This window comes from Canis aureus, chromosome X, assembly GCF_053574225.1.
Source record: "Canis aureus isolate CA01 chromosome X, VMU_Caureus_v.1.0, whole genome shotgun sequence".
NCBI classification, from domain to species: Eukaryota; Metazoa; Chordata; class Mammalia; order Carnivora; family Canidae; genus Canis; species Canis aureus.
Genome location: NC_135649.1, coordinates 105,100,827 through 105,245,005, shown reverse-complemented (window position 1 = coordinate 105,245,005; position 144,179 = coordinate 105,100,827). Strand labels below are relative to the sequence as shown.

General features: G+C 39.4%; 1 protein-coding gene, 1 non-coding gene and 2 pseudogenes across 6 annotated transcripts; 2 read left to right on the top strand and 2 right to left on the bottom strand.

Moving 5' to 3' along the window:
- Window positions 1–30,009: 30,009 nt before the first annotated feature.
- Window positions 30,010–31,611, bottom strand: LOC144307821 (calmodulin-alpha pseudogene; annotated as a pseudogene).
- A 13,187-nt stretch (window positions 31,612–44,798) lies between these two features.
- On the bottom strand, window positions 44,799–99,524 carry LOC144308956 (centromere protein N-like; annotated as a pseudogene).
- Window positions 93,036–93,137, top strand: LOC144309242 (U6 spliceosomal RNA). Its single transcript, XR_013375303.1, has one exon. It is a non-coding gene; the product is annotated as a U6 spliceosomal RNA (small nuclear RNA).
- An 11,090-nt stretch (window positions 99,525–110,614) lies between the features above and the next one.
- Window positions 110,615–132,905, top strand: PRDX4 (peroxiredoxin 4). Of its 5 annotated transcripts, none has more exons than XM_077887913.1 (9): window positions 110,615–111,004; window positions 117,326–117,443; window positions 120,527–120,643; window positions 122,900–123,022; window positions 125,632–125,762; window positions 126,383–126,423; window positions 126,904–126,938; window positions 131,232–131,278; window positions 132,749–132,905. In XM_077887913.1, exons 1-8 carry the CDS (start codon window positions 110,806–110,808, stop codon window positions 131,251–131,253), a joined length of 786 nt encoding a protein of 261 aa, XP_077744039.1. In that variant the 5' UTR covers window positions 110,615–110,805; the 3' UTR covers window positions 131,254–131,278; window positions 132,749–132,905. The 5 variants fall into 5 exon arrangements, with proteins under 5 accessions (XP_077744039.1, XP_077744035.1, XP_077744037.1 ...); XM_077887909.1 differs by lacking the exon at window positions 110,615–111,004 and adding an exon at window positions 113,320–113,659; XM_077887911.1 differs by lacking the exons at window positions 110,615–111,004; window positions 126,383–126,423 and adding an exon at window positions 113,320–113,659.
- The last annotated feature ends 11,274 nt before the right edge of the window (window positions 132,906–144,179 follow it).

Genomic DNA, 144,179 nt, shown 5'->3' with positions numbered 1-144,179 from the left:
CCCGGAATCGAGTCCCACGTCAGGCTTCCTGCACGGAGCCTGCTTCTCCCTCTGCCTGTGTCTTTGCCTCTCTCTCTTTCTCTGTGTGTGTCTCTATAAATAAATAAATAAATCTTTAAAAAGAAATTCAATCTTCTTTAAAAAAATTAAAAAATAAAAAAAATAAAGTTCTTCTGATGCTTCTACATGCAATCAAGTTTGAAAGCCACTGTTAGTGATGGTAGGCGCAGAGCATATGTAAATACAAATTCTACTTGGAGGCAGGTACATCATTCCCAGGTTTCAATAGAAGCCCATAGCTTTTCCAAGAGCAATGACCCTAACACAGAGAAAAATAACAAAGTTCCATGAAATAAGATAACATAATTAAGAATAGGGGGCTACAGAAACAAACCTTCAAAGACTTCAAATATAGGAATGAATTAAAAGACACAGAACTAAAACAACTACCCTTACTATGCTGAAAGAAACAAAAGACAGGCTTGAAATTATCTTTACTGGAAATCATAAAAAGTGTCCAAGGAGATTTGATAATGTAGCCAAAGAACTTATAGCAATAACAATTACAATCCAAAATTTCCACTCAGAGTATAACTTTAATAGCAGATGACACATTACAAAAGGGAATTTTTAAACTGAAATATAGGTCAGAAGATATCCAGAATGCAGCACAGAAGTATAAAATATAAAAAAATTAATAAAAGCATTTAGGAAACTATACTGAATATAAAGTGAAATGGCTTAATGTATCTTTAAGTAGAGTTCCAGGGGAGAAGAGAAAGGAAAGAAGGAAAACGAAGAGATGAGAATGAATGAAAAACATAGATTCAAAAAAAAAAAGAAAAACATAGATTCAAAAATGCAAGAAATCCAGTGAGTCCCAAGCAGAGTTTATACATATAAGGACTTTTACCACAGACACATCATAGTAAAAGTGTAGAACACTTAGGGCAGAGAGAAGATCTCAAAGGCAGCCAGTGAGAAATAAGAACACATGGCACTTGGATGAGGGAGCCAGAATGGCACCTTCACTGTGGTGAAAGCGAATAACCACCAATTCTATTCTCATAATTCTCAAGAGGGACTATAAATTGAAAACCTTTCAAGAAAAACAAAAATTGACAGAATTTTCCTCCAAAAAAAAATCTCACTCAAGGAAATTCTAAAGGATGTTATTTCTGCAGAACAAATAAATACTCCAGAAGAAATAATTAAGAAGGAACAAAGAATACAGAGCCAAGAAAAAAGTGGGATGTGGGTAAATCTAAAAATAATAATAATAATGTTCTTTGAGATGAAAATAGAATTAAGATACAAAACAAGAACAGTTTATAACTGAGGGGGAAAATGAGATTAAAAGTGTTTTAAGGGATCCCTGGGTGGCGCAGCGGTTTAGCGCCTGCCTTTGGCCCAGGGCACGATCCTGGAGACCGGGGATTGAATCCCACGTCGGGCTCCCGGTGCATGGAGCCTGCTTCTCCCTCTGCCTGTGTCTCTGCCTCTCTCTCTCTCTCTCACTGTGTGCCTATCATAAATAAAATAAAATTAAAATTAAAAAAATTGTTTAAAAAAAGTATTTTAAGACCCTTAATGCTGTCCAGGAGAAAAAGAAAGGAACCAACTAATTTTAGACTTGATAAATTAAGAAGTATTAAAAGAAAAAAAATTGTATGACTTTCAAAACTAATAGAAAAGCATTAGCATGATTTAAAAAGCATTCAATATCAAATAAGGCAATAAAAGAGAAATATAAAGCACAAAATAGGATGAGTAATACCAAAACCCATTATTCTTTTTTAAAAAGATTTTATTTATTTATTTGAGAGAAAGCGAGAAAGCATGAGTTGAGGGGGGAGGGGCAGAGGGAGAAAGAGAAACAGACTTCCCACTGAGCAGGGAGCCTGATGCGAGACTTGATCCCAGGACCCTGGGATCATGACCTGAGCAGAAGGCAGATGTTTAACCAGCTAAGCCACCTAGGCGCCCCTATTATTATTTTTAATATAAATCAATCCAGTGTTCCAGTTAAAAGACAAAGATTTTCTTAGAAAAATCACATTTTAATCAAAGAATGAAATCTTATTTCATTTTGTAAAGATTTATTTATGTATTTGAGAGCAAGAGCAAGGGCAGGGAAGGGCAGAGGGAGGAGTAAGAATATCAGGCAGACTTCACACTGAGCACAGAACCTGACAGCCGGGTTCAATCCCAGGACCCCAAGACCATGACCTGAGCCAACCTGAGATCACAATCTGAGCTGAACCAAGAGTCGGATGCTTAACCAACTAGGCCATCCACATGCCCCAAAGAACAACATTTTAAAAAAAAAGATTTATTTATTGAAAGAGATAGACCGGGGGGGGGTGCAAGAAGAGGGGGCGAGTGTCTTAAGCAGACTCCACGCTGAGCACAGAACCTGAGGTGGGGCTCAATCTCTCAACCCTGAGATCACCACCTGAGCTAAAACCAAGAGTTGGCCCCTTAACCAACTGTGCCACATAGGTGCCCCAAGAACAACATTTTAATCAAAAGAGACAATATTGGGATCCTGGGTGGCTCAGTGGTTGAGCGTCTGCCTTTGGCTCAAGTTGTGATCCCAGGATCCTGGATCAAGTCCCACATCAGGCTATCTGCAGGGAAACTGCTTCTCTGTCTGCCTATGTCTCTGCCTCTCTGTATCTCTCATGAATAAATAAATAATGAAATCTTTTTTAAAAAAAGAGAGACAATATCTAAAAACTAAGGACAGAGAAATGTTAAAGGATAGGGGAAAATAAACCATGAAAATAATCAAAAGAAAGTTGGAGTAACTATAGTACTATCAGAAAATACGCAAGTTCAAAAGTATCACCAGAGATAAACTTAAGCACTTTATATAAATCAAAGGTAGTTTACCAGGTAGGTAAAGTCATCTTAAATCTGTACCTAATGATCAAAGCAAAAATTGACAGTACAAGACAAACTACACAAAACCATACATATAATGGGAGATTTAAACATAGGTCTCAGTAACAGAACAAGGAGATTTTTTTAAAGATTTATTTATTTATTTATTCATGATAGACACACAGAGAGAGACAGAGAGAGAGAGAGACAGAGAGAGAGGCAGAGGGAGACGCAGGCTCCATGCCGGGAGCCTGATGCGGGACTCGATCCCGGGACTCCAGGATCGCCCCTGGGCCAAAGGTAGGCGCCAAACCGCTGAGCCACCCAGGGATCTTCAGAACAAGGAGATTTTTAAAAATCAGAATGAATATGGAAGATTTGAACATGATTAACACAGAAGCTCTCTTATTTAACATTTTATGAGATTTCATCTTTCGTTTGTTTTTGCCAATCTCTGTAATCCAGTAGGGGTTTTCTTACACATATATCTTTTGACCTTGATTTTGTCAGCTGCTAATTTTAATGCCCATGTATCAGATGCCATGTGTAAGGCAGTGACAATCTTTAATTCTTTATTTCACAGCTGAGTGGACTCCATTCTTCCCTGACAAATACATAAAAATATTTTGAGTGTGTAAACTTTACAAGAGCATCTAAATTTTGTCAAGTTCCAAAAATTGGCAGTGTAACTGTAAGTATATTCTCTTTCAACTCTTTGTCATTTTATAGTGAAGGGTTTTCTCTAAATCAGTATTTTTTTGAGCTGCAGACTAAGACCCACTAGTGAACTCTAAAATTGATTTAGCAGGTTAAAAGCATCATTTTAAAGGAAATAAGCCAGAATAGAAAAATATTGGAGTGCACATAGGAGTAAGAATTGTTTCTTTTGAAACTTATTTCTGGGACACCTAGGTGGCTCAGCGGTTGAGTGTCTGCCTTTGGCTTAGGGCATGATCCCAGGGTCCCGGGATAGAGTTCCGTATCAGGCTTCCTGCTTGGAGCCTGCTTCTCCTTCTGCCTATGTCTCTGCCTCTCTCTCTCCCTCTCTCTCTCTCTTTCTCTCTCTCTCTCTATGTGTGTCTCATGAATAAATAGATAAAATCTTTTAAAAAAGAAACTTATTTCTATGTATGTAGCTATTTATGAATACATTACGTATATGTGTTTCCATATATGCTATGTCTATATATATACAGATGAACATATATATTTGAGTTTACTGGGTTATAATTAAAATTCATTTTTCGATGTAGGTTGTGGTCAAAAGTTGAAAGCCAACATTGTAAATAATCTCTCAGGTCCCTTGCAGTTTTGAAGACACAGAACAAAACATGCATGTAAGAGTTCTACTTCCTATCCTAGAATATCCCAATGTCTCTTCACACCTTGACAGAGCAAGTGAATGCTGTAGTGCTGTAAAATGAGTCATCTCAAAAATCTCAAGACTGCAACAACAAACACGTATTTCACCTACAGCAGTGGTATTGTAAACTCTACTTTCAAGGTGGCACAGCAACTCAAATGACAACAAGGACATAGAAACTTCTCATTTAAGGGAGCAAGTATTTGGGACAACAGTATAATCTATCAGAGCAATGCGCTTCTCTCCTTTTCCTTTCTAATCACTTTGTGTGACAACAGAAAAGAGACTATTTCTTGTCCCTAGGTAGGAAAGAGGCTAAGGTCACGGCTTCTATGAGTTGTGGCCTGGTTAGTTTCCTCTGGTGTGTGGTTAAATTCTTCCCACTTTATTTGGGCCATTATCCTACAAATGGATTAGCACTTTAAAGTATAACTATACAGGGAAAATCCATCCAGTTACTGAAAAAAACTATATAGAAAACAGATAAGGAAGACAACAATAATTATCTAGAGATCAAAAAAAGTTTGTAACATAAAAATAGTTTCCCAAACAGAGATTAACACAGGTCTTCTTCCTAAGGGCACGAATAAATTTTTATAAACCAAGTACAAACAGTGGTAATAAAACTTAATGAGAAACTGGATTTTTTACAGTATATATTAAAAATATTCATTTCCTGTTCTCCTGTGAAAGTCTGCATAAGTAAATATTGTTATCATTTTCTCAAGATCAAACTATTAGAGATTATACATTCCAGTGTTTCTTCCTTATTTCAAAAATAGTTCAGAATCCCAGTCATGAAGAGAAGAAACAGCTAATAATAAATCCCATGAATGCCTATGACTCTCTGAGAACCCTTAAAAAAGTGACAAATTAGGTATTCATAAGTGAACATTATTAAAATTTTTTCAACTAGTATGAATCATTCCAAACCAAATTATAGTAGAAATGCCATATCCATTTTAAATCCTAAACTATCCACTTAAATGGCCAATAATTTATTCTTTGAGAGAACACGAACAAGACTCCAATCAATTTACATGAGACAGTCCAAGCAAATAGGAAACTGCTGCCAAGTTCCAATTGTTCCATCCTAGTAATTTTATAAAAAAAAAAAAGATTGAGTAGAAAACAAGAGAGTTGTTTTTATAACTTAGCTATAAATAAAATGAAGTGTGGGTGTGGGTGGTTGTGTGCAAAAATCTCATCAAAGAATGTATGAATGTGCTTGGGAAACAGTTTTGACAAAGCAGAGTCACCTCTAGGCCACATGGTACCTCCTCTTTCTCTGAACACCTTTATGCAATATACAAACACACAATTCTAGGTAATAATAGCCCTGCACAAAAACTATTCTTACAGTCTTGGGTAACTTCTATCTCACTTATCAAAAGGAAACACAATCATTCAATACCTACTTTACCCCCAAGTGAACCCTCACCTCAGCAGACACAACCTAAGAGGAAAGCCTTAGAAGAAACAAAGGGCAATTCACCTTGCCATGGCCCAAGGAAGAATTTCATTAATTATATGACATGTTTCTCTCATTTCATTGAGATATAAAGGGAGATGCGGTGTGATGAAAGTCCCCCAAACACCTCCAAGGTGGCCATACCTTTAGTCACCTAAACTCTGGATGGAACAGAAAACATAAAGTTATAAACATAAGGTTACCATTTCCACATAAGGTCACTGAACGGACTCTTGATGGTGACCCCTGGAGCAAAGAACGTGCTTTAGGAAGATCCAACTACTATACAAAAAGAAAAGGGGCTTCCCAAAGGACAGTTGAGGATTGGGATTTTAAAATTGAAGGAACAGCAAGAGTTACTTAATTTGACCCTTTAACTTGACATATAATGAAGGAGATCCAAGGCATTTCAATGACTCTCCCAAGGTCATCTAATGTTTTATAATAATTGAACTTGAACCTATCTATATCTCACTACTCATCATTCATTGTTCTTTCCAGTACAACTCTGAAACCCCAGTTTCTGCAGTGAATTCTCAAAAAAAGGAGCACTGGGCAATTACAGACAAGATCTTAGTGAATAATATTTAATTATGGGGCAAAGGGCAGCGGTTTAGCGCTGCTTTTGGCTCAGGGTGTGATCCTGGAGTCCTGGGATTGAGTCCTATGTCAGGCTCCCTGCATGGAGCCTGTTTCTCCCTCTGCCTGTGTCTCTGCCTCTCTCTCTCTCTCTCTCTCTCTACTCTGTGTATTCTCATGAATAAATAAATAAAATCTTTTTTAATAAATAAAATCTTAAAAAAAATTATGGGGCAAAAAAAAACTTTCCTTAATGATAGATATATTCTGTATTTGACAGAGATGTTGGTCACATGTTTATATGTTTGACTGTACATTCATTATACTTAGGATCTGTACACTTCACCATAAGTCATAAATTATTTTATTATTAAAATAACAATAGTTAATAAAGATAATTTATGAAGTGCCAAAAACTATTCAATAACAAATTCTGCACCATATATCATTAAACTTATGCCACCTTATCCTGGGTCATATAGCCATCAGAACTCTGAGGCAAGGATTAAGATACTAAATTTTACTTTAGAATTTCAAACTTAGGGCAGTGAGGGTGAGCAAAAAAGGGGAAAGAAAGTAAAGAAAGATGTAGAGCACTCAATGTGATACATTACTTCATACGATTACTGCTTCACAAGGAACCGGGAAGAGACACAGCAGGCCACTCAGCAGATGTGTTCACTCAGTACATAGGACTTCTCTAGAAGCTTTGCTAAAAGGATTTGCATTTCAGAGTACTCCAGAGGAGAGAGAAAGGGGAAAAATCTGACTTGCTTCTTCCTATCTCCCATTTCCCTCTCCCCATTTCCCATATTCCCCAGCAATACTTGAAGCGCCCTTGGTCAGTTGCTCAAGAAGCCAGATCCCCATCCCACAGAGCAGTGTTTCTTCTCAGTTTGCATGCTGAAGGGTGACTCAGTGCAGATGGTACACTAACCAAATTGATAAGAAGAAGGAAAACAGTCAAAGAAACCTGAGATGGCACATAAGGTTTATAACCTAATACAGATTAACAAGTAGATGGTAGAATAAAAGGTACATTATTATCCTGTTTTTAGGATAAGACTAAGAGAATAAAGAATAAGACTAAGAGAATATACACCAAAATAGTAACAGTAATCATGCCTGGGCTGGTAAAGTTAGTGCTGATTTTTTAACTACTTTGTTCTTCTCTGTATCTGCTGGATTTCCTACCCCAAAAACCAAATACTCAAGTCTCCACGTTCTTTTCTCCTTCACCCTACTAGCTTCAACCCTTCATGCCATAATGATGTTTCTAGGCCTACAAAGGATGGTTACTTGGGATTTAGTTATTAAACTCAATACAGAAAGCACATATTGCATATAGCAAAAATCACTTTTGAAAATCCCTTCAGTTCTTCATAACAAGTAATTTATTTCCATAACAAATGGGACATTCTCTACTACCCATCTACCCATAAAGTAATACTTAGATCCCCTAAAATTTGAAAACTTCTAAGCTTCACTGAAGGAAGTAACAACATTAGAAATCTGTGTGCCATTGTATGGGCAGTCAAATCAAACTGGCATTGAGATAATGCTTGTACTCTAAGTGCCCTATGGTTCCCATCCTTCTCTTAATCAGGGTTCTACTCAAGTATAATTTCCTGATATACAGGATGGCTTGCAGGAGGAAGAGGAGAAACAGGGTATTCAGCAGTTCACTGGAAGATTCTAGAGAGATGATGAAAAGATCAAGGCACAGGTATGAAGAGGAAGGCATTTCCAAAATATTGGTATTACTGTGCAGTTCAAAAATCATAATTAAATCCATTGAAAATAATCATGATTTAATGTTTACAAATGCAGCTTAAAGTTTATATATGCATTAAAATGAAAACATATTTACTATGAAAAAATGGAACCTCCACAGATGCCTCTTTGCTAACAGCCACATCTGAAATAGCAACTCCTGTTGACTTCTACCCTTTTAAATTGACTTATTTTGCTTAGAGCACTTATAATACCCTGACACCATATTAAATACCTACTTGCTAATTTCTTGAATGTCTCCTTCACTAGAATGTAAGGTCTATAAGGGCAGAGACTTAGTGTGTTTTGTTCACTGCTGTGTCCTCAGTGAGCTTAGAAGGTGTGGCATGTAATAGATGTGCAATAAATATTCGTTAAAGTAACCATTAAATCCCTAACCTGTTTTAATATTAAACTTCTATAATCTTAATACATTTTCTCAACTGTGTTTGCTGTTTTGAGAAAGCCACTCCACTGTTTTCTTCTCTTTTTCTTCAGATATAGGTATTAGCAAAATTAGGGCATTAATTGCCCACTTTAGGGCCAAACAGGACTAAGGCCATACATTAACGACTGCATCCTACTTAACAAACCATTTCACAAATCTTGCATTTTTCATGCTTCCTTTCTGAATCATTGAGTTTTTGTAGAATTATTACTATTTTTTACACTATGCTTTCTTGTTCTGACAGTATAGGCTACTGAATTACAGTAGCTCTGTATAGCATACCTTCAATATTCAATTTGAAAACTGATTTATGCCAATACATCTCTGGGACTGGAAATTCAAGTTTACTTCTATATGACTGTAGAACACAACCTATCTAGCAAATTTACTAGTACCTTTCAAATATTATGCTGTGATTTTCTGTAGCCTGCTATCATCTGTCTTAAAAACACATTTTACAAATATATAAAGTCATTTAATGAGTTTGACCCAACCAGATTTATACTTTGCTTTCTAAGAAATTTTAATGTGTTCTTTGAAAACTATGAATAAAGGATGTTCCTGAGGTAAAAGAAGGCAAAATGAATGTTTTCATTTTCTATATTTATACCTTATCTCATTCTAAAATTGACTTCAGATAATTTATAGTAATAATTAAACTCTACAAGGTGAAAAATATATAAGAACTCAAGGACAAGGGAAAATAAAGGAATAATGATAAGATGTGGCCAGAGAAGCTTATTTTATAACTAGAAGGCAGGGAGGAAGAATAGACTATAAATAATTATACTTTGTTGTTTTTCCCTGGTCATTATGACCATCTAAAATTTCTATACCATGAGAAAAGAACAAAGTATTCAATTCTCCCTGGAAAAGATTTTAATTAAAGAAAAAAAGAAAATATTTGCTTCAATGTTTGAAATATAACATAAATTGTTCCTGGGTAAGCTTGGCCTCAGATTCCACTGATACAAGTAAAATTCAGTCTTCAAAGTAGGGTTTCTGTGCTCTACGGGGTGTGTATGCCAACCTATCAACCCATTTAGAGTGAATGGGAACTCTCAGGACTTTTTATATTTAATTTTATGTGATGTATTTAAATTTATATTTTAAGGTTCTGTAATGTTTATCTTGCATATTTCGAATACTTTTTTCCAGTCTAATTTCAAAGTACAAATATATTTTTTAACAAAATTGGGATCAGAATATACATACACACACATATATGTATACACATTCATACATATGTATGTGCACACATATATAACATGTGTGGTTTAGTATTATCTTCTTTTACTGAGCCTTCTATCAGAAATATTCTCTTATGCATTAAATACTACTTGAAAAAAACAAATACTAAAAAAAAGAAAAAAGAAAAAACAAATATATTAAATATATTATATGGATGAACTATAAATTCCATTTAGATGCAATCCCTAGTTGTTGGATTTGATTCCAAGATTAACTATTTTAAATAAAGTTGTAATGACATCTTTGCACACAGACTTTCTTTAGAAGTGGAATTACTGTTTTAACATTTATGATATGGATACTATGCTATTCTCACAAATGTAAACATTTTTAATGGAAAAAGTACTTAGCTGATCATTATTTTGCCCTCTTCCCATTATATTTTAACAGCTAGAGAAATCATTTTGAATGTACTATTGTTACTAAAAAAATCTATTTTTCTGACCCTATATTTATCTCTTCAAATTAACATCATGATAAAAGATGTCCTCTTAGATAAATAAACCTATTTATATTATGCCTTTGTTGTGTTGGGTAGAAGTAAAAAACAAGGAATGTATAAGCTTTCAATTATATAGACCTTTATTGCTGAGAGCTCCAACTAATCCCATCTGCCAAAACCCTGTTGACAGCAATTCCAGGACTAAAGTCCTAGGGAAATATCAAGATCCAATCACAATAATGTTACATGTAGCCATCATATTGCAGCTTTTATCCTTGAATAAGATTAACTGGAAATTGCACAAAACTTGAGAAATGTTACTATTCTTTAACTTCTCTTCCCAAATTATGCTTATGATTGTATGCCACATCATCATCCAGGCAAGAGATGCTATGGGCAGCAAATTAGACATCTGAGGGGGGCACTTGATGGGATGAGCACTGGGTGTTATGCTATATGTTGGCAAATCGAACTCCAATAAAAAATATACAAAAAAATAGAAATGCATGTAATAAAAGAAAAAATAAAGTAACAAGTTTTAATAACAATTATAAAAACAAGACATACTCTGAGGACTCAGGCTACTCTGAGAACAATTTAGTTTAAAAGAATCAAGTGTTGATTTGAAAGGTAGTCTGGTTTGTTTCTTTGCAGTATGTGAAAGAGAGTCTAATATTAATCTTCTATACAGAAACACACAGAAACTTAAAAAATTAAAGAGGATTGGTATAATTGTATCGATTTTTTAAGTTAAAAAATACAAACGAAATAAACCTATTCTTAAATGGTCGACTAATATATGACAGAGGAGATAAGAATATACAATGGGGAAAAGACAGTCTCGTCAATAAATCGTGCTGGTAAAACTGGAAAGCAACATGTAAGACAATGAATGGGACCACTTTTTAACACCACACATAAATATGAACTCAAAATGGATTACAGACCTAAATGTGAGACCTGAAACCATAAAAAACCAAGAAGAGAACACAGGTAGTGATTTCTCTGACACTGGCCATGACATTTTTCTAGATATGTCTCCTAAGGTAAGAGAAACAAAAGCAAAATTAAACTACTGGAACTACATTATAAAATGAAAATCTCTTACACAGCAAAGTGAGGGGATGGGTGAAACAGGTGATAAGGATTAAGGAGCGCACTTGTGATGAGCACTAGGTGATGTATGGAATGCTGAATCACTATATTGTACATCCGAAACCATAACACTGTGTATTAACCACACTGGAATAAAAATATACTGAAGAGATGTACTAATCAATTCCAATGTATAGATCTTATTTGGACCCTGATTCAAACAAACTGTAAAATATATATTGGTGTGTGTATAAATCAATCAATCAACCAATCAATCAGGAAAGTGTGATCTCTAAATATCCACTCATAATAAATTACTGTTAACTTTTTAGCTGTGATAAATGGTACTATGTTTTAAAAGGTAAGCACATTCATATTTAAAGTTACATTCTGAAATATCAGAAGATGAAATATGATGGCTGGAATTTACTTCATAATAATCTAGTGAGTGGATAGCAATATAGGTAGAACAAAATTGGACAAGAGCTGATCATTGTTGAAGCTGAGTGGTAGGTACATGGGAGCTCATCATACTATTCTTCTATGTTGGTATATGTTTGAAATTTTCCATTATAAAAGTAAGGAAAAATACAATGAAAGAATTATAAGGTATACCAATTCTTCTTGAATTTCACATTCAAGAAAATATATCCTATAGAAAAAAGATAGCAGCATTATCATTCATTCACCCATTCAACAAATATTTGAGAACCCAATGTACCAGAAGTGTGTGGGGGGATCAAATATATATCATAAGTTCCCTCTACACACAAAGAGTTTACACACCATTAATATTCACCACATAATGTATTTTTCTTTGAATGAAATAGACCAACTGTTTATAAAGAATAAAGAGTTCTCCTTTCCATAGTAATCATTAATAATACCATGGAATAAAAAAATAATAATACCATGGAATGCCTTCCCTCTTTACCTTTCCTCCTTGAGAGTTAGCATAGAGGATAGTAAAGGCATAAAAGATTTGCTTTAAATTTCAGCCTCAGGGATCACTGATCATTTGAAATAGCCAAAGCCATTGGTGTAGTTGATGATCTCAGCATCCCAGCTGTGGCCAGTAAAAAGCTTGAAATACAGGATTCACTTGGGGGTAGTAGTTGGCGAGGAGGAAGAGAGATCATCCAGTTAACATTACTGGGAAACTTATCCTTTCACTCCAAATAAATGGATTTCCTGAAAGAAAATTATTTTCCTGTCCTACTGAGAATAAAGGAAGAAATAAATACAAGAGCTACTGTACTGAATGCAGTGTTCACCCAAAAGCATGGATGTGAGAAAGACGAAAATTAGCAGCTCATGAGTAGAGAAAAAAGAGCAGAGGACAAAGAAAAGAAGGAGGCAAAACATAATGCTCTCAAACATCAGACCCATAAGAAAGCAAGCAAAGGGATCCCTGGGTGGCTCAGTGGTTTAGCGCCTGCCTTTGTCCCAGGGAGCAATCCTTGAGTTCCACAATCGAGTCCCACAGCAGGCTCCCTGCATGGAGCCTGCTTCTCCCTCTGCCTGTGTCTCTGCCCCTCTCCCTGTGTGTGTCTCTCATGAATACATAAATAAAATCTATTTTTTAAAAAAATAAATAAAAGCAAAATGCTTAGGGGGTACCTAAGTGGCTCAGTCAGTTAAGTGTCTGACTCTTGATTTCAGCTCAGATCATGATCTCAGGGTCATGAGATTGTGCCTGGCATGGGGCTCCATGCTGGGCATGGAGCCTGCTTAAAATTCTCTCTTTCTATACCTCTGCCCCTCCCTCACCATTCACACATGTGCACTCTCTCTCTCTCCCAAAAAATAATAATGATAATAATAATGTAATATCATTATATAGTGACAGATGGTGACTACACTTACTGTGGTAAACACTGAGTTATGGATAGAAATGTCAAATTATTATGTTGTACATCTGCAACTAATATATCATTGTATGTCAACCATACTTTTTTTAAAAGATTTTATTTATTTATTCATGAGAGACAGAGACACAGAGAGAGAGAAAGAGAGAGAGAGGCAGAGACACAGGCAGAGGGAGAAGCAGGCTCCATGCAGGGAGCCTGACATGGGACTCGATCCCAGGTCTCCAGGATCACGCCCTGGGCTGAAGGCAGCACTAAACCACTGAGCCACCTGGGCTGCCCTCAACCATACTTTTATAAAAATGAATAGAAAAATACTTCAGGGCATACAGTGTGATAGTAAATGTGTATTGTTTTGTAAACCTTCAATTCTAAAAACAATCAGTTGTCTTAATCAAGAGTCTATATTCCTAGAGTGGTCAGTTAGCATAATATCACAAAGACTATGCCGCAAAGGATGCTATTCTACTACAAGTTCTTTTGTTATCCTATCAAAACCAACATGCCATGCTTTGTTAATTAGCACATTGAAAGTCCAAAAGACGGATTCTGATGAAAGTGATCTGTTAATCAAGATGATGAATGTTTAAGATGAGCTTTCCATGATAAAGATAAAGCTACTCAATAAATATGGACTGAATAAAAATATTTTAGAGCCATTGCCCACATTTACATTAATAGGGATTAGAAATCAGCAAGGCCCATTGCCTATGCACTTAGGGATAGCAACCAGGGCTTGATCCCTAAATATTTCTGGGTCCAGCTATTTTTTCAGAGAATTTCTCATTGCCTGATACCACTGGAAATAATAAAGTCCTGCCTCTGGGATACTGTTATGTCTCTGCCCTAATGTAACCTTTCATACAAGGTGGACGACAAAACATCTGAAAAGACAAAGGCCTGAAACTCTAAAAAGCTTAAAGGCTTAAAGAACAGGTTGAATTAACTATTTTGTGCCTACTTGTGAATAAACACTTATTTAATTAAAATCTGTATATGTGGCAGGATTTGGTCTGAGACTTCCTTCCATTATGACATAGTAGTGAGGCTGTAGGTGAATAGAGAGCCATTGTCCACTAAAAACTTCAGCAGCTACTGTTACCCACCAAAGTGACCTTAAAATTGTATATGACCAAAGTGGTTTAGGCAAATTCATCTAAAGTGAGATAATCAATAAATACATATAATAAGTAAATAATATAGTTTCAGATAATAATAAGGACTATAAAAAACAAGAGGCAAGAATATAGAGATTGTGAGGCCAGAGAGAACCTGATAAGTTAATATTTAAGCATAAGCAACCAAAACCATAATTTGCTTTAATTTTTTAAGTTTTTATTTAAATTCCAGTTAACATACAGTGTAATATTAGTTTCAGTGATTTAGCACTGAATATTGTACAATATTGTGATTTAGCACTTCCATACAACAGCCAGTGCTCATCACAAGTGTACTCCTTAATCTCCATCACCTATTTCACTCAACTTCCCTAATAAACATCAGTTTGTTCTCTACAGTTAAGAGTCTGTCTCTCGGTTTGCCTCTCCCCTCTTTGTTTTCCTTTTACTTACTTGTTTCATTTCTGAAATTCAACATATGAGTGAAATCATATTGTATTAGTCTTTCTCTGACTATTTCGCTTAACATAATACTCTCTAGCTCCAACCATGTCATTGCAAATGGAAAGATTTCATTCCTTTTTTATGGCTGAGTAATATTCCGTTGTGTATATATACCACATCTTCTTTATCCATTCGTTAGTTCATGGACACTTGAACTGTTTCCATAATTTGGCTATCATATATGACAGTGGTATAAACATCAAAGTGCATACATCCCTTTGAATTAGTATTCTTATATTCTTTGGGTAAATACACAAAAATAAATTCACAATGGATGAAAGAACTAGATGTGGGATCTGAAGCCATAAAAATCCTAGAAAAGAACACAGGCAGGAACTTCTTTGACATCAGCAGTAGCAAATTCTTTCTAGATACATCTCCCAAGGCAAGGGGAAAAAAGCAAAAATACACTACTGGGACTACATCAAAATTTTAAAAATTTGAATAAATGGACAGGATAAAGAACAGTATATTAGATACAGGTAAAGAGAGAACTAGTAATGGTGAGCTAGGTAATTAAACCTAACTCTCTAGCCAAGAACAATTCAAAAAGCTGAGAAAATATATTTTTTTAAATTTTGATTTTGTAAAGGTAGTGAAGACATACTACTTATTGAAGGATTTGGAGAAAGGCAGAGTGGGGAGAGAAGAACCAAGAAAAGAAGGAAAGCAGGATAGTGAGCAAAAGAGATGAAAGAGAGAATTGGGGAGTAGCTCTATTTGAAGAGATGATAGCTGAGAATTTTCCAAACTAATAAAAGACATCAAGCCACAGATTCTAGAAGTACTATTAATCCTTAGACAAATACAAAGAAAATCACCTGTGATGGTTTATTTTATGTGTCAACTTAGCTTGGGCATGGTACATAGTTTTTGGTTAAACATCAATCTAGATGTTGCTGTCAAGGCATTTTAAATCAGTGGATTTTGAGTAAAGCAGATTACCGTCCATAATATTCAGTGGCCTAAATATATCATATGTACATCAAATGTAAATAGACAATTAAAAGATAAAAAATTAACTATATGCTGCTTATAAATGATATTCCTTAAATATGAGAATATAATATAAAAGGTTGAATAAGAGGTAAAAAGTTATATCATACACTAACCAAAAGAGGCTTCTATATCTATATTAAAATTAACCAAAATAGACTAATGCTAAAAGTATTAATAGAGTTAAAAAAAGATATTTTGTAACAATAAATGATTCCATTTACTATGAAGATAATGACAATTCTAAATTGTCATACATCTCATAACACACCTTCAAAAATACATAAAGCAAAACTTGATATAATTAAGGGATAAAAAGATAAATCCACAATCTTAGTAGGATAATTTAATTTATCTGTCTCACTAACTCATAAAAAAATCAGATTTAAGGTGTGGGGCGATGGCAGAAGAGTAGGGTCCCCAAGTCACCTGTCCCCACCAACTTACTAGATAACTTTCAAATCATCCTACGAATTCGGCCTGAGATTTAAAGAGAGAACAGCTGGAGCGTTACAGAGAGAAGAGTTTGCACTTCTAACAAGTACAACTCATTTTTAGCCACTCTGCACTGAGCAAAATGACTAGAAAGAAGAACTCACCACAAAAGAAGGAATCAGAAACAGTACTCTCTGCCACAGAGTTACAGAATTTGGATTACAATCCTATGTCAGAAAGCCAATTCAGAAGCACAATTATAAAGCTACTGGTGGCTCTAGAAAAAGCATAAAGGATTCAAGAGACTTCATAACTGCAGAACTTAGATATAATCAGGCTGAAATTAAAAGTCAATTAAATGAGATGCAATCCAAACTGGAGGTCCTAACGACGAGGGTTAATGAGGTAGAAGAAAGAGTGAGTGACATAGAAGACAAGTTGATGGCAAGGAAGGAAGCTGAGGAAAAAAGAAAAAAAAAACAATTAAAAGACCGTGAGGAAAGGTTAAGGGAAATAAATGACAGCCTCAGAAGGAAAATCTGTTTATTTGGGGTTCCAGAGGGAGCCAAAAGGGACAGAGGACCAGAAAACATATTTGAACAAATCATAGCTGAGAATTTCCCTAACTTGGGGAGGGAAACAGGCATTCAGATCCAGGAGATAGAGAGACACCCCCCCCCTAAAATCAATAAAAACCGGTCAACAACTCAACATTTAATAGTGAAACTTGCAAATTCCAAAGATAAAGAGAAAATCCTTAAAGCAACACGAGATAAGAGATCCCTAACTTATATGGGAAGCAATATTAGATTAACAGCAGACCTCTGCACAGAGACCTGGCAGGCCAGAAAGGGCTGACAGGATATATTCAGGGTCCTAAATGAGAAGAACATGCTGCCCAAGAATATTCTATCCAGCAAGGCTCTCATTCAGAATAGGAGGAGAGATAAAGAGCTTCCAAGATAGGCAGAAACTGAAAGAATATGTGACCACCAAACCAGCTGTGCAAGAAATATTAAGGGGGACTCTGTAAAAGAAAGAGGAAGCCCAAAGAAATAAGCCACAAAAACAGGGACTGAATAGGTATTATGATGACACTAAATTCATATCTTTCAATATGTGGAGAAAGGGGAACCCTCTTGCACTGTTGGTGGGAATGTGAACTGGTACAGCCACTCTGGAAAACTGTGTGGAGGTTCCTCAAAGAGTTAAAATAGAACTGCCCTACGACCCAGCAATTGCACTGCTGGGGATTTACCCCAAAGATACAGATGCAGTGAAATGGCAGGACACCTGCACCCCAATGTTTATAGCAGCAATGTCCATAATAGCCAAACTGTGGAAGGAGCCTCGGTGTCCATCGAAAGACGAGTGGATAAAGAAGATGTGTTCTATATATATAATGGAATATTACTCAGCCATTAAAAATGACAAATACCCCCCATTTGCTTCAATGTGGATGGAACTGGAGGGTATTATGCTGAGTGAAGTGAGTCAATCGGAGAAGGACAAACATTACATGGTCTCATTCATTTGGGGAATATAAAAATAGTGAAAGGGACTAAAGGGGAAAGGAGAGAAAATGAGTGGGAAATATCAGTGAGGGTGACAGAACATGAGAGACTCCTAACTCTGGGAAATGAACAAGGGGTGCTGGAAGGGGAGGTGGGCAGGGGGATGGGGTGACTTTGTGATGGGCACTGAGGGGGGCACTTGACGGGATGAGCACTGGGTGTTAATGCTATATGTTGGAAAACTGAACTCCAATAAAAAATATATACAAAAAAATCAGATTTAAAAAATCCTTATGGAGAAACTTGGAAAATCATGGCTAACAAACTTGACCTAATTTATATATGTAGAACATTGAATCCCAAAACTGCAGAATATACATTCTTTTCAAGTACACTTGGAACATTTAAAAAGCTGACCATATACGAATGTATGTTCTCTAATCACAGCAGAATTAAGCTAGAAATAAATAACAGATAGTAGAAAATCTTTCATATAGTTGGAAATTAAGCAGTACTTAAATGACCCATGCATGATTCAAAGAAGCAATCACGACAAAAATCAGAAAGTATTTCAAGTGACTGATAATTTCAAAAAAAACAATGTATCAAAACTTATGGATGCAGCTACAGCTATGTTTAAGGGGGAAATTCACAGAATTTATGCATCTATTAGAAAGAAAGACTGTAAACCAGTGATCTAATAAGCATGTTAAGAAGTTAGAAAAATGACAAATTAAAGCAAAAAGGTAGAATTAAGGGAAAAAATAAGAGCAGAAATCAGCAACAAAGAAATCAAACAATCAACACACTCTTGAAAAACAAGGTGAGAGATGTCATTCAATTGGACATCAACTTATTCCATAGCTACAGAAATTAAAGCATCATGGTATTGCCACAAAGACAAATAGAACAATGGAACAGAATTGAGAGTTCAGAAACAAACTCCTACACATATGCAGACACTTGATTTATGACAAAGGTGGTACTACAGAGCAGAGGAGAAAGGGTAGCATCTTTAATAAATGGTGCTGAGCTCAAGGTAGAGACTGATTTTAGTTTCTACTGCCCTCCAAGTTTGTGACCACTGAAAATTTATACTCTCTACATGTGTAATTAAATACATTTATACTAATATTTAATCAAAATGGAAACATTAGTGTATTGAACTGTAATATTCAAGTATATGCTTTGCTTTTTATAATTGAAGAGATTTTTTTAAAGATTTTATTTATTTATTTGAGAGAGAGACAGAGATAGCAAGAGAGCATGAGCAAGGAGGAGAGGGAGAAGTAGACTCCCCATTGAGCAGGGAGCCCGACATGGGGCTCGATCCTATAACCCTGGGATCATCACCTGAGCCAAAGGCAAACACTTCACTGACTGAGCCACCCAGGCATCGTGCCTTTTATAATCAAACTCCTTCAGGAATTACTTTAAAAATTAAAGCTTTTATAAATATGATAGGTATGATATAAGTAAATATATTTTTAATTGTCTTTAAGTTCTCAATTTATATCTAGACAGGAGCTTGTGCACCCCACAGGATCTACTTCATTCTTTGAAGTAATTTAAACTGTACGAAAGAAAGAAAGAAAGAAAAGAAAGAAAGAAAGAAAGAAAGAAAGAAAGAAAGAAAGAAAGAAAGAGAAAACGAAACATAACGTAGTATTAGCCTGTTTAGGACTGAGCATGAATGTGAAATGGAAGTATAAGAGAGCAAGTAAACATGCTATAGATTCAGAATGAAGGGACTCTTCCTTAAGTGAAAATGTAATCATCTCAAGTACTTATAAGCTCTTCACAGATGTTTATTTATATAAGAACATGTAAATACAAACAGCTGTTTAGTTAAAAGCAGATTATAAATCCAGTGCTTTAGAATTGAAATGTATTAAGTGCTACTTAGCTAAGAGTGTCTTAACCACACAAAATGTACATTATGACATGCAGGTTTTGGGAGTTTTTTGTTTTGTTCTACAGAAAGATTAAAGTGATTTGGAAACATCTTGGCATATGTGGAATCATACTACATTCTTCATAACATTAATCCAGAATATATGCCAAATGTAGTTTGATGTTACAGAGAAAAGTAAGGGCTTTGGATTCAAAAAGAACTAAATTCAAATCACAACTCTCTAACATAATAGTTGTGTGGCTTTGGACAAGCCACTTAACTCTATGAACCTTGGTTTTTTTCTTCTGTAAAACTGCAGAAGCCAACATCTAACATCACAGAATGCTGGGATGGAGCTTTTCTTGCCTGAAGTATCAAAATAATAGATGTCAGAACACAAATATAAAACCGCATTCCTTCACCCACCCACCACTCTTACAGAGTCACTAAGGAGACAGTCTATGACTCTTTTATCAGTTATATTTTGCTATATAGCAAACCACTCCACAACGTAGTGCTTAAAACTACAAACATACAGTATTTCTCACATTTCTGTGAATCGCCGTGGCAGTTATTCTGGTTTGGCCAGCTTGGCTGGGCTAGATGATCTAAAATGGCCTCTTTCCGATGTCTGGCTGTTGACCTGATGTCAAATAGGGTAATACAAAGGCCACATGACCCTCATCATCCAGCAGGCTTATTCACACAGTCATAATCAGAGAGCTCCCAAGAGCAGCAACAGAGTCCAAGCCCCCATTGGGCAAGTACTTCTTTAAGGTCTCTACTTGTAGCACATTTTCTATTGTCCCACTGGCCAAAGCAAGTTACATGGCCAACCTACCACAACTCTTGAATCCCTCAGAAAGATAAGAGATAAAAAAGAGGTTTGAGAACAGATCCTATTTGCTAGTAAGAGCTCAATAAATATATGTTGAATAGAATAATAAACAAATGAAAGAAAAAAGAAAAAAGGATGGTGGCACCATTAACCAAAATAGGAGGTTTAGGTAAAGAAACAGGCTCAGGATTAATGGGAAAGAGTGACTTCCATTCCAAATACATAAAACCCTGAGGTACTCATGAGACATTCAATAAAGACAGCCAATAGACAATTACATATACCCTTCTGGAATGTTGTGGAATGCTTTCCTGGAGCTATTTTACAAGTTAAAAATAATTTTTTTATTTGTGTCTGTCCTTTACTATTATCTTTTATTTACAATTATTTACATGGTAGTGGTCTTCAACTACTACATTTCCTCAAATCTAGATGTATTTTCCACATTTTAACAGTCCAACTAATGTCTGTTACATCCATATACACATTTAACATGATAGCATTGCCTTATGGAAAGCTGAGATAAATCAATACAGCATTTTAAAATTTATGACATATTAAAATTGAGGAACTATTATTAACTATAAACTCTTGACCTGCTGTATCTGGGAGTAGATTTTAACCTATTAGGTAAGGCTAATTTTACTTCAGACCCAATCAAGAAGTTTCTCTTGATCTTTCTTTAAAACTTGTACCACTTTCTCTTTTACCTACCTCAGAAAAAGCCACCACCATCCAGCCGACAGTTAAATCTATAAACCTGACAGATATTCTTTTTTTTAATATTTTATTTATTTATTCATGAGAGACACAGAGAGAAAGAGGCAGAGACACAGGCAGAGGGAGAAGCAGGCTCCATGTAGGGAGCCTGATGTGGGACTCAATCCTGAGACTCCAGGATCACGCCCTGGGCCAAAGGGAGGCGCTAAACCACGGAGCCACCCAGAGATCTCCCCTGACAGATATTCTTGATGATTTCTTCTTCCTCATATATAAAAATCAGTCCATTGCCATATCCCACTGAATCTACCTCTAAAATATGACCCAAACACATCTCCATTACTACTACCCTATATCAAGCACCATAAACATGCACCTAGACTATTTTGATATACTCTGAGCTGGTACCCTTGCTTCCACTCTGTCCTTCCTGCTATCCACTTTCCACTTAGCAGCCAAAGGACTTTTTGTTTAAATGTTAGCTCCATCATTTTACTCTCCTACTTAAAACTCTTCAAATTCCTACGGCTCTTAGAATAAAATCCACAATGACATCCACAACCCTCCACAAATTTCAAGCCTCTGACAACCTCTTTAACCTAATCTTGTACCTCTTTCCACTTTACTCCATTAACACTCATCTACTTTGAGTTTTCCTAATTTTTATTAAGCTCTTTTCCTCCTCATAACCCTAATCTATGCTGTTCTCTCTGCCAAGTCTATTCTTCTCTCTTCTTCCAGTTCATCCATACTGATCTTTTAAGTCTCAGCTTAACTTCCTTGACCTTCCCATCCATATATGTATATGTATGCACATATATATAGTTTATTTTTGTCTCTCCCATTGGACCATTAATTTCATGAGGCAAAAGCTTTGCTTGTCTTGTTTACTACCAATTGTTCACAGACTACCTAGTGCATAGTAGACACTTAATAATATTCCTGAGGAATAAACAAAGAAATAACCAAAACATCCTCATACAAAGGAGCAAAACTGCTGTCATTCACTCTCACATAACACAGTATCTTATGACCAGAGAAACTAGAGAATAGGAGGCTTAGGTGAATAATGGACAAAAGCTGCAGATCTTACAAACAGAATGAGAAACAATTTTCAGTCAAAAGTTATAGCAACAGGCACAATATATTGGCAAGAAGCAAAACTTTAAATTTCCTTAGCAATACAAATATTACACATTTAAAATATAAATTTAGGGCAAAGACTGAGCAGTTCCCACACAAATCCCAAGGGCCCTTATACTAGTAAATGATGTCCTAAGGCTGATGGTTAAGTGGCAACAATGGCAAAGGATCCAGAGGAAGATTACGGAAACCCAGGTTTGGAAGAGGCTGCTGGTTGTCTCCCAGCATCCACCTTCCCTTTATTCTATGTAATCCAATTTTTGGGCAGTGACCATGATTGATACAGGCAAAGCTCCAGAAGCACAGAAAAGAAAGCTGTATGTTGTGGCATAAAAACAGGTTTCAGAGAGGTGATAGGTATGTGGTGTAGCCACTGAATGTTCTAGAATCTTGTGCCTTGGGTGGCTACTCCACATTACACATTTAAGTGGAGGAGAAAGGCCTCTTTTTTTGGAAAGAGGGGCATGGGATACCATGAGGAGTGGAATCAAGAGACCCAGGATCTAGACTTTGACTAGCTTCTTACTAACTATGAAGCTTGAGCATGGCAGGAGACTCATTGGGCCTCATGTTCTCCATATGAAAATGTTGACTGTGAAGGACTCCATGTAAATACATAGAAACCTGCTCAGTACTCCCAGAGAAATAATGAGTTGTGTCAGGCCTAAAAGGCTAGGTATGATTTCGTCAGACAGAGATTCTACTAAATTGTGCAGTCACATTTTTCTTTCATGCCCCCAAAAGGATCCCTGAGTCAGAGTTAGAAGTATTTGGGCTCTGCTGTTAATTAATTGTATGACATTAGATAAGTCATTCACTCTCTCTAGGCCTCACTTTTTCCAAATGCAAAATAAAGGAATTGAATTAGATGACCTCTGAGGCCACCCTGCCTTTATTTATGGCCTTTTCTCACCCAGTTATCTTTTTTTTTAATAGACTTAATTTTTAAAAAAGATTTATTTATTTATTCATTTATTCATTCATTCATTCATGATAGACATAGAGGGAGAGAGAGAGAGAAGCAGAGACACAGGCAGAGGGAGAAGCAGGCTCCATGCCGGGAGCCCAATGCGGGACTCAATCCTGGGACCCCAGGATCGAACTCTGTGGCAAAGGCAGGCACTAAACCGCTGAGCCACCCAGGGATCCCCTTAAATAGACTTAATTTTTTTAAGTATTTATTTATTTATTTATTTATTTACTTACTTACTTACTTACTTATTTGGCACAGAGAGAGAGCACAAGTAGGCAGAGTGGCAGGCAGAGGTAGAGGGAAAAGCACGCTCTGAGCAGAGAGCCTGATGTGGGGCTCCATCCCAGAACCCTGGGATCATAACTTGAGCTGAAGACAGATACTCAACCGGCTGAGCCACCCAGGTGCCCCTAGACCATATTTTTTAAAGCAGTTTTAGGTTCACAACAAAATTGAGGAAAAGGTACAAAGATTTCTCATATACTCCCTGACCCCACACATGCATTATCCCCATTATTAATATCCCCTACTACAGAGGACATTTGTTACAACTGATGAACCTACACTGACATGTCGTTATAATCAAAAGTCCATAGTTTGCATTAGAGTTCAGTCTTGGTCTTGTACATTCTATGCGTTTGGACAAATATATATCTACCACAGTATCACAGTATCATATAGAGTATTTTCACTGCCCTAAAAATCCTGTGTGCCCTGCCTATTCAACCCTCTCTCCCTGCTAAGCCCTGTCAACCACTGTTCTTTTTACTGTCTCCATAGTTTTCTTTTTCTAGAAGGTCATATAGTTGGAATCATATAATACGTAGCCTTTTCAGATTGGCTTCTTTCACTTGGTAATATCTATTTAAGTTTCCCCCTAATATGTTTACATAGCTTGATAGCTCCTTTCAGTTTAGCACTGAATAATATTCTGTTGTCTAGGTGTGCCTGGGTGGCTCAATTGGTTAAGCAGCCTATTCTTGATTTCAGCTCAGATCATGATCTCGGGGCTCTGGGATAGAACCTCGCATCAGGCTCCACATTCAGTGGGGAGTCTACTTCAGGATTCTCTCTCTCCCTGTGCCCCTCCACCCACGCTTGAGCTCTCTCACTGTCTCAAATAAATAAATAAATCTTTAAAAATATTAATATTCTGTTGCCTAGATGTATCACAGTTTATTTACTTGTTCACATACTGAAGGACATCTTAATTGCTTCCCAGGTTTTGACAATTATGAAACATCTTTGTGCAGATTTTTGTGCAGGTATTTTCAATTCATTTGAATAAATACCAAGGAATGCAACTGCCGGGTTGCATGGTGTGTTTGGTTTTCTAAGAAACCACCAAACTGTTATCCAAAGTGGCTGTACCATTTAGTACTCCAATCAGCAAATAATGGAGAGTTCCAGTTGCTTCCCATTCTCACCAGTTTTTGATATTGTCAATGTTCTAATTTTTGGCCATTCTAATAAGTGCTCAGTGGCGTCTCATTGTTGCTTTTATTTGTATTTCCCTGATGACATATAATAAGGAGCATCTTTTCATATGTTTATTTGCCATTTGTATATCTTCCTTGGTATACAAGGTCTTTGGCCCATTTTTAAATTGGATTGTTTGTTTCTCTATTGTTGACTTTTAAGAGTTCTTTGTATATTTTGAATAATAGTCCATCACCATATTTGTCTTTTACAAATATTTTTCCCAGGAGCACCTGGGTGGTTCAGTCAGCTAAGTGTCTGCCTTCAGCTCAGGCCATGATCACAGGGTCCTGGTATCAAGCCCAGCATCGGGCTCCTTGTTCAGCAGGGAGCTTGGTTCTCCTTCTCCTTCTGCCTGCTGCTTCCCCTGCTTGTACTCTCTCTCTCTCTGTCAAATAAATAAATAAAATCTTTTTAAAAAAACAAATATTTCCCCCAGTCTGTGCCTTCTCTTTTTCTCTCTTGACAGTGTCCTCCAAAGAGCGGGAATTTTTAATTTTAATGAAGTCCAGCTTGCCAATTCCTTCTTTCATGGATTGTCTTTGATGTTACATCTAAAAAGTCATCACCAAACCCTAGGCTATCCAGATTTTCTCATATGTTCTCTTCTAGGGATTTTATAGCTTTGCATTTTACATTTAAGTCTGTGATCCATTTTGACATAATCAAATAGTATACTTACTAGGACTGCCCAACTAAAGGCTGAATTCCTGAGCCTCTTTGACTCCTATGCATGTTCATGTGATAAAGTTCTAGCCAACAGAATATGTAGAGAAATTATGTGTACAAACTTTAGTTCTCACCCTTAAAGGGAGAAGTGTATTTTCCTTCCCTCCCTCCTGTGATTTCTTCCATCCTGCTATCTGGTACACAAATGTTATGGCCATCTTGAACTGTATAGATAAGTACAGAGGAAGGACAGAAGAACAAAATAAACCATATAGAACACTGGTGCCATATCAGCAAGGGACTACTACCTAAAAGAAAGGTGAATTTCTATTTTCTTTAAGCCATTATTTTTTATTGTATATTTTTTATTGGAGTTCGATTTGCCAACATATAGCATAACACCCAGTGCTCATCCCATCAAGTGCCCCCCTCAGTGCCCATCACCCAGTCACCCCATCTCCCCGCCCACCTCCCCTTCCACTACCCCTTGTTTGTTTCCCAGAGTTAGGAGTCTCTCATGTTTTGTCTCCCTCTCTGATATTTACCACTCATTTTCTCTCCTTTCCCCTTCATTCTCTTTCACTATTTTTTATATTCCCCAAATGAATGAGACCATATAATGTTTGTCCTCTGATTGACTTACTTCACTCAGCATAATGCCCTCCAGTTCTATCCACGTCGAAGAAAATGGTGGGTATTCATCGTTTTTCATTAAGCCATTATTAATTTACGTTTCTATTAATTTGCATTTCTGTTTATATACAACAGAAATTACATTCTAACAGAGTAGACCATGCAAGAAGAGAAATCTAGACATTAGCAGACCAGAGACCATTCTTTTGGTTACTCCTAAGAAGGGGTTTTCATCTGTTCCTTGAGTTGTTAACTGTAAAGTAATATCAGAACCCACTTTATTTAATCTATAGTGATGGCATATAATTATGTAATATTCATTACATATTGAAATGTTTATGGGTTCCATTAAATCAAATGTATTCATCATTCTTTTGTATTCTTTACCTAAAGATCAAAGCTATAGAGACCCTCTAGATGTGTTAAAAATGAGTTTCCTGATTGGACCCTACACAGCAATAGCAGTAAATATTTTGGAGCTGAGACTGGCAAAACCAAGTAAAAAGCTTCCTCATACCTACCCTCACTCTGATTCATATACTCCTTACAAAATGTTGCTTTAACCAATTCATGGTATAGTATATACTATACCATGACAGTACTACATTTGAGGTATTTTAAATGGATATGCTGAAAATTCTCTCCCCTCCTCCTCATTTTATTCCTTCCTTCTCTATGCCTTGTACTAATCTCCATGGAATGTATCAACTGACTTCCTTATGCTCTGGCTTCTTCTTGAGTTAAGCCAATCAGAGGCACAGGCAGGGGATTGCAGGGTAGGACAAAAGAGAAGTTGGGATATTTATTCCTCCAATTTCTTCCCTGGCTGGCTACAGTGGACAGTATTTATTTTTCTCAACTGAAGGCCAAGAAGAAAGCACAGAATGTCCATGTTGTACATTTGTATAATTTTTCAGAGTGGAGGCTAAGTGTGGTTATGAACTGCTGATAAATTGGAAGCCACTACACACAGGCCATGACTACTAGGAATCTAGCCCAACATAAAATACTGTTGTACAGTGGCATGGTAGCCTCTCTTGTTTCACAGTATATAACCTATTTGCCATGATGTAACCAGTAAACCTTGGTCTAAACTGCAAATATAAACTCTCAAACCTTACATGTGAATCATCTACATACAGTACTTGTTAAAGATGTAGATTCTTGAGCTGCATTTTAGGAAATTCTGATTCAGCTTATCTGGAACTTGTCTTGGAATCTGTAGGAAGTTGCCTGGGTAGGTTAGGCCCAGGTGTCAAAGGGACACACTTTGAGAAACACTTAATTAGAATATTGTGGTTAAAAAAATTTAATATCCAAGTCTATCAATATTTAGTCTTCTTGGGCAGCAGAAAGTTAACCTCCAGCTAAACTCTATAATTCTTGCAGTCTGTCTTTTACAGCTACAGCAGAGTTTCCCAAATTGTCATATGCATACAAATAATCTGGAGGGGGGGCAGTCTTGTTAATCATAGCTTAATGTAATCATAAGATTCAAGAAGCATTTGCTAAAGACGAATGAAATCAAATTCTGCAACTCTTGAAAATTAAAATGATTACAAGAATATGTAACTGAAACTTGTGTTGATATAAATTGCTAACTATAACAACATAAGAGAAGCAATTTCTGAACTGCAAATATAGCTATATTGTTAATTGAAACATAGGTAAAATGAAATCTCTTAGCTAATGCTAAGTCATTAACTGACATAAAATATTTGTGTTTTGCTCTGTAATTTTCTATGTTAATTTTATATTCACCACTCAATTAAATTTACCTTACATTTAAGCAGAGACATTTAACTCAGCTTGATTATTATATTATGCTTATGAAGAAATGCAAGATTCAATAAAACATATAAATATTTTAGTGTGTTATAATTACTGGATAATTTTTCTTCCATGCATTAATAAATTTTTATAAACATTTGCTGTTTTATTCAGGTTCAAAGATTTCTCAACTTGAAACTGCATAAACTCTATCTTTTAAATGGCCTTGATATAACCACCAAACCGTAAAATTTTGTACTGGATAATAAAATTATGCTTTCTCTTGAATGTTTGGTTTAAGATAATCAGGACTTTTCATACAGTTCAGTTCACATCACATGGTATCTATTGATACACTCAAGCCTTTAAACTGGCCCTTATAATGCCTGCTTCAGGATTTACAGAGCTGAAATCCTGATAACTGCAATACTTACCATTTAATTCACAATCTACTAAGTGTCAAGCACCTTACTGGGTGCCTTACATATGTGATCTCTTTTGAACCCCATGACAAGCCCATTGGTTATTACCCAAAATGTTAGGTAAGGAAATTGAAGCTAAAGAAGTGAAATGACTCACCCAATTTTTCACTGTGGGCAAGGGGTAAAGCCAAAATTTTAACTCAATATCACAAACTCTACATCTTTACAGCCTGCCATGATGCATTGATGGAATATTAAAATACATTTGTTGAACACTGGTTCTGTATACTCAACTTCAAAGAGGATTCAGGGTGAATAAACATAATCTTATATCCTCAAAAATGTTTCAATCTAATTGAGGTAGAAAATAGGAATAAAGGATGTGCACAGGTAGTTTTATTACTCACAGGAATATAAATAAATTGTGCTTTTTATTCAAGTGTTTAGTCCAGGATGGGACATGGACATTATAAATTATAATATATTACAATGGATCTCTAATAATTGTCTTATTATGTGTTCCTTCACAAACCGAATATCAGATAAGAAATCTAGTAAAAGAGTTTATCTGGTAAAATGGGCCTCATCAAAATTTAAAACTTTTCCTCTGTAAAAATCCTGTTAAGAAGACCAAGCCACAGACTGAGACGAAATATTTCAAAGCCCCATGTTTGACAAAGGACCAGTATGTATAATACACAAAGAGCACTAAAAACTCAACAGTGAAAAAGAACAATTCAATTAGAAAACAGACAAAAAGTGTGAACAGATATTTCAATAAAGAGGATATAGAGATGATAAATAAGCACACGAAAATATGTTCAATATTATTATCCATTAGGGAAATGCAAATTAAACCTACAATAAAGTATCACTTCATACCTATGAGAATGGCTAAAATATAAAATAATGACAGCACCAAATGCTGACAAACATGATGAGAAACTCAATCACCCATATGTTGCTGGTGGAAATGTAGAACAGTACAGCCACTACAGAAAAATTAGATGGATTATTTTATTTTATTTATTTATTTTTAATTTATTTATTTATGATAGTCACAGAGAGAGAGAGAGAGGCAAAGACATAGGCAGAGGGAGAAGCAGGCTCCATGCACTGGGAGCCTGATGCGGGATTCGATCCTGGGTCTCCAGGATCGCGCCCTGGGCCAAAGGCAGGCACCAAACCGCTGCGCCACCCAGGGATCCCTAGATGGATTATTTTAAAACTAAACATTTAACTACCAAATGACTCAGTGATTGCAAACCTGTGTATTTATTTATCCCAGAGGAATGAAAATTATATTTGTGCAAAAGCATATATGTGAATTTTCTTAGCAGCTTTCTTTGTAAAAGCCAAAACCTGGAAACAGCCCAAATGCCTCTCTATGGGTGACTCATTAAACAAACTGTGGTACGTACATGAGTGATACCACTCATTTGTTTGCTTCAATCCTATCCCTCTTGTGAAATGTCTATTTTTAATTAGGTTATCCTTAGTCAAACCATGAACCACTAACAGACTACCTATATGAAATTCTATTTGGCAAAACTAATGAAAAGTGTATAGAAGATAGGTCAAAAGCAGATAAAATCTTATTTTAAAATGTTTATTTATACTATTGTTCCGCTATCAAATTTAACTCCTCCAACTGTTCTCTTAATTTCAAATTTTATTTCACCACAACCAACTTCATGACCCACCATGGGAATCTAGGGAAAAGTCATTTTATTTTTTAAGTTAATAGTCTTTTTATTGGAAAAAAAAAAAGACCAGAATTTACAACTTGGAATGGACATAAATTACAAGTTCTTCAACAGCAATGTTGATGGCTCTGCTGAAGTCCACAGTCACAGTGTACTCTACTGGCTCTAAGTCATGGTTCAAAAGGTTTTAAAACCAGAGAGTCCAAGATGCTCCCTTGTTAAAGGTTTCTTTTTAAAAATTTGTGTGAATGGTGACAGCCTGACACCCATTTCACTCTAGTAAAACACAGACAACACTAAACCAAAATATACAGGATGCCACCAGCATGTATGTCATTTTCACCAGGGGTCAGGACAAACAGAAGTATAAAAGGGCTGTCCTGCTAAGTGGGGCCACATCTAGACAGTTTATCCTTCACCCATCTTTCTGCACCGCATCCTGAGGTAAACTAATTTTAGATGTTTGTTTTCAGTAAACCAGCTATGACAATACATACTAACAAATTGAACTAGAACTCATTTGAATAGGTTTCAAGTTTGGTTTTTTTCATTTTTCATTTTTAATACAAATGCCTGAGTATGCTCAATTGTCAAGCTGCATGCATGAAAAGCTGGCAAGCCCAAATAGTGTATTAATCATTAGCAAATGGAACTGCAAGGAGTCCACTAACTGCTTCCTTATCATAAGGCAGTACAAGTGTTTATATAGTAAAACTGATATGTCGCTTATCTTTAGGATGCAGGACCACCAGCCAATATGTGCAGATTTTGAGTGTGTGGACAGAAGGTACTTCAACATTCAGTTTTGCTTTAGAGAAACAGAATGAGAAAATGAACTTTTTTTGCAAGAGGTCAGTAAAAGATTCAATATGGTTCTTCTAGAGGGTGGAAAAGGAGTTCAAATTAGGTCTTCATTTTGCAGTCATCAACTGTAGTTGATTTGTCCATCTCCATCAATATCTGCTTCTCTGATCATTTCATCTACTTCTTCATCTGTTAGTGTTTCTCCTAAGTTTGTCATGACATGACATAGTTCTGCTATGTTGATGTAACCATTCTCATCCTTGCCAAAGATGCAGAATGCTTCACAAATTTTCTTCACTGTCTGTATCTTTCATTTTTCTAGCCAGTGTAGTCAAAAATTCTGAGAAGTCAATGATGCCATTACCATCAGCCTCCACTTCATTGATCATATTCTGCAATTAGGCTGTTGTTGGGTTCTGACTCAGTGACCTCATGACAGCGCCAAGTTCCTTTGTTGTGATGGTACCATCACCATCTTTGGCAAATAGGGAGAAAGCTTCCTTGAATTCAGCCATCTGTTCTTCGGTCAGCTCATCAGCCATGGTGCTAGCAAAGAGAGGAAGAGCAGAGGGAACGAGGGTGGCTGCACCAGCACAGGAGCTGTGATGGCTCGGGTGCCTCCACTGCTGCTGCTGCTGCTGCTAAGGCACTGTATGCGTTCTGCACTTGTGCTGCTGTTGCTGCCCGACTGCAGAGAAAGGTCATTTTAAAGCATACACACTGCTTACCATTAGGAGAAATAGTCAACACAGGACCCACAACTTTCTGCAAAATTTTATCAAATACAAGTCAAAAGTCACCAGAAAGCAGGCCTAGAATTGGTGTTCTCTGGCCATTTGAAGGGGCTACTTCATTAGGAAAAGAAGTTTTATCTGCATTTTTTCTTTTATACATTTGAACTCAGTTGTGTTTTACCCTCTCCAAAGGAAGCAGTATTTCAGATATAATTTTCACTTTTCCAGAACTGTTTTTCTAATTTTAGAAAAGTGAGCATTTCGGGGTCCCTGGCTGGCTCAGTCAGTAGAGCATGCAACTCTTGATCTCAGGGTTGTGAGTTCTAGCCCCACACTGGATGTAGAGTTTATTTTAAAAAGTAAATGCATAAAATCTTTTTCTAAAAAAGAAAGAAAAGTGAGCATTTTATGAATAGTCACTGTAAAGGTATAAAATATAACCACTTGCTACCATCTAGTGGAACTACTCAGTTTTACACAGAAACATTTTTTGCTTTAACAGAATCATTCTACTTCATTACCTTGATCTGATTCTTCTTGGTTACATGTATTTGTGATTGTAAAATAAAGTTTCTTGATATTGATCCAAAATTCTTAAAATATAAGGATCAAGTATATAGGACAAGACAGAAAGAGAGGAAAAGTCTTCCGAAGACACATCATTGCATTTTTTTCATTTAAAAGAAAACAACAATTATTTTGAGAGTCATCCATAAACCAATCAGAGGAAAAAGTCATGAACCATACTCCATCTAAATTCACGCTGAGAAGACTTAGTTTTCATGCAAATCGGCACTATATCCTCATCCCCAGCTTGCTCTTATTCTACATATATCATTTCATGGCCAGACTTTTTCTCTTGTGTGCTTATGTCATGCAAAGCATGTCAAACATGTATGATCATATTAATTACATTCTTCTTTAACATGGCAGAGAAGGGGGGAATCCCTGGGTGGCTCAGTGGTTTTGCGCCTGCCTTTGGCCCAGAGCACAATCCTGGAGTCCCGGGATCGAGTCCCGCGCCAGGCTCCCAGCATGGAGCCTGCTTTTACCTCTGCCTGTGTCTCTGCCTCTCTCTCTCTCTCTCTGTCTATCATAAATAAATAAAAATAAATCTTAAAAAAAACATGGCAGAGAAGTCCTGGTGGAATATGAAATCTGAGAAATCAAATTACAAATGTGCCATATGGTCACTGATGGGAGGACAATGTACAGGAAACACTATGACCCACAGCACTGATTACATTGCTTTGGCTACAATACAGCTATTCCAGAGTATAGGAGGGCTTTATCAGTAACCCTTCCTATGCTCTCAGTGGTCACAATTATACAGATGAGCCTCCTACCTAAAGCATGTATGATTCTGCCTGAGATTCTTCTTAGCTAAGGTTTCCTTCAGCAAGTTTGCATTCCACAAGAACATTATATTAGAGAAGTGTATGTATTAAAAAATGAGCATGTAGTCATATTTCTGGTACCAGGATTTATATTTCCAGTCACCATGGTCCACTTGAGTCTGGCTACAGAATATCATGTGGCATCTATCACATCATAGAGTCAGGCAAAGTTTTATACTGACAAGACAGACTCCCAAAGACATTTTCACGACGATTATTTACATTCCAATAGTACAAAAATCATCTTGGGGGGTATTCCTCCATGTCAATCCTCCCATATCCAGGAAACACAGCAAAAATATTGCAAGAAAAAAAAATATTGCAAGAGATGTCCCTGGTGCCATCCTGACCAGAGCCCTACCCTCTTTGGTGTTCTGCAATGAACACTACCTTCAAATAGCTTTGAACTGAACTCACAATATCCAAGTAATATAAGCTTTAAAAATCCACTAAAATAACTGGGATATTTAAAGTTATTAGTCAAGGACAACAGAAATAATTTTAAAAAAGGAAGCCACTCCTGTAATAAGATTGATCCTTCAGACTAGTCTGTCCTTGAGGACAGGATTCCAGCTAATAGAGAGGGAGCGGCTCCAATAATTCTCTATTCTAATATACTCCAAATTTGGTTAGAATACTATTGGAGAAGTAACCTCTCCATGACCTATTGTCCCCCACCTCAGGATTATCCAGTAAGTGTCCTGGCCCCAGGACATTCTCCTAAATAGAGGCTAGATGCTGAGCTATCACTTGACCCCAGATTATTCCCACAAAGAAACCTTTCCCCTGGAGGATTCTCCCCTGCCCTGGGCAAACCATGAACTTCTCTGTATTGCTTAATTATGTGTGTTATATGGCATCTGGCTTGCCCTATCAGTATTATCTGTTCCCTCCAGTTCCACCAACAGGAAGGAAGTTTTTACCTGCAGCACAAGAGGGATGTGTTTGGTCCATCATTCTGCATCAGTTATCAGGAGGGACTCACTGGCCATGGTAGACTGGCACACATTAGAGATGCTGTTCATGTGTCTCTTCTTTCCATGAGTAAAGCACTGTTTTAACCATTGCCTTTGTGTTAAGTCCTCCATGGTAACTCAATCCATCGAAGATGCAGTGGGCCAAGGTCTGTGAGCTCATTCTTTTGGTGGTTGGCACTGCTATGATTGCTGCCATTCCCCACACAATGGCACTCCTCAATTGGGATCTTCCTATTCAACAAATACTAAGCCTCTATGAGGAATAATAAAGCTACCTGTACAAGAGAAGCCTAGTTACCTATCAATACTCATAACTTCCCTTCTTATAGAGAATTGGAAGCTTTACCTGAGCAAATAGCCAGGGTCCCTGCTACAGACCTCAGTCCCTTACCCTTACTACCCCTCTTCTTAGAGGCTAGACATGGTAGCAAGCAATCCTGAACATGTAAAGTAAGGGAACACTCAAAGATGGGAAACTAATGAGACAGCAGCCCAACAACCAGCCTAGAAACCAACCAAAATTCCCACTCTGAATTTTAGGTAAGACTGAAATCATTAAGAGATGTTAGAGGACAATAGCCAAATTATAGAAAGAGCCCAAATATCTACCAACTGATGAAAGGATAAATAAGACTATATATATACCATGTAATATTACTCAGTCATCATAAAAAAGTGAAATCTTGCCATTTGCAATGACATGGAGTTAGAGAGTATAATGCTAAATGAAATAAGTCAGAGAAAGACAAATACCATATGATTTCACTCATATGTGGAACTTAAGAAACCAAACAAATGAACCTGGAGAAGAGAAACAGAAAAACCAAGAAACAGACTCTTAACCATAGAGAACAAACTAAGGGTTACTGGAGAGGAGGTAGGTGGGGGAATAGGTGAAATACGTGATGGGAATTAAGGAGGGCACTTGTAATGAGCACTGGGTGTTGTAAGTGTTGAATCACTAAATTCTACACCTGAAACTAATATTACACTGTGCATTAACTAACTGTAATTTAAATAAAAACTTGGAAGGAAAAAAAAGAAATGTTAGAGCAGGGAGCCAGAAGCAAAGTTAAAGCTCAACAGAGAAAATATGAATGGAGACATCATCTTCACACTGGTAAGATTTGGCAAAGAAGGGACCAAAGACAAAAAGGAGTTTAAAGACAAGTCCTTGGAAAATACTAAAACTTAGAAGGTGGCAAGAGAAAGACAAGTCAAAAAAGGAAAAGTCAGAAAAAAGGAAGAAAAACTGAAACAAAAAATTATAGAGTAAACTCTATAAAAACAAAAATTAAAAATGGACAAAGGACTTGAACAGGCATTGTTCCTAAGAATATATGCAAATGACCAAAAACTAAGATGAAAGATACTCAACATCACTAGTCATTAGGGAGATGCAAATCAAAAATATAATAAAATACCATCTAACGCCCATTAATATGCCTTCTATTAAAAAAAAAAACAGAAAATAACAAGTGTTGGCTGGAATGTAGAGAAACTGGAACCCTTGTTGCGCTGTTGGTGGGAAAATAAAATGGTATAGTCCCTGTGAAAAACAGTATGGCTTTTCTTCAAAAAATTTAAAAAAAAAAAGAATTGCCACATAACCTAGCAATTCCACCTCTGAGTATATATGCCAAAAATAACTTAAAGCAGGGTCTCAAAGAGATATTTGTACACCCATGTTCATGGCAGCACTATTATAGTAGATAAAATGTAAAACAACCCAACTGTCCATGGACAGATGAATGGATAAGCAAAATGTGTTTTATACACACACACACACACACACACACACACACATACACACACACACTGGAATATTACTCAGCCTTTTTTTGTATACTTTTTATTGGAGTTCAATTTGCCAACATATAGCATAACACCCAGTGCTCATCCCGACAAGTGCCCCCCTCAGTGCCCGTCACCGACTCACCCCAACCTCCCGCCCACCTCCCCTTCCAGCACCCCTTGTTCATTTCCCAGAGTTAGGAGTCTCTCATGTTCTGTCACCCTCATTGATACTTCCCACTCATTTTTCTCTCCTTTCCCCTTTAGTCCCTTTCACTATTTTTATATTCCCCAAATGAATGAGACCATGTAATGTTTGTCCTTCTCCGATTGACTCACTTCACTCAGCATAATACCCTCCAGTTCCATCCACATTGAAGCAAATGGGGGGTATTTGTCATTTTTAATGGCTGAGTAATATTCCATTATATATATAGAACACATCTTCTTTATCCACTCGTCTTTCGATGGACACCGAGGCTCCTTCCACAGTTTGGCTATTATGGACATTGCTGCTATAAACATTGGGGTGCAGGTGTCCTGCCATTTCACTGCATCTGTATCTTTGGGGTAAATCCCCAGCAGTGCAATTGCTGGGTCGTAGGGCAGTTCTATTTTAACTCTTTGAGGAACCTCCACACAGTTTTCCAGAGTGGCTGTACCAGTTCACATTCCCACCAACAGTGCAAGAGGGTTCCCCTTTCTCCACATATTGAAAGATATGAATTTAGTGTCATCATAATACCTATTCAGTCCCTGTTTTTGTGGCTTATTTCTTTGGGCTTCCTCTTTCTTTTACAGAGTCCCCCTTAATATTTCTTGCACAGCTGGTTTGGTGGTCACATATTCTTTCAGTTTCTGCCTATCTTGGAAGCTCTTTATCTCTCCTCCTATTCTGAATGAGAGCCTTGCTGGATAGAATATTCTTGGGCAGCATGTTCTTCTCATTTAGGACCCTGAATATATCCTGTCAGCCCTTTCTGGCCTGCCAGGTCTCTGTGCAGAGGTCTGCTGTTAATCTAATATTGCTTCCCATATAAGTTAGGGATCTCTTATCTCGTGTTGCTTTAAGGATTTTCTCTTTATCTTTGGAATTTGCAAGTTTCACTATTAAATGTTGAGTTGTTGACCGGTTTTTATTGATTTTAGGGGGGGGTGTCTGTCTCTCTATCTCCTGGATCTGAATGCCTGTTTCCCTCCCCAAGTTAGGGAAATTCTCAGCTATGATTTGTTCAAATATGTTTTCTGGTCCTCTGTCCCTTTTGGCTCCCTCTGGAACCCCAAATAAACAGATTTTCCTTCTGAGGCTGTCATTTATTTCCCTTAACCTTTCCTCACGGTCTTTTAATTGTTTTTTTTCTTTTTTCCTCAGCTTCCTTCCTTGCCATCAACTTGTCTTCTATGTCACTCACTCTTTCTTCTACCTCATTAACCCTCGTCGTTAGGACCTCCAGTTTGGATTGCATCTCATTTAATTGACTTTTAATTTCAGCCTGATTATATCTAAGTTCTGCAGTTATGAAGTCTCTTGAATCCTTTATGCTTTTTCTAGAGCCACCAGTAGCTTTATAATTGTGCTTCTGAATTGGCTTTCTGACATAGGATTGTAATCCAAATTCTGTAACTCTGTGGCAGAGAGTACTGTTTCTGATTCCTTCTTTTGTGGTGGGTTCTTCTTTCTAGTCATTTTTCTCAGTGCAGAGTGGCTAAAAACGAGTTGTACTTGTTAGAAGTGCAAACTCTTCTCTCTGTAACGCTCCAGCTGTTCTCTCTTTAAATCTCAGGCCGAATTCGTAGGATGATTTGAAAGTTATCTAGTAAGTTGGTGGAGACAGGTGACTTGGGGACCCTACTCTTCTGCCATCTTGCCCCATTTACTCAGCCTTAACAAGGAAGGAAACTCTGACTTATGCTACAGTATGAAGTATTGAGCACATTATACTAAGTGTAATAAGCCAGTCACGAAAAGACAAATATTGTCTGATTCCATTTATATGAGTTACTTAGGCTAGTCAAAATCACAGAAACAAAAAAATAGAATGGTAGTTTCCAGGGGCTTGGGGGAAGGAGAAATAAGGAGTTCTTATTTAATGGGTTTCAGTGTTATAAGATTAAAGTGTCCTGGAGATGGATGGTGGCATTAGTACCATAATAATGTTAATGTACTGAATAGTACACTTAAAATGATTAAGATGGTAAATTTTATTTTGTGTATTTTACCACAATAAAAAAGGGAAAAAAACAGAGTGGAGGGCCCATCATTTATACTCTGGGCGGCATGAGAAAGGACTCACAGATTTGTCCAATTCTGAGGTGCCAGTATGACCACTTCCTGCAGCACTTTGCCTTTTTACAATGCTCCATTATCTTACACAGTTTGCCCAGATTGCCCTTAAGTGGTACATACATTCCAACTTTATACCTTGAAACACCCTAGAACATCTCCCCCCAGCCATGTTGGCCACACTAGGAACACATTAGAAGTTATCATCTCAAATTCATGATCATCATCTTCCTCCTCCTCCTCCCAGACATGAAAAGAATAGATACCCCAGCCAGTTTTCATACATAAAGAGAAAAAAATTCCTTTCTCCTTTCCTTTATGAAGACAAACTAAACAATAACACAATTGTGGACAGGTGAACAAATTACCATCTGAATATGCTCCAAAGGATTTGGACAGTCAGGCAGGCATAATGAAGATTGCAGGAGAACACTCCTCTCTGGACTACTTGATGGCTCACAGTGGAGATAATGACACATGCATATGTGCTCAGCATATGAATAGATTATGGCCTTGCAGTCCCTGAAAATCACATCCTATGGCCAGGCCACAGGCCAAATACCAGCCTGCATCATCTTGACTTTTTCAATATTATCAAAGAAAAAAACATGCACCTGGTTAGTGGGGACTACTAGAGAGGCTTCCCAGAAAGGACATTCTCTCTTGCTTTTCCAAAATGTAAATTAAAATGAAAATTCTATTTGAAATCTCTCCTTCCCCTACACAATGTTCACTACCTGTACAAGTCATCAACTACTAAATTTATTCGTATTTCCCTAGGGGCTATATTCGAAGTTCAAATGTCCAAATACCCAGGCTAGAACAAACCTTTGTGGCTTTCCACTTGATGAACCTGAGTTCATACTTCCTTCCATTGGACTCATATTTTTTATACTCAATCTGACATATGAATGATATAATGAATGAGAATTTTATAGTATTAAGTATCAGGAGCTGTACTATGGCTTTATTTATTATCTCACTGCAGCTTCAGCACACAGGGAGGGTCATAAAATATCTACAGTGTAAAAATGAAGAAATCCTGGATCAGAGAAATTAAATGCTTCTCCCAAGGCTACAGTTTCAAGAAGTGGCAGAGCTCAGACTAGGACCTGTGGTGTGTCACTCCAAAACTCACACTCTTATATAGGAAGAGGATGTTTCACACCATATTTAACTACCACCTCTGTATCCTTGTAGTTAGTAAATCTCTCTGAGGGTAACCCTGAGGCCACAGCAGTGACCACTACCACTTGGTAGGATTATAGAGCACTCCAAGAGGAGTGTTTGAAATATGTACAGTGGCTAAAGAAATACACTTGTAGTGCCCACAATTAAAGATTTGGTGCATGAGAGTGCTAGGGGCCAAACACATCCCTGAAAGGCTGCATTGAACAGCAACATGCCTTATCAGGCAAGAGATCCAGGAGACATTACATACAGCAAAACAATATGCTCGGTATAGCCACATTCTTCATAGGGATATAAAGTAAGTTAGTTGAATGGAGGACTAAATTTTTAGCAAGAGTTGTCAACATGCTAGCTATTTTCTCCCCCTTATGAGAGACTAGGCCTTTGTACTCAATCCAAAAAGACACAAATAAACATTCTACTTTAATGGGAGGTAACCTCCTGGGGAACTGCCACATTTAGAGCCCACACTGACTTTCTTAAACACGTGCTCCACTTGGAGCTAAGCAACAGTTGTCCAGTCTTCCTATTCAGTTTCTTTATGGATCAATGCCATCTTTTAATGGTGTCTGTAGCAAGGCAAAAATATGGGGCATGAATGGTCCACATAATATTCCAAATGTCTACCTACTGATGAGTGGTTTTGGCTACGACTATAGCACCATTATGTCACTGATGTGGTCAATGAATCCAAATAGAAGACATAGTCCAGACAAGAGTCCTTAACTGGGGATCTCAGGGTGGCTCAGCGGTTTAGCGCCTGCCTTCAGCCCAGGGTGTGATCCTGGGGTCCCGAGATCGAGTCCCACATTGGGCTCCCTGCATGGAGCCTGCTTCTCCCTCTGCCTGTGTCTCTGCCTCTCTCTCTCTCTCTCTCTCTTTCTCTGTGTGTGTGTGTGTGTGCCTCATGAATAAATAAATAAAATCTTTTAAAAAAAAAGAGTCCTTAACTATTGCTTCTATTTGCTATGGTGACAAGCTTGTCAAGGTCATACTCAGAAAAGGGATCCACTATAGTGCATGCCCAGTGGTAACCTTGAGGAAAGGGTAGACATCTGGTACTTTTGACTTTGGAAACCAGAGATCCCCTCTATATTCAACTGTGCAGTTGGCACTCTGCACACATTTCCTGGCTCCTTGGCCTGATATGCTGGAGTCAACAGGTCTTGTTTGGGGACCAGATTTCAAATTACAGATGAACAACCATGCCTTGATGCATAGTTTATCCAGGTAACCATGGTCCTAACCTGAACAGTGCAAGTATTGTTGGTTTCACTGATTTTCACCTACAAATGACCTTTATCCATGGGTATGCACAAGAGACACATAAAGAAGGTGTATGTCTTTTGCAATTTGCTGATAATGTTCGTCTCCACAGAGGCTGAGTTGGAATTACCCAGTCATTCACCTAATAGAAGGTGGTTCATACTATCAACCTGAGAGTTTCTGTGCAGGGGGTCAATCAAATGTAACAAGGTGCACTTGGGGTTTCTTCCAGGACAAGAAGTACAGTCCACTTCTCCACTCATTGAGCACAATGCTCTTTCTCATGCACAAATGCAGTTTTTATTGGGGTAGTATCCATAGCCTACCAGAAGACATGTGCCTTTAACTTAGCTGAACCAGACCCAGGCATCCTCATAAACCTGGGTGTAATAAAACTGCAAGAAATGCTGGCACATTCCATACATATCAGACAACCAAATCTGGAGGGTAACAGGACACAATTTCCTGTACCTCTGAGACACCATTAATGCCTTGTTTATTTCTTCCCTGAATATACCACTTCCACTTCAAAATGGATGTTTCTTGGTAAACACCCAATTTGTTCATGTTTTCATTTGGTACCCATCCCATAATAAACAAGTAAGTTAGTCACAATACTTGTTCCTGCTTTGTTATTCTCATGATGTCCACTAACACCACTAACAAGCCAGAAATGGGGTATATCAATTAGTGGTTTCAGGTAAGCATCAATACAAGGATCAAAGTGTGGCACTGGCTAGTGGATACATCGTTTTGACACTGGTTCCATCTTGCAAAAATGTCAGTTGATAACAATTTCACTCCAAATATGCTTCATGGATAATTTGCCCAAGTGGAAATCTGTGCACAGCTTGTTGAAAATGTTTTTAAGTAATGTTCTTGGTCAATGTAGATGTCTTCTGAATAATCTTATAAGATAGGATAAACAGGATCTACATGTTACATATAAGTGCATACAAACTAAATAAGCTTATCATGTGCTTTGTAACTACTGGGTATTTACTCCAAAGATACGGAGGTAGTGAAACAATAGGACACCGGCCCTCCAATATTCATAGCAGTAATGTCCACAACAGCCAAACTGTAGAATAAGCCATGATGTACTTCAACAGATGAATCGATACACACACACACACACACACACACACACACACACACAATGGAATATTATTCAGCCATCAGAAAGGATGAATACCTACCATTTACATCGACGTGGATGGAACTAGAGGCTATTATGCTGAGTGAAATAACTCAATAGGAGAAGGACAATTATCATGTGGTTTCATTCATATGTGGAATATAAGAAATAGTGACAGGGACCATAAGGGAAAGGAGGGAAACTGAGTGCAGGAAAATTAGAGAGGAAGGCAAACCATGAGAGACTCCTAACTCTGGGAAATAAACAAAGGGTTGCGGAAGGGGAGGTGGGTGGGGGGATGGGGTAACTGGCTGATGGGCATTAAGGAGGGCACATGAGATGAGCACTGAGTGTTATACTATATGTTAGCAAATTTAATTTAAATAAAATATTAAAGAATTTTAAAAAAGAATCCAAGCCATCCTCCAGTGGCTACTTGGCTATATACAAACAATAAATTATACACCAGCAAACATCTTAGGTAGCCACCCAAAGTGTATATACTTCATCCTATAAACCAAGCAACCATTGTTGCAGTACCTAAACATGAAACAAAGTCTTAGAGTCCTTGTATAGAATTCTGACCTGGGAGTGACCTACACTTCCACCACTTGCAGAAGAAAAGGCTATGACCAACAATTCCCACTTGTAGAAACTATGAGGATAAGTGGTCTGGGACTGTATCCAAATTTAATCACTCAAGAGGAGCCCTTAGAAAGAAAAGGGGATGCACAACAGTGTGATAGGTCACAAAATCCTAGGGGCCAGGGACTATCTACCAGTCAGTCACAGCAAATGCCTATTTCTAAAAGTATTCATATGAATGAATAAATAAATATAATATAATATAATATAATATAATATAATATAATATAATAAAAGTATGCATTGAACATAATATTGAAGACAAGCTCTTTCAGGTGAGAGACTTGGCAGAAGTTCTGTTATGGGTTAAATTGTTCCCTTCAAAATTGTTCCCTTCCAAAAACTCATATGTTGAAATCCTATCACCCAATTCCTTAAACGGGTTCTTATTTTGAAAAGGGTTTTACAGAGGTAATCAAGTTAAAATGATGACTTTAGAGTGGCCCTAAATTAATATGACCAGTATCCTTATAAGAAGAGGAAATGTGGAAACAGATACATATACATGGAAAATGCTATTTGAACATGTAGAAGGCAGTCTACAAGCCAAGGACAAAGGTCCAGACAGATCCTTTCTGCACAATCTTCCTTCACATCACATATAACCAACAATATCAACAATTCCATGTTTTACTTTGAGGCCCACATGTGTGACAGAATAAGTTTTTGTTGTTAAAGCCACCCAGTGTGGGTTCTTTCTTATGGCAGCCCTAGCAAATTAAAACACTCTCTAAAGGCAAGGACAATTTGTGTCAAATACACCCATATTCTAAAGTGAAGGGCTGATCACCTGGCAAATAAATGATACCAAACATGTCTGCCAGCATTACTCCATTTAACTACCAAAGAGATATAAAAAAATTAACATAGAAGAAAGAGAAAACAAATTTTTAGCGAATTTTGCCAGTGTGCTGAGTATTTTCTAAACACTCACAAGGACAGGACAAGTACTGTTTCTGTCTTGCTACAGATCACTGACCAAGAGCTTCAGAGAAAGTGACTGATGCCTGTGAAGGCTGAGGGACACAGGAACAAGTATGTGACTCATACAGGTATAATCAAGACATTAAGGCCCAAGGTGCCCCTGGAGAAAGGAAGTAAGTGTATGCCTTGTGAATGAATAGCAATTCCACAGAAAGATGTTGATTTCCTGTGTTGACAGGTTGTTGTGGGGAAAGAAGACTGAGTATTCTTTCATAGGGAGGCCACCCAACAGGACTGCTTAGTAAGGAAGAAAGACAACAGAAGTGATGCTAATAGCAGGCCTAGGGATTGAGGGGAGTGTCGAAGAGACAAGTCAGAGGAAAGTCACTGCATGTGACAGGGGCATGAAGTCTGAGGTCCCTGAAGAAAAATGAAAATGTTTCCCGGAAGCATCATATCATGTTATTGTCCACATCTCAGAGCCTATATCCACATTACAACTTAGCCAACCATGTCACTGTATGCTCTTCTCTCACTGAGGAGCACATCAGGGGGAAAAGTAGGAGAAACTGGTCACTGGAGAGTAGACTGAGAACAGAAAGACAAGAAGTGTTTGCCTGTTACTGCCCCCACACTCTTATATACACATCCCTTGCAGGATTCCAGTCTACAAACAGGACCCAGCTGGGAATGAAAGATATTCCCCAACATTCAAGAACTGAGGCAAACCTGGATTAATACACAGGAACAGATTTCTTACCACATGGACATGGCAATGGAACATTTGGCTATGTAAGAATAACCAAAAAAACTATTGGATATTCCTGGGCTTTCCTCCAAGCCATGGGCAGAAGTCCTCAAGTTGTTTTTTGGGGAAAAGAACACAAATACAGTTACTTCCGTTATGAACTCATTAACATTATTAGCTCAACAGGAACTCAAAGAAATAGTGATCAAATACAATTCTAATGAAATATGACAACAAAGAAGTCATAGTGAGAACTGCAGGGGAGCCACGCATGCCTGCATTATTGGATAACACAAGCCGGGAGATTCTCAGCTACCCCAAAACATATACTTTTATTATTTTTAAAGGAACATTCAAAATTACAAAAGACATTATCAGAAAATTCCCTACTTCAAAGACCCCTGCATGCCTGGTCAGCAGTGAGATAATCCAGTTTTGTTTATTTTTTTTACCAGTTTTTAAATATCTTTATTCACAATTCAGTATAATACTGGTATGTTTGAGTGCTATATGTATGATAAAACAGATTATGAAAAGCATATTTACAGTGAAACCACTATTTTATATAACAGAATCATCTGATATACTATCTCTTACAATAACAACTCAATAGAGTCAACTCTACCCTTTGAATGGACCAATTTTGTGATTCTCCTAGAAAGTTTTGAGTTGAACATAGTTTCTTGCTGCTTCTCTCTCTCTGATCCAAGGCTTAAGAAAATATTCCTAGAAATCAGCAATTAGAACCAGACCTCTCTAGGATTGAAGAGAGACAGGAGTGAGAAAAGGGACATCCTGTCACATTTTAGAGGCCCGCAACTGTTATGCTTTGCAGGATAGTGGGGAGAGGGAATATGCAATGGAGGAGGAAATATCAGTCCCAACTGAAATGCATATGCAATATGGTCAAGGAGATGCTATGCTTACAAAACCACATTCATCTTCTTTACCTCTAATTTTAAAATAATTCATTCCCTTGTTGGGTATGCAAGTGAGCAATAGGGGAAGCAGTGCATCTGCAGTACCAGCTGGTGCTAAGAATTTCAACACTTTGAGAAGATGCAGGCTAGAGAACTTTATTAGGCACCGGAGGGGTTCTTCTTTCTTGCCAAGATGCCCCCATTTAAGTCAGTTTTGAATTTCATTTTAAGTTTATATTGTACAAATTCTAGTCTTAGTTGAGAATAGTCTCCGAAAGTTTCTTGAGTCACTCCCTGGATTCTCTTACTATTCTGTATTCATGAACAATCCTTGAATCCATGTATATACCCAGCCCAAAGGTTTTGTTTGTTTGTTTTGTAGAGGTGTAATAGACTTGTGAGTTTCAGAGGTCTGATTATACTGTTTAAAAACAATAGCCTTAAGAGAGTCCAGATACCAGCTTCTGAGGTCCATTTTCACAATCTAATGGTGTTGGCTCGCAACTATCAGTGCTTGCCCCAGAAGGGGTAGATTGTTCTTCAGCTCGGAGGAAGAAGTCATATGAAGTTTGGGAATAATACACCACATAAGCAGGTTTATACTGGTGTGGCTTTCCATACTGCATTCCCCAAGCAATTCAAATCCATACTACACTTTCCTCAGCATCTCTGAAGCTGATCATCACATTTTTTAATGCTTCCTAAAGAATTTTTTAAATGATCTTTTGAATTGTTCCATATCAAATAGGTTAATATCTTCACCTGATCCTTCACTCACTTAAAAAATAATCCCAAGCTTGCTGGTGCTGATAAAACCAAGTATAGGGGGAGGAGCAAGATGGCGGAAGAGTAGGGTCTCCAAATCACCTGTCTCCACCAAATTACCTAGAAAACCTTCCAATCATCCTGAAAATCTATGAATTCGGCCTGAGAATTAAAGAGAGAACACCTGGAATGCAACAGTGAGAAGAGTTCGCGCTTCTATCAAGGTAGGAAGACGGGGAAAAAGAAGTAAAGAAACAAAGGCCTCCAAGAGGGAGGGGCCCGCGAGGAGCCGGGCTGAGGCCGGGGCGAGTGTCCCCAGGACAGGAGAGCCCCGTCCCGGAGACGCAGGAGCTGCACCGACCTTCCCGGGCGGAAAGGGGCTCGCGGGGAGGTGGAGCAGGACCCAGGAGGGCGGGGATGCCCTCGGGCTCCCCGGGACAGTAACAGACACCTGCGCCCCGGGAGAGTGCGCCGAGCTCCCTAAGGGCTGCAGCGCGCACGGCGGGACCCGGCGGGACCAGGAGCAGCTCGGAGGGGTTCGAGCGGCGGCTCCGCGAAGGGGGCTGCACGGCCCCGGGAGCAGCTCGGGGGGCTCGGGCAGAGGAAGAGGCTCCGTGCAGAGGGGGCTGCGCGGTTCCAGGAGCAGCTCGGAGGGGCTCGGGCGGCAGCTCCGCGGAGGGGGCTGCGCGGCAGCGGCCCGGGAGCGCGAATCCACCAGCGCAGGCTCCGGAGCACAGGGCGCCGGGACACAGCCCAGGATCCGGCCTCCCCCCGGGACGGGCAGAGGCCGGGAGGGCCCAGGACAGCAAGGAAGCTCCTGCCCCAGCTGAGCAGATCAGCGGCCCCGCCCCGGAGCCTCCAGGCCCTGCAGACGGAGTTCCTGCCGGAGCTGAATCCAGGTTTCCAGACCTGGCCCCGCCACTGGGGCTGTTCCTCCTGCGGCCTCAGGGGGTAAACAACCCCCACCGAGCCCTGCACCAGGCAGGGGCACAGCAGCTCCCCCAACTGCTAACACCTGAAAATCAGCACAACAGGCCCCTCCCCCAGAACACCAGCTAGACTGACAACTTCCAAGAGAAGCCAAGGGACTTAAAGTACACAGAATCAGAAGATACTCCCCGGTGGTTCTTTTTTTTTTTTTTTTTTTTTTGTTTTGTTTTGGTTTTTTTTGCTTTGTTTTGCTTTTTGATTTGTTTCCTTCCCCCACCCCCTTTTTTTCTCCTTTCTTTTTCTTTCTTTTTCTTCTCTTTTTTTTCGTTTTTTTTTCTTCCCTTTTTTTTTTCTCTTTCTCTTTTCTTTCCTTCTTTCTCTCCTCTCTTTTTCTCTTTTTCCCAATACAACTTGCTTTTGGCCACTCTGCACTGAGCAAAATGACTAGAAGGAAAACCTCACCTCAAAAGAAAGAATCAGAAACAGTCCTCTCGCCCACAGAGTTACAAAATCTGGATTACAATTCAATGTCAGAAAGCCAATTCAGAAGCACTATTATACAGCTACTGGTGGCTCTAGAAAAAAGTATAAAGGACTCAAGAGACTTCATGACTGCAGAATTTAGAGCTAATCAGGCAGAAATTAAAAATCAATTGAATGAGATGCAATCCAAACTAGAAGTCCTAACGACGAGGGTTAACGAGGTGGAAGAACGAGTGAGTGACATAGAAGACAAGTTGATAGCAAAGAGGGAAACTGAGGAAAAAAGAGACAAACACTTAAAAGACCATGAAGATAGATTAAGGGAAATAAACGACAGCCTGCGAAAGAAAAACCTACGTTTAATAGGGGTTCCCGAGGGCGCCGAAAAGGACAGAGGGCCAGAATATGTATTTGAACAAATTCTAGCTGAAAACTTTCCTAATCTGGGAAGGGAAACAGGCATTCAGATCCAGGAAATAGAGAGATCCCCCCTAAAATCAATAAAAACCGTTCAACACCTCGACATTTAATAGTGAAGCTTGCAAATTCCAAAGATAAGGAGAAGATCCTTAAAGCAGCAAGAGACAAGAAATCCCTGACTTTTATGGGGAGGAGTATTAGGGTAACAGCAGACCTCTCCACAGAGACCTGGCAGGCCAGAAAGGGCTGGCAGGATATATTCAGGGTCCTAAATGAGAAGAACATGCAACCAAGAATACTTTATCCAGCAAGGCTCTCATTCAAAATGGAAGGAGAGATAAAGAGCTTCCAAGACAGGCAGCAACAAAAAGAATATGTGACCTCCAAACCAGCTCTGCAAGAAATTTTAAGGGGGACTCTTAAAATTCCCCTTTAAGAAGAAGTTCAGTGGAACAGTCCACAAATACAAGGACTGAATAGATATCATGATGACACTAAACTCATATCTCTCAATAGTAACTCTGAATGTGAACGGGCTTAATGACCCCATCAAAAGGCGCAGGGTTTCAGACTGGATAAAAAAGCAGGACCCATCTATTTGCTGTCTACAAGAGACTCATTTTAGACAGAAGGACACCTACAGCCTGAAAATAAAAGGTTGGAGAACCATTTACCATTCGAATGGTCCTCAAAAGAAAGCAGGGGTAGCCATCCTTATATCAGATAAACTAAAATTTACCCCAAAGACTGTAGTGAGAGATGAAGAGGGACACTATATCATACTTAAAGGATCTATTCAACAAGAGGACTTAACAATCCTCAATATATATGCCCCGAATGTGGGAGCTGCCAAATATATCAATCAATTATTAACCAAAGTGAAGAAATACTTAGATAATAATACACTTATACTTGGTGACTTCAATCTAGCTCTTTCTATACTCGATAGGTCTTCTAAGCACAACATCTCCAAAGAAACGAGAGCTTTAAATGATACACTGGACCAGATGGATTTCACAGATATCTACAGAACTTTACATCCAAACTCAACTGAATACACATTCTTCTCAAGCGCACATGGAACTTTCTCCAGAATAGACCACATATTGGGTCACAAATCGGGTCTGAACCGATACCAAAAGATTGGGATCGTCCCCTGCATATTCTCAGACCATAATGCCTTGAAATTAGAACTAAATCACAACAAGAAGTTTGGAAGGACCTCAAACACGTGGAGGTTAAGGACCATCCTGCTAAAAGATAAAAGGGTCAACCAGGAAATTAAGGAAGAATTAAAAAGATTCATGGAAACTAATGAGAATGAAGATACAACCGTTCAAAATCTTTGGGATGCAGCAAAAGCAGTCCTAAGGGGGAAATACATCGCAATACAAGCATCCATTCAAAAACTGGAAAGAACTCAAATACAAAAGCTAACCTTACACATAAAGGAGCTAGAGAAAAAACAGCAAATAGATCCTACACCCAAGAGAAGAAGGGAGTTAATAAAGATTCGAGCAGAACTCAACGAAATCGAGACCAGAAGAACTGTGGAACAGATCAACAGAACCAGGAGTTGGTTCTTTGAAAGAATTAATAAGATAGATAAACCATTAGCCAGCCTTATTAAAAAGAAGAGAGAGAAGACTCAAATTAATAAAATCATGAATGAGAAAGGAGAGATCACTACCAACACCAAGGAAATACAAACGATTTTATTTTTTTTTCTTTTTTTTTTAATTTTTATTTATTTATGATAGTCACACACAGAGAGACAGAGAGGCAGAGACACAGGCAGAGGGAGAAGCAGGCTCCATGCACCGGGAGCCCGACGTGGGATTCGATCCCGGGTCTCCAGGATCGCGCCCTGGGCCAAAGGCAGGCGCCAAACCGCTGCGCCACCCAGGGATCCCTACAAATGATTTTAAAAACATATTATGAACAGCTATACGCCAATAAATTAGGCAATCTAGAAGAAATGGACGCATTCCTGGAAAGCCACAAACTACCAAAACTGGAACAGGAAGAAATAGAAAACCTGAACAGGCCAATAACCAGGGAGGAAATTGAAGCAGTCATCAAAAACCTCCCAAGACACAAGAGTCCAGGGCCAGATGGCTTCCCAGGGGAATTTTATCAAACGTTTAAAGAAGAAACCATACCTATTCTCCTAAAGCTGTTTGGAAAGATAGAAAGAGATGGAGTACTTCCAAATTCGTTCTATGAGGCCAGCATCACCTTAATTCCAAAACCAGACAAAGACCCCACCAAAAAGGAGAATTACAGACCAATATCCCTGATGAACATGGATGCAAAAATTCTCAACAAGATACTGGCCAATAGGATCCAACAGTACATTAAATAAATTATTCACCATGACCAAGTAGGATTTATCCCTGGGACACAAGGCTGGTTCAACACCCGTAAAACAATCAATGTGATTCATCATATCAGCAAGAGAAAAACCAAGAACCATATGATCCTCTCATTGGATGCAGAGAAAGCATTTGACAAAATACAGCATCCATTCCTGATCAAAACTCTTCAGAGTGTAGGGATAGAGGGAACATTCCTCGACATCTTAAAAGCCATCTATGAAAAGCCCACAGCAAATATCATTCTCAATGGGGAAGCACTGGGAGCCTTTCCCCTAAGATCAGGAACAAGACAGGGATGTCCACTCTCACCACTGCTGTTCAACATAGTACTGGAAGTCCTAGCCTCAGCAATCAGACAACAAAAAGACATTAAAGGCATTCAAATTGGCAAAGAAGAAGTCAAACTCTCCCTCTTCGCCGATGACATGATACTCTACATAGAAAACCCAAAAGTCTCCACCCCAAGATTGCTAGAACTCATACAGCAATTCGGTAGCGTGGCAGGATACAAAATCAATGCCCAGAAGTCAGTGGCATTTCTATACACTAACAATGAGACTGAAGAAAGAGAAATTAAGGAGTCAATCCCATTTACAATTGCACCCAAAAGCATAAGATACCTAGGAATAAACCTAACCAAAGAGGTAAAGGATCTATACCCTCAAAACTATAGAACACTTCTGAAAGAAATTGAGGAAGACACAAAGAGATGGAAAAATATTCCATGCTCATGGATTGGCAGAATTAATATAGTGAAAATGTCAATGTTACCCAGGGCAATATACACGTTTAATGCAATCCCTATCAAAATACCATGGACTTTCTTCAGAGAGTTAGAACAAATAATTTTAAGATTTGTGTGGAATCAGAAAAGACCCCGAATAGCCAGGGGAATTTTAAAAAAGAAAACCATATCTGGGGGCATCACAATGCCAGATTTCAGGTTGTACTACAAAGCTGTGGTCATCAAGACAGTGTGGTACTGGCACAAAAACAGACACATAGATCAGTGGAACAGAATAGAGAATCCAGAAGTGGACCCTGAACTTTATGGTCAACTAAGATTCGATAAAGGAGGAAAGACTATCCATTGGAAGAAAGACAGTCTCTTCAATAAATGGTGCTGGGAAAATTGGACATCCACATGCAGAAGAATGAAACTAGACCACTCTCTTTCACCATACACAAAGATAAACTCAAAATGGATGAAAGATCTAAATGTGAGACAAGATTCCATCAAAATCCTAGAGAAGAACACAGGCAACACCCTTTTTGAACTCGGCCATAGTAACTTCTTGCAAGATACATCCACGAAGGCAAAAGAAACAAAAGCAAAAATGAACTATTGGGACTTCATCAAGATAAGAAGCTTTTGCACAGCAAAGGATACAGTCAACAAAACTCAAAGACAACCTACAGAATGGGAGAAGATATTTGCAAATGACATATCAGATAAAGGGCTAGTTTCCAAGATCTATAAAGAACTTATTAAACTCAACACCAAAGAAACAAACAATCCAATCATGAAATGGGCAAAAGACATGAACAGAAATCTCACAGAGGAAGACCTAGACATGGCCAACATGCACATGAGAAAATGCTCTGCATCACTTGCCATCAGGGAAATACAAATCAAAACCACAATGAGATACCACCTCACACCAGTGAGAATGGGGAAAATTAACAAGGCAGGAAACAACCAATGTTGGAGAGGATGCGGAGAAAAGGGAACCCTCATACACTGTTGGTGGGAATGTGAACTGGTGCAGCCACTCTGGAAAACTGTGTGGAGGTTCCTCAAACAGTTAAAAATAAACCTGCCCTACGACCCAGCAATTGCACTGTTGGGGATTTACCCCAAAGATACAAATGCAATGAAACGCCGGGACACCTGCACCCCGATGTTTATAGCAGCAATGGCCACGATAGCCAAACTGTGGAAGGAGCCTCGGTGTCCAACGAAAGATGAATGGATAAAGAAGATGTGGTTTATGTATACAATGGAATATTACTCAGCTATTAGAAATGACAAATACCCACCATTTGCTTCAACGTGGATGGAACTGGAGGGTATTATGCTGAGTGAAGTAAGCCAGTCGGAGAAGGACAAACATTATATGGTCTCATTCATTTGGGGAATATAAATAATAGTGAAAGGGAATATAAGGGAAGGGGGAAGAAATGTGTGGGAAATATCAGAAAGGGAGACAGAACGTAAAGACTGCTAACTCTGGGAAACGAACTAGGGGTGGTGGAAGGGGAGGAGGGCGGGGGGTGGGAGTGAATGGGTGACGGGCACTGGGGGTTATTCTGTATGTTAGTAAATTGAACACCAATAAAAAATAAATTAAAAAAATAAAAATAAAAAATAAAAATAAAACCATGTATAAATGATATATAAAAGGGCTGCATCATAAAGACTTGCATTGCTTCTCCTCACAAAACAGAACCAAGTCCTGAACAAGAGATTCCTTTTTCTGCCAGAAGATTGTGGTCTGCAGGTGATTTTCAGACAAAAAAAAAATCCCAGGCTTGGAAGACTGTCATCATTTCAGTCATTGGGATTTTCAAAATGGTTCTCTTGATAAACTCAGCAACAATGTCATCAATCTCTTTGGCATAGCCAACATGGTCAGTCAGGTCTCTTACTCAGTAGCTGTCCCCTAGAGGTGATCCACTTCTTAAATTACACTCAAGAGCAGTCTTTCTCAGCTCATCTCCTGAAAGGGGATAAACTCACCCATAAACTCATATCAGTCCTCATCTCAGTGTGAGAGTTATTTCCACACGCAGTCCACAGGAAATATTAAACATGCAGATGAGACTTCTATGCAGCACAGGGGCTTGTGCTCCATTTTTCTATACAGCTGGAAGCTTTGGCAGTTGTGGGTGCCTTCAAGTCTTGATCAGTGCCTAAAGCCTCTGATTCCCATTAGAGGCAGGATATGGAGGTTAAGGCTCTACCTTAAACAATCCTGTTCTCAAAATCCAGCATAACTGGCAGGGCTCCCTCATGTGCCACATAAAACAAATGTCAAAACATTAACTGTATTATACTGAGAAATCAGTAATGTTCTTATATTAATTATTAATCACAAATTCAGCCTACATAATGGTACTAGGATATTGCAAAGAACAACATCATATTTGCTGTTAATGTTTTTGGAGCAATTTATATATTTAAAAAAATCTACACCGATTAAATAATTTTTTAAGCTGCATAATGTTTGGTATATAGTAAGGACATATTGAATTACTATAGCTGAGTTTAAAAATATGAAAAAAGTGGTCCCTTGAGAAATCCACTCAGTACAAAGTCCCTTGCTTACAGGAGGAGATGGATAGGAAATGATCCTTCCACAGAAACAAAGAGGCTTCTAACACAGAGACCTGAAGACAATCACATATGTGATGAGGTCTGTATATACTCTGAAAACTCAGAGAAGAATGAGACAAGGGGACACTGGGTTACACCCACACTGTACCCATCCTTATGTTTCTGGATTTCTCCCAGTTCTCTTCCCCTCTCCCCTTTTATCACTTGTTTCTCTTTTTTTTTCTCTACTTTTCCCCATGTCTCCTGCATTCTCATAAATTTTGCTGAGTGATATATATATCATATGTGCTCCCAAGAAAGACCAGGGGGCATATCCACCATCGCTTTCTTCCCTCTTACTAGTAACATCTCCTATTTCAGTCTTTAGGGTCTCACCTATCTTTTTCTAAAAGGGCAATGAAACCATATCAGTCTCCAGATAAAGGGGATTAAGAGTCGCATGGAGTAGATCTGTCAAAATAAACTGAGGAACTAACAGCCCACACCATGTGGGGAAAAGGGCTGGGTAAAATATGGAAACAAATGTCCCTGAGGTAAAACCATCAGCTCACACAAAAGTTGGGATCATACTTCCTATTTGAGAGTCTGGAGGCCAATACATCAGAACCCAAATGGCACAAGGAGTACAAAGGCAGAGAATTGAAAAGGTTGAAGGGTTACATACATTGGTCAGCAGAATTGAATTAATATCCAAAGCTGGAATAAATTCAATAGTCAACAAATAACCAAATATTTTCATGAGGCTTTGAAAATAAAAAAGAGGCTCCCAAAGAATACCAAAAGAATCTATACTCTCCTACACAACAGTTGAGGGGTAAGTTTGAACTGGAGATAATCCAATATGAAATTCTCTTAACCTCAGAACTGGGAGGGATAAGCAAGCCAGTGTCCCTTCTAGTGGCTTCTCTCACTAGATACAGGATGATTGTAGAATGGTCTAGACCCTTTAAACAATTTTGTCTCTAATAGTTCCTTTTTTTCTAATAGTTCCTTAATAAGTGTGGGGACCTCCTTTTACTGTTCCCAACACATCCCAGTATCCTAATTGCTTTACTTACACCCCATGGCTGGAATGGGAAATCTGATAGCTCCTGCTCTTCTACTTATCTTACAACCACTGTTCTAATTGTGGCATTTCCCCATTGGGAAAATTCTTCACAACTCAAAAGAAGAATTACACATACTTAACTCTTCCTAGAATACATTTAGCCATATCAGTTACATCTTGTGTATATAGGCCCAAAAGAGCCTACCCATTAACTCACATCAGTCCATATAGTACAATCTGAGACTGATTTCTACATCAAAAGTAAACTTTTGACTGAACCCATGGAAAATTCCAGGCACCACACTTTTCAGCCCCAGTGTCCCTAGGAGCTGAAAAGCATGACAATTTCAAGTGCCACCAAGCCCCCAGAACACTTTGACCAGTGTGTCAGATATTTAGAGAAGGAGAGGCCACAACTCTGCCTTTTACCTGTTTATTCTTGAAAACAATAAAGTCTGGGTGGAAAGGTGGTGCTGAGTATGTTATTTAAACATCAATCATAGGGATCCCTGGGTGGCTCAGCGGTTTAGCGTCTGCCTTTGGCCCAGGGTGCACTCCTGGAGTCCCAGGATCGAGTCCCACGTCAGGCTCCCGGCATGGGCTTGCTTCTCCCTCCTCCTGTGTCTCTGCCTCTCTCTCTCTCTATGTCTATCATAAATAAATAAATCTTTTTAAAAAAATAAATAAACATCAATCATAATAGTACAGATATTGGAATAGGGTCTAGGTCCTCCTGATCCTCCTCCTCATATGAGCAATGTGGTCATGGCCAAACTAGCTTGTAACACTGGATTTGTCATAGAGAATGGGGTGATTACTCCTCATCCTGTAACTGGCAGGGTCCCCTCACCTATTAGCCAAGGAGGAACTCTCTATAATATCACTGGATTTTCCCAAATCCATCCTTAGTAACAGTTCTTTGCAACTCAATTTAGGAGCAGATCTTAATACATTTTGACGTAACTGGCTATCCCTAGTCACCAAACACTTTTTCAATGAGGTTGGCTACTGTCCTGCAGGTCCCATTCCATGTGGGAAAATCAACCTGCTGAGTCTCACCTGTATTTTTGCAAAAGGGCTTTGTGACCTTATCAGCCTTCAGGAGAAGGGACTTTAAAATGCAAAAATAGGGGATCCCTGGGTGGCGCAGCGGTTTGGCGCCTGCCTTTGGCCCAGGGCGCGATCCTGGAGACCCGGGATCGAATCCCACGTCGGGCTCCCGGTGCATGGAGCCTGCTTCTCCCTCTGCCTGTGTCTCTGCCTCTCTCTCTCTCTCTCTCTCTCTCTCTCATAAATAAATAAAAAATTAAAAAAAAATAAAATGCAAAAATAAGCTCCATAAATGGAGAAAACAAACTGGTAGTTGTTAGAGGAGTAGGGAATAGGGAGATAGGTGAAATAGGTGAGGGGATTCAGAGGCACAAACTTCCAGTTATAAATAAGCAAGTCACAGGGATAAAAAGTACAGCATATGTAATATAATTAATAATACTATAATAATTTTGTATGGTGACAGATGACTATACTTATTGTGGTGACCATGTCATACTGTATATAACTGTCAAATCACTATGTTTTATACCTGATTGTCAACTATATTTCAGAAAGAAAGAAAGAAAGAAAGAAAGAAAGAAAGAAAGAAAGAAAGAAGAAAGGAAGGAAGGAAGGAAGGAAGGAAGGAAGGAAGGAAGAAAGAAAGAAAGAAAGAAAGAAAGAAAGAAAGAAAGAAAGAAAGAAAGAAAGAAAAAGAAAGAAAGAGAAAGAAAGGAGAAAGGAAAGATAAGGTAAGAAAAAGAAAAGAAAAGAAGAAAGGAGAGGAGAGAAGAGAATTGAATTGATTTCATGGAGTCAATCTGTCAAAATCAGGTTAGACAAATTCCCATCTAGTGTTGCCTCTTATTAAGAGACAACTTTTACAGCAGTTTTGTAGTAGATACAACTGTTCTCTCAGGAACACAAAACACTGGAGTACATAAAAGACAGAGGTTTTTCTTTGCCTGCCTGTGGGATTCTGTGTGTGAAATCACTGTGCCCTCAATTTAGTTGGAAATTTTAACTCTCCCTTCTGATGGGCATCCAAGGCTATACAGAATGGCACCTTCTACTTGTCAATCAGTAACCTATTATTAATAGTGAAAGCTTTGGACATTGGAAAACTTTTTGAGACAATATAAATATTCAAAATTTTAAAACAGCACATTTCAAAATCAGTTTAGAGAGCTATAATATATATATCTTATATATTATATAATATATAACTATAATAGTTATAGGTATCTTGATGACACAATAACTTTTCATTTTTTACTTTTTCACTACAACTTCTCCTAGCTGCATTCAGACACACTTTTCAGAAACAAAACCATAGCTATCTTTTCACAGACACTATAACACAAGCTTCCAACAGCATATTTAACTTTTCCCAACTGGAAGCCCAGGGAAAAGAGGAGAAAGAACACAGGGGTAGCAAATGACACCAGTAAGCACAGGTTGTTCATAATTTTGTCCATTCCATGGTATAAGGACCTTTTTATCAACAACTAGGCACCAAGTAGCTAATTGTAATCTTACCTCTTGCTACCTAACCTGCCAAGCTTTTTTCAACAAGTAACATACATTATTGAATGCAAAAAAATCTATCGTACTATCAACCCAGCCCCCAGCCCACACACCTTGGAAGAGGCTGACAGTAGAAGGTCCCTTATGTACTCCACTCACTCCCCTTGTAGATATGGCTGCCAGGAGATCTCTATATCTCATAACCTGGCCTGTACTGCTCTACTTATCTGGGGAAGTCTTTAGGCCTCCTAACCCACCCTTGCTGTAAGACCAGGTCAGGAAAGCTTCAGGTCATCCAGTGACTCAGCCAGGGTACTCCGAGCTACCATGCATCCCAGATGCTTTATCCATACTAAAATGGAATATATTATCCCTTAGTCCGGGGACTCTATTGTCCTTTTCATCCACCACTTACCATGAGCTAACATGCTAGGAAACCTAATTAGGCACTAGCCTAGCCTTTTATATCTAAAAGGTGTGGGCACTGTAACTTTACTAGCCATAAATTCAGTGCCAAATTTGTCACTGAAAGCACAGAGATATGCAGGGCCAAGGAAAAGGCTTAACTTATTTAACACTTAAAAAATACAAAAAGTTGAGGCACTTGGGTGGCTCAGTCAGTTAAACATCCAACTTCTGATTTTGGCTCAGGTCATGATTTCAGGGTCATGTGATTGAACCCCACATCACACTCCAGGCTGGGCGTGGAGCCTGCTTAGGATTCTCTCTTGCCCTCTCCCTCTACCCCTCCTACCAACCCCATTCACACTCTCGCTCTAAAAACAAAAAAGTAAAAAAAAAATACAAAAAGCCCTTTTATATTTTGACACTTTAATACTTAAAAGCATAGCAAAAATAAGAATGAGGCAAAAGGGTCAGCTCCCTGTGATTCTTGTCTCACCCATCAAAAGGACATCATAACAAAGAGCAGCAAAGGGTTTCACTTCAAGCTGTAGGAGACCCCACTATGGATTTCTAGACTGTAGCTACATGGTTTGCTATTCTGCAGCTCTATACTTAAGTGAGGGAAGGGCAGAAATCCCCATATCCTAACAAACCTTGCAAGGCATAAATACAGTACCTCATGAGGGGTGAGGCCTGGAATAGCTGGCCCATGGGCAGCATTTCAGAAGGATTCACTCATGTTGTCTGGACTTAGAGCAGCACAGGACCTAGTGCATGACTTAAGTGAAAGAAAAGCTAGGGTTGAAGCTGTCACATCCAGTGAGAACAAAATGAGGCTGTTGTGGAAGGAAACTACACTTCTACTAGCTACAGAAGAAACAGTGTCTTTCCTAAGATTGACATGGGCACTCTGAAAAAGACTAAATAGACATTTCCTTGACTTTCATGGAGGACAAAAATTACTTCACCCTGTGTTGTTGACTATAGCACTGACAGCTTCAGAAAACTTTTATATGCTAGAGTTAGTGGGACACCAGCACTGGTGTATGATACATGCAAATGAGTCAAGAATCTAGGGCTGTAAACACATGGGCAAAAGATACAATCAACAGACTTTTTTTAAAAAAAGATTTTACTTATTTATTTATTTGACAGAGAGAGAGAGAGAGAGGACAAGCAGGCAGAGTGACAGGCAGAGGGAGAGGGAGAAACAGGCTCCCCGCTGAGCAGGGAGCTCTACATGGGGCTCTATCCCAGGACCTTGGGTTCATGACCTGAGCCAAAGGCAGACACTTCACTGACTGAGCCACCCAAGCGCTCCTACAATGAACAGACTTGATTGTAAGTGAACTGCACTTTTATCACACAGAGAGAAAGTTCTGTGTTTTCCATGGTTGACATGAGAACCCAATACAATTAAGTATACTCAGGTTTTCTTCATAGGAAAGCATAGAGGAGCACTAGGGGAGTAGATGAGCACAACAGAAGTGTGAGACTAAAGAATTAAAGAGCTAGGAGGGACTCCAGCAGCGGTTGGGGAAAAAGGCACTGAATGGGGCAGCAGCCTGCAGCCTGAGGACCCTTTAGGAAGTTCAAATGGTGCCCCTGTGCACATGAGCTCAAGATCAGTATTGCTTACTTCACTGCAAACTGCACCCCACCACCTGCAGAAAAACAGGGTGTGTTCTCTACCGTCTGCATACGGATCCATAGAAAGGGAACGTGATGGGTATTTTCTACACTCTCACAACGGAGACATAAACAGTACTTGAGATTTGTTCCAAGCAAATGGAAAACAGCTTCAGGAAGCTTGTCCTTTTTTTTTTCCTTTAGAAAATCCTTAATTTATTTACATTTGTGTTAACCAATCACTTTGTAGGGTCATTTCACTTTGTAGGTCATTTACTTTTTATACAATGAAAGCCATCAGACCTACATATTTCATTCTCTGGTACTGTTTTGAAATAAGCATTCATTTGCTGACACACATTCCTGCCACATTCTTTCTTCCCCCAATAGGCAAGTTCAGACTTAGGAGGCCAAAGTCCAATGGAAAGTACCAGAACTGAGGGAAGAATATTTGCCTAATCACTCACGCCACAAAATGATTTCTTGGAATCTGCTGTGTGTATAAGATGGTATTCTACCCCTACACATGTAATAGTTATCTTTCTGAAAATCAAATCTGATGCTACAAAGAAATCACAAAAGCAAAAATACTGTTCTTTCAAGTTATACCAGATTTGTTTTCAAAAGGAAAAAATCAAGCTAGTTTTAAAAATTGTAAACTGTCCCACATCAAGCATCTAACCATTCATGGAACTTGGCTTTTCTATCTCATTTTTTAAGTAAAGGTAGTGGAGGCTTCATTTATAAGAAAAAATAATAATTTAAGTACAATTAAGAGATACAGAAACTAAACTAATGTTTTGTTTTAATGTGTATGGAGCTTTTTTTCGTTACAGTCCTCAGTAAAACTTCCTAACTATCCTGAACTGAAATTTTATTTGCTCCAGTTATCTTTGACCTCTGGTTTCCCCAACCATGGATTCTTTACAGCACATGTTAGTTGATTCATCTATGACATTTAACCCAATAAGCTATTATCTCCGTGGAAATTGCTGCCATTCGCTTCCATGACACTGTTCTTGGGTCCCTCCTCTGGTCTTTCTGGCTACTTTTTTTCCAGTCTCCTTTAATCCCTCTTTTTACTTTACTTATTTCTTCCATTCCTGACACTGTCGTTTCAACATACATTTCCTGGGCAACTTCACTAAGCCATGAATCAAAGTATCACATGGACACTGAGGAATCTAAAATTTCAAGCTCCAGCTCTGTCTACCTGCCCCGTCTAATGCTTTTCAGACATTTTCAACTTAATGTGTCCCAAGTACAACATATTTTTAACTTTCTTCCTGTATTGCCCTCAGACTTCCCTTCCTGTATTTTCTATCCTACAACATCACCATCTGTTGTAGAACCCACTAACATCTTTTTGAAGTAAGGCTATGCTAGAGTCCCTTCCCTCCAGGACTTGCCCATGTTCTTTCTCCAATCGGAACATTCTCAGATGCCCCTTCCCTTAGTTAACTCTTAAGGATCTGACATTTTCCACGCTAATTCCTCATAGATACTCTATTAGCTTTGTTTTTCACAAGGTGTTTCAAAACTGACTTTTCCTTCTTAGAACTTATTACAGCCTGAAGCAATACACACACTTGTGTGGTTATTAAATAAATGACTGTTTTTTACTTCCTCACCTTTTGCAAGAACACAGTAGCCATTATTTATTTTGGTCTAACAATTTACCAAGCACAGTCACTAGTACATGGAATGCTCTTACTTTAGTATGGATACTGAATGAGTGAGTGACTTCTAGGTACCTCTTAACATCCTTCAACATCAGTCGGTTACCATATCCTTTTGCTTCTATCAAATTACTTATCTTTCAAATCTGCTCTCATTATCATCCTCAGTCTAGTCCTTGGAGGAGGTCCTCAGCATCCCTTGCCCACCATCAGCCTCAACTCCATCTACCAAACTATTAGTATTGTTACTTTTTAAAAGATTTTTATTTATTTATTCATGAGAGACACAGAGAGAGAGAGGCAGAGACATAAGCAGAGAGAGAAGTAGGCTCATGCAGGGAGCCCGATGTGGGACTCGATCCCAGAACTCCAGGATAACACTCTGGGCTGAAGGCAGGCGGTCAACCGCTGAGCCACCCAGGCATTCCTAGTATTGTTACTTTTAAAACACAAATATGATTCTCCTGTTCTGAATCTTCAATGACTCACAAATTTCTTTAGAAACAAATTTAAACTCCTAAGCCAAGTCTACAAGATTCTTGACATGCTTACTTCAATCTTCAGAAGCTTGTCTTACCTCCCCTAGAGTTGGGAAACACATGAAGCAGTGTCTGACTCATGCAAGTGAATTCCACATCTGGGGCTGTAGCTGCCCTGAGAAAGGCACAATGAGGTGTGTGGCTACAAAGTGAACCATATGAGCACACAAGAGCCAGACTGGTCAGACATGGCCTTGTTAAAACACATGAACTTGGGCATCTGCCCATCCTGGGGCTGAGCCCAGAGCAGCTGAACCCCAACATGTCACATTAAAACAAGAAAACTCACGAAAACTTGGAAATTTTATTTGCCAAACGAAGGACTGCCCACACTGGCAAGCTGGTAGTGACTAGATGCACGAACTACTGTGTATTTGAAAGCCTACAAATGCCAAATCTTTTTAAGGGGCTTATAAATACATAAAACAGGTTCCCTGAGAAAACCCATAGATAGGCCTAAGTACCCAGGTGTGAATACTAAGGGAAAAATCCACACTGGAGATAATAATGCAACATAAAAATTCCTTCTGAGAGCGATCAGAAGACCTCGAGCCAGGAGACAGAAAGGAGGCAATATATGGCAGCATTTGCATGAACCCTGACAACTCATGGAATGATGGGATAAAGGGATACTGGCTTCCCTCCAATATGAAATATTTAAAGTGGATAAGGAAATGCACCCACAGTGCCCACAATTAAGGGTGCAATGAGAGAAGGCCCTATGGGCCAGACACATACCTGAACATCTGCCTTGAAAAGGACTTTGTAAACAAAATGGCCTTGCATATAAGTGTTTGCAGATGTTCCAAAGACCAAAATGATAAATTTTAGGACCTTGAATTTTAAGGCAAGTACTGTCCTGCATTGAGCATTAAGTACTGTCCTGCCAAAAAGATGAGCAACATTCAGCCAACAGTCATTAGCCTGTCTACTTCAGGATATGAAGTTGAAGTAGAGAAAGGAAGAAATATATTTAAACTGAGTTGAAAAAGGCATTCAGGGCAGCCCCAGTGGTGCAGCGGTTTAGCGCCGCCTGCAGCCCGGGGTGTGATCCTGGAGACCCGGGATCGGGTCCCATGTGGGGCTTCCTGCATGGAGCCTGCTTCTCCCTCTGCTTCTAAATAAATAAATAAATAAATAAATAAATAAATAAATAAATAAATAAATAAAAAATTTTTAAAAAGAAAAAGGCATTCATCCCCAAATCTGGGCTTCTCCTTTTAATCATACATTCTATTTAAATGAGAGGTACCTGCTGAGGAACTGCCACAGTTAAAGCCAAACCTGACTTTCTTAATATGTGCACCACTGGAGTATAAAAAATAGTGAAGGGGATTATAGGGGAAAGGAGAGAAAATGAGTGGGAAAAATCAGAGAGGGTGACAAAACATGAGAGACTCCTAACTCTGGGAAACAAACAAGGGGTAGTGGAAGGGGAGGTGAGCAGGGGAGTGGGGTGACTGGGCGATGGGCACTGAGGGGGGCACTTGACAGGATGAGCACTGGGTGTTATACTATATGTTGGAAAATCAAACTCCAATAAAAAAAAATATCCATAAAAAAATATGTGCTCCACTGGGAGCCATGCATGGCTTACTCACTTGTCTGCATGTTTTTTCTTTAAGAATCTAAACCATCCTAAAATGGTATGTGCTGCCTGGAAATGACATGGGATGCCATGGAATTCCTATTCCCACTTTGTGCCATAAAGGTGGCACCATTATTCAATTAGAGGTTCCTGGCAAATGCAAGTAAAAAGTACAGTCCAGTTAATAGTCCTTGTATCTGATGTTCACAGGACTGTCAGGTCAATGCTCAGAAAAAAGATCCACCAAACCCCATCCCCACTGGTAACCTCAAGAGGAGGGCAGAGTGCCTGGTCCAGCATATCTGTTATGAAAACTAGAAATGCCCTCCCTGTTCAGCTATGCAGCTGGCACTCTGGGCACATTTGCCAGGCTTCCTTGGCTTCATGTACTAGAATCACAAGGAACTGTTTTTGAGACGAGGCGCAAACTGTAGATGGATTATCATGTCTTATGTATAATTTATCCAAGTGGTCTTAACCTGGGCAACGCAAGTGTAAGTTTTTTTACTCTGCTGATTTTCACCCTCAAAAAGTCTATATCTATGTGCACCACATGAAGCAAGAAAAAGAGGCTTGCATCTTGTGCAACTGGCTAATGATCTTTGCCACCAGAGACTGACACTCGAACATCTGGGTGTCCCACTGCCAGACAACAGTCCACACTATCACAACATGGATATATATCAAGGAGTTTGTTAAACAAACAAACCAATGTACATTCAGGAAGGAGGGTGATTTTCACTACAAGTACAACAGCCCTGAATCTACACATTGAGCATAATTTCCATTGTTTTTTTTTTATTATTATTTTTCATGAGAGTCACAGAGAGAGAGAGAGGCAGAAACACAGGCAGAGGGAGAAGCAGGCTCCATGCAGGGAGCCTGATGCGAGACCCAATCCCAGGACCCCAGGATCATGCCCCGGGCCGAAGGCAAGCGCCAAACCACTGAGCCACCCAGGGATCCCCAATTCCCATTTTTCCATGCACAGAAGCAAGCAGTTTTGTCTGGAGTCACACAACTTCTATAGCCCACTGCACCACAACTGCCTTTAGTATAGAGGATATGACCATAAACTACATGCCTAAGAATATATGTCTGAGATCAGGAAATGGTCTTAACTATAATTAAAACTCACTCTTGGCAGGGACCCCTCTTCCTATATTGAAACTGAACTCCCTTTGCCTTTTTCAGATTTTTTTTTTTAAGTAATCTCTACATTCATCGTGGGGCTCAAACCCTGAGATCAAGAGTCACATACTCCACCAACTGAGCCAGCCAGTCCCTGACCTTTTTGGTAGACCTAATGAATCACTTTTTCCTGTAGCCAGTTCTTACTCTAGGACTCTTGGACTGGGGCTATTGGAGAGATCCTTCTCTTTCATGTGTCACACAGAGCAAGCACTGCTCTTACATATCTCTTCATGCACTTTAAAGTGAGCGTAATTTTACTCCTATTTATTTGCACACTACATGACAGAGAAAATGCAGTTACTGCTTTGATTAGAAATATGTGAATGTTAAACTTTTTAAAAGTAAAGATGGTAGGGCAGCCGGGTCGCTCAGCGGTTTAGCACCGCCTTCAGTGCAGGGCTTGATCCTGGAGACCCCGGATCGAGTCCCACATCAGGCTCCCTGCATGGAGCCTGCTTCTCCCTTTGCCTCTCTCTCTCTCTCTCTCTCTCTCTCTCTCTGTGTGTGTGTGTGTGTGTGTGTGTCTCATGAATAAATAAATAAAATCTTTTTTAAAAAAAAGTAAAGATGGTAACTACAGTTAGGGTGTTGTCTTAAGGTTCATGGGAAATGACTTGACCTATTTAGTTTTCCCTTTTCAGCCCAGAGACTTAAATTGTTTTTCAGGGGATGTATAAAGAAATTTAACATTTTTCTATATGAAAGTATTTTCTCTCAACAATGAGTCACATCCCTTTGTACAACATATAGCTTACTGAAGAAATAAGGAAACTACCTTATTATGTCTTCCTACTGTGTACATGTCTATTCATTGTATTGGACACCCTCTAAAATACCCACTGTTTTTTATTTTGGATAGTATTTTGTCAACATAAGGAGCTGATATTCTTTTCTTGTTGTTCATAACAGCTTTTTAAATTTAAATTTTAGTGAATATACATGCAAAACTGGTTTATGGAGTAGAATTTAGTGATTCATCACTTACATATAACACCCAGTGCTCATCACAAGGGCCCTCTTTACTACCCATCAACGATCTAGCTCACCCCCCACCCACCTCCCTCCATCAACCCTCAGTTTATTCTCTATTGTTAAGTCTCTTATGGTTTGTTTCCCTCTCTCCTTTTTTTCTTTTCTCCCTTTCCATATGTTCATCTGTTTTCTGTCTTAAATTCCATATATAAGTGAGATTATATGGTATTTGTCTTTCTCTAATTGGTTTATTTCACTTAGAATAATACACTCCAGCTCCATCCATGTTGTTGCAAATTACAAGATTTCCTTTTTACACACACACACACACACACACACCCACATCTTCTTTAGCACTCATCTTCTTTACACAATCATCAATTGATGAACATTTGGGCTCCATCTATAGTTTAGCTGTTGTTGATAATGCTGCTATAAACATTATATGATCCCTGAGTGACTCTACTATTACAAAGATCCACGCTTTAAGGGTGGGAAAGAAAGTGACATGGAGATAATCCTCCAAGGATAAGGAGACTTAGTAACCTAGAGAGAACTGAGACAGCCCCATATGTGGTGGGGTCTGCATGCCACAGACAACTCAGAGAAGAACAGGATGCTAGTTACACCCACAATATATCCTGCCTTAGCCTCTTGCATTTTTTCCAAGTTCACCCACCTCTGCTCACCTCTTTCCCCTTTTTCTTTATATTCCTCTGTCTCCTGTGTTCTCATGCATGATGCTGAGTGATATCTACAAAGAATGCAGTGATTCTCTGAAGAAGAAGATGACCCAAATCATCCAAGGAGACTTTTTGTGAGGTAGCTGGGCCAAAAGAATCCCATAGAATACATTTGTATATACTCATCTTCCACGTATTGGTTTCTGATATTACATCTCCTCCAAATGTCCATGAAGCAGGTCCAGATTCACCTCCCTTCCTGTTTAGATTAAATGTGTCCTATATTAGCTTGAAATGCTGCTTATATTTTTCCAAAAGAGCACTGTGACCTTACCAGCCTCAAAGATTAAAAGATTAAATATCCCAGTGAACAATTTTGACAAAATATCAGGGCTCCTGAATGCCTACTCCTTTTAAGTCTGAGCCAAGGAGTAACATGGTGGCAGACTGCCTCAAGTGCCACCACAAACTTATACATATTGGGGGATCCTACACTGTAGCCAGCCTCTTAGTCCTGAGCACATCATGATCTAAAAGGCAGAAACTGTAAATGCAGTGAATTGGTAATTGCCATTTAGATGGGCTACACAAATCTGTATGCTTGAATTGACAAGATATAAGAGGCTGCAGTCAAAAACAAAAACAAGTCTTTGAAAATAAAAATAGGCACCCAGCAAACACCCACTAGTCCAAATATCCTCATTTCAAAGTTGGAGGATAAATTCAGACTGGACATAATCCAATATAAAATTCCCCCTGAGACTAAACAGAAGGCTTCAATCTCAGAATAGAAGGAAGTCAATATGTGGCAAGTCCTGCATGCACTCTGATATCTCAAAGAATGCTGGGATGAAGGGATGCTGGCTGGCCTCAATTTTGAAACATATAGATATGCAAATTTATCAGCAGCACTTACAATTAACATAAAAACTTTTATATGTCACACTAGAGGCTACTTTCAAAATTCAAATGGCCTACACGCAAGTTTAAGACAACCATATGTGACTCTCACCTTCTGATCCATAGCTCAAAGTCCTTGATTTGAACTCCTATCTTTTTTTAAACCAAATCTACCATTTGGTTTCTAAGATTAATAAGGGGATCTACAATACTGAATATTATGGGTTATATTGTGATTATATATGTATCCCCTTAATGTAACTTCAGTATATATGGCAAGTATTGAAATATTCCCCACAGAGTTGAAGAAACTAAGGCTCAGAGAAATCAAATGCTAATCCCCAAACCACAAGGCCAATAAGCAGAGATGAAACTGTAACCTAAAACACCTGATGCCAAAACATGTGCTCATAAGCAAGAGAAAGAAGTTTACACCAGATAAAAGAGCAATCCCATGCCCTTCTGGACAAGGAAGCCTCCTATTTCATGGTTACTTGAGAAAAAAGTGGTACGCAAGCACTGCTACTTGATGGGACCAGCAGGCTGTGTCTTAGGACATAGGATTATTTGAAACATGTAAAGTCCATAAAGAAATAACCCTACAGTGTCTATAATAAGAGTATAACAAGTTTCAGTGAGCAGACATGTATGTAAAAGTCTGTATTAAACAGGATGTTGAAAGCAACATGTCCCTCTTATAAGAGATATAGCAGAGATTGCACAGGACCAACGCTGGCTCTGCTGGCATTAAAAAAAATCATAAGTTGAAAAAATATCATATGTTGAAGTCCAATATCCAGTACCTCAAAACATAAACTTACCTGAAAATGGGGAATTTACACAGGTAATCAAGTTAAAAAACAGTTCATTATTATGATGGCCCTATGACAATATGACATAGTGTCCACATAAGAAATTTGGAGGACATGTGGACCATTAGAAAGGTACTATGGTGGATTTTTTCTATATTACAAGAGGAAATTTGGACACAAACTCATATATGTGGAGAATGCCATATGAACATGTAGATAGCAATCTATAAGCCAAGAAGAGAAGCCTGGAACATATCCTACATCCTTCCCCAAATATCAAAAGGAAAAGACCTTGCCAACCTCCTTACTTCAGACATCTGGACACCAGAACTAGAAAAAAAGAAACTTTGGTTTCCAGATTGGACATATGGGCCCTGGGTAAGTAAGTAGCCTCAGAATTACCTAAAAGGAATGCCAACTACAGAATGGCATGGAGGTACAGAAGAACCCTAATAAATGGGGACACTGACAGCAGACAAATTAAAAGGGAGACTACATGGCTGGTTAAAGAAAAGACTGAGGTCCCTAAAGGAAAATGTCTCCATTGCAGTATCTGCCTAGGATTTCCTCCCTTTCAAAGTTCCAGATACACGCTATAGTTTAGTTAACGATGCAAGAATGCACTCTTCTCCCTGAGTCCTTTACTCTCTCTGGGAATAGCATTAGGGAATGAGAATGAACAACTGGTCAATTTGGAAACAGATGGAGAAAACAAAGCCAAAAACTGGTTGTCTATTTCAACTCCCAATCAATATACATACATCGTTTTCAGGATTTCAATATTCATGCAGGCCCCAGATGGAACTCAAAGCTATTTCCCAAGATTTAGAAACTGGGGTTTTAATTATTATACTAGAATAGGCTCCTTCTCAAACAAAACTCATCACAGACATTGGGCTATGTAAGAGTAATCAGAAAAGGTACAAGACTTTTCTGAGCCTTTCTCCAAGACATGGGAAGAACAGGTCCCCTATTCAGACTGTATTAAGCTAAGTGAAAAATGTCAGAGAAAGACAAATATTATATGATCTCACTTATATATGGAATTTAAGACACAAAACAGATGAACATAAGGGAAGGGGAAAAAGAAAAAAGGAGAGAGAGAAACAAGCCATAAGAGACTCTTAACAATAGAGAACAAATTGAGGGTTGATGGAAGGAGGCGGATGGGGGATGGGCTAGATGAGTGATGGGTATTAAAGAGCGCACCTGTTGTGATGAGCCCTGGGTGTTGTATGTAAATGATGAATCTCTGAATTCTACTCCAGAAACCAATATTGCATTGCATGTTAACTAAGTAAAATTTTAATTAAAAAAAAAAAAAGAATCCAAGCCATCTTCCAATGGCACCTGCTTCCTAGAAATTACACTGGATTTGAATGGTCCATCAAATGTCCCAAGGAGTTCCCCACTGCTGGGTATTTTCCCATTACCATTATTTGATGAGCGTCACTGGCAAATGCAAATTTTAAAATATAGTCAAATTAACATTCCTCTCATCTGATATTCACTGAGGTTGTCAGGGCAATATTCAGAAAAGGGATCTACTACTCTCCATGCCTAGTAGTAATCTTGAGAGGAGGATAGAGTGCCTAGTCTGGCACATCTGTTCTGGAAACTGGAGATCTCCTCTCCATTAGACTGGGCAGCTAACATTCTAGGCATGTTTGCCAGGCTTCCTTGGCCTGATGCTCTTGAATCACTAAGAAAAAAATGTTTTTGCAAATTCTATCCAAGTGAGCATGGTCTTAAGCTGGGCAGTGCAAGTATCATGAGCTTGTTGATTCCATTGATTTTTATCTTCAAAAAGTCTTTATCTATATGAACCACATGGAACAGGAAAAGGAGGTGTGCAATCAGTAGATCATGTTTGTCACTACAGATGCTGAGACTTGATAATCTGGGTAATCCCTGCACCAGGCACCAGTGATGAATACAAACCCAGGACTCAGTCAAAACCTAACAATGTAGAGGCGTGCCTGAATGGCTCAGTTGATTAGGCATCTGACTCGATTTCAGCTCAGGTCATGATCTCAGGGTTGTGAAATTGAGCCCCACATCAGGCTCCATGCTCAGTGGAGAGTCTGCTTGAGATTCTCTCCCTCCTCCCCCTTTGCCCCTCCCACCACCCTCCCCAAGCTCACTGACTCACTCACAGTCTCTCTTTCTAAAAAAAAAAAAAAAAAAAAAGTAAATAAATCTTAAAAAAAACTTTAAAAAGATTGGTGTAGGGATCTTCTTTCACACACCTCACATCCCAGTATCCTAACCTGCTTTAATGATACCTCTTGGCTGAGCTGAGGAAGCCTGGTGGGCTTCCAGTTGTCCACTTATCGCCCTACCACTGCTCTATCCATGGCATTTCCCCCACTGAAACATCCCTTATAATTCAGGAGAAGTTATACAAACTTTTTTTTAACTTTCTTTTTAAACATCTTATTTATCCATTCATGAGAGACACACAGAGAGAGGCAGAGACACAGGCAGAGGGAGAAGCAGGCCCCATGCAGAAAGCCCGATGTGGGACTTGATCCCAGGACCCTGGGACCCCAGGACCATGCCCTGAGCCAAAGGCAGACGCTCAACCACTGAGCCACCCAGGCATCCCGAAGTTACACAAACTTAACACAACTCTTATTACAATACATTCAGCAGTACCAGTTATAACATCTTGTGTAATTGGCCCAAAAGAGCCTACCCATAAACTCACATCAGTCCACAGTCCAATCTGAGATTTATTTCCACATCCAAAATAAATTTTGAACTATGCTCACTGGTGGATTCTAGGAACCACAGTGACTTGTGGCCTGGTGTCTACAAAGGCTGAATGGTCTGACAACTTTAAGTGCCATCATGTTTTCAATACACCGTGATCAGTATAAAACCTCCAGTTTCAATTAGAAAGGGAAGGTCTCAACCCCTGCCCTTATTCCTGTTTATTATTGAAGGAGAAAGATCTAGATAGAATGGTGGTACTGAGTCTCATGAACATCAGCCCAAATAGCACTGATGTCACCTAAAGGGTCTAGGTCCTCGTGGTCCTTCTACTGATGACCCCCTACAAGCAGTATGGTCACAGCCAGACTGACTTACAACATGGGGACAGTCACAGAAAACTGGGTGATCTTCACTCCTTGTTCTCCAGGAAAACTGGCAGAACTCTCATTTGCTAGTCAAAAAGAAAGTCTTTATAGTCTCATTGGGCTTTTACCCAAACCCATCCTTAACATCACTTCTTTCTCCCTAATTGTAGGAGTAGACCTTAGTACATTTTGACATAACTGACTGCCTGTAGTCATCAAACGCTTTATCAGTGAGATCTGCTACTGCTTCCCAGGTCCTATTCTATACTCGGGTATGCTGGGTCTCACCTATGCTTTTCCAAAAAAGCACTGTAACCTTATCATCCTCCAGAAGGAAGAAGTTTAAAATCTGCAGAATCAAAATAAATAAATAAATAAATAAATAAATAAATAAATAAATAAATAAAATCTGCGGAATCAATTTGACAAAAGAAGGTGATACAAACCCCCATGTAGTATTGCTTCTTTTAGTGAGAAACAAACAGGCAATTTTTGCAGCAGTTTAGAAGGAGCAACAACTATTTTGTCAGGAACACAGAATACCAGAGTGTGTGAAGGGCAGCAGTTTTTTTTTTCTTTTTGCTACACACATAATTCTGAGCGTAAACCCATTTAAATAATCTCAAGTATTGTATCTAGAAAGTATGCCCTCAAATTTGTTGAGAATTGTAATTCTCCCTTCTGGTAGGTATCCAAGACCATCAAGATTGACATCCATAACTTGCCAATCAACAAGATATCATTATACATTAAAAATGTTGCACATAGAAGGAAATGTCCTCTGATACTATAATAACATTCACAGTTCAGCATGTAACACATTCTGATTACACATTAGTACATGGTGCATACAATGAATTGACTTGCAGGCTTCTCAAGGACCAAATTGCTTTTAACTTTCCATCTCTTCACAAGTCCTTCTATAGCTGCATTCAGATACTTTTTACAAGAACATAGGCCACAGATATTTTATATATATCTAACATACAGCTTATAGGAGACCATTACTCTCCTTGGATGGAAGCCCAGAAAGTAAGGATAGGAGATTACAGGGTGCAATTGGCACTATGGGTTTACGTAGTTGTAAACATGGGTTTACACACACTTTCAGCCATTCTTTAGCCACAACAAATGTACTTTTAACAACTATGCACCAATTGAATGGTTGATTCCAACACTACACCTTGTTGCCTAACCCTCTAAAGCTTTTTCAACAGGTAGCATTTACTATATGATCCCAGAGAAATGTATCCTAACTCTATCCTAGCCCACATACTCTGCTATAGGTTGAACAGTGGGAGGACCCCTAAGATCACAACTCACCTCCCATGTAGACAGGGAGTATAATACCAAATCCTAGAAGCCACACCTCTCATAACTTGGCCTGCAATGCTCTACTGATCTGGGAGAGACTTGGTACCTCCTAACCAGCCCCTGCTGTGCTATTAGATCAGGAAGTCTCATCTTGTCCATGGGTTTAGCCAGGATCATCACAGGTACCATCAGCCTAGAGGCCTAATCTATTTTAATATGAAATAAATCATCTATTATTAGCTCAGGGACCCTACTGTGGCTCTCATCACCACTTAAGCGAGAAAATGTGATTCCAGATGCTGGGGAATCTATCTTAGCCATTAATCTGACCAGGATGGCCTCTTGTCTAATAAAGGAGCATCATAACTTCATCAGCCACACAATCAGTGCCAAATTTGGCATTTCACTCACAGAGACATACAAGGCCAAAGAGAAGGTAAATTTGTTATTACACTAAAATTATCTGTAAAGGCCTTCTTTACATTTTGACACTTTAATATTTACTAACACAGCAAAAAAGAATGAGGTAAATTCAACCTCCCAGTATTCTTTATGCTCTCTCCATAAGAAAATGGAGAGAAATACCTCAGTACAAGTTATAGGAGACCTGCTCGTAGAGCAGCCACGTCTAGGTTGCAGTTAAGTGCTTGTCTATCCTGCAGCTCTTTGCTCAGATAAGGGAAGGGCAGAAATCCCCATATCTCAACAAACCCTGAGGGATGAGAAAACTGCCTCATGAATGACTGACCCAAGTGCAAGAGCTTCAGAAAGCTTCACTCGTGTTCTTTGCATTTCCAGTGACACCGGTATGGTGTTTGATTAATGTAGAAAGAAAAACTAGGGCTGGAGTTGCCCCTGCTAGAGGGGACAAAAGGGAGCTGGCATGGGAATGAACTGGATATGATAATGTCCCACTTCACAACTATGAAGTTCAATTGACAGCATTTCATCTAGGCCTACAGATACTTACCAGTATTTTCAGTAGAGTGCGGTGGACTTAATAGCCTCCAGGAGGAAAAGATCAAACATCTCATGGAGTCCATCTGGGCCCCACATATGACAGGCCACTCGAGGGGCAGCCACTCCAAACCACGCCAGCGCGGCCTCAGGTGTCCCAGCTTAGCAGTGCTCGGGGGCACTGACAAGTCACTATACAAAAGGCAGCAGGAGCATAAATGTGAGGATCTGGTATCACCAAAGTGAAGTGCTACCCCACACTGGTTTGGCAATATGAGTTCTATCAAGCCCTTTAATACTTCAATCAATGTATGAACTCTTCAGTTCTTTTCAGTGACAGAGGGACGTCAGCTTCTACCACGGGCTTCTTTATTCCTGAATGAAGTAAGATCTGGCTACATAGGCTGTTTTGAAATCTTTAGATCTACAAAAGTCCAAATAGCCAGGATCTCAGGAGATTTTAATCAGCCTCTTGCTACCTAAAGCCACAAGCATTTTTCAAAGGCTTCATATACTGTCAGATCTGGAAAATCTATCTTCAGGGAATCATAAGATGAAGACATACTGGATTACACCCCCATTGTATGTGCCTTGTCTTCCTGGACATATTCCAATTCAGCCCCTTTTCTCCCTTCTTCCTCCTTTTCTGTTTTTGTCAAATGTTCCCAAGGTCTCCCTGTCCTCACTAATTATGCTGACTGATATCTATAAAGAATGCCATGGTTCCAAGACTGAAGACAGGACCTCAATCATTTAAGAAGACTCTTAGGTAAGCTAGGCAGGGAGAATCCAAATGGAATCCATTTTCACATACTCATATCCTATAAATAGATAGATAAATAGATAGATAGATAGATAGATAGATAGATAGATAGATAGATAGGGCCCTACATTACTTCTGCAAGCAAATGACCATAGAGCAGTTCTAGAAGCTCAGTATTTTTTCCAGAAAGACACTGTAGTTTAGCTGACCTCAGGAGAAGGAAGCTACAATATCATGGAGACAATCTAAATAAGAAGGTAGGGCCAGACTACACTGTCTGGGGAGGGGGGAAGCTAAAATCAAGGCCAACATGGAAATAGGAGTCCTGAGGTGCCACCACCACCTTATATACGAGCTTAGGATGGAGATTCTAGCATAGTGCTGGGAGCCCCAATATATCACAACTTAAATGGCAGAAGGAGTACAAAAATGGGAAACTGGTACTTGCCAAAAGAAGGACTACAAAAAAAAAGACTACACAAAAATGGTCAGCTCTCACTGACCAAACACCAGAAGCTGCAACCAACAGCCAACAAACATCAAGTCTTTTTAGGAGGCCTTGGACAACAGTTCAACTACAAGTCTTTGCATAAAACTCTCTCTTCTGCTGTGCATGTACATGAGGTTAATCTACTGTAGTCTATGTCCAGTGGTAACCTTGAAAAGGAGGGTACAAAGGCAGGTCTGGCACTTCTGTGTATGTGACCTGGAGATGTCCTCTCTACTTGACTGTATAGCTGGCATCATGTGCTAGAATCACAGGGTCTTGTTTTAGGGACAGCTCCCTAATTGTAGATGGATTACACTTCCCAGTGCATAGTTCATCCAGGTGATCAGGGTGCTAACCTGGACAGGACATCATCTAATAAGCCTGTTGATTCCAATGAATTTCATTCTCAAGGTGATTCATGTGCATCACATAGGGCACAAACAGGGGGTGCACATATTATGCATCTGACTGATAATGTCTGCTACTACAGAGACTGAGAATTGATCATCTAGTCACCCAGTTGCCAGGCAACTGTCCATACTGTCAGTCCATGGACTCTCATTCAGGAGTCAGTCAAATGTAACAAGGTACATTTTGAAGCCTGGTTTTCGGAGCAAGCACCACAGTCAGCAGGTTATATAGGCAAGCTCTACCATCTGAGCAGATTGCTTTCTTCCATGCTTAGGGGCAAACGATTTTCTTTGGAGTTGTACAGTTTCCACAGCCCATTGCTATCTGTCTGCCTTTAATTTAGTGTATGTGTCCATGTACCAGATCGAGGCATCTGCAGCAACCTAGGTGAACAGAGGCCACCAGAAAATGGGGTGCTGGCACCATCTCTGCATCTCAGTCACCCACACTTGGAAAGTGACTAGACACTTTTTCCTGAACCTTTTTTTTAAGATTTTGTTTATTTATTAATGAGAGACAGAGAGAGAGAGGCAGAGAGAGAAGCAGGCTCCCTGCAGGGAGCCTGATGCAGGCAGGATTCAGTGCCAGGACCCCAGGATCATGCCCTGAGCCAAAGGTGGATGCTCAAACCACTGAGCCACCCAGGCACCCCTCCTGAACCTTTAAGATACTATTAATGCCTGGTTTATTTCTTCTCTGGATATGCCACTTACACTTAAAAATGGCTATTTCTTGGGCAATAGTCACTTTGTTGGGCTTCTCACCTGGTGCTTATTTTATGATAGGAAAGTTAGGGCATACTAATGCCTGCTAATGCTTTGTTACCCTCTCAATATCAATCAGCATCCACTAACAAGCCAGCAATCATCTTTCAAATGGGATATATCAGATGACAATGTCAGGCAAGCCATAAACAAATCAGAAAGGGTGTCATTCAGAACACAAGAGACTCCTAACTCTGGGAAACGAACAAGGGGTAGTGGAAGGGGAGGTGGGCGGGGGGGACAGGGTGACTGGGTGACGGGCACTGAGGGGGGCACTTGACGGGATGAGCACTAGGTGTTATACTGTATGTTGGCAAATTGAACTCCAATTTAAAAATACACAAAAAAATTAAAATTTAAAAATTAAAAAAAGAAATTGGAATGTGTGAAAAAATAATGTGATTATAATTACAATTTATAAATTTGATTTGACAACAAATTTCTGGACAAATCTTGTTGAGTATATAATTTGTACCATTTATATAGCCATTAATTGTACTCTACTTTGTAAGTATATTCATTTGGTGTCTTAAAAAAAAAAAAAAAAAAGAGGGCAGCCCAGGTGGCTCAGGGGTTTGGCGCCACTTTCAGCCCAGGGCGTGATCCTGGAGACCCGGGATCGAGTCCCATGTCAGGCTCCCTGCATGGAATCTGCTTCTCCCTCTGCCTGTGTCTCTACCTCTCTCTCTCTCTCTCTCTCTCTCTCTCTCTCTATCTCTGTCTCTCATGAATAAATAAATAAAATCTTAAAGAAAGAAAGGGTGTCATTGCCTAGTGGCTACATCTTTTTGCCACAGATTCCAGTCCACATATATGTCAGTCTTTGATACCTTCTCTCAAAACACACTGCATGAGTGATGTGCCTGAGTAGAAAACTGGTCTGTAAAGCTTGTTTCAGAGTTTCTATAGCATACTGGTCAAAATGGCCACCTTTTGGGGCAGCCCAAGTGGCTCAGCAGTTTAGCTCTGTCTTCAGCCCAGGGTGTGATCCTGGAGACCCGGGATCGAGTCCCACATCGGGCTCCCTGCATGGAGCCTCCTTCTCCCTCAGCCTGTGTTTCTGTCTCTGTCTCTGTCTCTCTCTCTCATGAATAAATAAATAAATAAATAAATAAAATCTTTTTTTTTTTAAATCTTTTTTAAAAATGGCCACCTTTTGAGTAATCTTTTACAACGGGCTGAACAGGATCCCTCTATATATGGGGTATGAAGTTCATCCCAAACTGATCAGGTACCACACACTCTGCCAAATTTAGTTTTCTGGAGGTTTTTAGGCCATCAGTGTTTCTTGAATGAGCTCAGGGAATGTTATCTGGGCATTAACCTACATAGCTCACCAGAAGTATGTCTAGGTAGCTAGCTGCTGATTCCTCCCACAGTTAAACTTCCAACACAGGTTACACAGGTGATGGACTGTCTACATAATAAACACAATACACTGTGAGTCGGCCTCAGGATACTCTACAGTAGACTGGAGAAAATATATTACAGTATATGCTCCAGAAAGACAAACAGCCTCTGATCATCCAATTGTAATACGATCTGAAAAAGAAGCATTAAAATAATCAGTGCTGCATATGAGGCTCTTCAATCAGCAAAATGGACTTCATGACCATCATAACAACTAGAACTTCGGGGGCAAAAAGGGCCGCCAGACTGAGTTTGTGGGCATCCACATTGTGGTGTGAGATACTTTGCTCACTGGTCACACAGGGTTACCCTACAGTGGTGTAGTCTCTTTAAGCACCTCTTTGTCCTTTCATTTCTTAATCAGTGTAAGAACTTCCTTTCACCATCCTCCTCCTAAGGCTTTATTGATACCTCATGACTGTGCTGAGGAAGGCTGATGGGCTCCCAATTGTCCATTCATTCCACTACCACTGTTCTAATTGTGGCATTTCCCCACTGGGAGCATCCCTTACAACCCAAAGAACAATTACATGTATTTAACACAAATCTTCTCACAATACATTCATTAATAACAGTTAACACTATCTTACATGTGCATTTGTCTGTAGGGGCCCACACATAAACTCACATCAGTCCATAGTCCAATATAAGAGTTATTTCCTCAAAGTAAATTTTGACAATGCTCGTGGGAATTTCAAAGCATCACAGTGACTTGTGTCCCTGTGTGCACAAGGACTAGAAAAATGTGAAAAACATGAGTACAAATACTCAACACACTCTGACCAATGGATAAAGCCTTTTTTCCCAGTGAGAGATGGTCTAGACCTGTTTGTTCTTGAAAGAATAGAGACCTAGGTGGAAAGTCAGTTGAATATGTTAAATAAACATCAATGTGAATATGAAAATCTAGCAAATTTTTCTGCCTTCTTCCTGTCAATACCCAGGTATTCACGGCTAGATTGGCTTGGAACATGAGGGTGGTTGTTGGGTGTCCAGGTGATCTCCATTCCTTTCCCCTCAGCACGACAGACAGGGCTTCCTTATCTACTACCTAAGGAGGAACCCTCTATAGTTTAATTAGGTTTTAGCCCAAACCTATCCTTATTGCTCTTTCCTTTTTGTTTTCTGTGGGAACAAAGCTCAGTGTACCTCTACAATAACTGAATGCACTTGAACAATAGGTAGTATTTTATCTGTAATCACAGCCATCAGTCATACAGCAGCAATTTCCTAGTGACACAGACGAGTGGGTAATAACCAAGTAATATTTTTCTTAGATTTATGGGGTTTTCTACTCTTTATGTCTAACTCAAACTACCTACACAATTCAGCAGGGGCCTCAGGGACATAGCTAAAGGATCACATGCCTCCCTGTCACCAAAGCATTTAGAAACATGATCTGTATACCAATATTGTGGACACTGGATTCTTACCTATTCTGCAAATCTATTTTGAGGGGTAAAGGTTGGGCTGAAAGACCCACATCCCAGAAGACTGTGGAGCAAATGAGAATTTGCCTCATGGCACCCTTGAAAGGGGGATAGGAAGGCAAGTAGGACATGGTAAGGTGATCTGCCACATTCTGATGAGATGTGTTTCAAGTTTTTCCCCGTGTGACCTATAAAGATATGTGACCTATAGTCACCAGGGCAAAAATGCAAAGTGAATACCCTACACATGGATAACATCAGGGAGTTTCTCCATTTGGGACACCTGTAAGTCATAAAATCACTGCATTCTTGAAGGAAACTTACTGTCCATCACCAATCACATGCTTCTCTGTAATACTCAGACTTGTATGACTGGAGACTCATGATATATTATGAGATGAGATATAATGGTATGGATTAAATATTTGTGTCCTACTCTCCCACACCTCACCAAATTCATATCTTGAAGCCCGAACTGCCAATGTTATGGTATCTGGAGATGGAGCCTTTGGGAAGTAATTAGGTTTAGATGAGGCCATGAGGGCAGGGCCATCATGATGGGATTTATGCCTTTATAAGAGGAGGAAGAGACATGAGAGGTCACTCTCCATCACGTGTGGACACAGCAAGAAGGTAGCCATCTACAAGCCAAGAAGAGGGCCTTCACCAGAACCAAATCTGCCAGGGCCTTGATTTTGGACTTCTCAGACTCCAGAACTATGATAAATAAATGTCTATCATGTAATTCAACCATTCTATGGTATTTTGTTATAGCAGCCAAGCTGAATAAGACAGATGGGACAAATGACATAAGTGCAGCAGCTTCAGTAAGCTTCACTCATGACTCTGAAGTTACAAGTACAAAGGAACTAGTGTCTGACTCACACAGGAAAAAGCTGGAGCTAGAGCTGCCCTTAGCAGAAGGTACAATAGAGTGCTGACTTGGGCGGGGGAATGGGGTAACTGGGTGATGGGCACTGAGGAGGGCACTTGATGGGATGAGCACTGGATATTATACTGTATGTTTGCAAATTGAACTTCAATAAAATAATAATAAAAACAAAAATTAAAAAAATTTTTTAAAAGAGTGCTGACTTGGGAGCACCTGTAATTCACGCCTCCCAAAGAAGAGAGGGTTTTGTTCTCCATGGTCAACATGCGGGCTCTGAGGAAGGAAATGTGTTGGGGCTTTTCTCCACCTTCATGAGGAAGGGACAGCATATAACTAAGAGCTTCAGAAAGCTTTTCTTATGTCTTGTGGAATTTTTGAAACACAAGGTACAGTATTTGAGATACACAAAGTCAAGAACCTGTGGCTGTAGCAGCCACTGCCAAAGGTATCACAAAAGGGTGGTTTGGGAGTGAGCTGCACTTTTGCCACATGCAAAAGAGAGGACCGCACTTCTCATGTCCACATGTGGATGTGATGATCATGAGTGGCATAAGATTGTGCTAAAAGGAAAGCACCCAGAGGAGTATGTGGAAAGAACAGAAGGAGCCAAACCAAAAGGTCAGTCACAAAAGGCCGAAGTTGAGTATGAGTCAGGTGGAGAGTCAAAGAAAGGTGTATTCCTAAAAACCTGCATTGAACAGGATTCTGAATACATACCCTCCTAGGTAAAACAGTGGCAGAGGCTCCAAAGGCCAAGACAACAAATACCAAATACTCCCATAGTGTACTGTGAGGTACGAGGATGCCTGTTATGGACTGAATTTTGTCCTCCAAAATTCTTATGTTGAAGCCCTAACCTCCAATGTGACTTGTTTGGAGACAGGGCTTTAAGAAAGTAATTAAAGTTGAATGAGGCCATCAGAGTGGGGCCCTAATTCAATAGGACTGGTGCCCATTTAAGAATAGGAAGACACCAAAGTGCACACACACACACACACTCTCTCTCTCTCTCTCTCTCTCTCTCTCTCTCTACGCATCACACAGAAGAAGCCATGTGAGGACAAACAAGCAGACAGCCATCTACAAGCCAGGTAGAGGGCTCATACCAGAGACCAACCTTAACATTTATATCTTGGACATCTAGCTTTCAGAACTGTGAAAAAAATAAATTTCTGTTGTTTAAGCCACCCAGTCTGTGGTATCTTGTTATAGGGAACTGAGCAGACTAATACACCATCCTGCAAAAAAAAATGGACCTATACAGGTTCTCTTGACATTAGCCCATCACTCACCACAGAAATCTACAAGAACTGAGGAGAAAGGAGAAAAGAGTTCAAAGGTATCAGTGTGACAGGCATTTTCCCCATAGTCATGAAGTAGGGAAAAGGACTATTGCCCCCCTGCCACAAAAATCACTAACAAAGAGCTTCAGAACAGTTGAGTAAGGCCTCTAAAGATTAAGGAAGACAGGAACTAGTGTCTGACTCACCCAAGTAAAATCAAGAGGCTGAGGCTAGTGGTACCCCTGGATAAGGAACGTAAAAGCACATCTTGAGAGAGGGCAGCACTCCCACCATTTACAGAAAATATATCTCTGGTTTTCAGGGTTTATATATAGATTCTAGGGGCAAAAGTACTCTGAAAATCACTTAAATACCAAGAGAAGCACAGGAAAAAGCAAAATGACCCCAACAGAGGTTAAAAAAAAACACACACACAAAAAGGCTATGGACTGAGGGAGAGTTTCATGACCAGAGGAAAGGCATTGCATTCAGCAGGGGCATAAAGTCTTAAGTCCCTAAAAGATGAAATGAAAATGTCTCCAAAAGAGCATCCACTCAGAATTTCCTCCATATCTCAGACATCAGACTCACACTACAATTTAGTCAACTAGGCAAAGGTGGGCTCTTCTCCCTAAGCCTTACACTGTCTGGGAACCACATCAAAGGGGGTAAGAATGAGCAACTGTATAACTAGGGAGAAGTTGTATAATTGCTCATTGATTTAAAAAAGGCAAAACAGTTGCCTATTCTGAACTCCACATCCATATATACACTGTTTACAAGACTCCAATCTTTAAGTCGTCCCTAGCTGGGAATGGAAGATATTTCTCAGTGTTCAGGAACACAGTTTTCATAGGAAAGAGAAAAAGTGTCTTCTCTACTGTCTTTTTGACCTTACTTATATCAGCCCCATAGGAACTCAAGTGAAGACATCGATCAAATTCCAATAGGACTATGCTCTTTAAAAACCCAAAAGCCACTGAGGACTACAGGGGATCCATCCATGTTTCCACTATTTGCTACTACAAGGTAGAAGACAATGACAAGCTGTGACTTGTCAGCTCTCTATATATTTTCTAGTGTTTTTTTAAGGGCCTGTAAAATAATGAAAGAAAAGACCTTGAATCCTGACATGTCACATTACAACAGGTAAAACCAGAACAAAAAAGCAGAAACTGGTATCAGACAAAATGAAGGGCTTCCCACACCAGCAGGTCCAAATTGACTAGATCTCTGAAGCTATGCTGACATCAATAGCCAGCAAATACCAAGTCTTTACAAGGGGTCTTTATATGTCCCAGATATGAGGGGTTTGTATGTACCCCAATAACTCACAAAATGAGTGAGATGGGATAAATTTACCCATAGGACCTACAATAAAGAATAGAGTGGGGGAATATGCTGTGCACCAGACAGATCCCTGAAAGTCTGTCTTGAACAAGATGTTGAAAGCAACTCATCCTTGATAAGTGTTTTGGCAGAAGCTTAAAAGGTGAAAAATATAAATGCCAAGGACCCCATATTCTAAGGTAAAGTACTGTATTATCTTGCTAAGCAACAAACCAAAACTGAATCAACAGCAATAACCCACTCACCCCCTCACAGACATGAAAAACTGAGGTAGAAAAAGGCAGAAAACATTGGAAGGAGTTATTAGCATGGAAGCCATTGTTGGGCCTCATCCCTTTTACCTAACCTCATAATTAAGGATTCTACTTAAATGTAGAAATTTAAGGATTCTACTTAAATTCCCACAGCAGGTGCTGTGGAAATGGCACAATTAAAGCCTAAACTGACTTTCATAAGCATTTGCTCCACCGAGAGCATTGGTTGATTGGTTGTCCTCGCTCATTTTTTTTAAAGAATTTAAGCAATCTTTCAATGACATCTGCCTTTCTGGAATGACATGGGGATAAATGGTCCATTGAATGTCTCTTGAAGTTCCTCACTGCTGAGTACTATGTGCTGTAAAGTTGGCACTATGGTCTGAGGAGATGTGGTCACCGAATACAAATAGAAAACACAATCCGACTAATAGTCCTTAAATACAATTTTCCATCTGCTGTGCTCACAGGATTGCTAGTGCCATAGTCAGAAAAGGAATCAACTGCAATTCATGCCAGTCATAACTCTGAGAGGACAATACAGCACCAGTTCTGGCACATCTGTTTATGGACCCAAGAATCCCCTCTGTACTTGACTGTGTAGCTGGCACTCTAATAAGCACTTTCCCCAGGCTTCTTTGGCCTCATGTACTAAAATCTTGTTTTCAGGCCAGGTCCTGAATTGAAAATAGATCATCATGCTCTATGCAATAGTCTATCCACTCCACCATGGCCCTTTCCTGGGCAGCTCAAATGGATGAGCTTCTTGATTCAACTGATTTTCATCCTAAGAGTCCCTATTCACAAGCACACACATAGAGCACAAATAGGGGTTGTGTGTCTTGTGCAATTGGCTCATGTTGTTTAGCTAAACAGAGGCTGGGCCAAGCACCAGTTCATGACCCAGCCTAGAGGCAGCTACCAAGGAGTCAGTCGAAATACAAGATATATTTCAGGGTAATATTTTCCAGTGAAAGCACCACAGACTGAATCTTCACCCACCAAGAATTCCTTTTCCATGCAGAATTGGTTTTATCTAGGTTTGCACAGTTTTTTTTTTTTTTTTTTTGGTTTTCTACATCCCACTACACTCCTACTTTTATTAACAGATTTACCATCAAGATCTAATCAGATTCAGGCATCTTTAAGAATGTGGGTCTATCTGGACACTTTTTCTTGTATCTCTGAGACATCTCTAACACTTGATTTGTTTCTTCTTTGTATATACCACTTTCTCTTGAAAACAGATGTTTCTTGGGGGGAATAATCACATATGTTGTTGGGATTCTCATTTTTAACCCATCCCTTGATAGGAAAGTCAAGGCTTCATAACCCCGATCTTGCTTTGTCACTCTGTTAACTCCATCAGCACCTATTAATATGTCAGAAACAGCTTTTTACATGGGCTATGTTGGGTAATAGTTTCAGGCAAGCACCATGAACAAACCCCAAGGCTGATATTGCCTAATGGCCATATCTTTTTGCTCCAGGTCTCACTCTGCATAAATGTCATTGACACTTTTTGTCAAAACACACTGAATAGGTAACTGTCACTAAGGGAAAGGTGATCTGTACAGTTTTTGTATATTTTCTAAGGCAAGCTGTTGGTGAACTCTATGCCTTTCCAATAATTTTATGTAATGGACTAGGTAAGATACCTATGTGATATATATAAAGTCTGTCCAGTACTGAACAAGATTATCATATACTCTTCAAAATTTGCTCTTCTAGAGGGTTAAGGACACCAGTTCTATTGAATAAACTTGGGGTTGTTATCTAGGCATCAGCCCACATGGTTCACCAGGACTTACCTGGGCTGCAGAACAATGATTCTTGGCAGAGTCGATCTTCTGGCCTGATTACTTAGATAATGGAAAGTTTCTCTAACAAAGATAATCCACTGTCTTTAGCTCTTCCAATCAGAATAAGGTCATCACCTAATAGTACAATAAATTCTCTGGTGAGAATTCCTATTTTATAGATTTCAGCCTATCAACTGGTGAGGCATCATGGAAAAGTTTAGGTTGCCTTAGATAAGCTCTGTGAAGGCAAACTGGTTCCCATGACACGGATGCAGAGAATTGAAGAAAACATTAACAGGTCCACGAATGCCACTTCATTAGGTGCCATGACCTTCATAACCTCTAAGTGGAGGGGTTATGAGTAACACTGCTGCACTGAGCGTGCACTCCAGCACAGTGTCACATGAAATACCATAGGGTTTTTTTACTGGTCACACAAAGCTATTTTGTAGCATGGTATAGTTTTCTTAAATATCTATGCAACTATCAATTCCTTGATCTGCGGAGGGACCTTCGTTCACTCCCTTGCCCCATATTCCCATATCCTACAGTATCTACTGATAATTTGTGACTATGCCGAGGAAGCCTGATGCACTTCCAGTTGCCCACTCACCCCACTATCACTATTCCTTTGTGGCACTTCCCGATTGGGAACATCCCTTACAATCAAGATAATTACACTTACTACACCTCTTCCCACACTACAAATCTTATATGTATATTTGCTCAAAAGTGCCCACACTTCAGTACACATCAGTCCACAACCCAATCTGAGAGCGATAGCCACATCTGAGGTAAAATTTTTACCATACCTATGGAAGTTTCTAGGAACTACGGTGATTTTTGCCCCAGTACCCACAACAGCTAAAAGGTTAAACAACTCTGAGTGCTATCAAGCTTCTAACACATCTTGACCACTGGGTAAAGCCTCTTGTTCCAGTAAAATTAGAGATGGCTCTCAATCTGTACCCTAGACCTCTTTGCTCTTAAAAGAAGAAAGCTCTGGGTAGAAAGGTGGTATAGATTAAATTAGATAAACAACAGATTTAGCACAAATCTCAGCAAAGGATCTAGGTTTCTTACACTCTTCCTGTCATCAGCAATTCTACTTCCTGTAGAAGGAAGGTGTGTGTTCTCCATGGAGGACACATGAACCTGAGAGACTGTGGTGAGCTTTTGCTACATCTTAAGCAAATAGCATCCACCTCATTTTCAGGTGTTCAAATGTCACATCCTCAAGAAAATCCTCCCTGATTACTCACCCACCCCAAAACTGCACTGGCAAAGTTCTATGTTAAGTGATAGAATATACAGACCACGTGTCACTTCATGGTTGCATAGTGATATGAGCATTCCCTAAGTTCCTGATAGCACAACTAAAATTTTAGCTTGTGAAAGGCAGAAATATGTACCTTTGGTTAATGAAGTCTCCCAAATAACAGTGCCTGAGACACAGTGGGCACTCAAAAGTATTCCTGAAATTAATTATTTAATGTAGTATGCATTTTGAAGGTTTTAATTTCTATGATTATTGAATAAGACATAGCATAGAAACATAAAAACATTTAACAATAAAAAATAAATGTGATGACAAAATTTTGGACTATGGGCAGGAGATAGGGGAAGACACTCAGGGACGGATGACCTTTCCTGGGGCTCACAGTATCACATTCTCAAAGGATTGTCTATGTATGGATGAGGTCGGTCCCACCAACCAAATACCAATCTACTCCACCTTGAAGAAGGGTTCACACCAAACAGAAGTAGAAGCCCCATAAGTGCCTGTACCTTTTCAGCAGTACACAAGCTCCACCACAAGAAACACAATCAAGTATTTGATTTCAGACCAGGGGGAGTGCTTCAAATATGTAAATAACATATGGACATGGACCTACACTGTAAAAATTAAGGTTGCAGTAAATGAAGGTGCTATGGACAGACATATTTTTGAAAGTCTGTACTGAATAAGAAGTTGAACACACACCTTCCTCAGGTAAGAAAGACACTGGCAGAGGCTCCAAAGGCCAAGATAAAAATAAATAAATAAATGTAACATTGTATATCAACTCTACTCAAATTTAAAATTTAATAATCAAATGAATAATAAAGTGTCAGGCCACCTTGCAAAGAAATGGATCCAAATAAATTAGACCATCACTCAACCCAGGTCTAGAAGAGTCTTTAGTCAAAAGGAGAAAAGATGTTTCAGGGGGAGTTGTTGGCATGCTGGGAATTTCCTCCACACTCATGAGGAGGGATGGAGATTGTTTCCCAGTTGCCACAAAATCACTGACAAAGCACTTCAGAAATACTAACTAATATCCATGAAGGTTGAAAGAAACAGAACAAGTAGAAACAAAGGATCTGGACTCATAAGACACTTTCTAGCATAGTTCCCTTCCTTAAGCTGAATTTTCTGATCTGTAACATAAGATTAGTAATTCATATTACATATTTTCTGGGTTTCTCCAGGTCCTGGGTTTCACATTACCTCTTCCAGTATCAAGATCTTCCAAGATCTTCCAAGATGTTGTTTTCAGGACCAGCTCATTACTGATCCTTAACTTTACCCTATACCCAGTGGATTTCTATTTTTTTAAAGGTTTTATCTATCTATCTATCTATCTATCTATCTATCTATCTATCTAAGAGAGAGAGCACACACATGAGCAAGGTGAGGGGCAGGGGGAGAAGAAGACTCCCCGTTGAGTGGGGAGCCCAACCTGGAGCTCGATCCTGGGACTCCAGGATCATGACCCGAGCCCAAGGCAGACACTTAACTGACCGAGCCACCCAGGTGCCCGACCCAGCAGATTTCTTCACCTAGTGACAACCACATAATCAGTGCCTCAAAATTACACTCTTATTAAGTATTCCCTGAGGATTCGCTCATCCACTCTGACCCCACTACAGAGTAAATCCTGTGTCCTTCTTTGGGCCCTCACAGCAGTATGGATTTTTCTTTCAGAAAAAGCACTTTACATTTTTATAATTACACAATTGTCCCATAAATTACTGATAACACCCTTAAAACTTGCTCTTTTTTTATTTTTTGAGAGGCATTTATTTTTTTTAAAGCTTTTATTTATTCACAAGAGACACAGAGGCAGAAACACAGGCAGAAGGAGAAGCAGGCTCCCTGCAGGAAGCCCAATGTGGGACTCAATCCCAGGACCCCGGGATCACACCCTGAGCCAAAGGCAGACACTCAACCACTGAGCCACCCACACGCCCCAGATTTTCACTCTTAAAGCAGAAACACATCCCTGTGGTTAGTTTTTCCTACCAAATAATAGTGTGTGGTACATACAATACTTGAAAGTATTCTGGAAATGACATATTTAATATAAGATCAAGTGTTGGGAGATCAATTTGTATGAGTGTGACCAGGACAAAGCATTAAAAAGTGAAAAGCAATCCAAAGAATAATGGGTCAATGACAGAATTTCCCATCATGGAACAAGAAATGGAGAAAAATATTTGAAGATAGATGGATTTGAGGGGTTCAAAGAATCACATCCCCTGAGTGGCTGTCTCTATATGAATTAGGCCTGTTCCACAAGCCATATGCCAACTCCCGCAGCCTTGAATTTTTGAGACTGTCATAGAAAAACACATGTTCCTGGTCAATGGGGAATGCTAAAGAGAAAATACATATAAGCTGGAGCTCTCACTCAAGCTCTTTCCCCCAAACATAAATGGCAATCATGTTTAGCATCTTCCCTTCTCTCATTCTTAACTCACTCTCTCATTCTCATTCCCTTCTCTCATTCACCCAAACTTGACTACATGTACAAATGACAGACCATCAAAACTTGTCCATGTTCAACTGGAGACTACTTTCAGAATTCAAATGGTTCCAAAACACCTAGGTCTGGAAGAAACATTTATGAATCCCAGCTGGATGAGCTTACCACACATCCTTTACTTTGAACTCTTACATTTTTTACTGAATCTAACATTTGATTTCTATGGTTAATAAGATCTAAATTCTAAGTCTCAGAAGCTGTATTAAGATCTTACATTTATCATTTATTTAAACTTCAATCCATAGAGAAAATATTTAAATATATCCTATATAAAGATGAAGCAACTGAGGCAGAGAAATTTGTCTCTCCCAAAGCCATCAGGACAATAAGCAGAACCTAAAACACTGATATGCTCTTAAACAAGAGGAAGAGGAGGTTTCACACCATAAGAAAGCATCAGTTCATGTCCTAAGCAGATAAAGCTCCCCTTTCATAGTTACTCTGAGAATATAGCAATACCCAGACACTACCGCTTTACTTCAAATAAGCAGAATACAAAAGGAAATGCACCTGCAGGACCTACATTTAAGGCTGTAGTGAGTGAAGTTTCTGTGAGATAGACTCATCCCTTTAAGTATATATTGAACAGGATGTTAAAAGCCAACCACTTTTCTCTTGTAAGAGATATGGCAGAGACTCAAAAGATAAAGCAACAAATACCTAATACAACCATATTCTAAAAGGAGGTGCTAGGCTATGTTGCAAAAAGGACCAAAACTTGTTCTGTTGACACATTATCCCATGGCCCCTGCCAATGTTCGGTTAGAAGGAATATAGGATTTCTGATGAGAGTTGTGGTAAGCATATATTCAACCATCATGACTCTGGGTCTCCTCCCCCCAACTCTCAAAGACATAAACACTCTATTTAAATAAGAGGCTCCCTTCTGGGGAACTGCCACATTTAGAACCCAAACTGACTTGCTTTCTACTGGGAACTAAGCAGCAATCACCCCTTTCTATTTTTTAGTTTCTTCTATGAGAATCCAAGCCATTCTTCAGTGAATAGTACCAGCTACCTAGCTATTCTACAAAGCAGGAATAGCCCAGAAAACATCCAGGGAGCTCAAAATTCTGGGCACTTCTTCCTATATACCAGGCAATGTTGTCTGATTGGAAGCAGTCAATGAATGTAAACACAAAGTAAAGTTCAAGTCTATTGCAAAAATTCCCCAAACTGCTCCAAAAATGGATTTGGCAATAACATAGTCAGAAAAGGTATCTACTACAGTCCATGACCAATGGTACACTTGAAAGAACAGAATACCAGCTCTAGTATTTCTGGCTATGGGACACAGAGATTCTCTCTACTTGACTGTGGAATTGGCGCTCTGCACATTTCCAAGATTCCATGGCCTCAAGCAATGGAAAACTCTGGGTCTTGTTTTGAGCCAGGTCCCAAATTACAGATAAATTACCATGCCTTGTTGCATGGACTCTCCAGTTAGCACTGGTCCTAATCTGGGCATGACATGTTTGATGAGCTTGTTGATTCCACCGAATTTCCCTCAAAGGGTCCCTACCAATGGTCTCATAACACATGAATAGATGGTATGCATTTTTAGCATTCTGCTGATAATGTTCATTCCAACAAAGGCTAAAAATTGATCATCCAGCCTTTCAGCTGCCAGCCACCAGCCCACACTGCTAGGACATTATCAGTTGCACATAAGTCAGTAAAAATGCAGCAAGATTCATTCAGATGCTTATTCTCCAGGATAAGCATCATACCTAAACTGCACTAATTGAGCAGAATTCCCATCCCAGGCACAATTATAAATGATTTTCTTTGGTGTTATGCAGCTACACTGGCCCATATCCCCCATTGGACTTTAATTTAGTTGGTAAATCCACAAACCAGGCCCAGGCATCCACAAGAAACTTGGTGTACCAAAGACACCAAGAAGCCTGAGTTGATGCTCCAACCTTTGCATCTAAGACAACCATATCTGGAGAGTGACAAGGTACATTTTCCTGTAGCTGCGAGATACCATTAATGTCCACTTAATTTATTTCCTTGATACAGCACTTACAGTGTAAATATGGAGGCTTATGTGCCATAACCACTTCATGGGATTCTCATCTTAACCAATCCCTTGATAGAGATGTGAGGGTATAAAAACCCCTGCTCTTGATGTGTTGCTCTCTTAATGTCCATCATTACTCACAAACAAGCCAGCATTGGTCTCTTAAATGAAGTACACCCAGTGGTGGTATCAGGCAAGACCAAAAACAAAGCACATAGCTACACTGTAGGGAGCATAGCATAATGTACAGATGTGTCAGAATCACCATGTTGTACACCTGAAACTAATTAAACTCTGAGTTTGTGTCAACTTTATTTCAATATAAATAAATACAGCAAAAAAAAAAAAAACACAAATGGCAACATTACCTTGACATACTCAAAGACATTAAGTTGTCAATATCGGATGTCATATTAATGACTTAATCTCAGGAATACTTTCAAGTACCTAGTGGCATTAATAGACTATAATCCATTGTTTTACAGATGTAAGAATGTGAATAGTTGAGTACTAGGAAGGGAAAACAAGATCCCAAACGGTGTCATTCCCTTACTTGTGTGGCTGCTGTTCCTTAATATGTAAAGGGTTAATCTTCTAGTGCCAATTACAAGGAAATTGGACCCACTATCTAAGACAGACCATCCACTACTCTTGTCACTTCCAATCAAAATAATATCATCCATGAAATGGTACTGAGACATGTCTGATGAGGTACTGGTCTTTTCTAGGTCTTGACCTATCTACTGGTGAGAAATTATAGATTTTTTAAAAGATTTTATTTATTAATTCATGAGAGACACACAGAGAGAGGCAGAGACATAGGCAGAGAATGAAGCAGGCTCCCTGTGGGGAGCCTGATGTGGGACTTGATCCCAAGACCCTGGAGCCAAAGGCAGAAGCTCAATCACTGAGCCACCCAGGTGTCCCAAAATAATGGATCTTAATTCCACATTAATGTATAAAGTAATGTGACCCATCAAGGCAAATAGACTTTACTCACATGGGTTTGAAGGAGTCTGAAAAAACAATTAGCATGTCCCACCACTGCACACAAGACCCTTCAGTATGTACAATGTAGTCCTAAAATGTTATGATATCTACAACTACCAGGGCAAGGAGGTCTGCTTATTGTAATCTATAATAAGGCCCCAAGTACCCTTTGTTTTCTTCACTGGCTGTCTAGGACTACCATGAATGTTATAGTCCCTTTTTTTTTTAATTTATGATAGAGAGAGAGAGAGGCAGAGACATAGGCAGAGGGAGAAGCAGGCTCCATGCACCGGGAGCCCGACATGGGATTCGATCCTGGGTCTCCAGGATCACGTCCTGGGCCAAGGGCAGGCGCTAAACCGTTGCGCCACCCAGGGATCCCTGTTATAGTCCCTTTAAGCATTTAAGCACATCTACCTCTTTTATTTCCTTGGGCAATGTAGAGGCTTCCAGTTATGCATACCTCAAATCAGAATCCTACACTGCTGTATTGATACCTCATGGCTGGGCTGGGGATGCCTGGTGGGCTCCCAGTTGTATACTCATCCCACTACCACTATTCTATTATTCCATTTACTGCTGGGAACATCCCTTACAATCAAGAGAAGAATTACACATACTTAACTCTCCCACAATACACTCAGCAGTATCAGTTACAGTAATATGTGTGTGCATTGATAAGCTGTGTATTGGGATCTGACTGGGGGGTGTCCTACACCTCCACCTACTATAGAATTAAGTTTTATATTCTGCATGTGGATAAAAAGACCCTAAGAAAGGGAATGTGGTAAATATCTCCACCACAAAGACTGAAGAACAAAGATTATTTCTCATTTGCTTCAAGCAAGTAACAAAAAGCTTCAGAAAGTTTGTCTTATGTCTTATGTAGTTTGTGAAAAACAGAAGAATTAATATTTGGCTCACATAATCAAGTCAAGAACCTGAGACTAAAGCTGCACCTGCTGAAAGGTATAGCAATAATGCTGGTTCGGAAGTGAAGTGCACTTCCATCACATGCAGAAGAAAAGACTGTGTTTCTTGTATCCACATGACAACTCTACAATCATTGAGTAGCCTCAGACTACACTAAAATGAAAGCAATGAAAAGTGTACATGGAACATTTTCTGGAACAGATCACATATTAGACCAGAAAAGAGGCCTTAACAAATTCAAGAAGACTGAAGTTGTACCATGTACCTTTTCTGTCCACAACACTATGAAAGTAGAAGTCAACCACAAGAAAAAATCTGGAAAGATCATAAACACATGGAGGTTAAGTAACTTGCTACCAAAAAATAAATGGATCAACCAAGAAATAAAAGAAGAAATTAAAAAAATAGATGGAATCAAATGAAAATGAAAACAAAATGGATCAAAATCTTTGGGATTCAGCAAAAGCAGGTCAAAGAAGGAACTATACAACAATACAGGCCTACCTCAAGAAGAAAGAAAAATCTCAAACAACCTAAACTTGTACCTAAAGGAGCTAAAAAAAGAACAAATGAAACCTAAAGCCAGCAGAAGGAAAGAAATAATAAAGATTAGAGCAGAAATAAATGATATAGAAATTTTAAAAATAATAGATCAATAAAACCAGAATCTTATTTGTTGAAAAAATTAATAAAATTGATAAACCCCTAGCCAGACTTATCAAAAAGAGAAAAGACCCAAATAAATAAAATCATATGTGAGAAAGGAGAAATAACAACCAATACCACAGAAATACAATCATAAGAGAGTATTATGAAAAACTAAATGCCAAAAAATTGGACAACCTTAAAAAATGGATAAATTCCTAGAAACATATATATTACTAAAACTGAAACAGGAAAAATTAAAAATTTGAACAGATTGATAACCAGAAAAGAGATTGAATCAGCAATCAAAAAACTCCCAACATACAAAAGTCCAGGACCATATGGCTTCACAGGTAAATTCTACCAAACATTTAAAGAGTTAATACCTATTCTTCTCAAACTAGTCAAAAATAGAAAAAGAAGGAAAACTTCCAAATTCATTCTATGAGACCAGCATTACCCTAATACCAAAACCAGATAAATCACCACAAAAAAGAAAACTATAAGCCAATATCTCTGGGGAACACATATGCAAGAATCCTCAACAAAATACTAGCAAACCAACTCCAACAATACATTTAAAAAAATCATTCACCACCATCAAGTGGGATCTATTCCTGGGTTGAAAGTGTGGTTCAGTATTTGCAAATCAATCATTAATGAAAGAAAGGATAAGAACCATATGATCAAAAAAAAAAAAAGAAGAACCATATGATCATTTCAACAGATGCAGAAAATGCATTTGACAAAGTATGATATCCATTCTTGATTTAAAAAAAAAAGAAAGCTGGGGATCCCTGGGTGGCTCAGCGGTTTGGCGCCTGCCTTTGGCCCAGGGCGCGATCCTGGAGTCCCGGGATCAAGTCCCACGTCGGGCTCCCGGCAGGGAGCCTGCTTCTCCCTCTGCCTGTGTCTCTGCCTCTCTCTGTCTCTCTGTCTATCATGAATAAATAAATAAAATCTTTATTATAAAAAGCCTCAACAAAGTAGGTTTAAAGAGAACATAACTCAACATAATTAAAGCCATATGAAAAATCCAGTTAATATCATCCTAAATGGAGAAAAACTAAGAGCTTTTCCTCTATGGTCAGGAACAAGACAGGTATGTCCACTCTCACCACTTCTGTTCAATATAGTACTGGAAGTCCTAGCCTCAGCAGTCAGGCAACAAAAGGAAATAAAAGGCATCCAAATCAGCAAGGAAGAAGTCAAACTTTCACTATCTGCATATGACATGATACTCTCTACAGAAAACCCAAAAGACTCCACCAAAAAACTGTTAGAACTGACAATCGAGTGCTTCAGCAGCACATATACTAAAACTGGAACAATACAGAGAACATTAGCATGGTCCCTGCACAAGGTGACATGCAAATTCATGAAGCAGCCCATATTTTTGAGGCTTTGACACCTCTAGAAAGATTTAGGTGCTCTCTGGAGATAAACTCTTAAATGTTTTGTATATTTTCTCAATTAAATCTCTTTTCAAAAGTGTCTGTAGAACAATAGAAATCTTTGACTTCTGAAAAAAACCTGATAAATTTAGTAAAGTCACAGGATACAAACTAACTGTACAGAAATCTGTTTCATTTCTATATGCCAATAGTAAAGCAGCAAAAAAGAGAAATTAAGAAAACAATCCCATTTACAATTGCATCAAAAACAATAGGATACCAAGAAATGAACTTAACCAAAGAGGTGAAAGACCTATACTCTGAAAACTATAAAACACTGATGAAATAAATCGAAGAGGACACAAAGAAATGGAAAGACATTCCATGCTCATGGACAGGAAGAACAAATATTGTTAACATGTCTATACTATCCATAGCAATCTGTACATTTAATGCAATCCCTGTCAAAATACCAATAATATTGTTCGCAGAGCTAGAACAAACAAACCTAAAATTTGTACAGAACCACAATAGACTCCAAATAGCCAAAGCAATCTTGAAAATGAAAAGGAAAGCTGGAGGAATCACAAATCTGGACTTAAAAGTATATTACAAAGCTGTAGCAATCAAAATAGTATGATACTAGCACAACAAGACACATAGATCAATGGAACAGAATAGAAAACCCAGAAATGAACTCATAATTATATAATCAATTAATCCTAGACAAAGCAGGAAAAAATATCTAATGGGAAAAAGAATGACTTTTCAACAAATGGTGCTGGGAAAACTGAACAGCCACACACAAAAGAATGAAACTAGGAAATAGTTTCCTACACAGGAAAGGAAACAATCAACAAAACTAAAAGGCAACCTATGGAATGGGAAAAGATAATTACAAATTGTATCTGATAAGTATTCAAAATATATTTTAAAAAACTTCTAAAGCTTAAAGCCCCCAAAAATAAATCATCCAATTTAAAAATGGACAGAAGACATAAACAGACGTTCCCCCAAAGAAGACATCTAGATGGCCAACAGACACATGAAAAGATGTTCAACATCACTTGTCATGAGGGAAATGCAAATCAAAACTACAATGAGATATCATCTCACACCTGTCAAGAGTGGCTAAAACAACATTACAGCAAAAAACAGGTGCTGGTGAGGATGTGGAGAAAGGGGAACCCTCTTACACTGTGGTGGGTACAAAACAAACCAGTTCAGCCACTCTGGAAAACAGTATGGAGAATTCTCAATAAGTTAAAAATAGAACTACCCTACAGTCCAGCAATTGTACTATTAGGTATTTTGTACCCAAATGATACAAAAATACTGATTCAAAGGGATACATGCACCCCAATGTTTATAGCAGCATTACCTATAATAGTCAAATTATGGGAACAGCCCAAGTGTCCACTGACTGATAAATGAATAAAGAAGATGTGTTATACAGATACAATGGAATATTACTCAGACATAAAAAGGAATGAAACCTTGCCATTTCCAATGACAAGGATGGAGCTGGAGAATATTACGCTAGGCAAAATAAGCCAGTCAGAGAAGACAAATACTGTATGATTTCACTCATACATGGAATTTAAGAAACAATAAACAAACAAGCAGAGGGACAAAAATAAGAGAGAGAAAGAAGCAAAATCAAGAAACAGACTCAATTATAGAGAATAAACTGATGATTATCAGAGGAAAGGTGGGTGGATGGTGGGTGTGCTAAATAGGTGATGGGGATTATGGAGTGCACATGCTGTGATGAGCACAGTGTTGTATGGAAGTGTTGAATTACTATATTGTATGCCCAAAACTAATTTGACACTATATGTTAACTAACTGAAATTAAAATAAAAACTTTAAAAAATTTTAATAAAAGGGCAGCCCTGGTGGCTCAGCGGATTAGAGCTGCCTTCAGCCCAGGGTGTGATCCTAGAGACCTGGAATCGAGTCCCACGTCAAGCTCCCTGCATGGAGCCTGCTTCTCTCTCTCTCTCTCTCTCTCTCTCTCTCTCTCCGTCTCTAATAAATAAATAAAATCTTTTTTAAAAATTTTAATAAAAAATAAAATAAAACAGGTGTGCCTGGGTGGCTTGGTCAGTTAAACAACTGACTCTTGATTTCAGCTCAGATCATGATCTCAGAGTTGTGAGATCGAACCCTGAATCAGACTCCTCACTTGGCATAGAGCCTGCTTAAGATTCTCTTTCCCTCTGCCTCTGTCCCTCCCAACACCCTCCCCCCGCCCCAGCCATCACAAGCACACTTTCTCTCTCTCTAAAAAATAAATTTAAAAAATTAAAATAAAAAAGAGAAATTTAGCTATATAAGAGTAACCAGAAAAGCTATGGGAATATCTGGGTTTTCCTCCCAGACCTGGGAAGAGGAGGTCCCCAACATAGTCCCCATAGGGAAAAGAAAAAGAATAAAGTTGATTTCTTTTGTATCCCATTTATATCAGATCAATAGAAACCAGAATGAAGAAAAACTGATCAAATTCTAATTTGATAATGCTCTAAAATTACATGACATTCCAGAAGTCATACTGAGGACTGTAGGAGAGCCATAAAGCCATCCACGCTGTAATATCTGATATCACAATGTAGAAGATAATGACACATTGTGACTTGTCAGCTCTCCACTAATACATTTTTCTAGTACTTTCTCAGGGTTTTCTGAAATGGCAGAAAAACTACTTGGACCCCAACATGTCTCTTTACATTAGGAAAACAGGCTACAAATGTGGAAACTGGTGTATGACAGAATAAAGGCTTCCTCACAATGGTGGGCCTGGCTTGACTAGGAAGCTGAAGCTATGGTGAAATTAACAACCAACAAATACCAAGTCTTTTTAAGAGGGCTCTAAATATATGAAACAGGCTCCCTCAGAAAAATCACAAGGCTAAACACCCAGGCTTGAAAGTGTAGAGACACTATCACACTAGAGATAACCCAATATATAAATTGTCTCTAAGAAAAAAAAATAATAAATTGTCTCTAGGAACAACCGGGAGGACTCAGGCCTAGGGAGAAATGAAGGCAGTCACACATGTGGAAGCTCTGCATTCTCCCTGACAACTCCAGTAAGATAAGAAAAAGTATACTGGCTCTTCCTCACTTTATCTGACCATGACTTTCTGAAAATTCTGTCTCTTTTTTCTCTGCTTCACCGCTAAACTCCCCTTTCTCTATTTTTCACTACTCCTCTCCTATTTTCGCTCATTCTGTCTAGTCATACTTACAAAGTATGCACTGGTTCTCTAACTTGAGTCAGAACCCCAAAGCTGCAAGGGGCCTGTGATATTTAGTATCAGGAGTTGTATTAAGGCTTTATATTTACCATCCTGTTTCAGTTTCACACATAGTGAGGGTCATGAAATATCTCCCACCTACACTAGAGGAAACTAAAGCCAATGTCAGAGAGATTAAATCTCTCTCCCACTGACACAGAGCCAACAAACAGTAGGTGTCAAATGGGAGTAGGAAGAAATTTTTCAATATTCAGGAGTTGGGGGTTATGATTACTATTCTAGATTGGGTTTCCAAATGCTTGGAAATGACCATCAGGTTATTTAAAAGTAAGCAAGTAACTGCTGGAACTTCCTAAGATCTCTTCCCATACAAAGGAAGAACAGATCCTCAAGCTAATTTTCATATGTAAAGAGAAGAAAGTTATTTTCTCTTTGAGCTCATGAAGGCAACCTCAACAATAACAGAACTGCAGACACAGCAAACAAATTGCCATCAGAATACACTCTGAATCAATTGGACAGCCAGGCCAACATAAAAGGACTGTGGGCAAGGACTCCATTCTGGACTATTCGAAAGCCCAAGGCAGGAGATTATGATATATGGGGAGTTCTCAGCTATGAACAAACCTACTGTTCTAGTATTTTTTAATTAGACATTGAAAATATGAAAAATAAAAAGGCCCCCTAAGAAAATCCAGTACTACAACAAATTTTCCTGCTTGACATGGGGAGGAGAATTTCACATTAGAGATGATCCTCCAAAAATAAAAAGAGGGTTTCTAACCTAGAGAAGAGCTGAATGCATTCACGTATGTGGCAGGGTATGCATACAACCTGATATTTCAGAGAAAAACAGGATGAAGAGACACTGGGTTACACCCATATTACACCCACTTTATCTTCCTGGATTTCTCCTAGTATAAATCCCTGTTCTCCTGTCCTTCCCCTTTTTGCTCATTGTCTATTTTTCCCCATGTCTCTCAGGTTCTCATTCACTATGCTGAGTAATATCTACCAAAAAAAAAAATGCAGTGGTTCTCACACGGACAACTGGATTCCAATCATTCAAGGACACTTTTATAGCAGTGGCTGGGCTGGGAAAATCCTAATGGAATCTATTTCCACATACTCATCTTCCATACATGTGGTTTCCTAAATTAGATCTGCCCTCAAATGACCATGGAACACATCCAGGTTCTCCTTCCATCCTTTTCACTATCAACTTGTCCCATTTTAGCCTGAAGGATCAACTATATTTTTCCAAGAATACACTCCAGCCTTAGAAGCCTCTGGAATTAAGAAGTCAAAAATTTTACCAAGTAAATTTCTCAGAAGTAGCTGACACCTTGAATACCCACTCCATGCAGAACCTGACACCAGGGCCTAATACAGAGATAGAACTGTCTGAGATGCCACCACCATTTCATTGCAAATTTGGGATCACACTTCCTACCTGACAACTAGAAACCTACCATGTCATGACCCAGAAGGCAGTAGGTACAAATAGAGGAAATGGTTTTTGCAAAATTCCAGGACCACACATGGATTGACTAGAACCACAGCTACGGTGAATTCAAAAGCCAACAAATACCAATTTTTTCAGGGGGCTTTAAAAAACATAAAAGAGGTTCCCAGAGAATATCCACTAGCCCAAATATCTTACTTGAACATTAATGGAAGGAGATAAGCCAATATAAAAATTCTCTCTGACAACAACCAGAAGACCTCCAGTCCAGAGAGAGCAGAAGAAAGTCAGTACGCTGCAGGGTCTGTGTGCAAATTGCCTTCCAAAATATGTAAATTAGGCAAGGAAATGTACCCACAGTACCTATAATTAAGGGTACAATGAAGGAAAGGGCCATGGGTCAGACACATCTCTGAAAGTCTGTCTTAAACCAGACATTGAAAGTGACTCATCCTCTGATAATAAGCATTGGCTGAGGCTCCCAAACTCAAATAAATGCCTAGAACTCTTTATTATTTTTAAAGATTTTATTTATTTATTCATGAGAGACATAGAGAGAGAGGCAGAAACATAGGCAGAGGGAGAAGCAGGCTCCTCGAGGGGACCCCAATGTGGGACTCGATCCCAGGACCCAGGATCACGACCTGAGCCAAAGGCAGCCGCTCAACCACTGAGCCACCCAGGCGTCCCTAGGACTCTTTATTATAAGGTGAAGTACTATGTTAACTAGATAAAATCTGACCAAAACTAGGTCTTCTAGCATTAACCCACTAAGTGGAAGTGGAAGAAAGGAGGAAAGAAATTTTGGAGGGAGTTATCAGTGTGATAGGCATTATCTTCACCGTCCTGAATCCAGGCCTCCTCCCATCTGCCCCAATCTCATAATCAAACATCTGGGAGAAATGCTACATTTAGAGGTCAAACTGACTGTAAAGAGAAAGGGCTGTGTAGAACGGTGGTGTTGAATGATGTGCTAGAAAAACAGTCTGAAGAGCACAGATTTCAGAAGGAGGTCTAAGTCTCTTGATCCTCTTCCTGTCATTAGCAATACAGATGTGGCCAGACAGGCTTGAAACATGGGGTCGGTCATAAATAACCAGGTGATCTTCATTCCTTGTCCTCCAGCACAGCTGGCAGGGCCAAGGAGCTAGGTGCACACCCTCCCATTTGGCATTTTTTCAAACACAAGTGTCAAATCATTTTTTCCACTCACCATACTTATGGACCTCAGTACATTCTGCATAAACTACTGCCCCCTGTCACCAAATACTTCATCAATGAGATCTGCTACTGCCCCTAGGTCCTGTTCTATACTTGACTAGCCAACCTGCAGGATCATGCCTGTATTTTTCCAAAAGGGCACTGTGACCTTACCAGCCTCCAGGGAAAAGGAGTTCAAAATCCCATGGAGTCAATCTGCCAAAAACAGGTGGGACACAGCCTGTAACTTTCCCTCTTTTATAGTAAGACAAACTTATTAACTTCTGTAGACCTATTGGAGCAGCAACAATTGTTCTCTTAGGAACACAGAAAACTTTAGTTTGGGAAAGACAGCTACACAGGAGACACTGTAAAACCACTTACCTGTTTCAAGTATGGTAACTGGCAGGTAAGCTGTGAACTTTGGAGACCATAAGTCTCCTTGCTGGTGGGCATCCAAGGCCATAGAGGATAACATCTTCAACTTGCCAGTCTACAATACATCATAATACCATGAAAGTGCTGGACATCGGGTGATTTTTTTTCTCGGATACCATGTGAACATTCACAATTCAAAACAGAACACATTACAATACCTGTTACATATTAGTACACAGAGTAGATGGTAAATTGGGCCCGCAGGCCTCTCAATGACAAAATCACTTTTAACTTTTCCTCTTTTTACTACAAGTTATCTCGGCAGACTTCAGACACTTTCTGCAGAAACAGGTATTTTTATGCAAACACCACAATAGGAGCTTTCTGGAGACCATCTACTCTCCTCAGTTGGAAGCCCAGGATACAAAGGGGAGGGGGCCATAGAGTGGGAGAGACTGGTACTAGTAAGCATTGGTTTACACATACTTTCAGCCATTCTCTGGCCCACAAAAATGTATTTTTTAAAATAGTTAGGCATCAGTTGGATAGGTGATTTTCATTCTACCTGTACTTGCCTAACCCTCCAAAATGTTTCAACAGATAACATACACAATGGGATCCCAGAAAACCTATCTTACTCCTGAACTGGTCCACACACCGTAGAAGAGGTTGGACTGTGGGAGGACACTTATGCTCCCCCTCACCCACCATGCATTTAAGAACGTGCGACCAGACCCTAGGGAGCCACACCTCTCATAACCTGGCTCACACTGCTCTACTGATCCAGGGCAGCCCTGATCGCTCCCGATCTAATCTTACTATGCTACCAGACAGATCAGGAGAGTCTCATCTCATTCACTGATCCAATCAGGGTCAATCCAGGTACCATGGATCCCTGGTACCTCATCCATTTTAACACATAATTCACAATCTCCTAGTAGGGGAGCCTGCTGACCCTCTCACTCACCTAGATTACAGGATGCACTACAAGATCCTGAGGAATCTATCTGAGGCACAAACCTGGCCAGAGTGCCCTCTTGTCTAATAAAAGGGCATCATAACTTTTTGGGCCACACATTCCAGACCAAATCTGTCATCTCATGCACAAAGACATGCAAGGCCAAGGCCAGAGCCCAAATTATTATTCCACTAAAAACACACAAAAGAATCTTAATATTTTGACACTTCAATACTTACAAAAAGAGTTAAATGAAGAATGAAGCAAAAGTGCTAGCTTCCCATGATCCTTGTCCCACACACCAAAACAATGACAGGGTAACAAAAGGGTAGCTCAAGAGCTCAGAGCAAGTTGTATGATACCCCCCTTGTGGAGAACTACCTCTAGGCTCCAGCTGAGTGCTTTTCTATCCTGCAGCTCTATGCTCACATGAGAGCAGTGCAAAAATCCCCATATCTCAACAGACTCTGAGAGGATGAGGGTTGGAATAGTTGACTCAGGGCAACCTTTCAGAAAGCTTCACTAATGTTCTCTAGATTCATGTAGAAAGAGTAGCAGGAGCTAGAAAGACAGAAGGAGGCCAGGCACCTAGGTGGCTGAGTCAGTAAGCACCTGCCTTCAGCTCAGGTCGTGATGTCAGGGTCCTGGGATCGAGCCCCGAGTTGGGCAATCTGCTTCTCCCTCCCTCTCTGACCCTCCCCCCAGCTTGTGCATGTGCTCGCATGTGCGCATGCATTCTCTCTCTCTCTCTCTCTCTCTCACAAAATAAATAAATAAAATATTAAAAAAAAAAAGACAGAAGGAGGCTGGCTGACATGGGAGAGAACTGCACATCCCCCAGCTGCAGAAGAAAGAACTGTATTTTCCAAAGTTCACATGTAGACCTGAAAAACCACCAGCAGAGGGCATTTTGTCAACTTTCATGATTAGGGAGCAAAGATTATTCCCCTCTTGCCTCAAACTAATAGCAAACAATTTCCGAAAGCTTGATGTGTGTCCCCTGGAGTTAGGGCGAGAGTGGGACTAGTGTGTACTCACAGAAAGGAAGCTGAAAACCTCCTGAAAGGAGGTAGGAACCAGCTGGCTCTGAAGATACGAGAGAGGAATGGCTCAGAGCCAACAGCCCTTCTAACACCTGCTGTAAGAACAGCTGTGGTTTCTTTGGTCTACATACAGACTCTGAACAAGGGCGTAGACTAAGATTGTCTTAAAAGTAAAGCACCCAAGGGACGCCTGGGTGGCTTAGATAATTAAGCATTTGCCTTCAGCTCAGGTCATGATTCCAGGGTCCTGGGATCAAAACCAAGCCTGGCGTTGGGCTCCCTGCTCAGCGGGGAGTCTGCTTCTCCCTCTGCCCCTGCTCCTCCCCCCACTCATGCTCTCTCTCTCTCAAATAAATAAATACAATCTTAAAAAAAATAAAGCACCCAAGAGGGGCACCTGGAAACACAGAAAAGTCCAACACAAGAGAGCCCTACAAAAGCCGGGGTGTTTAGGGGAGTTCAATGTCCAGAGAGAAGCTGCACCCATGGCCCCTTCAGATAAAGGGATACAGGCAGGCACTAGTCTCTAGTGCCTTCTCTCAGGAAGAGAAGACATGGGAGGAGCTGCCCTGTGGAGGAAAGGTCTGTGTTTTCCAAAGACAGTATGTGCACCCTGAGAAAGCAACAATGGTGGGCATTTTCTCCACCTTCATGAGGACAGGACAAGGATTACTCCCTCTTACCTTGATCAGATATAAACAAGCTTGAGAAAGCTCCACTTGTGTCTTCTTTAGTTAGCTGGACACCACAGCTAATGTCTGAATTATTCAAGGAAGTCAGGAGTTGAGGTCTACAAATGTCTGGCTAGAAGACACAATAAAAGAAGACTGGGCTGCAGGAGAAATACACTACAACCACATGCATAGAAGGACTGTGATTTCCATGGTTCATATGAAAACCCTATACAAGTGAGTATACCAGGCTGTCCTAAAAGGAAAGAACCCAAGAAGCACCCCAAGAAGTAATGACCCCAAAAGAAATGTGGGTCAAAGAGACTAGGGGCTAAGGTGGAGTCTGGCGGCCAATTAGAGAAAAGGCACCTGATGAGACAGGAGCCAGCACTCTGAGGTCCCTTTAAGAAGCTCAAAACGTGCCCATGAAAGTGTCAGCCCAGAATTTCACTGTTCACAGCCCCAAAACCATATTACAACCTTCCGGACCACACCAGGGTATGCTCTTCTCCACACACCTCTCTCCCTGGAGATCAAATCTAGAGTGGTGATCAAGGAGCGGAGGGAGGAGATGAAGAGAGGAAAGGCAAAAAGAAGTCCTATATCCATCCCATGACCACATATACACACATCACTGACAAGATGACAAAACCTATGAAGGCACCAGTTTGTTTAGACAGAAATTCACAGTATTCAGAAGCATAGTGTTTCAATTGTTATACTACACTTCTAGCTTTTTGGAAGTGATTACAGAATGCTTCGCTATTTAAGAGTTAACAGTTGGCTATGGGACCTTCTGGAAATTTCCTCCCAGACTAGATAAGAACAGATCCCCAAAGAAGTTTTTATACATAAGTAGAAAGAGAAAAAGTTATTTTTCTTTTTATGCTTGTCCAAGGATACTTAACAGACTGCTGATGAAGATCTATTCCAGAAGAAACCCCCTTATTTTGGAAAAATTTCTGCTTTCCCTCCAACAACTATAGGACTACAATATAAAAAACAAAAGTATCTTCAAAAAGAAACATTGTTGGAAAGGGCTGTACAAATGTGAATAGATAACTTTAGAAAAGGTCACCTCATCTGTGAAACAGGAAATAAGGTCCCACTTCACAGCTATGATGCTCAAATGAGAGAGTCCCATTTTAGCCCACGGGATATCACCTGGATTTATCCAACAGAATGTTATGGCCCTAGCCTTCAAGTAAAGGAGTTAAAAACCCTGAGGGATAAATCTGTCAAAAACTTCTGAAAGCTTAAGAGCTTGGGTAAGGGACCCACATGAAGACAGGTCACTTCAAGGCACCTTCACTGCCATATGCCCAAACCCAAGTTTGGGCTTCCTGGGCTGGTGAGGAGCCCACAGAGCCCAGAGGAGTGATATGGTGCTATACAAATTGCAGAAGGAACATAAAGGCGAGAAACTGGTGTTTACCAAAAAAATCACTACCTACACTGACCGGTCAGATTGACTAGACCTATAAAGCTGCAGTGAAGTCAACAACCAACAAATGCTGAGACTTTTTAAGGGGCCTTTAAATTTACAAAGCAGGCTCCCTGAGAGAACCCAAAAGGCTTAAACACTGAGACTTGAAGGTGCATAGACAACATCACAATGGGGATGTTCCTATATGGAAATTTTCTCTACGAACAATCAGGAGAATTCTGGTACAGAGATAGATGAAGGCATTCACTTATGTGAGGGGTCTCCATGCATCCTGAAAACTCCAACAAGGATGGAATAAAGGGCTACTGCCTTCCATCACTTTACCTCAGCATGATTTCCAAGTACCCTCCAGTGCCCCCACTTTTCTCTCCTCCTCTGCCATATTTTAACCTTGTGTTACATATCAGTTTCTTTAGTGTGATGCCGATAGCACTAGCAACCAAAGGAAAAGTAATTGAATAGGAAATTATCAAAATTTTTAAAATTTTGTGTCAAAGCATAGTATCAGAAAGTGAGAAGATGATTCACAAAATGAGAAAATACACTTGCAAATTATATCTGATAGGGTTGTAGTGCCCAGAATAAACAAAAAATTGTTAATATTCTATAAACAAAAGACAATCCAGTTAAACAATGGCAAACATATGAATGGACACTTCTTCAAAGACAATATACAAATGGCCAAAATGCACATGAAAAGATGCTTGACCTCATTAGTCATTAGGCAAATGCAAATCAAAACCGCAATGAGATACCACTTCACACACAGTAGGATGGTGAAAATCAAACACATGGACAATAACAAGTGTTTGCAATGATTTGGAGAAATCAGAATCCTTGAACATTACTAATATGTGATGGTGTCACAACTGTGGAAAACACTTGAAAGCAGCCTTAATAAGTCAAACAGAGTTACCATATGGTCGGTCCAGCAATTCCAGTATAGGTATACCCACGATAACTGAAAAATATGTTCACACAAAAAATGATCCTCAAATGTTCATGGTAGCATTATTCAAAATAGCCAAAAAGTGGAAAGAACCCAGATGTCCATCAGCTGAAGAATGGATAAACAAAATGAGATTTACAATTGCATGTTACTCACCCATAAAAAGAGCAAAGGCAGAGCACAGAGGATTTTAGAGCAGCAAAAATACTGTTAAAAATACTCTGTAGGATATTATAATGATGTATATATGTCATTATTCATTTGTCCAAACCCACAGAATGTACACCACCAAGTATGTACCTGAAGGTGAACTATGGACTCATGCTGCAACATGGATGAACCGTAAAAACATTGATATATATGTGAAAAAAGTCGCTCACAAAGGACTACATATTGTATATATGATTCCATTTATAGCAAATGCCTACGACAGACAAATCCTTAGAGTCAGATAGTAGATTAATGGTTGTCAGGTGACACAGAGTAAAGGGAACTGAGTGATAGCTGAAAGATATGGGGTATCATTTTGAGGTAACAGAAATGTTCTGGAATAAGACAGCAGAAACAGTTGTGTAACAATGAATATACTATACTGTCTATATGTGAACTATATTTCAAAAACTGCTAAATTAAACAGTAATGAACATTTATTGGACTCACTGTTTGTGCGGATCACAAATTCAGGAACTGCTGAGCTGGGTGGTTCCTGCCCAAGGCATGAGGCTACAATTGAGAGGTCACTAGGCCTGAAGTCATCAGAATCTATTGGAACTACAAGATTTGGTTCCAAGGAGGTACAGTCACAAGGCTGACAAGGTGGTGCTGGTAGTTCATGAAAGGCCTCAGTTTCTTCCCCTATGGGCTTCTCCACAGGCTCCTTGAGTGTCCTCATGACTTGATGGATGACTTCTCCTAGAATGAGAGAGAGAGACAAATGTTGCTACCTCAAGCAAATGACAAAGAGTTTCAGGAAGCTTGTGTCTCTCATAGGTTGAAGATCACAGGAACTACTATCTAACTCACCTGAGTAAACCCTAGAGGTTATGTATGGCTGTAACTGTCCTTACAAGATGGGACAATAAAATGACAGCTTTAGATGTAAACCGAACTGACAGAAAATACAGAAAAACCTATGTCTCTGGGGAACAAATGTGGGCCTCACAAAACACAGTGGCCTGATTGTTATAAAAGGAAAAGCAGGGGTGCCTGGGTAGATCAGCCAGTTAAACGTCTGCCTTTGGTTCAGGTCATGATCCCTGAGTCCCGGAATGGAGCACCATGTTGGGCTCCCTACTCAGTGAGGAGTCTGCTTCTCCTTCTGCCTCTGACCCTACCCCCATGGCTTGTGTGTGATCACACAGTCTGTCAGATAAATAAAATCTTAAAAAAAAAGGAAAAGCAGCCAAGTGGACTACTGAGGGAAGTAGAAGGAGCCCAACACAAGGGTGGGTCACAAAAGACCTAGGGACTGACAAGGAGTCTAAATGGCTCTTCAGAGGAAAGACACTCACTGGGGCAGGGCTTGCATCCTAAGGTCCCTCAAGGAACCCACAAAGTCTGACAGTGTCAGACAGGGATTTCCTCCAACATCACCAAACTCCAGCCTATACTGCAACCCTGCCAACCATGTGAGGTTGTGCCTTTCTCCCACAATCCTCATATTCTCTGGGCCCCGATTATTGATCAGAAATAGGGTGTAGTCAAATATGCATTTAGGCACTCATATGACCTCTGACTCATGTCTGTGAGTGCCATTGGAATTTTAGCTTGATGACAGAAGGAACACATCTGTCTTATTACTGCTGCCTCCAATGACAGTGTATGGCACATAGCAGATGCTCAGAAAGCATTTCTAATTCCTACTTCACACACATACAAAATAATTTTTAAAAAGAGTCAAATACTACCTAAATAAAAAAGCACAAGCAAACAAAAATATAGAATATAGATGATTGGAACTTCATCAAAAGTAAAACCTTTTGCATCAAAATTCATTATCAAGAAAGCAAAGATGGGGCACCTGGCTGACTTAGAGGAATATGTGACTCTTGATCCGGAGGTCATGAGTTCAAGCCCCATGTTGGATGTAGAGCTTAATTAAATAAAAACTTTCTTTAAAAGAAAGTGAAAAAACCACCCACAGAATGGGAGAAAATATTTGCAAATCATGTAAGGGTTTATTATCCAGAATATATAAAAGAACACTTAGAAATCAACAGCAGGAAGAAAAACAACTCAATTATAAAATGAGCAAGAGAGGGCACCTTGGTGGCTCAGTCAGTCACCTTAGCCTGCCTTCAGCTAAGGTCATGATCCTAGGGTCCTGGGATGGAGCAAGCACGGTGGGGAGCTGAGCTGTCCTTGTCCATCAGTCTCCCTGCTCAGTGGGGAGTCTGTTTCTCCCTTTCCCTCTGTCCACCCCCCCCCCCCCCGCTCATTCTCTCTCTCAAAGAAGTAAAATCTTTTTAAAAATGAGCAAGAGATTTCCATAGACATTTCTCCAAGGACAATATACAAATCACCATTAAGCAAATGAAAAGTTGTTCAATATCATTAGTCATTTGGCAAATGCTAATCAAAACCACCATGAGATACTGCTTCACACCCACTAGTATGACTATAACCCAAACAAAGTAAACTGCCAGCTGTTAAATAGGATGTGGAGAAACCAGACCCATCATACATTACTGGTATGAATGTGAAATCATACAGCTGCGTTTGAAATCATTTTGGCAGTCTTTTAAAAAGTTCAACATAGAATTGACATATATTCTAGCAATTCCAGTCTTACATAAACACCCAAGAGTACTGAAAACATGTTCACATAATAACTTGCACGAGGGTCACATAGGTGGCTCAGTTGGTTGAGCGTCTGACTCTTGATTTCAGCTTGGGTAGCGATCTCAGGATTGTGAGATCAAGCCCTGAGTTAAGCTCCAAGCTCAGGGCAGAGTATGCTTGAGATTCTCTTTCTCCCTCTCCCTGTGACCCCCTCACCCCCAGCTCTCACTCTCTAAATAATTAAATAAACAAAATCTTAAGAAAAACTTTGCAGGGACACCTGGGTGGCTCAGCAGTTGAGCATCTGCCTTCGGCTCAGGGTGTGATCCCAGGTCCTAGGACCAAGTCCCGCAACAGGCCCCCCACAGGGAGCATGCTTCTCCCTCTGCCTATGTCTCTACCTCTCTCTGTGTGTCTCTCAAGAATAAATAAAATATTTTAAAAAAAAGACCATATAATGTTTGTCCTTCTCCAATTGACTTACTTCACTCAGCATAATACCCTCCAGTTCTATCCACATTGAAGCAAATGGTGGGTATTTGTCATTTCTAATGGCTGAGTAATATTCCATTGTATACATAGACCACATCTTCTTTATCCATTCATCTTTTGATGGACACCGAGGCTCCTTCCACAGTTTGGCTATTGTGGACATTGCTGCTATAAACATTGGGGTGCAGATGTCCTGCCATTTCACTGCATCTGTATCTTTGGAGTAAATCCCCAACAGTGCAATTGCTGGGTCATAGGGCAGTTCTATTTTTAACTCTTTGAGGAACTTCCGCACAGTTTTCCAGAGTGGCTGTACCAGTTCACATTCCCACCAACAGTGCAAGAGGGTTCCCCTTTCTCCACATCCTCTCCAACATGTGTTGTTTCCTGTCTTGTTCATTTTCCCCATTCTCACTGGTGTAAGGTGGTATCTCATTGTGGTTTTGATTTGTATTTCCCTGATGGCCAGTGATGCGGAGCATTTTCTCATGTGCTTGTTGGCCATGTGTATGTCTTTTTTTTGTGTGTGTGTGTGTATGTCTTCTTTGGTGAAATTTCTGTTCATGTCTTTTGCCCATTTCATGATTGGATTTTTTTTCTTTGTTGTTGAGTTTAATAAGGTCTTTACTGATCTTCAATATCAGTGAGGGTGACAGAACATGAGAGACTCCTAACTTCAGGAAACGAACAAGGGGTGGTGGAAGGGGAGGTGGGCAGGGGAACGGGGTGACTGGGTGATGGACACTGAGAGGGGCACTTGATGGGATGAGCACTAGGTGTTATGCTATATGTTGGCAAATCGAACTCCAATAAAAAAATATTCAAAAAAAAGAAAAATCTTGCAGAGAATCTTCACAGCACCATTATTCATAATAGTCTAAAAGCATCAACAACCAGATCACCTGGCTGGCTCAGTCAGTAGAGCATGCAACTCTTGATCTTGGGGTCATGGGTTCACATCCCACATTGGGTGTGGAGATCAAAATAGTGAATGAATGAAAGAATGAGTGAATAAATAAAATCATAAACAACCTAAAAACCTATCAATTTATGAATGGGTAAACAAAATTAGTACACCGATACAATGGAATATTATTCAGCCACATAAAGGAATGAAGTATCAATACATGCTACAACATGGAAACTATTAAGTTTAAATAAAAGAAGCCGTATACTAAAAGATAAATATTTTGTGAATCTACTTTATGAGCTACCTGCCATAGTCAAAATCAGAGATGGAAAGTAAAATGGTGGTTTCCAGGGGCTGAGGGGAGGAGAGAATAGAGAGTCATTGTTTAATGGGTATAGTTTCAATTTGGGAAGATGAAAAAATCTGAAGCATACTAAAAAACTGTGGTGATGAGTGCTTAACAGTGTAAACGTACTTAATGTCACTGAACTAGCCACTTAAAAATGGTTAAAATGGAAAAAAAATGGTTAAAATGGTATTATGGTATGTATATTTTACCACAATAAAAAAAGGAATGAAATCCCAGTACATGCTACAACACTGACAAGCCTTGAAAGCATTATACTTAAGTGAAAGAAACCAGACACAAAGAGACATATATTGTAAGATTTCATTTATATGAATATTAAATGTTCAGAACAGGCAAATGAGAGAAGCAACAGATTAGTCATTGCTGGGGACCAGAGGGAAAGGAGGAATTAACTGCTAAGAGCATGAAGTTTCTTTCGCGGGGATTGGGGGGGGTGATGGAAATGTTCTGGAATTGAATTGTGGTGAGCACAAAGTACAACACGATGACTACACTAACCACCACTGAATTGTACATTTAAAAATTTTAAATTACATGATTTATGAATTTTCTCTCAAAAGAAGTTTGGATAGAAAGTCTTCCATCTTGGGATGCCTGGGTGGCTCAGTGGTTGGGCGTCTGCCTTTGGCTCAGGGCATGATCCCAGAGTCCCAGGATCAAGTCCCGAATTGGGCTTCCTATGTGGAGCCTGCTTCTCCCTCTGCCTGTGTCTCTGTGCCTCTCTCTCTCTCTCTCTCTCTCTCTTTTTCTCTCTCCATCTCTCATGAATAAATAAATAAAATCTTAAAAAAAAGAAAAGAAAGAAAGTCTTCCACCAGAATGAGTCATCTCAGTGCAAGGTAGAAACCATCCTTTTCATGACCAAGCCTCAGAAGTCACAAAGCATTTCTCCCATCATATACACCAGGAGTCCCTGGTCTGGCCCACATTCCAAGTTAGGTTTTACATTTATATCATGAAACTCATGTCCTATCACTTTCATGACATGGGGAAGGTATTAATGCCTTCCATCTACAGGTGACAACTCAGGCTCAGAGATTAAACAGGGTTTCCCAAGGCCAAGATCAACAGGTGGCAGAGTTCAGACTGCGACCTAGACACAGCTGACTCTACAACCTGTACTCTTAACCCTCCATCAATGGCGGTTCTTAACCAGACACTATTTGTGAAGCCATAGATGCCTAGGACCCCTTTTCAAAACATCTCTTAAATAATCATTTCTAGGGCTTAGTTGGTACACTTGAATGTTTTTAACATCCCCAGGTGTTTCTGAGACACATCCTATATATAGAACCACCCTCTCTGTGCCCAATAACTTTGTATTATTAATATGGGCAGCTGACTCTAGCTGGATGGTCAGTGCCTTGGGGGCAGGGCCTCCACCTCCAGCTCCCTTGTGACTGCCCCTATGACAACACAATGTCTGCCTGCAAGAGGCAGGTGCTCAGGGGATATCATTGGACAGAAGGATTCAGAGCAACTGCCAGTCAGAATGTCAGCTGCCAAGGGGTTCCAGTGGAAGTAAGGGGACCGCAGTTTGTGCCTGAGAGCTGGCCGACCTGCCCACTGAGGCCCACCTGATGGGCAGCCCCTGCTGCCAACTGGGGCACCTCAGCTCAGCCTAGAACAGAGGTTTCAGGAAGTAATACTCTCCTCAAGCCTCCTCTCCCAGTTCTCATACTTAGAGGCCCAGCCTAGGACTTAGCCTTAGCCACTGAGACTTGGTGGCTGTTTGTCCAGCAGTCAGCATGGATCACCGAAGCCGACCTCGGGGCATAGGCCTGAACCGAATCCCCGGGACTCGAACCTGTCGAACCCCACTCCCCTTCCATGTGGAACAACAGGAAGCCCGGGAAGGAGAAGAATTTGAACAACGGGAAGTACCTCGTCAGAGAACTCCTGTCTACGTGCCCCCGGAAAGTGAAGAGCTGACAGACAATGTTATGGGTAAGGACAAGCTTCCCCTCACCTTAGAAAAGGGAGGTAGCTTCATATTTTCCTCCTTTGCCCACAGGAAAGAGGTGTCAGGAAACAAAAACCAGAGCATATAATGGGCAGGCCTGGCGTGAGGGAGGAGTCTAAAACAGCAGGTTTCCTATTAACTCAAAGGACTGTCACAAGGGGCAAGGACATGATTTGTGAAAGAAACTGGAAGCTAAGACAGGCTGTTGGGAACATTAGGTGTCATTTTGAAAATCAGGTGCTTACAATAGCAAATGTTCCCAGACTGCCAGGTGCCTAGGGAAACAAAGATGAATTACACATTGATTTCAACCCCAGAGAGCTGTCTCCTAGAAGAAAGGCAGTTAGGATGGCTTCTGCAGAATTAACAAAGATGACAAGAAGTCAGGGGAAGATAAAAAGATGGCGGGGGCGGAGGGGTGGTGAGCCCCGCGGGGCAGAGGCGCAGAAGGGCTGCCTGCCGGTGGCCCCTGATGTGCGCCCCTCTCCCCTGAATTCTCACCTGCCATGCTGGCAAATGGGGGTGTGATGGGGTTAATTGTCAGAAGATGGAACAGCTCTGTGCTGGGAGAAGGGGTTCTCTGGGAACTTACCAAGTCTTAATTTTTAAAACTTATGCACACCTTGAGACAGTCTTAAGTCACCAAACTGGCTTTCCTGCTGGAAGAGTTCCTTTCTCACTAGAAGAGAATAAATGGTCTCCAGGTATGGCTTTTCAGGTTAGACCTTTTTTCTCCAAGTTTTCCCAGGGCTTAAAAGGGATACAGCAGGAGAGGGGAGTCATCGCTGCTCACCCGCTCACCCTAAGGAAATGGAGAGTAAATGTTAAAGGTATAAAATGCAGGCCACAATAAGGCAGAACGGTTTGTTTCAAGTTTTGGTGGGGAGGCAGGATGGCATGTGGCGGCGAGGCTTTGGGGGAGAAGTGGGCACTGAAGGCTGAGAGGATCCAAAACAGTGTTGAGTGCAGAAGACCAGTAATCAGTCAGCAACCGGAGGCCATTTCCAGCGAAGCTTTGTAGACGAGAGAGGCCTGGAAGGGTGAACGGGACACCCCGTTACGCCACAAAGGGTCTTCTGTCATCAGGGAGCAATGGCGACCGGGTGGGCCCCAGAGCGCAGGCGCAAACCCCGTGGGGAGGGGGAGGAGCTCGCGGCATGAGGGAGCAAAAGAGGGTGCCAAGGGCCCTCAGCTCTATTCCCCTCAGATTCTTCCAAGGTGTATAATGGGCTGGAATGGGCTAAGGGCTGAGTTTGAAAATATCAGCCTTCCCATCGCCTTCAAAGGGCTGACACAAGGAGCAAGGATGCAATATGTGAAAGCCACTGGAAGCTAAGACAAGCTGTTGGGGACATTAGGTGTCATTTAGAACATCAAGCCATTACACAAGCAAATGCTCACTGAGTGCCAGGTGCCTTGGGAAACAAAGATGAATTACGCAGCCATTTCAATCCCAGGGAGCTGGCAGTGTAAAGGAGGAAACAGGGTGGCTTCTGCGGGATTCAGAAAGATGACAAGAGCTCCCAGGAAGATAGAAGGGATCCTGTGGGGCGTAAGGGCTGCCAATGTGATGGGGTAATTACCACAAGACGGAACAGCGCTGTGCTGGGACAAAATCCGTTTTTCTAGTAACTTTTCGAGTCTTAAAAACAAACACTGAGGAGGGCACTTGACGGGATGCGCACTGGGTGTTATACTCTATGTTGGCAAATCAAGCTTCAATAAAAACAAATGAAAAAAAATAAAATAATAAAAACAAACAAAAAACACCTTTGAGACAGGCTTAAGTTACCAAATTGCCAGTTTTCTCTTGCCTGCTTGAGAGGGGTAAATGGTTGGACCTTTCTTCTCCAAGTTTCCCGGGGACTTAAAAGGGCTGAACAAGTAGTTCTACAGCTTGAACAAGTAGTCACGGCACTTTTCACACACATCTCTTCAAGGAAAAACCGAGTAACTGTTAGAAGTACAAAACTCAAGCCACCCAAAGGCAGAAAGGTTAGTTTCACTTTGCGGGTGGTGCACGCTGGCGAGACTTTGTGGCAGAGCTAGGCGTGGAAGAGCATCTAAAAGTGCAATGAAGCGCATCCAACCACTCGCGCAAGGCCACCGGGAGGCTTGGGTTCACAGAGTTGGGCTAAACTCCGGCCCCGGGCCGCTCAGGGCGCAGGCGCAAACTCCGGCTGGGGGCGAGCAGGCGGGGCTGGAGCCCACGTGGCGGAGGGGAGGGGTGGGTGGAGCAGGGAACCGGGAGGGGGGCGAGGCGGAGTGGGGGGCGGAGCAGGTCTCGCGAGGCGGTGCCCTGGCTCACGCGGGCTTCAGGCGCGCGGTTGTAGCTCCCTGGCGGCGGGAGAAGTCGCGCTCGCGCCAAGAGACGTGTGTTTGCACTCGCGTGGTCATGGAGGCGCCGCCGGCGCCGCTAGCCGCGACGACTCCGGCCTCTGGCCGGAGCCGAAGACTGCTGCTGCTGCCACTGCTGCTCTTCTTGCTGCCAACTGGAGCTCTGCGAGGCCAGGAGGCAGAAGAGAGGCCCCGAACCCGCCAAGAGGAGTGCCACTTCTACGCGGGTGGACAAGTGTACCCAGGGGAGGCGTCCCGGGCTTCGCCCGCCGACCACTCCCTGCACCACAGCAAGGCCAAGAGTAGGTGGTGTCCCGCCAAGAGGAAGGGAGGTTGGGGGGGGGGGTGGCAAAGGGAGGCGGGAGGTGAAGAGGGCCCGACACACGTGTACCCTGGTAGTACCTGGGGGCCTGGCTTGGGCGGCACCCTTTGGACGGCCTCAGGTCCCTGGGCGGGCCTGCCTGGGGGGCGGAGGTAAAGGGATGGAGACGGATTCCGGCTGTGAAGAAACGGACGGGTTCCGCGAATCAGATTTTGGAAGAAGTAGTGGTTACCTCAAAGCCGCAGATGAGGTTAAAGAGGGTGGTCCTGGCCCCTGGTTTTTAGGCATCAGGATGTTGTGCAAACTGAAACACTTCCTCAACATCAAAAAGTGCCTGCAGCACATCGCGTCTATTTTCAAGTACTATTTCAGGGAAGAATACATTGAAAAGTTGAATAATGGTTCACAGAAAGTTTAATTAAACAGAAAAGTAGCTAACCAAAATTCTCAGGAGGGCAAACCTTTCGTTTTTCCTTTTTTTTTTTTTGTTGTTGTTGTTGTTGCGTCTTATAAAGACAGTTAAAAGCCACCTTCCCCAAAACCATAGTTAGTTGGTATTCTTTGTTTCTCAAAAATGAATAACTTGTTATAGGGTGTACTTTGGAGGCTCCTTGTAGGAAAATTGGGGGAAAAAAGTGGAAGTAATGCATTTGGGTTGATGATAAACCTTGCAGCAAATTTGTGTCCTGCCAATTTGGCTTTCGGTTATTTGCATTTCTCTCCAGTGTACACAGCTAATGGCCACTTTCAGGAAGGACACGTCAGAGGGAATAATGAGAAAGCTGTGGCCTACTGCATCTGGATGTTAAGATTGGCCAAAAAGAAGTGGCCAGAGGCTAAAGGATAAAGACTATCTCTTGCTTACTTTTAAATAATAACTTTTCCTACGGATCATTTGGCATTCTGTAGATATGTATTTGGTTCAGTTCCATGCCTGTATTCAGTAACAAAAGTAATGCTTCACAATTATGAATCCTCATTGTTAAATGGGATGTTACAACTTAGGATGAAGTGGGAGCTATAAATGAGGAACACTGTTTTGCCCCCTAACACATTTGCAGTTCTTTCCTACTGAAAGTTAACTGGAAGTTACTTTCATATTTTTGTTTTTAAAGAGCCAGTCTTGCACTTTTAAAATAATAGTATTTCCAAGTCCCATTGCTTTTATTTGGCTTGGGAAGATATTTTGAAATATGGCATCCAATTAAATATTTACTGGCATCACAATTTCCCATAAGAAACAAAGCCCATCCAAGTCTGCTCATGGAAACAAAAAAGTAGTAATAATAGACTTCCCTTTAGTAGCAAACCTTTTCAAAGTTTAGATATCTGCCACATTTCTGTGTCACATGTAGGCTTATCTAGAATTATAGATATGAGGACTTTTATTCATAAGATGGAATATTATAGAGCCATTAAACTTTAAATAATCTTAAGTAAATTTTAGTAACATGAAAAACTGTTCATGAATTACTGCTCCCTCCCTTTTTTATTTTTAATTCCAGTGTAGTTAACATATAGTGTTCTATTAGTTTCAGATGTACAATACAGTGATTTAACAGTTCCATATATTACTGAGTTCTCATTAAAACATTCTCTTTAAAAACAAGTGCAACATGATCCAAATTTGTGTGTTTAAAAAATAATGGAAGGAAAGACATCAGAACGTTAGCAGTAGTTAAACTGATGAGGGGAATGGGTATGGGAAAAAGGGATTTAAACATTCTTCTTTACTGCTCTGCATTTGCCAGAATCTTTGTTAACTCTGCTATTTATATTTGGGACAGTTTTTATTTTTTAACAGATGCAACGGGTTGCTTTGGGAATTCCATTTATAGATCTTAATAAAGTACTCACTGTCTTTTTTGCCTTACAAATTGATGAATTTTTTTCTTTGAACAAAACTTGAACTATTTGCAGATGACATGATACTATATATTGAAAACCCTAACGACACCACCAAAAAACTGTTAGAACACTGCAGTTCTTAAGTCCAAAACCCAGAATTTCCAAAATCAGAACTTTCTGGAAAAAAACTATTTTTCAGATTTGGTTTTCCCTATATGCAGAAATCATTAAGGAGTATCATTTTAACAGATCATTACAATTATAACCTCACACTTGAATAGCATTCTCAGTAATGTATATAAAACATATGCAGTTCAGTTCCCTTCTATCCAATTCTCCCTCTTGGCCTTTACCTAATTAGATCAGCATACTTATATGAGGTAGGCTACTGGCTCAAGATAAATAATCATGTGTTATATATTAACTTCACAGAGAAATTCATTTTAAATTTGTCTTTATTTTCAGAGTGATCAAAAATGCTGGCTATTATAAGCCTTACTTTCTAGGAACATTAGTCAAACTTGGAGTCAAGTACTGACTTCAATGTATGTAATGGTTCTGAAGGTTTAAGTACCCTGTGAATGTGTTAACAAAGGATCAAGGTACATTATTATGAAAGCGTGTTGGCTAGAATTACAGTGTGCCCTTACAAGAGAGCAGCATGAACTATTCAGTTTCCATCAGGTCACTTGAAACCTATTCAAGGGGGTCTCTTCTTTCAGAACTCTGGGAAAATAATCCCATGCTCTGGGATTTTAAACTTCTCACCTGACATTTGCAGATTCCCACTCCTTGAGTGTGCAGCAGGTTGTCTTTGTGTATGTGAGAAACTGGACAAACATTTAAATGAGTACATCTAGGAGACTACCATTAGAAAAAGGAAAATCTTAAGTATTCGAACTGTAGGAAGTTGATTAGCTTGGAGGGGCTTATAGTGAAGGACCAAGTAGACTTTAGTGCAGGGATGGAATGTAGGGAGTCTGTGAGCCTAAACAGAAAAACAGTCTTTATTTTCATTAACCTCCAACTGAAATGTAGCATTTTCTTCCATTATGAACATCAGCAACAAATCACACTAGCTTCAGAAGTCCTTGCTTGTACCTGTTGCCAAGGGAATCACAGATATCTTTATGCCACATAATTTGGCACAAAATTATGAAACAAAATTTACTGATCACTATCTTGGACAGTTATTAGACCACTATTAGATCTTGCACTTTTAAATATTTTATTTATTATTTATTTATTTATTTATTTATTTATTTATTTATTTATTTATTTATTATTTACTTATTTAATTTATTTATGAGAGTGCGTGTGTGCACATGGGCATGGCGAGCCAAGGGAGGGTCAGGGAGAGGGACAAGCAGACTGTGCTGAGGGCAGAGCATGAGTGGGCGGGGGAGGGCTCCCATCTCACCCCCACCCCACTCCCAAGATACTGACCTGAGCTGAAATCAACAGTCAACAGTTGGGCACTCAACTCAGCGACCCAGGTGCCCCATAGATCTTGCGATTTTAAAGTGTTTATAAAAGGGTATATATATTACTATATCACCAGTTTGTTTTCTATTATTTTGATAGTTATATTTCAATATAATTGGTTTCCTTTCTAATTCTATATATTTTGTTTTATGCATTCAATAACACTATCTTTAGAAAAAGTCTGTAAGATTCACCAGACTGCTAAAGAGATCCAAAGGTTTAGGATCCTTGATTTTTAGTGATTGCCTAAAGATGTCTTTCTGTCTTGCAACCAATTTTCTCAGTGTTTTAGAATATTATATATTTTTCTTAGTTTCCAAGCCAGCGCCTTATTGGGAAGGAACAGCTGTGATAAATGGAGAATTCAAGGAGCTCAAGTTGACTGATTATCGTGGGAAATACCTGGTTTTTTTCTTCTACCCCCTTGATTTGTAAGTAATACATGTACAGGTCATGAATCATCAGTCATTATCAATCATTATTCAAGAACATTAAGTAGAAATTATTTTATTTAGCTGTTCTTTCTTTTTAAAGATTTTATTCATTTATTTATGAGAGACACAGAGAGAGGCAGACATAGGCAGAGGGAGAGGCAGGCTTCCCGTGGGGAGCCTGATGTGGGACTCAAGCATAGGACCCCAGGACCACAACCTGAGCCAAAGGCAGATGCTCAACCACTGAGCCACCCAGGTGCCCCTAGCTCTTGGTTCTTAAAAGTCAAGCTAAGATGAATTTTTTCCAAGAAGATAACATCTACCATATATTTCAGAACCAAAACCCATGATCCCAATACTTTATACTTAAATCTAAATGATTGTGTTATATAATACAATCATCAAAGAAAGCTACAATTATAGTAAGCTATACCTATTAAGGCAAGAAAATGAATAATATTTTAGAAAGCATTTAATAGCAAGACTTCTGCCACAAATCTGTTTATGTGTAATGTTAATGTATAATGTTAACTAGAAAATTAGCCCTCTACAGTGATGATGCCATTTAACTCTGGTTTTATCATTTTTATTCTTTACTGCATCTGTTGCTTTCCTATGGTTTGAACATTTTCCTAAAAATACTGCATATGCTTAAGAAATAATGCCTATTAATATAAATTATGGTTATTGGGAAAATTTTCTCTTTAACTTTGACAGTGAAACACTATAGATAAAAAAGTTGACTCAAATACTCTTGCAGCTTTAGTCTTATCGAGGATATAATTTTATCTGGAATCTTTTTCAAATTCCATGAAAATGAAAAGGTAGCAGACTTATCCAGACTTTTATCTTTTTTCTATTTGAATATATTTTTGATTATAAAAAGTAGAAATATCTTCTATATTGCCACTGTATATTAAGGTCTTTTTTCCATTAGGACTAATCTAGAAATGTGTAAATAAAACCTTAAACTTGCAGGGAGGATATACTTAAGCTCATCTGTATAAATTATCTCTAGGCCAGAAGTCAGCAAACTTTTCCTGTACAGGGCCACATAATAAATTTTTTTTGCCTTGTGATCTCTATTGCAGCTACTCAACTTTGCCATTATAGCACAAAAATAGCCATAGACTATACATAAATGAATGAGTATTGTTTTCTATTGAAAGTTTATTTACAAAAAATAAGATAGACTGGATTTGGCCTGTGGGCTGAAGTTTGCTCACCCTTACTCTAATCCAAATAGGAAAAATTCTCAGAAAAAGTAGTTCATTGAAAGTAAACCAAGTCATAAATCTGGATAATACATAATCTTTTAAATTAGTAAGAACTTCTTTCTAATCAGCTTGTACTGTGGCCTGACTAGCTAAAATGTATGATGTAACTTAACTTCTAATAGAAACCAGAAGTAGAAATTTTAATATATAAAAATGATAGGCCTTCTAAATTCATCTTGTTATAAAACCAAAAAGTTAACACATCTGTTAAATATATAGGACGCTAAATGTGAGTTTTGAAATTAGTCTAACATAGTAGACAAATATCTATTTCTCCCAGTGTTAACTTAAAACTCCATAACAAATAAGACATATCTAAAGCATGATGTCACCAATGGCTTCCTGGGGCAAAAAGCTAAGACTGCTTCTTTCTGTTTCCATGTGATACCAGGTTAGGCCTAGTTAGAAAGGAAGAATTCTGAGGCATTTGCCACAGTGTGCAAGCACAAGACTGCTTCTTTCTGTTTCCATGTGATACCAGGTTGGGCCTAGTTAGAAAGGAAGAATTCTGAGGCATTTGCCACAGTGTGCAAGCACAAAACTCAAAAACATAGCCCTTTAGTTTTTTGCCAGAATTTTTTCTCTGTCTTCACTAAGAGGTTGGATAAGTATATATCTAAGTAGCATTTGTCGGAATAAGAAGAAGGAAGGCAGGGATGACCATTCCTACCTTTGGGAAAATATTAAAAAATACATATATCATGGCTTAGGTTTCCAGGAATATAATCTAGATTAGAACTGTCTGCCTACATTTGAACAACTGAAACATTTGAAAAGCCTGTATTAGACTGCAGTAGGAATTTGTCCTCTAAGTCTGTGTTCTTACTTTCTTGACCACAACCTGTACATAGTACAAAATTCATTTCTCATTGCTGCCCAATACACTTACATATATATACAGGGTAACATTCAGTCTAAGCACCAGTTCAGCTGTGCTCATTAAAATACTGAAACACTTACATACCAAATGGTAAATAGCCACCTTCCTAACCTCTTCACCAAGATGCCCCTCCCACCTGGTCCCTTTCAGAAACCTCCAGAGAACTAAAGCCAACTTTGAGTTAAGGTTGTTGAATGTTTTCAGTATCACTCCTAAACACATACCCACAGATATGCACTTGTGTATACATACATGTTTCATAACTCACTCTTACTATATGTAAAGTATTCTCGTTTTCTATTCCACTTTTTTAAAACATTAGTTAGAACTCCATAAACTGGCTAAAGAGTCCCTACCATAGTTTGGAAAATACTACCCTAAGGTAATATTCTCTAAACATGCCTTTCTGACAACAAGACTGGGAGACAAGGTAGAAGAGGACCTTATTAAGGAAAGGAGGGGGATGGAAGAGCATTTTCTCATCTCTGAAATAAAGCTCAGTGCATCTAGCCCACAGAAGTGGTATAGGAATATAAAAAAACATAGTGGAATGATGTAAAATCTGTATAGATCCTTTGAAAGCTATAAAGCACCATATAAATACAAAGCATTATTAAATAAAAGCTAATAAATGAGACAAGTTTCTGCCATAAGGGAGAAGGGAACATTGGTTGAGCAAGGATCCATTAAGTTATAAAAATAACATTTACTGAGATATAATTAGGAACTTTGTAATATACATTTTTAGTAAAATGATATTTGATCAAATAATCTTTTAGAAAGATGTATCTTGACAATGTTAATATATAAAATTGTTCTTAATATGCATTTTTATATACTAATGGTGTTTGTAAAACTAAGTCATTTGAAACTTTAGGTATATGTATATTTTGAGAATACTGAATTTTCTTTTTAACTTTCAGCACCTTTGTGTGTCCAACTGAAATCATCGCCTTTGGTGATAGAATTGAAGAATTCAAATCGATAAACACTGAAGTGGTAGCATGCTCTGTTGATTCACAGTTTACCCATTTGGCCTGGTCAGTATCTTACACTAAGATTTGTAGGAAAAAGAATGGATTTACTTTCAATTATAGGCAGACAACTCTCAGTGTGATAGGAATATAATGTGTTTTTTTTTTTTTTAATTTTATTTTAAGTAGACTTCACACCCAATGTGGGGCTTGAACTCGTGACCGAGGTTAAGACTTGCATGCTCTACCAGCTGAGCCAGCTAAGCACCCTGGAATGTGGTTATCAGATAGTTCGGGAATAGATCTATCTGAGAGCTGCCAGTTCAATAAAGTTAAGAAAAAATGCTTAAGGATTTTATAGGACATTTCCAAATCAGGGAAAAAAAGCTCAGTACAAAAGACCTCCATAGGAAACACCACTGAGTTATATGATTACTTTATTATGATAAATTGGTAGCCTTAGTCTGGAGGGAAAAATATTCTTTAAAATTTCATTTCTCTGTTACATAGTTATCTAGTATTAAGTCAAACTCACAATAGTTTTTTTTTTACTTTTTTTCACAATAGGTTTTATAATTATTTTTCAAGAAACACTGATTTTCTTAATTTCTAAAACTTTTTTAACTCAAACATGAAAAGATGTTTTGCCTGATTAATTGCAAAGAACTGCAAATTAAAATGACAAGAGATGCCACTTTTTTCCTGATTGGCCAAGATTTCAAATATTGAAATATTTATCCAGTGATGACAAAGATGTGAAGAAATGGTCCTCTCACATATACAGTTGGTTGAGCATTTCTGGAGAGTAATTAGGCAGTATGTTCAAAATCAGAAATGTATGTGTCAATGTGAACTTTTCATGTCCATAATTCTGTGCACAAGATTTTATACACAATGAAGATGGTTCAGAATTATCTTTGCTTTAAAGATTAATACTCATTTCATTCAAGTAACAAATTCAGAACAACTTTTTCTCCATTTATAGTTATATATAGGCATATATAACTAAAATTTTAATTGGTGCAGGAGCTACAATGTAATTTATATTCCCTTAAGTAATTCTCTCAAGTATTTTTAAATGCAGTTGTATATTTAATATATTTGATTTCCTTTAAGTATCTTCATTTCCAGATAAAACTTCCAAGACTTACTTAAGTAATTCTTGCAAATCTAATAGACAAATATGGTATGCCTTAAGTCCTTTAAAAATGTTTCTTTACTATTTATAAACTTAATAAAATTTCACATTATAATTCTACATTTTTTTTTCCAAAGATTTTATTTATGAGATACACGGCGGGGTGGGGTGGGGGGGAGGGCAGAGACACAGGCAGAGGGAGAAGCAGGCTCCACGCAGGGAGCCCGATGCGGGACTCGATCCCGGGTCTCCAGGATCAGGCCCTGGGCTGAAGGCAGGTGCTCAACCGCTGATCCACCCAGGGATCCCCTAATTCTACATTTTTTAAATTGGTTTGCTTTGTCACTTCTATAGTATTTCTAAACCTTTGTAGGATTACAACTTAAATCCACTCATGAAAAAGTTATGTCCTCCCAAATAATTTGCAGTTGGTTTCTCAAGCAATTTGGGGGGATGCATTCTGAGCTAAATAGGTTTCATCTCAACCAGAAATTTCTGTTTGGATGTCAGAACTGGGGCTGCAGACATCTGGAGTGTATTTCCCTTTTGCTAGCTGCAGTGTCAGTGCCTTCCCCTTAGGACACCCACATTCCCTGGTTTCAAGTAAAAGAATACTTAAATCTGAAGATTTAAGTGTCTGAGATTGTAACTAACTTCCTTCGATGCTTCAGGTGGACTTTGCATTCCTTTGTCTCAGAATATTAAAATATCACCCAGTTGCATTATCTCTGTTATCTCAAGGCTTTGTCTTATCACACTTTTAAGGTTATGCTTATGACAGTGCATATCCTTTGATCCATCAATTTCTTTTGTAGGAATTAATCAAATAAGGATGCAAAGTTGAGAATACATAGATGTTTCCAGCAAGGTTGATAAAAGCAAGAGAAAAATGGAAATAATTTAAATGTCTAGCAATAGAGATTAGTAAAATATAGTGTGTCAGTACATTAAAAATGTATGTATCTCCACATTTATTGTTTAAAGGAAATGAATGTATTAAGTCTGGAGTAAAGGCAAAAAATAGAATGTATATTAGCCTGTTTTTGTTAGAGAAAGAACATGTGTGTTGTGTGTGTTCATTCATATGTGTGTATATGGAGATGAAGAACGCTGTTTGGATACATACATTTACTTCACTCTGTAGTACCAAATACTACATTTGGTAAATATTTTGTTTGTTATAGGATTAATACCCCTCGACGACAAGGAGGACTTGGGCCAATAAAGATTCCACTTCTTTCGGATCTGACCCATCAAATCTCAAAGGACTATGGCGTATATCTGGAGGACTCAGGCCATACTCTTAGGTACCTTTCGGTGGTTTTGTATTAGGACAAATCCAAATATATTTGTAATCCTCCCTAAAGGGGAGTTAGAAGATACAAGGTTTGATCAAGAAATATTATTTGCTCTATTTGCAAAAATGTTGTAGATACTGTTTAAAATAATTGGTGAGTGCCCTACTTAAACTATGTATCATAGACTGTTAGAGCTGGAAGATTATTTAGAGCTCTTTGACCAAACCCTTCATTTTACAGATAAACAATTTCATAGAATTCCATGAACTTAACCAAAGTTACATAATTAATGACAGAGCCTACACTTGAAGCCAGGTACCAAAACTCCTTGCCTGTTTCTTTCTCCTTTTCTCTAAAATGACTCCAGTAATGGTTTTTCTAAGTACAATTATTATATTATTTAGCAAACTTGTGCTGTGGGGAGTGGGAAAAATTAAGGAAGTGCCAATAGAAGTCTTTGAAAAAAGGATAACTTTAGCTTAAAACAATTGTAATTTTATTATATTATCAAAATGCAGTGCTAATAATTTCTTTTTTAATGTTTTATGTGAAACTACCAGTATTTTATAGGCCTATGTTTTTTAATAACAATTTTATTGAGATAATTTACATACAACTCACCCATTTAAAGCCTACAATTCAGGCAGCCCCAGTGGCACAGCGGTTTAGCACCGCCTGCAGCCTAGGGCGTGATCCTGGAGACTCTGGATTGAGTCCCACATCAGGCTCCCTGCATGGTGCCTGCTTCTCCCTCTGCCTCTCTCTCTCTCTCTCTTTTTGTGTGTGTGTGTGTCTATGAATAAATAAATAAATAATCTTTTTAAAAAATAAATAAAAAATAAAGCCTACAATTCAGTGGTTTCTAGTACAGCTAGAGAGTTGTGCAATCATCACCACAATCAATTTTAAAACATTTTCATTACTCTAAAAAGAAACCCCATACCCATTAGCAGTTACTCTCCCTTTCCCCCAATCCCCCTGCCCTGGCCCTGGCCCACTACTTACCTCCTTTATGTCTCTATGGTTGCCGATTCTGGACATTTCATTTAAATGGAATCCTACAATATGTGCTTTTTTATGACCAGCCTCTTTTCACTTAGCATAATGTTTTCAAGGCTCATTCATATTTTATCATATGTCACTACCAATAGTTTCTTTTTTTGTGCTTGCCAAGTCTTTAATGTCTAGTCTCTTTTCATAAAATTTATTACTAAGTTAATTCCCAAAGAGGAAGTATGCCACTAAAAAGACTGAAGCTATTTTAAAATTTCGAATTAGGGACGCCTGGGTGGCTCAGCAGTTGAACATCTGCCTTTGGCTCAGGGTATGATCCCAGAGTGCTGGGATTGAGTCCCACCCACATCAGGCTTCCCTGCGTGGAGCCTGCTTCTCCCTCTGCCTATGTCTCTGCCCCCCCCCCATGTGTGTCTCATGAATAAATAAAATCTTTAAAAAATAGAATTAAAATGAACTTTCAAATTATCTGAACATTAACCAAGTAAAAACCATGTAACCCCGAGATCGTGACCTGAGCCGAAATCAAAAGTCAACTGCTTAACCGACTGAGCCACCCAGGTGCCCAAGGGTGTGTGTTGGTACGATGTATGTTACAGAAGTAAGTTCACAATTTCAAATCAGACTCACTTAACTTCGGAACAGACTTCATCAGCATTAACAACCATTTTCTACTGGTAAAAGTAGCTACATCAAAGAAAACCCATATGAGTAATAGTTTACAGTTTTGCCCAAGTTTGGCCAAGTTGACCTAGTCCAAGGAAAGTGAGCTCTAGTTAGTTCAGACATCATGGTGCTCATTAAAGAAATATTTTGTAGGATAAGCAAAAACACTTTATAATGTTTAATGTGATTATGAAACAAAATTTCATGTAATAGATTTGTAATTCCATGTATTTCTATTAAAAATAGATCTCATTATTATTTATAATTCTCATAAGCAATTAGCCCTAGTACCTGAGATCTTTTTCTAAACCAAGTGTTAGGTTGAAATCCATATTGACTGAAATAAAAACAGTAAAGTCCTTTGGTAGTTTTTGTTTTTTTCTGGTCTGCTTTAACTCTTGCCATGCTATCTCAGTATAGCAGCTCTTTTAAGTTAAACTGCTCCATTATTCCCTAGGCCATAGAGTAAATACACAGATTTAAAGAGAAAGGTAACTTCGCTTATATTGGTGACTTTGTCTTTTCCACCTCTGAAAAAGGAAATACAAAGATGTTCTAAATAGCCAGTGATAAGAAAGGTGGATCACTCCTTCACCCAAAGGTAGACTTTGCTATATAGATTCATCATTTCATTTACAGTGCATTAAAATCCCAAACCTAGTACTTGTGAAGAATTAAATGGAAATACAACAGTACATTTCATAGACAAAAACAAATTTTTAAAGCTACCATTTAACAATGATAATCCCAAGTTATACAGTAGGTAAGAGTGGGTTTGGGCAGGGGGTTGTATTTGCATGTGTGCACACCAAACAGGTAATGTGTTGTTGGTTCTGTATAACATCCTTCTGTGTGGATGGCACAGTGATTCAGATTAACTAATATTTGTCTTAATTGAGATGAAATGACCTCACCTGTACCACTCTTGTGTTTTACAGAGGTCTTTTCATTATTGATGACAAAGGAATCCTAAGACAGATTACTCTGAATGACCTCCCAGTTGGTAGATCAGTGGATGAAACACTGCGTTTGGTTCAAGCATTCCAGTATACTGACCGACATGGAGAAGGTAACCCTTTCCTTCTGTCTTGGCCTTTTGATTTTTTCATTTGAGAAATGATAGCACGATTAATTTGGTTTCTTAGTCAAAAAGTAGTGTGGGAAAAAAACTAATGTGGATGATTTCAAAATCCTCTGATTATTTTCAAATTATTACCTGGTCTTTTTAGCAGATCCAAGTATTATTTAAAGTGCTTTAAACAAAATATCGATAATATATCCTGCTTACAGAATAAAATGTAAAAATACTCATTTTATACAGTCCATAGATAAAAGTTTCTTCTACTGTAATTTTTAATTATGTTCCTGTAAACTTAAAATATGCCAGTCTGACAGTATTTCATAATGTAGGTTTTATTTGCATGTTTACATTTTTTTAAATTTTTTTTCATGTTTACATTTTTTGACTTAGCTTTTTCCCTCAAAGCTGTTTGGTTTCATACTAGTGATCAATTCATCCTTTCATTCCCAAGTTTTTGCAGTAGCTAAATGGAAAAGGTCAGATTTTGCTAAAATAGAACATATGTGATATATTCTTTTCAAAAGTGTAACTCAGGCCCTGAGTAAGGGTGCATTCTAAAGGGGAAATGCCATTTTCTTAGTAATTTTGAACTCTTAATTGACAAACAGCAAACTGTGGCATCAATACAAGATACTACAGAAAACAGAAGGTAAGTTTATATTGGAAGTTTATATAAATTCAGAGATTTTTGCCTTGCCCCAATCTTTCAGTTCACCAGATTCCCAAATCTTCCAACTTTACTAGATTTTTGCCTTGCTCCAATCTTTCAGTTCACCAGATTCCCAAATATTCCAACTTAATAGAGAAACACTCAACGTGGTTTCTTATATTGTAAATGTAACTAGATATAATTTACTAGAGAAACACTCAACGGTTTCTTATATTGTAAATGTAACTAGATATAATTGGCAAAAAAAAATGGAAATAGATTAGCTGCCTGTTGATAAACTCTGTGACTGGAATTCCTTGGTGCAAGCAGGCAAGCAAACTAATCAAGTGTCCTGTGGCCTAGAAATGTTCTCATTATTATAGGCTCTCTTCAGTTTCATTTTGGAAAAAGAAAAGCCAAGAGTGGCTGAAGAGAATTGAACATGTTCTTAAACTTTTTGCCAATTTTTGTTCCTTTCAGTCTGCCCTGCTGGTTGGAAACCTGGTAGCGAAACTGTAAGTCAAACTGATTTTTCTGTCAGTGGGATAGCTGGGGCCCCATAAATGCCAACCTTTGAATAATCTTTTTTTTGTAATAGAACTATGTTGATTTTATAAATGAAGTAAACATTACTAGACAGAAATCATGGACCATAGAGAGAGTAGCTCAAACTGGAGAAAGCAGAATCTGAGAGTTAATGCTCTGAATTTTAAAGCCAAGAATCCAGAGAAATATACTATCAAAAGAAATCACAAAGGGAACAGTGGAGACCTAGTATAATAAAGACAGAGGTCTTAGAGATCATGTACAGAATTTCTTCCTGTATTGTGAGCCAAGAAAATAGTCACAAGCAAAACCTTTCTGTATATAGTAAACTTTTGAGAAAATCTGGCTTAATTAACATTGAAACTAATGATTCTCTCCTTATCATTTGAAGGAAGATTGAAACAGATATATCCTTTCACTTAAGGAGGCTATATAATTGACAATCCCAGAAGTAGTCTCTGGCCAAAATACAATTGGGAAACTTGCTTGAACTTTTTTAAAATAACATGTTTATCTTCTAAAAATCAACAGTTCTATACAAACTGTAGTTAGGAAACTGACAAATACTAGAGCACTGAAGGAAGAAATCATCTTAGGATAAAAGAAAAATACAGACTCCTAAGACTTTCTTCTTTAGCCAATCAACAAAAAGTACCATTAATCATAGACAATGAGAGGAAGAAATTCACTCTGTAACCTAACTCAGATTGGGGATTAGGTAAAGTAATATTTCACTGATTATTTTTTAAAGATTATTTATTTTTTCATAGAGAGACAGAGAGAGAGATAGAGGCAGAGACACAGGTAGAGGGAGAAGCAGGCACCATGCAGAGAACCTGACGTGGGACTCGATCCAGGGTCTCCAGGATCACACCCTAGGTTGCAGGCGGCACTAAACCACTGCACCACTGGGGCTGCCCTATTTCACTGATTTTTGAACCAGTTTTTGATGGGTTTGCAAAACAACTTTGCCTTTGTGGGTCAAAGTTAAGATTACAGTACAAATTTATTTACCTCTACATGGATGTGATGGATCTCAAAGATAGATATGAAGGTAGGCATTAAAGGTACTTTGAATGGTAGGTGCTTTAAATTGTACATGAGTCATTAACTTAGCTTACAATTATTGATTGTGAGGCTTCCAGATAGAAATATGAATCAGAAGCTGCAGGCATCTCCTGAGAAGCCTTAGAAGGAATTTCTGGATAGATCTTTGAAGTAGGGGGCATGTTCCCTGGAAGCTGTAGCAAAACCAACAGTGAATAATGAATAACCTCACCCATCAATCACATGCATGTACTAAGAGATCAGCAAGAACTCCTAATACGTACAAATTAACTATGAAGGGTGTTAGAGGAGGAGTATTTCACGTTTCAGAAAACATGTTAACTATCCACTTGATTAACTTTTGGAGGGGCCACAAACCCCTATGAGAATCTGATAAAAACCATGAATTCTCCCACCAAAAAAACCGCACATATGTAATCACATACTGTGTTTGGGCATTCCTTTTTTTATTCTCAGCTTTATTGAGGTATAACTAATAAATAGAATTGTAGATATTTAAACTACACAATGTGACAATTTAATATATGTATACATTGTAAAATGATCATCATCATCTGATTAATTAACAAATCCATCACCTCCCATGGTTCTATTCTTTTGTGTGTTGTAAGAACACTTAAGATCTACTCTTTTAGCAAATTTCAAGTACACAAAACAGTATTAACGATAGTCACTCTGCTGTATATGACATCCTCATAACTTACTCATCTTAAAACTAAAGGCTTATACCCTTTGGCATCTTCCCATTTCCCCCACCTTCAGTCCCTGACAACCACAATTCTACTCTGTTTCTATGGGCATTCTTTCAACAGATATTTCTTGAGCATCTGCTATGTGGCAACTATTGAAACTATTATGATAGGCAGATGGTATTTATTAGTGAATATCACAACCAAGGTCCCTACCCTCAGAGTTACATTCTAATTTTAGATTGTGGCAAATGCTTTTAGAAACAGTTGGTAGGATAGCAGCTGGGGTGGGGGATTAAATGGCCAGGGAAGATTTCTAAGATGACATTTAAGTTGAAATGTGAGTGAAGAGAGGGAGCAAGGCAAGCATAGAGCAGTGCAGAAAGAAAACCAAGGGTGAGGCCCTGAGCCAGGAACCAGCTTAGTATGTTCAAGAAATATAAAGGGGGCCCATGTGGCAGGAATAGGGACACTAGTGTCACATGGCATGGGGAATGGGAATACAGGGAAGTAACAGAAATGTAGAACCTTCGGTGACTGGTGAGTAGCTAGTTTGGAGGAGTTTGAAAATACATCTCCCTGGCTTCTCTCCTGTTTATAGCACAGGCCTCCTGATTTGTTGCCCTGACCTCAGCTTCTCTCCTCTCTAGTGCATATCATACTCCAAACCAGATCTTTTAGCAGCCCTTCAGTAACTCACACTACACAATCCAGGTACTTGGCACAGCTTTCAAGCCTATGCACTGTTTGTATCTACCAACCTCTCCCAGGTCATCTTCCCTACAATTCACACATGCCACACGCACACGTTCCATGTTCCCACCAAATCCCATGACTCACTTTTCCCTAAAATAAGCCCTACTTTTTCTTCACACCTTTGTGCTTTTGCTCAGGCCTTTAGCCTGGAATATCTTCCCCCCTTCCCTAAATTCTACTCCTCTTTCCTTTTTTTTATAATAAATTTATTTTTTATTGGCGTTCAATTTACCAACATACAGAATAACACCCAGTCTACTCCTCTTTCAAGATCAACTTAAGTGCCACTCTGAGGCCTTCCTTGATGCCATCTCAGCCTCCAGTCACAGCCTGTGTCATACATGATCATATTGTGCTGTGCATTGCGTCAACAACTTACATACACGCACATGTTCCCCACATGCTTATACAAGTCTCAAAGGCAAGGACTTTAGTGCAGTTATCCTCGTATGCCTGGCACACTGTTGGCACACAGTGCCGTATTATTCTCCTAAGTACTTACAAATTGAATTTAAATGCAGGGATCCCTGGGTGGCGCAGCGGTTTGGCGCCTGCCTTTGGCCCAGGGCGCGATCCTGGAGACCCGGGATCGAATCCCACGTCGGGCTCCCGGTGCATGGAGCCTGCTTCTCCCTCTGCCTGTGTCTCTGCCTCTCTCTCTCTCTGTGACTATCATAAATAAATAAAAATTTAAAAAAAAAATGAATTTAAATGCAGAGAGATTATAAATTGGCCAAGACCGAATACTCCCTGAAGTGATACCTGAAAAATTACGTAATATTTATTATGTGAAGAAAATTCATATAGAACTATTGTAAACTCGTTACAATAGGTTACTTTTTATGTATAGGGACAGATGTACTTTACCTATAACTATCAAAATAGTATGAGGTCAAATCATATTGGAAATTTCAAAAAGACCTAAGGCTGTAGTGCTGTTAAGGAGGGAGCATTTTTTTCTTTCAGACTGTTTCTTCATTCACTAAATAGTTATTGAACATATCGCTTTATGTATTTGAGTATTTTTCTTACTTTGCACTTTGAGTTTAAAAGGTTGCATTCTGGACTTCCAAAAATCCATTTAATGGATAAAAAAGATGTAGTATATATACAATGAACTATTTCTCAGCCATAAAAAGAATTAAATCTTACCATCTGCAACAACATGGATAGACTCAAAGGGTATTATTCTGAGTGAAATAAGTCAGAGAAAGACAAATACTATATGATTTCACATATATATATATACCCTAAAAAAAAAACAGAAACAGACTCATAGATACAGAGAGCTGATGGTTGCCAAAGGGGGGAAAGGGGGATGGGGGTGGGAGGATGGACAAGATATATTAAGAGATTTAAGAGGTACAATCTTCCAATTATAAAATGAGTAAGTCATGGGGATTAAAAGTACAACACAGGGAAAAAATAAAAATAAAATAAAATAAAAATAAAAGTACAACACAGGGAATATAGTCAACAATATTGTAACAACTTTATATGGTGACAGATGGTGACTAGATATATTGTGGTGACATTTCATAATGTACATAAATACTGAATCATTATGATATACACCTGAAACTAACATGATATTGTATGTCAATTTTTAATTAAATAAAAATAAAAGATCCCTCTGAACACACTGCCACCTTCAGGTTGTTGTGGCATACTGACATCTTATCAGCAGATAACTTTAAAAATACATTAACATCTGTAGCCATGCTCTCTTAATGTGTTTGACTTAATTAGATCAAACCTGGAGATGTCATGAAAGCCTGGTGGCGAAAAGAAGAGCTGTAAGTAAATTTTGGGATGCTTGAATACAGATGTTAATTTATTAACAAATATGCCTTTTGGGATAGATGAGATTAGTGAGTAGGACAAATCCAGTTTTCCCATATATATATATAATTTGGGACACAAAAATCCTCTTTATCTTATTTAGTCAAGGGACAGGCAACTAATATCAGATTATTACTGATGTACCTTGACTTTTAAAATGAATAATTTGGGCAGCCCGGGTGGCTCAGCGGTTTAGCGTCTGCCTTCAGCCCAGGGCCTGATCCTGGAGTTCCAGAATCGAGTCCCATGTCAGGCTCCCTGCATGGAGCCTGTTTCTCCCTCTGCCTGTGTCTCTGCCTCTCTCTCTGTGTCTCTCATGAATAAATAAATAAAATCTTAAAATAAAATAAAATAAAATAAAATAAAATAAAATAAAATGAATAATTTGCAAACATCAATTTGAAGACATGCGTACCCCTATGTTCACTGTAGTATTATTTATAATAGCCAAGATATGAAACCAACCTAAGTGTTCATCAAGAAATGAATGGATAGGGGATCCCTGGGTGGCGCAGCGGTTTAGCGCCTGCCTTTGGCCCAGGGCGCGATCCTGGAGACCCGGGATCAATTCCCACATCGGGCTCCCGGTGCATGGAGCCTGCTTCTCCCTCTGCCTGTGTCTCTGCCTCTCTCTCTCTCTCACTGTGTGCCTATCATAAATAAATTTAAAAAAAAAAAAAAGAAATGAATGGATAGGGGATCCCTGGGTGGCTCAGCGGTTTAGCGCCTGCCTTTGGCCCAGGGCGCAATCCTGGAGTCCCGGGATCGAGTCCCGCGTCGGGCTCCCGGCATGGAGCCTGCTTCTCCCTCCTCCTGTGTTTCTGCCTCTCTCTCTCTCTCTCTCTCTATCATAAATAAATAAATAAATCTTTAAAAAATATTTAAAAAAGAAATGAATGGATAAATGAATGTGGTATATTTTGACAATGGAATATTACTCAGCCATAAAAATGATTGAACTCTCTGTTTGTAACATGGATGTTCCTAGAGGGTACTACGCTAAGTGAAGTAAGTCGGAGGAAACCAAATACTACATGATTTCACTTATATGTGGACTCAAAAAACAAAACAAATGAACAGATAAAACCAAACAGAATGAAATATAAAGAACAAACTGGTGGTTGCCAGAGGGGAGGTGGGTTGAGGAGAGGGCAAAGTAGATGGAAATTAAGAGGTACAAAGTTCCAGATATAAAGTAAATCACAGAGATGAAAAGTACAGCATAAGGAATATAGTCAATATCATAATAACTTTATATGATGACAGATGAGAACCAGACCTGTTAGGATCATTTCATAATGTATAAAAATATAACAAATCACAATGATATATACCTGAAACAAATAGAATATTGAATGTCAATAATACTTAAATAAAAATTGACAGTCTTTTTAAAGTGAGTAATTTGCTTTTTTTTTTAACAGATAATCCCAGATCCAGCTGGAAAACTGAAGTATTTTGACAAACTCAACTGAAAAATACTTCATCAGCTGAAAAGTACTTCGTCAGGTTGCAATGCTTGAAGGTTCTTAGTAAAGTTCACCGTTTTAGAACTTAGTAAAGTTCACCGTTTCAGAACCATATTGTGTTATAGTTGTAATTTCTTGAAGAATATAAAACTCCCTAAGATACCTAGTGTTCAAATTAAAGACCAGTGCCAAAAGATAGGCGGTTACTCTCTCTCTCTTCCCAAAGTCAGAAACGTCAGGTGATTCAAATTAGTAACAGCAAGAGTAATAGGGACGCCTGGGTGGCTCAGCGGTCGGGCATCTGCCTTTGGCTCAGGGGGTGATCCCAGTCCAGGGATTGAGTCCCACATCGGGCTTCCTGTAAGGAGCCTACTTCTCCCTCTGTCTGTCTCTGCTTCTCTCTGTGTCTCTCAGGAATAAACAAAATCTGTTTTTAAAAAGAGTAGTATTTATGTAATATATGCTATATGCCAGCATTGTATTAGGTAGATTAGGTGCATTATTGCATTTAATCCTCAAAGCAACTCTTTGAGTTATTTATTTTAAGATTTATTTACATTAGAGATAGAGAGCATGGGCCGGGGTGGGTGGTTGGCAGGGTAGGGAGAGAGAGTCTCAGAGACAGACTCCACACTGGAGTGGCATGGAGCCTGATGTGGGGCTCAATCCATGACCCAGAAATCACAACCTGAGCTGAAAAAACAAGAGTCACATGTCTTACTGACTGAGCCACCCAGGTGCCCTAGGCTGTATCTTGATTAATAATGTCCATTCCGTTCCATTAATAGTTTTCTAGCCTCAGGTTCAATTTAAGTGTGTTTACAAGGAGGAGTTACATTCATATCTGTTGGAAAAAGGCAGTCATTAATGCTTCATTCAGTATTCAGCAACTTTTGATCATCTACTGTAAATACCTGGCATTTATCAAGTAACCAAAGACAAATTTCTACCCTCAAGGAGCTTGGTATTTGATTACTGAGGCAGGTGCAGATAGTGTAGTAATTGGGGGGGCTACCTAAAAATAAGTGAAAATACATCCTGAGTCACCACTTTCATAGTAACTGGATAATGTAAATAGCCTATGAATAAAACAGGATTAAATGCACTCCTTCTCAATGCCTTTTATAAACTATCCCTTCAAACAGCTTACTTCTGAAAGACCACAGATCCAAAACTATATCCTAAAGATGATCTCATGTGGTCATTTACAAAAGACAGGAAAAGTAGTATTCAGAAAGGAGAGTCCTGTGTCCTACCACAGAGGGAGGGCCCTGGGCCTGACTGGGGTGCGGCTGAGACCTCTTCCAGGAACACGCTGACCTACCATAATCTAGAGCAGGGGTTTTCAACTGGGGACAATTTGCCCCCAGGGGACATGGTGATGCGTAAAGATATTTTTGGTTGTCAAAACTGTGGAAGTGCCAGTGGTGTCTAGTGGGTAGGGGCCAGGGCTGCTGCTATAGATTCTACGTTACACAGGACATCCCCCAGAACAAAGAATTATCTGGCCCAAGATGTCAATAGTGGTAAGGTTGAAAAACCCTTCTCTAGAGACATCTGCCAAGTACTTAAGGAAAGGAGGCCAATGTAGTTTAGAACAGACCATGCACGAAAAGTAGCAGCTTCTCCAAAATAATACATCAAGAGGTAACTTCAAGCTTCTACAAAGTACACTAGGCAATGTCTTTCCAGGGCACTAGTACATAGATCTATAATTCTCTGCATCTCCCTTAAATTTTTGCTCTTCTGTTGGATATTTCCTTTACCAGTGTTCTGAACTTTATAATGATTGTGGCAGACTGCTCTTTCAAGAATTTTAGTCTCCAGAATCCCATGCGAGAACTCATTTCCCACTCCCATCATTTCTTCTCAGTCCAAGGACACTCCAATCATACATCCTAAACTTAGTGTCGGTAAACTTACAGATTGTATATTTTATTTTCAAATACATTAACCACTATTTTATTATTGAATGATATTTTTGTACCCTAACCCCTCTATCTGATATGATGGAATGCATCCTTGTATTTTGTTACCCATGAACTTGCTGACAATACTGTCAATGAGGGTGCCTGGGTGCTCAGTCGGTTACACATCTGCCTTTATCTCAGGTCTTGATCTCCTGGTCCTGGGATCAAGCCCTGTATTGGGCTCCCTGCTCAGCAAGGAGTCTGCTTCTCCCTCTCCCTCTGCCCCTCCCCCCACTCATGCATGTGTGCATGCTCTCTCAAAATATTTTTAAAAATACTATGTCAATGGAGAAGGACAAACATTATATGGTCTCATTCATTTGGGGAATATAAAAAATAGTGAAAGGGAATAAAGGGGAAAGGAGAAAAAATGACTGGGAAATATCAGAAAGGGAGACAGAACATGAGAGACTCCTAACTCTGGGAAATGAACTAGGGGTGGTGGAAGGGGAGGTGGGCGGGGGGTGGGAGGTCACTGGGTGACGGGCACTGAGGGGGGCACTTGATGGGATGAGCACTGGGTGTTATTCTATATGTTGGCAAATTGAACACCAATAAAAAATAAATTTATAGGGGCAGCCCTGGTGGCGCAGCGGTTTAGTGTCGCCTGCAGCCCAGGGCCTGATCCTGGAGACCCGGGATCGAGTCCCACGTCGGGCTCTCTGCATGGAGCCTGCTTCTCCCTCTGCCTGTGTCTCTGCCTCTCTCTCTCTCTCTCTGTGTCTCTCATGAATAAATAAAATCTTTAAAAAATAAATTTATAAAAAAATACTATGTCAATGAAATCTCTGAGTAGAGTTACTAATATATGAATGTTATGAAATGTGTATTTGAGGTAACTAGCTCTACAAGGTCTCCATCTCAGGGGAGATATAGAGATATAGACATATGTATATAGACATACACATACATAAACTCTCCTATAGTAAAATTTGTACCTAGCTTTTGTCCTAAAGATTTTAATTATTTAAGAGAGAAAGCAGAAAGCTTTCTGTGGGGAGGAGTGAGAGAGGCAGAAGAAGGAGAAGCAGATTCTGTGCTGAGCAGGGAGCCTGACACAGGGCTCAATCCCAAGGACCCTGAGATCGTGACCTGAGCTAAAGGCAACGCTACACTGACTGAGCACCCAGGCCACACTCTACCTTTAAAAGGGAAAAAATGTTTATCATAGTTACTTATGTATTTAGTCTTAGCAAAGAAACTCACCAATTCCATTAACACAATTTTGGCATAATGTTACATACATTTACATAAAATCCTAAGAATTTATTTTTAAAGATCCACCTTGCTAAGGTTTAAGCTTAGATTTTTTAAAATTAAAATCAAAAGCCAAGTCAAAACCCAAATTCACCTAAATCATGCATTTGTTCATATATGACCTACACATGTGCAAGGTACTTTGCTGGCAATGTGGATAAGAACACATGAAACAGTCCCATCAAGAAGAAGAATTTGCAGTCTCCCAAATGAAACCATATGAAAAGAGCAAGACAATGTAATAAATGCTAAAAACACCAACACTGGTGGGCATTCTAAGGGGAGCATGAACAACTACCAGCAAAGACAGATGAGGGGAGGTGTGCCACTGGCAGGGAGTTCGCATTTCCTGCTCTCCTACTGAAAGCCATACCACCTACAAGAGTACTGTCCTTTAAAAAAATAAAAAACTGGGACACCTGGGTGGCTCAGCGGTTGAGTGTCTGCCTTTGGCTCAGGGCATGATCCCAGATCCTGGGATCCCGGGATCCTGGGATCCCAGTCCCACATCGGGCTCCCTGCATGGAGCCTGCTTCTCCCTCTGCCTATGTCTCTGTCTGTCTCTGTATGTCTCTCATGAATAAATAAATCTTTAAAAAAAATAAAAGTAAAAAAGTAAAAAACTACTTGTTACCCAACCTCAAGAAATGGAAGCACTAACTGGTTTTCCTCTTTCATGGTAATCTACTGGGAGATAGCACATACTTTAGAGTTGATTGGTTAGGGTTAGAGGTGTGTGGCCAAGCTTAGATGGAAGAATTGAGTCACATTAACTTCAAGCTCTGGCCATTTGGACAACTCAGGACATCAGAAACTGAATTTACAAGTTTTCTATAAAAGGTAGTGTGCTACACTGTAACCCAAGGGCCACAAGATGGCGCCAGGCAAAGTTATTATTGCTTTAGACTTTAATAACTCTAATTTAAAAATAAAACTTAAAAATTTAAAAATTCTGAAATTCAACCTAAGTACAGCTCAAGTAGCCATCTTAAGGTGTACTAAGTGTACTCTTTCCATCAGTTACCATGACCCAATTAGTACATTATACACTGTGACAGTCCATCCGTAAATGTACGTACCATGCAGATACATAACAATTTTTGCATATTTACCATTTCTAGGCATGATGCATTCTGATCTTTTATTTTCGTAATGTGGGTCACAACCCACTAAATGCCATGACCCACAGTTTAAAAATTAAACACACAGTATTCTTATAAATAGATAGAAGATACAGATGTATATACATATAAAATCAGGATAAAATAAATGCCTGGTATATCAATACCTTATCAAATGTGTAATTTTCACTTTACTTCCATTAGGGTTTTGTTCATTTGTTTTAGCCTTACTAATCTATTAAAGGTGCACAATTTCTGTGACACCCAAATATCCTACCCTTTTTCTTGGTAACTCTAATCCTTTCTCTGAAGTATTAATTTCTCAATGCCTCTGGATAATTGAATGGTTTTCAGAGGGCTATTTTATTCTGAGGCTGCATTTTTTTTAGAATACACACCTTAAGACTTGATTTTTAAGATGATATGCAATATATTCATTAAAATATTTAAATGAAAAGCTGAATCAAGTGAAAGAATACAGGCCTAAATCAGGGGACTCTAGAACGAGAGTGCCCCTTTTATGGAGTAGGAAATAGAATTCAAAAAGATGAATCTCCTAGCCCAGTCCCAGAAAAAGCCAGTTACAGACCTATAGGCGAAACTTCATGGGCACATTCAGGTCAACACCGCTTCACCCACATCACATCACACTGCCTTCTGAAACCCACCTGATGGATGAAAGGACTCCCAAAACCACCTCAGACTGATCCCCTTAGATCAAAATAATTTTAGGACACAACAGTTTCATGTAGAAGCAATGTGATGAGTCAAGGACTCTTAAAACCATTTTTGAACCTGCTAAATACTTATTTTTAATTCCTCTTTCCTGTTATCTATTTTACAATTCATTATTTGTTGCCAAGGTGGGGGGGGGGGGAACATGCACAAGTCCATTCAGAGAGTCAATAGAGACTCTCTAAAAGTCTCCATTTAGAGAGTCAATCACAAATGTAGTAAAAATGTTTTCTATAAGGGAATTAAATGCCAAAAATATCTTAGCCATCTTCATCTCTCATGGTTGGAGACCTGACTGTATCCCAAGATCTATATATAAATAAAATATTTGTGGGGATCCCTGGGTGGCGCAGCGGTTTAGCACCTGCCTTTGGCCCAGGGCGCGATCCTGGAGACCTGGGATCGAATCCCACGTCGGGCTCCCGGTGCATGAAGCCTGCTTCTCCCTCTGCCTGTGTCTCTGCTTCTCTCTCTCTCTGTGACTATCATAAATAAATAAATAAATAAATAAATAAATAAATATTAAAAATAAATAAAAATATTTGTAATATTACAAATTTGGAATATTATATATTGCAAATACATAAATATATAATCATTACTTAACCTTTTATCGTAACAGCTGAACAAATATATATAAAATGTATAAAAGGGCAGGACTCTAGACCAATCTGGGCCTTCACCACCTGTGGACAGTTAGATGAGCTTTGGGAAGTCACTTTCCTCATCTGCAAAATGTGGGTAACAATGGTAGTGACCTCAAAAGGGGCGACTGTAAGGATTAAATGAGAAAATACACTTGAATGTCATTAGTATAGTGCCTGATCCATAGTAGCACTCCAATAGCCATATACAAAAATTCTTATTTTATGATTATTACATTTCGTCAACGATTTCTTGCAGTGCTTTGCCAACATACAAGTTGCCATAGGAAAAAAAAAAACAAGTTGCCATGGGGTTCTGTAACCAAATAAAGAATCCCTAATTATTCCCAATGTTTTCATGTTGAAACATAAAACACCGAATTTGAGCTTTAGGCTCTTGCCCAGAAACAGAAATTGGTAACAAACTGGTATTGGTATCAAAATGGAGGCAAATGTAAACTAACCTTCACCATCCCCCTCAAGCACTTCCCTTTGCCTCCCTCTTCCTGTGTGTAAAGAGGTACAATGCTACAAGGTTATTGTTCAGAATTTGTTGTAAAGTTAAACACATGTTCCTACAAGTGAACATTTTCTACCACAGCAGCAGTGACAACAAGCAATTACACGGCCATTAAAAGCAAGACTGCCAACCCTTGAAAGTTAGAAATGTCAGATCTCACATGAGATCCTACATTTGGTTTTAAGAAACATAATACTAATATTTGATTCTTCACAACAAAAGAGGATATAAAGATTCACTCTTTGGACAATACACTCTACTGCTTTTTCACAGTACAAAATAAAAGAGTACAATCCCAGCTTTGGAAGTTACACAAACTTCATGTGTGCAATTTGTTAATAGGTATTGTTAATAAGAAAGAAGGACCATGGTCAAATAAGTTTCATAAAAGCTGATTTAACAAAGTTAAACAGGTGTTCTTATGGACCTACTTTTCAGAGTCTTGTAACCTAATAGGCAATCAGAACTACCAGAGGAGGGGTATCTGATGTGTTGTTTCCCAATGTTACTAGTTGACAAAATGTTTTTAAAAGAGTATCTCATTAGCACCAGCATCTGAGGAATTCACCCAGGAAAGAGAGCAGGACACTTGGAATGATTCAGCCCCAGACAACATCACATTCTGAAACTTCTTTCTAACCAGCGACCTTTCAATCATCCCACTGATGGCCTTTACCCCGTGCTCATCTTTGTCAACTTCTACAACACTGCTCATTCTCTCCACAGAAATGGCTGTGAGAGGCAGGAGGATGGCACAGTTGGGATCCGAAAATCTGGCTGGCTACTCTTGGAGAGGCCTCAACCCACCATTTATAAAATCCAACCAGCCTGTTACAGGCCTGGCCAGCCCCCACCAATTCCAGCCACCTCAGTGGAGGTGCCAGATGTTCCAGTCCCAGACATGCTCCCAGCTGAACACAGCTGCCCAAGTGACCACAGAGAATGCTACATGGAAAAGAATCTCCCAGGTGGGCCCAGCCATCCCTCAGAAACAAATACGCATTTAGGGGATGCCTGGGTAGCTCAGTCAGCTAAGCGTCCGACTCGTGATTTCAGCTCAGGTCATGATCTCAGGGCTCGTAAGATGGAGCACCACATCGGGTCCTGCGCTGGGTGTGAAGCTTGCTTAAGATACTCTCTCTCCCTCTCTCTCTCCCCCACCCTGGCTCTTGTGCACACTTGCTCTCTCTCCCTCAAAAAAAAAAAAAAAAGCCATGCCTTTAGAAAGATAAAAGGTCTTTCTCTTTCTCTGCACAAACTTATCAAAAAGAAAAATAAATGTTGAACTCCCTGGGGTGGCGGTGGGGGGTAAGACTTCAGTTCTTCAGCAGTCAAGCTCCTGGCTGTATGCAGAGATGAGAGAAAGCAAATCATATCACAGGGGAGGCAGGGAGCTAAGGGAACATGCAGAGTCTTCAGGGTCCACAAGAAACGGATCCAGAGCATCACACGGGTACACACGACACAGTGCAAAGCACACTAGCATGAACTCTTCTTAAAAAAAAAAAAAAGGGTGTTAAAGACACCATCCTCAGAGACTACCCACTGAAGAAATAAACAAAAACAACACGGTAATAAATGCCGGAAGTCAGATTCGGGTATCTCAGCATGGACAACTCAGTACAGAACTCTGCCCTGCCCATATTAGGATTTTCCATGCTAAACACATTCCGGTGCTGGGCCTAGTTAAAAACTCACTATTCTTTAAAGAGGGACAGAACACTAAAAGTCTAAAGCCTCCTGTATGTCCTTTGTACTTTTCTCCATCTGATCTTTTTAAAGTCCTTTAAAAGTGAAAACCTCTTTTGTTTTCATGTGCCTGATGGCCATCTGGATATATTCTTTAGAAAAATGTCTGCTGGTGTCTTCTGCCCATTTTTTAACTGGATTATTTGGGTTTTGAGTGTTGAGTTGTGTAAATTCTTTATATGTTTTGGATACTAACCCTTTACCAGATAGGCTATTTGGAAGTATCTTCTCCCATTCTATAGGCTACAATTTGTAGATTGTTTCCTTTGTTATGCAGAAGCTTTTTATCTTGATGAGGTCCCAATAGTTTTTGCTTTTCTCTCCCTTGCCTCAGGAGACGTGTCTAGTAAAAAATTGCTGCAGCTGAGCTCAAAGAGGTTGCTGGCTGTGTTCTCCTCTAGGATTTTGATGCTTTCCTGTCTCACATTTAGGTCTTTCATCCATTTGGAATTTATTTTTGTGTGTAGTGTAAGAAAGGGGTCCAGTTTCATTCTTCTGCATGTTGCTGTCCAGTATTCCCAACACCATTTGTTGAAGAGACTTTTTCCCATTGGATATTGTTTCCTGCTTTTCAAAGGTCAATTAAGCATATAGTTATGGGTTCATTTTTGGGTTTTCTATTCTGTTCCATTGATCTATGTGTCTATTTTTGTGCCAGTACCACACTTTCTTGATCACTACAGATTTGTAATATAGCTTGAAGTCTGGAGTTGTGATGCCTCCAGCTTTGCTTTTCTTTTTCAAGATTGCTTTAGCTATTCGGGGTCTTTTGTGGTTCCACAGAAATTTCAGGATTGTTTGTTCTAGCTCTGAAAATTGGTCTTCTATGAAAACCTATATTGGTAGGAAGCAGATTTTGAGTTAAGATTCTGATATCCAAAATTACAATTACTCGAACTAGCAATTTAACTAAAAAGGTAATAAGCAATTTTTAAGATTTCAATCTTAGCAGAATTCAAAGAAAGGTCATTAACAAATGTCACTTTTCACCTATCACAATGGCAAAGATGTTTAAAAAGAAAAGGGTACAATTTGGCAAATTTCAGGGAAATTAATGAATAAATGAAGATGTCCAACTGTTCTGCAAGGTCATGTGAAATGTATATGCAAAGTTTTCAACATGTGCATACTATTTGGACCTAGATACCACTTCTCTACAGTTCTAAGGAAATCATTTAAAGGTTAATTATTTTAGCTATTTAGGATATTTACTGCAACATTGCTTAGAATTGCAAGAAAAGTCCTAGAAAGAGCTTCAGTGTATAGAACAATAAATGCTTAAATGTATAATATATAATGTATACAACAGCATACAGTAGGTCTCTTAACTGAACTGCACCTAACACATTCACACACTCCCAGGGTCCCCATTGAGTCACAGGTGAATATGCAAAATGCTACACTGAAGAGCCCAGAGCAGCTCAGGATGGTAGCAAGTACAGCACGGGGAAACAAAAACTAATGCTAGCACACCTCCAGAGTGGTTGGATCTGTTCCCATGATGGTGCCAGAAGTGCTCGTTCATATGAACTGTGAGTCCAATAAATATTAAAATACAAAAAAAATTTTATATGAGACAAGAATCCATCAAAATCCTAGAGGAGAACACAGGCAACACCCTTTTTGAACTTGGCCACAGCAACTTCTTGCAAGATACATCCATGAAGGCAAGGGAAACAAAAGCAAAAATGAACTATTGGGACTTCATCAAGATAAAAAGCTTCTGCACAGCAAAAGAAACAGTCCACAAAACTAAAAGACAACCTACAGAATGGGAGAAGATATTTGCAAATGACCTATCAGATAAAGGGCTAGTATCCAAGATCTATAAAGAACGTATTAAACTCAACAGCCAAGAAACAAACAATCCAATCATGAAATGGGCAAAAGACATGAACAGAAATCTCATAGAGGAAGACATAGACATGGCCAACAAGCACATGAGAAAATGCTCTGCATCCCTTGCCATCAGGGAAATACAAATCAAAACCACAATGAGATACCACCTCACACCAGTGAGAATGGGGAAAATGAACAAGACAGGAAACAACAAATGTTGGAAAGGATGTGGAGAAAGGGGAACCCTCTTGCACTGTTGGGAATGTGAACTGGTGCAGCCACTCTGGAAAACTGTGTGGAGGTTCCTCAAAGAGTTAAAAATAGAACTGCTCTACGACCCAGCAATTACACTGCTGGGGATTTACCCCAAAGATACAGATGCAATGAAACGCCGGGACCTGCACCCCAATGGTTATAGCAGCAATGTCCACAATAGCCAAACTGTGGAAGGAGACTTGGTGTCCATCAAAAGATGAATGGATAAAGAAGATGTGGTCTATGTATACAATGGAATATTCCTCAGCCGTTAGAAACGACGAATACCCACCATTTGCTTCGACATGGATGGAACTGGAGGTTATTATGCCAAGTGAAGTAAGTTAATCGGAAAAGGACAATCCTTATATGGTTTCACTCAAACGGGGAATATAAAAAATAGTGAAAAGGATTATAGAGGAAAGGAGAGAAAATGAGTGGGAAAAATCAGAAAGGGTGACAAAACATGAGAGACTCCCAACTCTGGGAAACGAACAAGGGGTAGTGGAAAGGGAGGCGGGGAGGGGGATGGGGTGACTGGGTGACAGGCACTGGGGGGGCATTCGACGGGATGAGCATTGGGTGTTATGCTGTATGTTGGCAAATCGAACTCTAATAAAAAATATACAAAAAATAATAATATATGAAAATATTTTAAAGATTTATTTATGTTAGAGAGCATGTGTGTGAACAGGGGAGGAGGGGCAGAGGGAGAGAGAATCCCAAGCAGATTCCCTGCTGAGTGCAGACCCTGCCATGGGGTTCCATCTCACAACTCTGAGATCAAGACCTGAGCTGAAATGAAGAGTTGGGATGCTTAACCAACTGAGCCACTCAGGTGCCCCAGTATGAATTAAAAAAAAAAATTCTAGCTTATTCTGTGACAGAATCAAGTTTGTGATCACTGATCTAGAACTCACACTAAAGATTGCTTCCTTCTTAGGAGCACTTGTTCAGGGATGACTCTTCTGTACAGCCTGATTTTTTGTCTCTTCCAGATTCAACCAACCTTCTGTCCCATTAAGGAAGACACCATGTCTCGGCTCAGCTCATGGGAATACCTCCTCTTTTGTGTTCCTAGGTGACTCTGATACTGGACACAGCCTCTCTTGCTATATTCCCAGAAAGCAGGACAGGGTACTGGTCAAGAGTGCCCCGGCCCCACACCGCCTAGCTCTGAATGGGAGCACCATCACTTACTAGCTGTGGGACCATAAGCAAGTTACTTAACCTCTCTGCTTCAGTTTCCTGAGTGATCTAAGCTGAGGGGGTTTCAAAACCTACATCTAAGGTTGG

What these genes read in the sequence shown, in the direction of transcription:
- PRDX4 (XM_077887909.1), top strand. Translation starts at nt 113,416, where the DNA reads ATGGAGGCGCCGCCGGCGCCGCTAGCCGCGACGACTCCGGCCTCTGGC. An exon ending in GACTCAGGCCATACTCTTAG is followed by an intron (nt 123,023 to 125,631) that starts GTACCTTTCGGT and finishes TGTGTTTTACAG; the next exon opens with AGGTCTTTTCATTATTGATG. An exon ending in GGAAACCTGGTAGCGAAACT is followed by an intron (nt 126,939 to 131,231) that starts GTAAGTCAAACT and finishes TGACTTAATTAG; the next exon opens with ATCAAACCTGGAGATGTCAT.